This window comes from Myotis yumanensis, unplaced genomic scaffold (assembly GCF_028538775.1).
Source record: "Myotis yumanensis isolate MYYU_CA2020_CCGP unplaced genomic scaffold, mMyoYum1.0.hap1 SCAF_6, whole genome shotgun sequence".
NCBI classification, from domain to species: Eukaryota; Metazoa; Chordata; class Mammalia; order Chiroptera; family Vespertilionidae; genus Myotis; species Myotis yumanensis.
In genome coordinates this window covers 3553923-3693849 of record NW_027223757.1, presented here as the reverse complement: position 1 = coordinate 3693849, position 139927 = coordinate 3553923, and the positions used below count along the sequence as shown (strand labels likewise).

General features: G+C 55.5%; 1 protein-coding gene and 1 non-coding gene across 4 annotated transcripts; both read left to right on the top strand.

The window, feature by feature from the left end:
• Nucleotides 1–30611: 30611 nt before the first annotated feature.
• IGF2R (insulin like growth factor 2 receptor) lies at nucleotides 30612–126412 on the top strand. 3 transcript variants are annotated; one of them, XM_070417385.1, is made up of 49 exons: nucleotides 30612–30775; nucleotides 50915–51054; nucleotides 61035–61162; nucleotides 62955–63053; nucleotides 67524–67656; nucleotides 70014–70143; nucleotides 71890–71995; nucleotides 74467–74629; nucleotides 74758–74929; nucleotides 75770–75873; nucleotides 81404–81568; nucleotides 84302–84442; nucleotides 85579–85722; nucleotides 87175–87312; nucleotides 87849–87993; nucleotides 88477–88654; nucleotides 89656–89771; nucleotides 90165–90333; nucleotides 91722–91901; nucleotides 92318–92419; nucleotides 92779–92880; nucleotides 94634–94829; nucleotides 97036–97206; nucleotides 98191–98334; nucleotides 98416–98591; nucleotides 99306–99393; nucleotides 100179–100394; nucleotides 101355–101485; nucleotides 101732–101829; nucleotides 102735–102871; nucleotides 103775–103965; nucleotides 104925–105051; nucleotides 105224–105343; nucleotides 105632–105888; nucleotides 106648–106866; nucleotides 109399–109548; nucleotides 110711–110872; nucleotides 112550–112757; nucleotides 113090–113236; nucleotides 115078–115312; nucleotides 116014–116150; nucleotides 116615–116729; nucleotides 117583–117729; nucleotides 118555–118742; nucleotides 119961–120147; nucleotides 121651–121803; nucleotides 122668–122737; nucleotides 123346–123543; nucleotides 125993–126412. In XM_070417385.1, the coding sequence occupies exons 1-49, from the start codon at nucleotides 30627–30629 to the stop codon at nucleotides 126134–126136; spliced, it is 7416 nt and encodes a 2471-aa protein (XP_070273486.1). In that variant the 5' UTR covers nucleotides 30612–30626; the 3' UTR covers nucleotides 126137–126412. The 3 variants fall into 3 exon arrangements, with proteins under 3 accessions (XP_070273486.1, XP_070273485.1, XP_070273484.1); XM_070417384.1 differs by lacking the exon at nucleotides 125993–126412 and having other exon boundaries at nucleotides 123349–125083; XM_070417383.1 differs by lacking the exon at nucleotides 125993–126412 and having other exon boundaries at nucleotides 123346–125083.
• Nucleotides 126413–139619: 13207 nt separating this feature from the next.
• Nucleotides 139620–139723, top strand: LOC139013326 (U6 spliceosomal RNA). Its single transcript, XR_011471985.1, has one exon. It is a non-coding gene; the product is annotated as a U6 spliceosomal RNA (small nuclear RNA).
• Nucleotides 139724–139927: the final 204 nt, after the last annotated feature.

The following is a 139927-nucleotide window of genomic DNA, read 5'->3' as shown; positions in this document are numbered from 1 at the left end:
CATATACAAAAATTATCTCAAATTAGATCTAGACCTAAATGTAAAACCTAAAACTGTACAACTTGTAGGAGAAAGCGTAACAGAAAGCCTGTTACCTCGGCTTAGGCAGAGCTTTCTTACATATAACACCAACCACACAGCCCGTAAAATAGCAAATTGATCAACTGTGCTTCCTCAAAATGAAACGCTGCTCTTCGGAAGATTCCGTAAAGAGAATGAAAAGAAAAGCCATAGGCAGGGAGGAAATTTTTGCAAAGCATTTATGTGAAAATTGTAACCGGACAACCAAGGGGTCTGGGCTGCCTGTCACTACCAGATACTTGGCCAACGAAGCAGAGACAGGGTTGAAGCATATATGAGCGTTTATTCCAATAATGCCGGCAGCATGGGAGAGCAGAGGTCACCCACAAACATCTGCTCTACCACTCCCATAAGCCAGCTGCTTCTGTTGGGTAGAAGGACAAAGATTACCAGGGGAAGTAGGCAATGTGAGCTGGGGCGGGGATCCATTGTTTGGGCGACAAGGTTGTTAATCTTGCCATGAATGAGAATGGACTGCATTCCAGGGTTGACTCCCAGGTCCAAGATTGACACCCAGGTCCCTGGGGCATACAACTCCCAGCCAGGTTAGAATGTCCTTTCTTTAATCAGAACAAAACAACCACTATTAACAGAGCATGATTACCATGTCTTGAAAGGGCAAGGGCTACGCCCTCCATCTTGCCCCATATCCTCCATCTTTGGGCAGCCATGTGCTCAGCGGGGCTTCTTCCCCGGAAGCCCAAGCCTCTGCTAGCCACACCCAGGATTTCTTTAAACTAACCAATGACAGCCAAGGGAAGTGCGCGCGCCATGGAGATGACCACATCCTGTGTAACGAGACACCGACTTGCCCCTGGCCAATCGGCAGGGCCCACTCTCGCTCTCTCTCTGCCACTTAGCTTACCGTTGCATCGGTGAGTGTGGTCAGGGAGCCGAACTAGTTCGAATAAAAGACTCTCTGCTTTTGCACCGGACTCGGCTGGCTCCCTGGTGTGGTCTAATGGGGATCTTGAAATCTGGGCATAACAGTCTTATAATTATAGCTGGTCCCCTATATTCTATTTTTGCCCCTAACAAAACAACTGGTATCCAGAATATATAAAGAACTCTCAAAACTCAGCAATAAACAACTCAATTTTAAAATGGGCAGAAATTAGGTAGGTAGATGGAAGATATAAGGATGGCAAAGAAGCACACAGAAAGATGCTCATCATCATTAATTAGGGAAATGCAAATTACAACCACAGTGAGGTAACACTACACACGTATGACAAAGGCTCACATTTAAAAGACTAACCACACCCGATGTTGGGGAGGGTGTGGAGAAAGGGGAACTCTCAGACACTGCTGGTGGAAATGTAGAACGGTGCGCCCATTTTTAAAAACAGTTTAGTAGGATGTTAAAAAATTAGACACATACCTACCATACATCTGGCCAGCCTGCTCCTAGGAAAAAAGAAGACATGTGTTCAAAGACACGTACACTATCCTAACCGGTTTGGCTCAGTGGATAGAGCGTCGGCCTGTGGACTGAAAGGTCCCAGGTTTGATTCCGGTCAAGGGCATGTACCTTGGTTGCGGGCACATCCCCAGTAGGAGGTGTGCAGGAGGCAGCTGAGCGATGTTTCTGACTCTCTATCTCTCTCCCTTCCTCTCTGTAAAAAATTAATAAAATATATTTAAAAATAATAAAAATATAAAACTTAAAAAATAAAAAAAGACACGTACACTAATGTTCCCAGCATCCAGCCCAAATTTCCATCAGCACGTGAGTGGATAAGCGAGCAAGTGGTGCAACAGAATATTACGCAGCGATAAAAAGGAATGAAGTGTTGATCCAGGCAACAACATCGATAAATCTCAAAATAATTACAGCGAGTGAAAGAATCCAGACAAAGAGAAGCGCATGCTACATGATCCCATTTATAGTAAAACCTAGAAAATGCAAACGCATCTATAGTGACAGAAAGCAGAGCGGAGGTTGTTTGGGGAGGGGTGGGGGGGGGGGTCACCAAGGAGAGGCACGGGAAACTTCTGGAGGGTGGATTTTTTCAGTATCTTGACCGGGCTGATGGCTGCCTTATATGGCCGGTTTCTTGTAGGTATGTCAGATATGCAGTTTATTGCATGACAATGATACCTCAATAAAGCCATTTGAATTTCAAAAATCCCCCTAACTGAGCCAAGCGCTTTTCAGCAAAGCTCCCTTTCTCAAAATCGAGAGATAAGGTGGTGCCAAAAGCTGCAAACTAAAAGGAGTCATCCCTCCCTAAGGAGAGAAGATTCTAGAACCTCGTGCATTTTCTGGGAAGGGGCTGAGTGAGGCGATAGAGAAGAGCAGGCTGGTTGGCGTGTCCAGGAGCCTTCCCTTCCTCCCTGAGCTGTGTCCTCCCCTGTCAGATGGCAGCCTTGGGGAGGTGGCCTCTACAGTCAGGGCCTCGGGCTGTGGTGGGAGCACCCTGTGAGTTTACACTGGGCAAAGCTGGATTTGAATTCTGGCTCCACCGCACACTGGCTATTGCCTTTGCAGCCCTTCACCTCTTTTTTAAAAAATATGTTTTTATTGATTTTGGAGAGAGAGGAAGAGGGGGAGAGAGAAATATATATCAGTTGTCTCCTGCACACCCCCTGCTGGGGATGGAGCCCAAAACCAAGGCATGTGCCTTGACTGGAAATCAAAACAGTGACCTCTGGGTGCATGGGATGATGCTCTACCACTGAGCTACCCCTACCAGGGCTAGTCCTTGACCTCTCTGATCCTGGGTGTCCTCCGTCAATGTGGGGAGAGGGGGGATTCTGAACCCCTTGTGGACTGTGGGGAGGATTCATGTATTGATGTTGAAGAGGGTCTGGGCTAGAGAATATACTCAGCATGTTGAGTCCTTCCTTTCCCTCATTCTACTGGGTATGAGTCTCAGTCCACCCAGTCAGATGTGCAGGAAGTCGGATTTTCTCTCTCCTTTTCTGGTATTGAGTTTAATTTCTACTTTGAGCCGTCAATTCATTGGAGAGTAGAGATCAATCAATTTGATTGGAGCCTTTCCTCAGAATAACTTCCTAGTTGCAGAGGGTTTACATAGGGCCCTGGTGGCAATGGGGGGGCTGAGCCTCACCCCGGCTGAGGTCTACTCTAATGTCTTGACTGGCCCTCAGGGGGCAACCCGTGCGGCTCACAGAGGAGTCCTATCTCGTGCAACCTCAGGCCTCGGCAGGCCCCACTCTCTGCTTCCTCTGTGCCCGTTCAGGGCAGCGGTTGGCACAGAAGTTAGGAGTGGGAGCCTACCTTCTTGGGTGTGAAGTCCTGCTCCGGCATCTCTGAGTGAGGCAGACGCTTCATTCTCACATGTGAGAAGAACGGGAATTCAAATAATTTAACGCATCGGGTGGGTGTGAAATCAGACGGGTTAGAACTTCTAACCGTCCCGGGACTCGGTGAGTCTTCAGTAGGTTGATATGCACTGTGCCATGCTGGAGGGCGGGGCCCTGTCTGCCCTCTGGGCTCCTGGTGCCTCCAGGCTCCACCAGGAAAGGGGGCATTCGGTCCTTCTGACCTCATCTCCCCCAAATGATCTGGGGGTTCCGAAGGATGGAGAGGCCAAGGCCCAGGCCCCGTCATGATCTACTCCCTGAAGGCTCCTCTCCAGAGAGGCCCGCCTTGGAGTCTGTCCAGTCTCCGGGAAGAAGGGTGAGGGCATCTGCCAAAAACACCAACCAAAGAAAAAGCCATCCCTGGGCCCTGAAACCGCAGTGCCAGGGACGGGCTCTGCTGTCGGCATTCTGCCCGATGTGGAGCGCCCATGATACACCACACAGGTGGGCACTCCTGGTTGAATGTGGGGGGCTCCTAGGCACAGTGACAGGCAGGGGGCACCCTTTGTTCACATCTCCAAGTGTTAGCGTCCACCTGGCTCTCTGGGGCCTAAGAGGAGGTGCCTGGTGTAGAGGGGGCATTGCCAGTAGCAGCCACGCTGGCACTCGGACCCCACAAGCATGAAGCTGGGAGGGCTGCCTCAGGCCTCAGGCCTCTGCGTGCAGGAGACCAGACCTGCCGAGTCAGCATCCTCCCGGAGCGTGGGCTTGGGGGTGGCCCTGCCTGTCGCCCAGTGTCCTTTGCCAAGGTCCAGGCTGAGCAGAAAGGGCTGGGGATGACCCAGGAGTAGAATCTGCGCCACCCCACTTCCTTCCGGGGACATTGACGCGAGCTACGGTAGCGGTAGCGGTAGCGTGCTGGGTGGGCTAGTAAGGATTTGGAAGAGAATTTGAAGCTGGGCAATACTGATGGAAGAGCAATGCCATTCTGCCACCTGGTGGTGATGTCCTTCTGGGACTGTTTTTTGTGACAGTGGCCTGGCAGGCAAGCCCGACTTTTCCTGAAAAGGATGTGTTTAATCCTACGCTGTGTCTTCTTGACCACCATTGCACTCTCCATGAAAAATAGATGACTTAGGTGTAAAGTCCATCATTAAGGTGAATCTTTGAGGTGTCTGATTCTGAAAATATTCATTCAACCTTTGTCTTCCTATCCTCAAGGAGCAGTGCTGGGCTGGAGGGGGCGGGACTATACATACAGTCTCTGTTGTAAGTCATACAGACAATAAGGAGCGTTTACCTGAATATCTATGTTACAAGGGGAAAAGAAGCGTGCGTCACGTGCGGAGGTCTGGGTCACCAGGGGAAGAAGCTGATGACAGCATGGGCAACTGGGCAGGTCCAATGAGGGAGGGGGCATTTGAGCCCGGGGAGGCACCAAATGCAGGAGGGACATCGCAGGGTCCGTGTGGCAGAAAGGGCCCTGGGTTAGTGGTGGAGAGCCGTGACCTGCAAACTTTTCTGACCGTGCACCACTGAAATCTAACGAGAGCAGAAGTGAGAAGTGAGTGTGCTTTTCACTGAAAACATTTCTTTATAATGAAAGGGTAATATGCAAATTGTTTCCTCCACCGGGAGTTCAACCAGAGTTCAATCAGAGTTCGACCAGGGGGTGGGGCTGGCCCGCCAACCGCCCGTGGCCCCTCTCCCGCGCTGGCCCCGACCCCGACCCCACCTGTGCACAAATTCGTGCACCAGGCCTCTAGTTTCTTTATAAGTCATAAGCATTTGTGGATGTAGCACGGACAGCATAAGGCATGTTTTTTTTTTTTTTTTAATCCTCACCCAAGGATATTTTCCCATTGGTTTTTAGAGAGACTGAAAGAAAGAGGAAAAGATAGAAAGAAACATTGACGTGAGAGAAACACATCCATTGGTTGCCTCCTGCACGCGCCCTGACCAGGGCCCAGGCCACAGAAGAGCCTGTAACCACAATACATGCCCTTGACCGGAATCAAACCCAGGACCACAGGCCAAGGTTCTATCCACTGAACCAAACCGGCTAGGGCAGGCATGTATTAAAAGGGACAGACTAGCCCTAGCCAGTTTGGCTCAGTGGATAGAGTGTCGGCCTGCCAACTGAAGGGTCCCAGGTTCGATTCCCAGTCAGGGCTCAATCTCCAGTGGGGGGCGTGCAGGAGGCAGCTGACCAATGATTCTCTCTCATTGATGTTTCTTTTTTTTTTTTTTTTTTTTTTAAATTAAATCTTTATTGTTCAGATTATTACATTTGTTCCTCTTTTTTCCCCCCATAACTCCCCTCCTTCCAGCTCCCACCCCACCCTCCACCCTCACTCCCCACCCACTGTGTTCATCCATAGGTGCATGATTTTTGTCCAGTCACTTCCCGCATCTCCCACACCCCTTTTTCCCCCAAGAATAGTCAGTCTATTCCCTTTCTATGTCCCTGATTCTATTATAATCACCAGTTCATTCTGTACATCAGGTTATTTATTCACTTGATTCTTAGATTCATTTGTTGATAGATGCATGTTTGTTGTTCATAATTTGTATCTTTACCTTTTTCTTCTTCTTCCTCTTCTTAAAGGATACCTTTCAGCATTTCATATAATACTGGTTTGGCGGTGATGAACTCCTTTAGCTTTTCCTTATCTGTGAAGCTCTTTATCTGACCTTCAATTCTGAATGATAGCTTTGCTGGATAAAGTAATCTTGGTTGTAGGTTCTTGGTATTCAGCACTTTGAATATTTCTTGCCATTCCCTTCTGGCCTGCAAAGTTTCTGTTGAGAAATCAGCTGACAGTCGTATGGGTATTCCCTTGTAGGTAATTGAGCCTCTTTCTCTTGCTGCTTTTAAGATTTTCTCTTTGTCTTTTGCTCTTGGCATTTTAATGATGATGTGTCTTGGTGTGGTCCTCTTTGGATTCCTTTTGTTTGGGGTTCTCTGCGCTTCTTGGACCTGTAAGTCCATTTCTTTCACCAGGTGGGGGAAGTTTTCTGCCATTATTTCTTGAAATAGGTTTTCAATATCTTGCTGTCTCTCATCTTCTGGCACTCCAATGACTCTGATATTAGACCACTTAAAGCTGTCCCAGAGGCTCCTTACACTATCTTCACACTTTCGGATTCTTTTTTCATTTTGCTTTTCCAATTGGGTGTTTTTTGTCGAATCTTTGGTTTGATTATTGTGCTCCTCTGGTCTGCTATTGGGTATAATATTCTTTATTTCAGTCCGTGTATGCTTACTTTCTAATTTCTTTATCGTAGCATCGAGGGTCTCATTAGTTTTCGTGAGGCTCTGCACAAATTTATGGCAAGCCCTCAAAATTGCGATTCTTAGCTCCATATCCTCCATTTCTGTCATGTTTTTTTGTCTCCGCATCTTTTATGCTTTCTTGGTGCACCCCCTTGTGGTCTCTGTGCGCAGTCTTGTTCTAGCCAAGCCTTAATTGTTGTAGTTAACACTAGAGGGGTTTGACCACCAGGCCGGCTGGCTGTGGAAATCAGCTGTGTGGAAAACGTCTGCCTTCTGGGGAGGCGCTAATCCAGCCTTTGCCTGAGGCGATCGGCAAATGGCTGTGCGCAGGTTTTGGGCGGGGCGGGATCAACAGGGCGGGCGGAGGGAGCAGTTATGGCCACGCTCAGTCCCGTTCCCAGAGGCTCTGCTTCTCAGAACCCCGGCAGCCGCTGCAAACCTCGGAGAGAAAGCTGCCCTCAGATTCCAACTGATGCCGGATAATCCCGCTTCTCCCGTTTGAGTCTGGGTCCCTAGAGACTCGCCCGGATCTAGAGCCCAGAGTCTGAGACTCACTCCCGGCAGAAAACGACAACCGCGCCCTCAGCCACCAGCCCGCTTTGCGCGTGCACCTCGGTACCTTTGTATTTTCCACACTGCGCCGCCTCTGAGCCTCGATTTGCTGTTCTCTTTCCTTCTAGTTGTAGAGTCTCTCTTCAGCCAGCCTTCCTGTGGTTCTGGGTGATGTCCGTTCAGTCTTTTAGTTGTATTTTTGAAATGGTTGTTTGCGGCAGCGGTCTCCGGTGTTTACCTACGCCGCCATCTTGGTCTCTCTCCTCATTGATGTTTCTACTTCTCCCCCCCTCTCCCCTCCTCTCTGAAGTCGATAAAAGCATATGTATTATGAAAAAGGGACAGATTAATGAAGAGAGTAGTCCCCGACCCTCTTCTTCTTCCTATTGGGCTGCCAGGCCCGCCCCACTCTGGACATCGCTGGTGTAGACACATTTGTGTAGGAAGACGGAGAAAGCGGGGGAGAGACCTTGGAGGCCTCAGGACAGCACAGGCAGGAGGTGATAGGGACCCGGGTATAGTGGACACGGAGGGACCCTGAGGGAAGGGACAGTTTTCAGAGACAGAGCTAGAGAATTGCCAGGCGTTTAGGAGACAAAGCTGTTCCGGGTCATTCTAAGCCGTTTGCTGGAAGGGGATGAACACTGACTGAAAAAACACAGACGAGCCCCGCCGGTGTGGCTCAGTGGCTGAGCGTCAACCTATGAACCAGGAGGTCACAGTTCGATTCCTGGTCGGGGCACATACCCGGGTTGCGGCTCCATCCCCAGTGTGGGGCATGCAGGAGGCAGCTGATCCATGATTCTCCCTCATCATTGACGTTTCTCTCTCCCTCTCCTCTCCCTTCCTCTCTGAAATCAATAAAAATATTATTTTTAAAAAAAGAACATAGAAGAAAGGGCAGGTTCCAGGAGAAGATAAGGGGCTTGTTTGTGCATATTGAGCACCAGTGAGAGCTATTTAGCTTCCACAGGAATCTGGAAGTTTCTGAAGGCCGGAGGTGAGGGCCAAGTGTGGGAGGTGGGAAGTGGCCCAGGGAAAGCCTGCAGATGAGAAGGAAGCAGAGCCGAGGACAGGCGCCCATGGGAGATGGGCGGAGCTGGGAGTCCCAGCAGGTGTATTGGGGCGTGTCCAGGATTGACATCTGGAAGGCATGAGAGAGCAGGAGTGGGTGGAGGGAGGAGGGAGCAGGGCTGTGGTTTCCACAGGTCTCAGCCGATCCCATGGGAGTTCTGAATGGTGAAGGCTCTTTGAGAGCTGTCGGTGGCGGGCGGACTGGTTCCTGCCAGCTCTGGGAGGGACTGCGTGCATCTCCTTCCAGCCCCTCACTCAGTGATGGCAGCTTGATCTTGACATTGGCCATGGTGGGAGCCTGAAACCTCCCAACATTACAAACCAGGGCTTCCCCCCAGAGAACCAGTTGTAACATGTTTACCAGGACACACACCTGTGTCCTAGCAAGGCGAGGACAGAGCCTTTGAATCTTGGCAGCGATGAATCGCTGGGTGTGGGCTGCCCCTCTCCCTGCCCCTCCCCAGAGGGATGTTACGTGGAGTAGGGCAGCTCCCTTCAGGTGAGGACCACACCTGGAAAAGAGCACAGGGTGAGCCTCCAGGAGACACAGTGCTGCACCGGGGAGATGGGGCCTCGGCTGTGAAGAGGGGAGGTGGACAGTCCTACTACCACCTCCCGTGCAGAGGCTTCACACTGCTGTCCATCTGGAAACAGCTCCTCCAGGCTTCTGGTCAGTCTTTTCTTGGGGAGACTTAACAAGAGTAAGACTGGTCTCCCTGGCTGCAGGTAGTCTCGAGGCCGCTTGCTGTTCTTCATCTCCCTCCTCTTCTATCCATTCTAGATTCCCCTCCCCTCAGCCGGCACCTCTGCTGGCCCACGCCGTGGGCCTGGGGGTGACCCCGCCGCTCACCTCCTGGGTTGGAAATGCCGGTCATCGTGTCCTCGGGCTGCGGCTGCTGCATGGTGACTGGTTGCCATCAGAACTGGGCGGGGGAACACCCTGTGGACCACCAGTGTGCAGAGCTCCTTTTCCTTCCGTTCCCTCGCGGCGGGAGGGCAGACCCTCCCGAAAACCAGGGTCAATTACTCATCTCTTGACACAAGGACACCTGCTGGAGGCATCCTTCTCTGGGAACCAGGGCCTCTCTCCCCACAGGTTGTGGCTCATCCAACTCTGGCCGAGCGCTCCATGCGCAACGTTCTTCCGGCTGCAAGAAAAGGAGTCTGGCTTCCTGGTTGGCGGGAGTTGAACCACTGGGCTGTGGTTTGGACTCAGAACTGGGACACAGCTGCGCTTTTTTAAAAAAATTTTTATTTAATAGGAATTATTTTCTTTCTTTTTTTTAATTGATTTCAGAGAAGAAGGGAGAGGGAAAGAGAGATAGAAACATCAATGAGAGAGACTCATTGATCGGCTGCCACTGGGGATCGAGCCCACAACCCGGGCACCTGCCCTGACTGGGGACTGAACCGTGACCTCCTGGCACACAGGCCCGCAGGCCGGGCGCAGCTGCGCTCCTTTTGAAGGACGCCCCTAAGTGTGCTGTAGCGAGCGCAGGCCCTCCTCTCTCACTAACAAGAGCAGAAGCAGGAAGAACTGTGATTCCTTCTGGCCCAACAGGTCTGGTGAGGAGTAACTGGGCCATCTCCAAAACCAACATCATATGCTTGTCAGCATTAGGGGCGGAGCTTTTATCGGATCCATTGTCTAATACTTCCTTTTCCAGTAGTAAGTGAAGCATGTGCTCTAAAGTAATCTCTCCCACAAGTCATATGGCATCTTCGTCATGCACCCTCTCTGTGCATCATACACCCCTACCTTGTTTTAGAGTTTCTAGCCCCAATTTTTTAAAAATATATTTTTATTGATTTTAGAGAGGGAGAGAGAGAGAGAGAGAGAGAGAGAGAGAGAGGGAGAATATCATCAGTGATGAGAGAGAAGCATTGATTGGCTGCCTCCTGCACGCCCCACAATGGGGATCAAGCTCACAACCTGGGCATGTGCCCTGACCGGGAATCGAACCGGGACCTCTTGGTTCATAGGTCGAATCTCAACCATTGAACCATGCCAGCTGTGCTCTAGCCTTAATTTTTTAGATAAGTCAAGGTGTCTATCCTTGTTCCAGAAATATGGAATTCTCAAAATGAAGTTAATTTTAACTCACTTAGAATGCCACAACCACACAATTACTAAGGGTGGAGAAGGGTAGAACGGGAAGAGGAAGGTGTCATCATCCCCAGAACGTTAAGGATGATAATAACAGGCGGGACCTTAATATATAACCTCTCAGGGGGTGTTACTTTTGCCTCCCTCACTAGGTTGTGGATTCTTTGATGCTCCTGACTTTCCATTTGCCACAGCTAACGAAGAGTGCTAGAGGGCAGGGGAGAGTAAATGCTGGGCTGCATGACTTGATTCTCACCAGAGAAAGGCTCACTGGACTGGCTTGATTTTCAACTTCATAACGAATAGGCCATAACAGATCATTCTCCCGCGTGGCCCAATGGTTCACGCTAGGCCACTTCGCCAGACACCTGACCTCACAGCTTCCTCCTGTACTTATCCCTTTTCCTCACTCTGTGCTCTGGGAGAATAGAAGACACTCACTCATTGGAATGTTACTTTCTCATTCATTCATTCATCAACTATTTTATTGGGTTCCTCTTATATGCATAGTCACCTATGAGTTCTGGTATAATACAAAGGTACCTTGCTTTATCCAGAATAGGTATGTTCTGCATTGGGTACATGCCTGGTCTTTATTGTTATTATCATTATTGAAACAGGTTTATGGAGATATAACTCATATACCCCACAATTTGCCTATTTAAAATTTTTTACTATATTCATCACCTCAAAAAGAAATCCCATACACCTTAGCCACCATCCCTGTGCCCCTCTCCAGCCCCGGCCCATCGTTAAGCAATCATTAATCTATGCTTTCTATAGATTTCCTTTTTCTAGACTTTTCATATAAGTGGAATGATACAATATGTGGCCTTCCGTGTCTGGCTTCTTTCACTTAACACAATGGCTTCATGCTTCATCCATGTGCTAGTATGTGTCAGTACTTCATTCATTTTTGTGGCTGAATAATATTCCATTTTATGAATATACCATATTTTATTTAGCCATTTGTTAGTTGATGAAAATTTGGGTTGTTTCCATCAACTAACTATCATGAGTAAAGCTGCTATAAACACAAGTTTTTAAAAATATTTTAATTGATTTTTAGAGAGAGAGGAGGGGAGATATATAGAGAGAAACATCGATGAGAGAGAAACATCATAGATTGGCTGCTTCCTGCCAGCACCCTACTGGGGATCGAGCCCGCAACCTGGGCGTGTGCCCTGACCAGGAATCAGTGGGTGACTTCTTGGTTCCTGGGACGATGCTTAACCGGCGGAGCTAAGCATCAATGTTTATGTGGACAACTGTTTTAATTTCTCTTGGGCATATACCTAAGAGGAAAATTGCTGGGAATCATTTTAAGAACTGGCAGACTGTTTTCCAAAGCGCCACACCATTTATATTCCCACGGGGAAGTGTAGGAGGGCCCAGCTTCTCCACACCCTTGCCGACACCTGCTATTATCTCACCTTTTTTTTTTAAGAGTGATGCTGACACTAAGCATTTATTTATTTTATTTTTATTGATTTCAGAGAGGAAGGGAGAGGGAGAGAGAGATAGAAACATCAATGAGAGAGAGTCATTGATCGGCTGCCTCCTGCATGCCCCCTACTGGGGATAAAGTCCGAAACCCAGGCATGTGCCTTTGACTGGAATCGAACCTGGGACCCTTCAGTCCGCAGGCGGAGGCTCTATCCACTGAGCCAAACTGTCTGGACTTATCTCACTGTTTGGTTGTAGCCATTCTAGTGAGTAGGAAATGGTATCTTGCAGTTTTGAGTTGCATTTCTCTAATGACTAATGACCTCGAGGGCCTTTTCATGAGCTCCTTGGCCATTTGTGTAACTTCCTTGGAGAAATGTCTATTCAGATCCTTTGCCCATTTTTTGATTGGGTTATTTGTCTTTTTAAAAATTGAGTTGTAAGAAGGTGCCTGGTCTTTTAGGGGAGCTAATATTTAAAGCAGCACACCCCAGTCTTGGGTGATATGGTCCTTAGGAGTTTCACATTTGTATCATGTTACTTTTAAACATTTCCAAAAACTGTACATGTACCGATGATGAGGCCTCGCAGAATAATTAAATTCCCAGATTCCATTCCATCTCTCAGCCCAGAGCGGTCACACGGCTAATGTCATACTCGTCAGAGGCTGATGCCATCGAGTTTTCCAGAGGGAGACCAGTGACCTGGTCACAGTGGACAGGGCCACATATCAGGGCCCTGAGCTGGACACATCCAGCATGCTCTCAGCCTCCGATACAAATACAAAGTGGCCCTCGCTGGTTTGGCCCAGTGGATAGAGCGTCAGCCTGCGGTCTGAAGGTTCCCAGGTTCGATTCCAGTCAAGGGCACATGCCTGGGTTGTGGGCTTGATCCCCAGTGGGGGACGTGCAGGAGGCAGCCAATCAATGATTCTGTCTCATCATTGATGTTTGTATCTCTCTCTCCCTCTGCCTTCCTTCCTCTCTGAAATCAATAAAAATATATTTAAAAAAAGAATACAAAGTAAAGGAAGCAGTTACTGAAGATGGGCCAGCCTCCCTCATCGCCCCTAAAAGATTTTGGGGATGGAAGTCCCTGAGGAGGGAGTGAGACAGCCCAGGAAGCCAGGACAAGGGGGATCGGGAAACTGAGGCAGGTGGTTAAACAGCCAAGCAGCAAATCACAAAATCCTATCTCCCCGAACCAGCACACTTAGGAGTACATGGTTTACACTCCTCCTCCCCAACCTGAGGGTAAATAGCTTACGACTCAGGGAGACAGAGAGCAGACGCCCAATCAGTGTCATTTGTGCCACCACACCCAGGGCAAGAGGAAGGTGAGGGAAGCTGTTGGCCGTCAGCATAGTGAACAGTCCGCTGAGACCCTCCTCTCAGACCTCCCTGAGCCCCAGCCTTCAAACCCTCAGAGGAAGGCCTGAGGTGTGTCTCCCGCCCTGGAGCCAGCCCGAGCCTCTCCCCGCTCAGGCCTGCTTCTCCCAAGCTCTGAGGGTCCCCACGAGACTGGCAATGGGCAGCAGCAGCTCAACCCTGAGCCTGTCTGAGGCCCCTTCTCTCTGACTTCCCAGTGAACCGCAGCTGCCCCGCCCAGCCTCCCTTCTTTCCTAGAACATTTCTGAAGAGCCAAGCAGCCCCACCTAGGCTCTCCCCTGCTGCTGCTCCGTCCCCCGACTTCCCAGGGCGCCAAGCAGCCCCGCCCAGCCTCCCTTCTTTCCTAGAACACGGCTGGAGAGCCAAGCACCCGCCCACGCTCCGCCTGCTGTGCTTCGAAGCCCGTTCTGTCTCACTGTCCCCAGCTTTAATGAACGGACTCGCAAAACAAAAGGAAGAGCCTGGCCAGTGGTTGAGCGTTGACCTATGAACCAGGAGGTCACGGTTCGATGCCCCGTCAGGGCACATGCCCGGGTTGCGGCTTGATCCCCAGTGGCAGCCGATCAATGATTCTCTCTCATCATTGGTGTTTCTAACTCTCTCTCCTTCTCCCTTCCTCTCTGAAATCAATAAAAATATACTTTAAAAAAATAAAGTAAAATTAAGAAAAAAGGATGTGAAGTGACATACCAAATCTTAGCAGCATTTGCGATCATTTATTCATTCAACAAGCCGATGACATTTTGTAGGTGGTGAATGATGAGAATAATTTGTAAGGCAAGTTGTTGACTTTGTGTATCGCCTCTGTAAACGCACACTTTCTTATTGGAAAAGAGAACACCTGTATGACCATTAGTCTTCATTCTTCAGGCTAAAGATTACTCCATTTTATTTCTTTTTTTAAAAGTGTTTTTATTGATTTCTTGAGCGAGAGAGGAAGGGAGAGGGATAGAGAGATAGAAACACCAATGAGAGAGGAACATCACCGATCAGCTGGCTCCTGCACACCCCACACGGGATTGAGCCTGCAACCCGGGCATGTGCCCTGACCGGGAATCGAACCTCGACCTCCTGGTTCATGGGTCAACGTTCAAGGGCTGAGCCATGCTGGCCGGGCTCCACTTTTTATCATATTTTTTAAATCATATTTTGTTGTTACTTATCCTGCTCTCTCCAGGGTCTTCTTCAGCAAATCGCAACTCGCATGGAGCATGGGTTACACCAGCCGTGGGCAAACTACGGCCCTCAGGCTGGATCCGGCCCGTTTGAAATGAATAAAACTAAAAAAAAAAAAAGACCGTACCCTTTTATGTAATGATGTTTACTTTGAATTTATGTTAGTTCACACAAACACTCCATCCATGCTTTTGTTCCGGCCCTCCGGTCCAGTTTAAGAACCCATTGTGGCCCTCGAGTCAAAAAGTTTGCCCGCCCCTGGGTTACACTGTGGACACATGGTTCTCTTTTCAACCTCACCAGTGGGGGGCAGAGGCCAGCTGACCAGAGCTCCCCTCCCTCCTTGGAACCATGCACAGCCCCGCCTTCTCTGATGGGGAAGAACTATAAGTGCCGTCCCCTCTGGGTCCCCACCCCTCAGATATGCGGGCCTTGCCCACTCCCGTCCCAGCACATCAACTGGTCTTCTCTCCGGGCTGTTCTTCCGGGAAGCTGCGCGGTCAGCCAGTCATTCCCAGCCTCCAACTGCCCGTGCGCTCTCTGGAGCCCTCGGTTATGCTGCTTCGTAGGTTGTCTGCTTGCGTGTCCACTTGTTCAACAGTCACTTGGCAGGTGCCCCCGTACGTGGGCGCTGTGCTCGGACGAGGGTGTCACGGTGGGCGCAGAGAGCAGTCCCCGCCCCCACGGAGCTCGCAGTGCAGCGGGCGACACCTCATAAACGAGCAAGTGGCTGTGGAGTGGGAAATGCTGTGGATGAAGAGAGAAGCGTGCCGAGGGGGAGAACAGGATGCTGAGAGCAGGCTGCTCAGCTCAGTGGGAGGCACGCTCTGCGGGAGGGAGGGAGGGCGCCTGGCAGAGAACCTCACGGCCAGCCTGAGTCAGGAAGGGCCTTGGCAAGGGTGCCCGTGCCGTAGAATGGACAAGAGCACCGGGGACCATGTGGCCGGGTGAGCGGGCGGTTGCCGTGCCGAGATAAAGGCCTCGCTTCTCCACCTGCTGACCTGGTGCACAAAGGGGCCAGCTCTCCCCGGGCTCTCCTTGGCTGACAGCTTGTCATTTCTTCTGTTGGAGAACTTTGTCCTCCACAGCCCAGTGGCCTCCGGTTCGCAGTCTCTTTCAGGAAACTGCTTGGTAATTCGGGGTTCTCTGACCCAGCTCCCTCCTCCTCTGTCCCCAGGTGGCACCTGGGTTCAAGCTCCCACACCGCCTTGTGGTGGGGAAGGCACTTTGTGGTCCTTGGCCTTCTTGTTCTTCTATTTTTTTTTTTTTTTAAAATCCTCATCAGAGGATATTTGTTCCATTAATTTTCAGAGTGGAACATCGATTGGTTGCCTGTAACCAAGGTACATGCCCTTGACCGGAATCGAACCCAGGACCCTTCAGTCCACGGCTGACGCTCTCACCACTGAACCAAACTGGCCAGAGCACAGCCTTCTGGTTCTCGCTGGCCTCCTGGGGGGCACACTGTCCCGCCAGGCCACCCCACTGGGCCGACTTGGTGGTCTTTGTCCCAACCAGCGGAACCCCATTTGGGACCCTTGGACCCCTAGGCATCCTGGCCATTCCCTTGTTGCCCCACCCCCTGTGATCCTCTCTCCAGCCCACCTGCCTGAGGCCTGGGCCTTGCTGCCCACCCGCTCAGGGGCCGCCCTGTGGGCTCAGAAACTCTCTCTGGGAGTTGCCGCCTTGGGCACTCCGCCCCGAGAGCCAGGCGTGATCCGTTTGCCTGGATTTTCTTTCATACTCTCTGTGCTCGCCCAGCCCAGGAGCCAGCCCAGAAGGCAGGGTGTGGGTCCCTTCCCAGAGACCCCAGCGTCTGAGCTGTTAATGACGCTCCATTTTGTTTTCTCGCCTGTAGGTGGCGCTCTGCCTTTGGGGTGGGCCATGGCTTTGTGCTGCTCCTTTTCCGTTCCGAAGGCAGTTAGTTACGAGTCCTGGGAAGTACAGCAGGCTCAGCATATTCCACCCAGGGGCTTAAAAACCAGTTCCCTCTAAGCCAGCCTGCCAAAGTGAGAGTTCCCTTCATGCTCCCCAGCCCCCAGCCTCCGGTGCGCGCCCCACAAGCACCTCTGTCCTCTATTCTAGGGGCCTTGGGAGTGACCTGGGCCTCAGACAGCGGGATGGGGAGTCAGGAGACACAGGTTTGAGTTGACTAAAACCAGCTACTCGGCGGGCAACAGGCTGGCGACCCTCAACAAAGGGCAGCGGGAGGCCGCCCCCCTCACCCCCTCCTGCAGACTTGAGGCGGCCTGAGGCCTCTCTTGCCTGCTCCCCGGGGACCCTCCCCTTCCTCTCTGCCTCCTCAGCTCCTGGCATATTTATCTCAGCTCTGGGAGCTACAAACTAGCTCTCTAAATCTGCATTCGAACCTTCCGTCTGAGCCTGGTAGACAAGCATTTGCAAACTTGGTTCCTGGTGCAAGTGGGTGACTCAGGCCCCAGGGAGGAGAGGCCCGAGGTCCCTAGAAGGGGGTGGGGGTGGGGGTGGAGGTGGGGGTGGGGATGGAGAGCTGAGAGGGATAGTCTCTGGCAAGTGCTTTGAAATCTGATTCTAGAGCCTTCTAAACATTCTAAAACTTCCCAGTGGCTCCCAGGGAGAAGAGAGAAGGGAGGGAGCCCAGGCAGGAGGCTGGAGCGGAGGGTGGCCGGGCCTGGGGGTGGCCCTGGAGACGGAAGGGCTCTCAAGTGGTCTGTTTTGTATCCGTGGCCCCCACTGCATTGTGTGCCCCTGAGTCAGGGACCTCATTCTATTTCCATGTTTCAAGGAACCTTGGAGAGTAGTCGTGCATGTTCGTGGAATTCACCAACGGCTATTTCAGTCCATTAACCTTTCTCAGCCTTTCGGGGTCATCTTGATTATATTCTTGTTCTGCCAAAGACTAGCCATTCCACATAAATTTTGATTAACGGCAACAACTGGCCAAAGAAAGCAGATGTCTTTTGTAACGGCTCCCAGGACCTACTTGATCTGCAGGAGAGCCGGCTCCTCCCGAGGGCGCCTCCAGGAAGGGCCTGCGTGCAAGTGATGAGGCGGCGAGGGGAGCTGTGTAATTAAAGGGGAATGTGCCTTCGCCGTTCCTTCTTGGAAGGTGTCTGGTTTCTCTCTGTAGCCCAAAGCCAGCCAGTTCCAGCCCTCGTTTGGGAAAGTCAGAGCCTGCTGGGCCTGGGCAGAGCCCACGCACGCCGTCTCCCTCGCCCACCAGAAAGGGAAGACTTGCTGAAGGGATGCCAAGGTCAACAACGGGACACACCCCTGGTGCTTGGGTGCCTCCTGCGGAGATTTGCTGTCTCTTGGGTGGCAAGTCGGCCTGGGCCCGATTGCACCATCTGCATTGGTTCTGCGGGACAGGAAACCGTGAGGCAATAATCCATATATAATTAGCCCAGCCCACCCAGCCTTTTCAACGTCTGTAACCCCTATAGCATACTCTTGAGAAACAGAGACAGTGTCAGAACTCCCAACGGAATGCTTCTACAAACTCTGGGATTGCTCGGAGCGAAGACTAGCGCTCAAGGTGGAAAATCAAGTTTGGAGCAAACGGACAGCGAACACAGCAGGTTTGCGGGGCCGTTCTCTGGAGCCGCAGCCTGGCACAGGGGGCACCCTCCTTAACCTAAAATGAAGGCGATTCTTCCGCAACAGTGTACAGTGGGGCCTTGACTTACGAGTTTAACTTGTTCCGTGACGGAGCTCGTAACTCAAATTACTCGTATGTCAAATCATAAAGTGAGCGAGTGAGACACGTGATGCTGGGCTTATGTTGTGGCGTTCACTGGGACGTTCTCTGCGCCAAGTAGCGGTGGGGTATCTGAAGCTGGCTCATAACCTGAATTTTAGCTCGCAAGTCAAAGCAAAAAATCGGCCGAGAGACGGCTCGTATCTCAAAAAACTCGTTAGTCGGGACACTCGTAAGTCAAGGCCCCACTGTACATGGGCCTTGCTTGTTTTGCAACTGTGATTATGAACAGGAACGCGGGCAGGACCTCCTGAAACAGACCCTTCAGGAAAATGTATTCTGAAGTCAGAGAGCGTCCTCAGCACTGCTGGTGTGTGTGTGGAGGTGGGGGGGGGGGAGCTTTACAACAATAGGGCGGATGCAGGACAGGGGGTTTCTCACAGGCCCCTGCAAAGGGAGCTCATGGGCATCTAGATCTGGGGCTCCTACACCTGGTCTCTTAAAAATTATGGAGACCCCAAAGTGGTTTCTTTTTCTTTAATGTGAGTTATATCTATTGGTATTTACCGTATTCAAAATGGAAAGACACGTAGAAGACACAGTGATACTGAAACGCTCATGCCGTTAGCTGAGAGAGACGACATCCTCACCTCGGGAAAATACTGCTGTGCACGTGTGAGCGAGTGAAAGAGACAGAGCATACCTTAGTTCTATTATAAGAAAGCGCGTTGATCTCACAGACACCTTGCCAGGCTGTCAGGGCCCCTCAGGGTTCCCGGGACCACACTTTGAGAACTGCTGATATAAAGAACTAGGAATGGCTCCTGGGTCCCTGCTGGACACCACTGAAGAAGTGGTTTCTATGCACAGGGGGACGCGCAAGTTTGGTAAAACCTACGCCCGAAGAAAGGGCTGCAGCACCATGTGGAGCAGGGGCGAGTCCCTCTCATAGGGATCAAAATACAGCCCCCAGCGCTGCAAGAGGGCAGCAGAGCTGAAGTCACATTTACTCCTGCGGATGCTTAGTCTGCTTTCTTATGTGCACTCAGCACGTGCCTTTGTCACTGATATTTAAAAACCGCGACCACGCCTATTCTATCCTGAGCACTTCTGTGTCAGGTGCTGTCTGTGCGCGCATGGCAGTGCTAGGCACTTTAACGCCATTCCTTATTATGCATATTTTACAGGTTAGGAAATCAAAGTTGAGGGGATTAAGTAAATCTCCAGAATGTAGGAGAGCAGGGTTTCAAACCCAGGATGCCTTTTTGGAAGTCCAGGCGCTTAACTATAAAACCACAGTGCATCCTATAAACACTTCTATTATTCAAGAGCCTACAGGGAAAGGCTCACACATCCAGATCCACCAGGAGACGGTCGCACATCCAGATCCACCGGGAGAGGCTCGCACATCCAGATCCACCGGGAGAGGCTCGCACATCCAGATCCACCGGGAGAGGCTCGCACATCCAGATCCACCGGGAGAGGCTCGCACATCCAGATCCACCGGGAGAGGCTCGCACATCCAGATCCACCGGGAGAAGGTCGCACATCCAGATCCACCGGGAGAGGCTCACTCATCCAGATCCATCAGGAGAAGACTCACTCATCTTGATCTGTGTCACTGGTCAAGCTCTCTTGCCAGGCCGATTTGACATCCAATAAGTGCGTGCTGTTGCATGCTTGGTGTTGTATTAGAGCCTGTGGTGGGCATAAAAAATAATATGTGGGCACAAAACACAGCCCCTGACTTTGAGTTCACAGACATAATTGCAGGTAGATGGAACGTGAACTAACAGTACAAGTTAGTATTTGGCAAACGCCAAACAAGAAGACCATCCTTGGCATCAGAGCGGAGGCCCTGGAAGCCAGAGAGGATTGTGGAGGAGGAGGGTTTTGCACTGGGCTCCAAGGGAAGATGTCAGTTTACAGGGAAGAAAATGGACTTGGATTCAGAAACTCGGCTTCAGCTGGAGTCCCAGTTCTCCCATCAATCAGATGCGTGAACTTGAGGCCTTCCAGAGCTTCCCGGGCTTGGGAGCAGCGTGCAGCGTGGACGTGGCTGTCTCCAGCGCTGATGCCAGCTCCAGCTCACCGGCCGCACCGCGGGGCAGCTTGTCATCGCGTTTCCTGCTCATGCCCACGTGCCCGTCCCCAGAGTCCTGCTACCCCGAGGTACAGGTCCCACCCCCGGTGCTGGCCTTGCAGCTCGCAGCACTACTCGAAGTCTTGCACTTTTCTAAGCTTCTGGCAGCTCACACTTTTTCTAGTGTTTGCCAACTAAGTCATTCTCCCCAAACCTCCTTTGAGGTCTCCCAGACCTCTCTGTGACTCCGGAGGGGCCCCCCACTTCCTGTTCTGCAGCCCTCGGCAAGTTGCTTTAACCTCTTGTGAACCTCAACTTGCTCACGCGTAAAACCCAAGACGACGATGCCTACGGGGCTGGGGGGAAGGTTAATGATTGTCCGTCACCCAGTACCACGCAACACGGGGCACAGCGCAGGCCTTGGTGCGTTGGAGAGGCTACTTATTAATTTATTATCCGTCTCTGGACACTGTACCTATGACATAGTTGCAGGCAATGCGAGTTATGAAATGTCATATTGGATTAATTTTCCCTGTTTCAAATTTCAAATCACCAGGAAACTGGGTCATCATGGAAACATAAAAAAAGAAATAGAGAAAAAAAGGCTTCGAGTTGTGCTCAACCTCCCAAGGGGGAGAAGAGAGCCGGAGAGTTTAAACTTTCTGTCTTTTACGAAATAGCTGCACACCCCGACTGCTACCTTCCCCCCACTTACACCCCTTTCTCACTCGGGAACATCACTTGTGAGGACGAGTGATAGCTAGTCTGTAATTTACTCGGGGGCAGAAGCTGTTTAGTCAAGAAGACCGATTTCTGACTCCAGCCCCACACCCTCCGACCCGAGGCTCTGCGTTGCTGCTTCCAGGAGAGAAGGAAAGGGGTGAGGAGGGAGGCGGGAGCTGCTCGTAGGAAACTTCAGTGCATCACTCTGACAGGCTAATAATTACTGCTGGTTTCCTGCTCCACGCCTTTCCTTCTGTGGGTTGGGAATCTCAAGCTAAAAGAAATAAGAGTTTGCAATTTTAAAAAGTTACTGATGGCGGTGGCCAGAGGGAGGGAGCGGGGGCTGGGTGGAGGTGAGTCAAGGGGGCGCTGGGGGAATCTGTAATCGTGTCAGCAATAACTTTAAAAAACTTATTGAAGAAAAACGAAGGGCTTTGATTTTCGGTGGAATAGGGTGTCAAAGGCCTGCGCGGACAGTCCATGTGACTGAGGCCCAGTGTTGACCTGGGGGAGGGGTTTTTGGTGATTATTTCAATATGACCAATATTCATATTGGTAGAGCTTATTTATTTATTTTAAGTGTTTTAAATCCTCCCCTTTGGAGTGAGGATATTTTTTCCATTGATTTTTAGAGAGAGTGGAAACGGGGGGATGGAGAGAGAGAGAGAGAAACATCGATGAGAGAGAGACATCAATTGATTGCCTCCCACACGCACCCTGACCATGGGGTGGGGATTGAACCCTCAACCCTGCGGAGCACAGGCCGACATTCTAACCACTGAGCTACGCCCTCCAGGGCTTTTATTGATTCTTCAGTTACTGTTGGCATTCAATATTATATTAGTTTCAGGTGTGCTTTACAATTTACATGCCATGGTGACATTATCCATTAAGATTTCGTAACTACCCTTTGAAGGAGGTTTTCACTCAGGATGCTTTTAGCTGAAATAACAGATGACCCGATTCAGAGCTAATAAAGAGAAGTTGGGAGGTTTTTGGTTTTTTTAGCTCACATGAATACAAGCTCTTCTCTACCGTCCACGTTGTCAAATTGTTCCTAAAGCTGGCGGGATGGCTGCTCGCGGTGGCCGGGCCTCGGAGGTTTCTTGCCCACACCCGGGCCAGCTCTGGGCAGTAGCATTTTCTCAAGAGCAAGGGCTGACTTCCCAGAAGCCTCCAGGGCGGCCGCATTGGCACAGCACGGCTCGGGCATGCCCACTTCTGAGCTAGTAGAGAGCTTTGGTTGGCTTCGAGTAACGAGCTGGGATGTAATCGATATTGAGCACTGAACCACAATGTTCTCCACATGCGGCCATCTTCTGGATCAGGGGTTGGCGAGCCGTAGCCTGTGCTCCAAGCCTGGCTGCCTGCCTGTTCTTCTAAATAGCACGAAAGCCAACTACACATGCGGTAGCAGTCTGCGCCCACTCAGGAGACAGACACGTGGAAAGTTTAATATAAAGAGTTATTAACGGCCCGACCGGGTGGCTCGGTTGGTTGGAGCATCATCCTGTATGCCAAAAAGTTTGTGGGTTCGATTCCTGGTCGGAATACATACTTAGGTTGCGGGTTTGATCCCTGGTCGGAGTGTGTATGGGAGGCAACTGATCAATGTTTCTCTCTCGCATTGATGTTCCTCTCTCCCTTCTCTTTCCCTAAAAAAGTCAATAAACATATCCTCAGGTAAGGATTAAAAATGCATAAAAAAAGAATTATTAACTAGAAGGGAACTCTATGTGGTGCCCTAGGGCTGCGGGAGAGGACCCAAGAAAAGACCAGCTGGGAAGGGGTTCGGAGCGCATTGGAGAAGGTGCGGCTCAGCTCACCGAGTAGCAGAGATGTTCCCGGAGCGGCCAGGCCGGCGCTGGTCCCCAGCGGCAGCAGGTCCCCCTCCGGCCTGCGGGGCAGGTGGCAGTGCCCTCGGCGTGGCTGTGCTGGACACAGCGAGGAACCCCTTCTCCAGCGAGGTCCCCCCAGAGCGTGTTCTACTCAGAAAGCTGACCAGCACGCTCACTGGAAGAGGCACTTCCTAGTAAAAGAATGTCTTTGTCTATCACGGAGCGTACATCAAAGCTGAGAGGCAATAACTTATTAACTAACACACAGGGCTCATTTATTGTGCCCCAGAGCCAATGGCCAGACCTCGGCCAGGGCGAGGGCTCTGGTGACGTGGTCAACAACGTCACCGAAGGTCCTGATGCTCTCCATCCTCCCCGCACAGTGCTGGCCGCTTCTCCCCTCAGAGTTCAGGGGCGACGGCAGCCACAGGGGCCTCAAGCTGACAGTACGGCACTCACACACTCGCAAAAAGGCGGGGCTCCTGCCCGGCCGGCAAGGCTCAGTGGTTGAATGTCAACCTATGAACCAGGAGGTTACTGTTCGATTCCTGGTCAGGGCACATGCCTGAGTTTCGGGCTCTATCCCCAGTAAGGAGCGTGCAGGAGGCAGCTGATCAATGATTCTCTATCATCATTGATATTTCTATCTCTCTCTCCCTTCCTCCCTCTCCCTTCCTCTCTGGAATCAATAAAGACATTCTCAGAGGGTCCCAGGAGACCTCCCATCAATGTCACGGTCAGGATTGGGTCACATGCCCTCGCTCTGGTTGTAAAATAGCTGGGGTGCAAGGGCCTCACCCCTTTAGCCTCTTTGTTGGGAAGGGCTTTGCCCACAGAGGGGGGAATGCCCGCAGGAAGGCAGCCAACCATCTGGGCCTCACGCCTCTATCCCCACCCCCCTCCATTCCCGGGCCACTGCTCTCGGGAGTCACGGGGTGCCCAGGTGTTCTTGAAGTCACCAGACCTGCGCGCTCCCCGTGGCCAGGTGTGACCCAGTTCTTGGGGAAGGACAAAGGGCTTCTGCAGTCTCTTTTGTCGCCTTGACTCTGATACTGTCCTTGAGCAGCTCCTAATCTCTCCTGCCACCAGATGGGTCACCTGTGACCCCCTCTCTCAGGCTCAAAGCTCTGGGTGAGGGGAGTTTGTGAGGTAAGGTGATGGGCTTTATGGTACCGGATCATACAGCTCGTGTTGAAGTTCTGTCTCTTATTTGCACGACCGTGGCAAGGTATCTGATTTCTGTATGCCTGAATGAAGGTCTCATCTTTTAAAGGAGGGTAATAAAAGCACCTGTCTCATAGGAGTCTGATGTTTAAGTGATATGAGGCCGAATGGTTTTGGATGTGTAGTGAGTCTTTAATAAATATTATTTTGTCAGCTATTATTGTTCCTCACTTTATAGCCAAGGAACTCTAAATTTCTTAAGTGACCCTTCCAGATCCTATAGGAAATGGCCCTAATAAAATTGTTCCAAACTTATATTAAAATGGACTATGGTCCCTATTAAGCCACGAACTACTTGAGGGAAGGAATACATTTCATAAGGCCAGGATGTAGCACAATATTTGGCTAAAGTAGCTTCTATTCCCACATGGTTTTCACTCAAGCAAAGAAATCTTGTTCATGACACAGCTTCTGCCTGTCTCTCCCTGAGCCTTTTCTCCTGTCTACAGTGTCCTTTCTCTACATCCCCTCAGCCCCATCCTCCCACATTCCACTCAGAAACAGTCTCCTCTACGATAGGATTTCTTTCCCAACTTGCTTTAAAAAAAAATTTTTTTTTTTATTGATTTCAGAGAGGAAGGGAGAGGGAGAGAGAGAAACATCAATGATGGGAGAGACTCATTGACTGGTTGCCTCCTGCACGCCCCTACTGGGGATCAAGCCTGCAACCCAGGTATGTGCCCTGAATGGGAATCGAACCCAGGACCTCTTGGTCCATGGAATGACGCTCAACCCACTGAGCCACCACAGCCAGGCCCCCAACTTTCTTTTAAAAAATGTCAAACCTCCACAGGAGTTGAGAGGCTACTCCAAGATACAGGCTTCCCCTGCGTTCAGCAGCTGTTCATATTCAGACCTCTGCTTTCTTTCTTTTTTTAAATTAATGTTTTTATTGATTTTTAGAGAGATAGAAACATGAATGAGAGAGGAACATCACTGATCAGCTGTCTCCTGCACGCCCCCTTCTGGGGATTGAACCTGCAACCCAGGCATGTGCCCTGACCGGGAATCGAACTGGCCACCTGTGCTCTCTACCTGTACACGTGGCCTTGTATCCTTTTCTTTTCTGGACCATTTGAAAGTTGCCAACATGGTGATATCACACTCCGCATGAACCACGTAAGAAGGACATTCTTCTACACACGCACAATACCATTATCTCAGTCAAGAAATGCCACATTGATTTGACGATACTACTTACCATACAGGTTTTGTTTCTTTTTTCTGGGCTGTTCAGGAAAGTGGCTGGGATTGAACGCGCCTTCTGCCTGAGATGCACTGAGCACCGCCGGCTGCACAGCTGGGGTTGAACCCCACAGGGGCATCCAGCAGCCTGACCTGCAGCCCCGCGGCTCATGGCTCCAGACACCAAGCCGGAGCCCACAGCAGCGCGCGCCTCTGTGCCTGCGCTGCCTCCTGAGCTGTTTCCACAGCCAGGCGCGCGTCCGAGGCCGGCAGACCGAGCCTGCAGTGGGCAGTGGCTGGAGCTGCGGGATCTGTCCTGTGGGGGCGAGGTTGTGGCGAGGTGTGTTCACCTAGCCCTGCCGTAACCAGGTGCTGCTTTGTTCAAACAGAAATGGATGGTCTCAGTTCTGGAGGCTGGAAGGTCCAAAGTCCAGGTGTGGGGAGGGCCGTGCGCCCTCTGAGGTCCTGCGGGGCCATCTATTCCTCTCCCCCGGGCCCTGGTGTTACGGCCCAGCTCGCCCTCCCCGGCTCGCAGATGCCACCCCTGCATTCGCACACGGCCGCCTTCTCCCTGTGTCTCTGCGTCTCCTCTTCTTCTCAGGACCCAGCCACACTGGATTGACCCCGCCACCCTCCAGTATGAGGTGATGTTAGCTAATTGCATCCGTAACGACTGTTCTCCAATAAGGTCATGTTCTGAAGTGATGGGGGGCTGGGGCTTCAACGCATCTTTTTAGGGGACCTAACTCCATAACATGGGGTCTTGGGCTAATGCCTCTGAGTCTCTGTTTTCTGGAAGGTTTGCAGCACAATTTCAATGAAATACAGGAGAGTTAGTCCCTATACCAGGGGTGGGCAACCCCTGGCACGTGTGCCAAACACGACACGCCAGTAACTTTTGCTGGCACTCGAAACCCTCTCTTATAATCTTCCATTTACAATTTTTTTTCTTAATATCAACTTTTTTATTTTTCAGATAAATTCAGTGTAGGTGCATCTTAGATAAATAAATAATTTTACATAACAAGTTATCTTAACACTTGGAGTGGGGGAAACGAGTTAAGTCGGCTCGCGTGAATTGCGCGTACTCCACGGGAGCCGTCTTAACTCGGTTCATATAGATTTGCGGTGGAGTGTGGGAAACGTGTAAACTCGGGCCGATTGTAACTGCGTATTACCAAATATTTGTTTGTTTGCCGTTCACAAAGATACCTACCTGCGTATGCGAACCGTTTCATACCCATTGGGGTAATAGGTATCATAAAAATCCCTGATTTTGCGCGGGAAACCTAAATAATTGCCCGCGCCATCTTATATTTTGGCGGGAAATTCACCCCACACCGGAGTGTTAAAGACCATAGACATGGATTGACGGGAGAGGGGAAGAGCAATTTCTATGCCTCTGCCTTAACTCTCCCTGCCTTCCTAGATCCGACCAGTGTTTTGCTTTCATCCACATATGTTTGTGAATCTTTGTTCTCAGTGATGAATTTTGTTAAGTCTCGTAATAGGAGTAGCCTGACGGATGAAAGTAGTAGCTTGTGCATATCTCTGAAGGTCACGAAATATAAACCTGATGTAAAATCTCTGTCATCAGTGATGCAGCAGCAAAAGTCCCACTGATAATATCAAACGGAGTCATAAAGTTTTCTGTCGGACTATCAGTGTACATGTATACATTAAAAAATAAATGTATTTTTCATCATCATATACTGTGTTTTTGTCGCTCGAATGAATTTTATTATTTCTTCAAGGTTCTTCACATACGTACACCTTAAGAGATATCAAGTAGGCGTAACATGTTCTCAAAAAATTAGGGTTGGCACGCAGAAGAATTTTGTGTCAGAGATTTTGCTGGTTTTGGCACGCACTCACAAAAAGGTTGCCCACCCCTGCCCTGTACCATTTGCCTTTAGAATTTCTAATAGACCATTTCCATCCAAGTTTTTCCAGTGATCCCCAAGCATCCCTTATCCCTTCCTTTTTTGGGGACCCAGGCTCTAGGTAAGGGTCATGCATCGTATTTTGTTGTCTTGTCTTAGTCTCCTTTAATTCAAGACAGTGTTTCTCAAACCTTCGAGGTGCGTGTGAGAATCCCCCGGAGAACTTGTTCAAACACTTTCCTGGGGCCGTTGCCAAAGACTTGGAGTCACTAGGTCAGAGAGTGGAGCGCATGGATGGGTGCTTCTTTGTTTGTTTGTTTTAATCCTCACCTGAGGATATGGTTTTCATTGAAGAGAGAGAGAGAGAGAGAGAGAGAGGGAGAGAGAGAGAGGGAGGAAGGAAGGCAAGAAGGAAGGAGGAAAGGAAGGAGGGAGGGAGGGAGGGAGGATGTAAAGAAAGAAGGAAAGAAGGTTGGTTGGTTGCCTTCCACCCTGGCTCAAACCCGACCCTCTGGTGCACAGGATGACACTGTAACCATCTGAGCCACACCAGCCAGGGTGTGAAGTGGCGTTTCTAACAAGCTGCCAGGAAATGCCAAAACTGCTGTTCCCAGGACCACACTTTTGCAAACCACTGATCCAGAAAAGAGTTACAAACCTTTTCTGTAGAGGGCCAGATGGTGAAACACTTGCTGTTCCGCGGGTTCTGTTGCAACTGAGTCCTGCCATGGTAGACAAGAGCAGCCACAGGAAAGTGCAGACACAAAGGGGTGTGGCTGTCTTCCATGACACTTGACTTTCCACACAACCTCCTGGCCAGAGCGGGCCCTCAGCCGGCCCTGTGCCAGCCTGACCTGGGACCTGTGCTCCCACTTCTCTATTTTGGTGGTGGTGGTGGTGGGGGGGGGGGGGGGGGCAATGTTCCAAAGCACTGACATCTTTGAATTGTCCAGTTCAGTTTTCTAGTAGAATGCTTCACAATCTGGATTTGATGGTTTCATTCTGATTACATCTAGGTTATATGTTGGCAAGAATGCCACAGAAGTGGTATTTTGTACTATAGACAAAACTTGTGAAAGACTGTGAAATGGACCAAATATATTATTGGGTAACTTGAATGGACAGCTGGGCATTGTATAGTGCGTCCTCTGGGTTATCTAATTGGCTGTGGGCCTGTGCCTTTCATGGTCTTTGAGCTATTTTACAGCTCTGTAATTTGTGGACTACTGATGGTATTGTCTCTTAATTCTTCTCTTTAGAAATGCAAATGGTGTCCATTCGACATACAGTTGATTTTTGACCTATGGATGTTGATCAATCTTCTATTAGGCAACTGAACTTCAGCGTCCTGACTGCCTATACTGTATATAAAATGTTGGGTTCTCTTCAGAATCTACCTTAAACCAGTTGTAACATGTTACTGGTTCTTACATTAATTAATGAGTCAAATAATACCTCTGACATGTTCATTTCACATCTGCATCTGAGTCATAATTATACTCTTGGCTTAAATATTAACCGTTAGCAGTATTTTTCATCACATCACTTTGGAAAGCAGAAAGTGTTAGTTCTTCACAAAAGTTGGTGATACTAATTTAAATCACCTGATTAAGGTGGTTCGACCAGACCCTTCCATTGTAAAGATATCTTTTCTCTTTATTAGGAGAAAAATACTTCGAGACAAAGTGAATATTCCAGTTTGCAATAATGTTTCACCTGGTGGTTTGAGTATCCACTGAAAATCTTTGCCTGTGTCAACCGTAACATTGGGATTGAAAAACATGACCCTGACTGGGGAGCAGAACATGCCACTCCAAAATGGGCTACGTTGGCACGTGGGTTATTTTGAACTGAGGGCAATCAAGACCCAGGGGACTCAAGAAAATCCCTCACCTCTCCCAGAACCGTCTAGAAGAATTTAGATAGAAACCTGACTTAGAAAGAGAGCTATTACCACAGGTGACCTTTTAATCTGGAAGATTTCCCTGCTGCTTGGGGCAAATATTTGGTCATCAAACTCCGGCTCTTCCTGTGGTTCTGGGAATTACCGTCCTCTCCGGTGAATCCCAGGCTTAACCCCTCCCATTCCTTCGTTTAGGGTGGCATAGAAGCCTCAATTGCCTGACCTTTGGGTCTCATATTTTTATGGGGCTTCAATGTGGTCAAAATGGAATGTTTTCCTCCGGTTAATCTGTTTTATGCCGATTTAATTAGGAGGCCAGCCAAAGAATCTAGAAGGGCAAAGGACATTTTTCTGCCTGGACAAATCCTTTCTTGATGCCCCCAGCCGGACGTCGGAGCCACGCCCTTTGAGCCACTGCAACACTTTCTTCTTGGGCAGGATTACTCTGTGGCAGTGTAGCCTCGTGGCTAAGTCACAGGCTCTGGGACTGCCCGGCTCGGGCTCCAACCCTGGCTTTTTCACTTACTAGCTTCATGACCTGAAAGTCATTTAATCTCTTCGTGCCTCCGTTTCCTTAAGTATAAAATGGTGCGATCAAGATACCTTTCTTATAGGACTGCCTTAGGGTCAAATGAGCTAAATAAAAGCGCCAGTATGTTGCACAGCACATCATTACCTACTCGATACATGTTAGCTATTATTGAATCGTGGTAACTGTGTGTGTGTGTGTGTGTGTGTGTGTGTGTGTGAGTTCCAGCTTTGCCACATCTCACGGTGCCTTTGGGCAAGTTATTAACATTCTGTGCCTCCGCCCCACACCTGTTACAAGGTTCCCACCGATGGAGGCTTGTGGAGCGCTGGCCGAGCATCAAGAAAGACGAGCTGTTTCCCTCGCGATGGTCCTGGATGCTGTCTCTGCTGGGGGAGAAGGTGAACGAGTTGAACTTTTTACTTTCACTCTGCCCAGCGCCCAGGCGTTCCCATGGTGTGGGTGCAACCACACACTTGAACGGAGGGATGAATACGGCTTTGTTGAGTGGCGCTCGCTGGGCAGTTACACTTTTGCCTCCTTTACAGTCCACGGCCCCAGACTTGTGCCCCCTTTTCTTTGTGGGAGCCACACGCTCAGGGAAGACCGTTCCCACCGGAGATCGCGGGAGGCTCCCGGGCAAAGGCTGGAAAGCCCGGCGCAGGGCTGCGCGACCTGCGTCCGCGGGGCAGGACCCCGGCAACAGCTGTGCGGTGGCACCGGCGCCCGGGCACCAGCCCGCCCCGGGCCGCCCCCGGCCGGTCCAGGTTGGGAAGCGGTTCCTCTAAGCGGAGAAACGCCCACGTGCCGACCGAGGGTTCGCTGAGAGAAACTGAGGCCGCGCCGGGCAGGCAGGTCTCCGCCCACACCTGCACCCGCGCCCCGCCACGCCGCTTCTCACCCCGCGCGTGGGGCGCCCACGTGACCCGGCCTGGGCGGAGCTGGCGGGCGGGGATCACCTGAACAAGGGAGTCACGTGAGCGGGGCGGGGCGGGGGCGGAGCTGGCGGTGGTCACGTGACGCGGTTCCGGGGCCGCCGCCGCCGCCGCCGAGCCCAGCCGAGCCGCGCGCCCCTCGGCTCTCACTCCGCTCCCGCTCCTCTCGCGCTCCTGTCCGCCTCCACCCTGGCGGCGCATCCATGTCCAGGGCGCGGCCCCCGGCAGCCGCGCGCCGCTAACCCCGTGCCCGCCGTGCCGCCCGGGCCCCGCGCGATGGGTGCTGCCGCCGGCCGGAGCGCCCACCTGGGGCCCGCGCCCGCCGGCCGCCCGCTGCGCTCCCTGCTCGCGCTGCAGCTGCTGCTGCTCGTCGGGGCCCCGGGGGCCGCGAGGGCCCAGGGCGCCGAGTTCCCCGAGCTGTGCAGGTGGGTGGCCCTCCCGGCGGTGGCTGCGCTCGCGGTGCCCCGGCGCGCCGCGGGGCTGGGCGGGGGGCGGGGGCGCTCGGGAGGGTCTGAGGTCCCCGGGGCCCCTCTCGTCCAGGCTGGGGTCCCCCCCGCCCCCGAGGGAAAGTTGCCCGCGTGGTGGGGAAGGTAGAGACCCCGCCGGCGAGGGGTGCGGCGGGCGGGGGCGCGCCGTGCCGGCGCTGGCGGGGGCCGGGGCCCGGCCACTTGTGGCTGTCACCAAGTCCGGCGGCTTTGTGTGCGGGTGCGGGCGCGGGCCGGCGCGACCGGTGCGGGGGACACGCCGCGGGCCCCTGGCGCCGGGCGCCGGCGAAAGTTGGAGGGCGCAGGACCCCGGGCACGGCCTCGCTTTGTTCCCACCCCACGTTTCCTCCAAGTTCCACCGGCGCCGCGGCGCCCCTTCCGTGGGACGCTCACGCGCACAGATGGCCGTGGAGTTGGGGTTTTGGTTTCATTTGCTGATGGGTTTCCTCCATGTGGGTTTTCCATTTTTTCTTTGAGTATCATTTCCACAGAAAGCGACTTTCTTCTTTCTTTTTTTCTTTTTTTGGTGGAGGAACGGGGTGTATGGGCTTTCAAGATCTCACCCTTCGCTCCTCCGAGCCTAACTTCCTGTCTAGTTGCTCACATGATGTCATTGTCTCGTGCAGATTATTCTAGCGGAGCCTTTTGCTCTGGGAACCATGATTGTGTAATGCCGTCGCTGGTCTCGTCGACGGCTTTTGGTTTTCGGCGGTGGCCAGGAGCCCCCGGGAGCCGTCCATGCGGAGGATTTCTCACCCGCCTCCTCTGGCCTGTGGCGGAGGATGGGGAGTCCAGCGCGCCCCCCCACCCCCTTTGGTGTAAAGGAAGCAGATGGGAAGCCGAGGGGCGCTGGTGGCCAGCCCGCCACCCCCTCCCTCGCACTAGCGAGTTACTTCTTAGCGTAAAGTGAGGCTGAGCCCGCCTTGGGCTGAGCTGCGAGTTGGTGGCGGGGCTTTGTGGGGTCTTACTCTTCCCACGGGTCAGAGTTGGCCTGACCAGCACCCCCGCCCCCAGGTCAGAACTTGGAGGAATATTTTTTTAAGGAGAGTGAGGCTCAGCTCACGGTGGAAACTCTTTGGAAAGAGACTCTCTCTGTCCCCTTTCTTTGGAGGGGGGAGGGGCCGGAGGGAGCGGTTACTGCCCATGAGTTTGGCGGCCAGTTAGCCGCCCCGATCCCCACAGTTACTCAGGTAAATAAGTGAGCAGGACACGGAGGGGGGGTGGGGGGCTGCAGCGTCAGCATGGTCGGGCCGGGGCTGCTGTGGCACCGCGTTCCGAGTCCTGGCTGCGGTGACCGGCCTTATCTCTAAGAAACTCGTCCAGCTGGGCTCGTGAGGTCCAAGTCTGGCTCTTGTGAGCACATGGGAGTTTATTTCTTAATAGTTAAGGTTAAACCTGGCCTCAAGGGCGGCCCCAGACGGCGTGGCTGGCTAGTGTGGGGGAGGGGGGAGGGCCTTGCTTTTGCTTTGGTGTCGTTGGTCACCCCTGCGCCTTGAACCTGCATTCATTCACTTCATCTCCAGGTGGAACGCCCAGGGCCTCGCCGTGGAGCAGAAAATGGCCTTTGTATCTCTAAATGCTTCTCCCTCCTGTGATCGGTGGGCATGACTTACCACAGGGGAGAGTGCCTGCAGGCTGATAGGCAGGTTAGCTGATAAACTGCCCTCCACGGTTTATCTGAGAGTATCTTCGAAGTGGGTGTGTTTAGTTTTTCTTCGTTTTTCTTAGGACGCAAACCCCCCCCAGGCCCGTCCTGAGGGCTCGTCCACGGTTTTCCCTTTGTCTGCGACTGCTCTGTGCTTGCATGGAGACCTCTCCAGAGCCATGTGCACAATCTCTCTCTCCACCCAGGACCTGCCAAGGGAGGTTCTTCCATTTGTTTGTTTTAAATGGATACCTTGGCCTCGATCCTTGTTAAGGCATTTTCTTTGGGGGTGTGTGTGTGAGAGAGAATAATCGGTGTACTTTTCTTGAGAGAACACTGGCTAAAAGTTCCTTAACTCCAGCTCACACTTGAAGTTTGGGAATGTGAGCTGATTTTTTTTTTTTGATCCAGTATGAAAAGTTCTATGAAATATCACCAAAGCAGGATGTATGAAGCTGCCTTTTCAATCCATTCCTGGGTGTCCATTTGGCCGAAACGTAAACAGCTCTGCAAGGTCTCCCCGGGAGCGTGAAAAGTCGGCTTCAGAAGTGTTAGTTTCTTTGTGCTGCTTGTGTGTGGAGCCGGCCCTGGTGGGCGCGGGATCACACGCCAAATGCTTGTCCGTGGTATATTTTCTGTTGAAATTGTCTCATTCATTGTGGTTTGGTGCCCAGGGCAGTCCCCAGACACCCCTCCTCCGAGCCACAGGTTTGGAGTGCTCAGACACTGTCCAGGCCTGACTAGACCCCCCCCCCCCCAAAAGTAAATTCTCATCGCCTCTAAAACACAGAATTGCAGTTCTGCGGCTACAACCTCCCCTCTAGAATCCCAGAGGGACTTTCATCTGCAATCCCCGAGGGCCAGCGGGAGGGGAGGCTGGGCCTGCTGCAGGGGAGCTGGCCCCATGCTGGGCCCTCGGATTGGGGGACAAAGCTGCGGGGTGAGCAGTGGCCCTGACCACTCCTGGGGCCAGGGTGGTGGACAGGGGTGCAGTTCCTGGCGCGCTCTGTTGTTGGAAGGATTTCAGCAGCAGCTTGAGCTGCGCTCGGGCACATGGAGAGAACAGGCCGCTGCTGCCTTGCACGGAGAGGCAGGGACGGCCCTGCACGTTTCCCAAAGAGCCTGGCTCCACGCGGCACTTACTCAAAGCGCTGGTTCTTCGGGGCGATTCAGCTCTAGTTTCTAGGGGTCAGGAGGACTCCTGTCCGGGCGAGCCCTGTGCTCTGGAAGAAGCTGGCGATTCTTAACTGCCGAGTCAGCTCTTTGTTGGGAGGTGGTGGCTATTAGGAGGCCAGCGTGAGCGGCTGCGGGCTGGCCCGCACAGAGGTCTTGAGGCCCGAGGGCTGTTGTGCTGGCGAGGAATGTCTGAGGGTCGCAGGACCAGAGAGAGAGAGAAAGAGAGAGAGCTAGCGAGCGAGCACAGAGGCCAAGCAGTCACCAGAAGTGACCACGGTGCCCTGTAGCTTTCCTCACTGCGGTGTGATTCTCACTTTCTAAAAGTGTTATCTTGCACATATAATAGGTGAGCTTCCACCCTTTATTTAAGGTGTTAACATCCTTAATGAGTGAGGTCTTAACAGTTTGTACTAGTTATAAACTAATGCATTGGGCTGGCTTGATTTACGTAGTTAACCACTTTAAAATTTATTCAGAACAAGTTTCCCCCCAATTGTTTGGGTATAAATCCTGGAAGTTTTTATTACATTGAGGACAAGAGGATAATGAAGCCAGCTGGGAGTTGAGGTTGGTTTAGTTGCTGTCTCTAGATTTTTTTCCCTGCAAATTTTTTTTTTTTTCCGAAGGAACAATGCTTATATGCTTAATTTGGGCCACATGTTAAACTTGGACCACATCCACTTGTGTGTGTACATTTCTTGCAACAATAAGTGTGTAGAAGTCCAAGATTGTTAATTATGGGTACGTTAGACCGCATGCATTAATTCTTAGAACAACTTCCGGACACATTCCCAGGCAATGAATTCCTGATTGGGCTCCACATCTTTTATCAGCGTTTCACAGAGGAATTTTTGAAGGATGGGGTTGAGAAAAAGAATTCCGATGTTCTCATCTTTACTTTGACCTTGGCATATGAAACTGTATAGTGCGGGCAGAGAGAGTTTAACAGGGTTCCGGACCTGGGACTCGGGGCAGAGAGTAGCTCATTACTTCGAAGATCCTGTTCTTTCCTTCGTTTTTTACAGCTTGTCCCAGGAATGGAGGCTTCCTGGGAATGGAGACTTCTCGGGAATGCCCCCACTGGTCGTGGATGGTGTGTGAGGTGGATGGAGCTGAGATTGATTGGGTCTCCTCACAGTACTTTGTCTTCCTCACAGCTGGCTCATGACCAGTGAGGGACAGAGGCCTGAATATATGCCAGGAGTGTCTCCTCACCTTTAATCCTGGCAAGATGATGCAGGGTTCGTATATTCTCCAAGTGGTTCTTAAGCATTTCTTAAGCAGAGGGGAGAACTGGGAGGGGCTAGAGCTGGAATGGAGACATCTCAAACAGAATGTCTCACTGGGATCCCAAAAGATTGTGTTGGCCTTGGCCTTAACCTTGACCTTGACTACTCTCCCTGGGAGGCAGCGGCCATGAGCACCCTCCTCTTCTTATTTCTGTTAATTTTAAATAATATGTCATCTTAGTCTTGATTTTGTTTTCCATCCAAGAGTAATTTAGATGTTGCTAGTTTGTGACTATCATGAATAAAAGCCATTGTGAATATTTGAGTATAAGATTTTGTGTGGACACATGCATTCTTTCTTTTGGGCGGGGGGGAGGGTTGAGGGGGAGATTCTTGAATGGCGAGTGAGCGTTTAACTTTATGGAAACTGTCAGACTGTGTTCGGAAATGGTGGTCCATTTTGTATTCCCACCAGCAGTCTGTTCCATTTGCTCCGAATCTTCTGCCAACACTGATGGTATCAGTCTTTTCACTTTGAGCCATTCTTGCGGGTTTGCAGTTGTATCTGTGGTTTTAATGTTCGTGTCCCTGCTTGCTCGTGATGTTGAATATCTTTTTGTATTTATTGTGATGCCTAATGATGTCGAACGGCTCTCATGAACTCTTGACTATGTGGTGTCTTTTGTAGTGTCTGTTAAAAACAGTCTTTTGTCCCTCATCCCTTACAGTTTTTTTGGGGGTCATCTTACTGAGTTTTAAGAATTTGTTTTTTCATTCTTATTTTTTAAAATATATTTTTATTGATTTTAGAGAGGAAGGGAAAGAGAGAGAGAAACATCAGTGATTAGAGAGCACGGCCCCTACTGGGGATCAAACCCGGGGACCCTTCAGTCCGCAGTGGACACTCTATCCACTGAGCCAAACTGGCTAGGGCTTAAGAATTCTTTATTCTGGGTACAAGTCCTTTCTTAGGTATGTATAATATGTATTATGAATATTTTTTCCCAGTCTTTGGCTTGCTCCTTTTCATTTCCTTAGTGTATTCTTTGAAAAATAGATATTTAAAAAAAATTTTGATGAACTCCAACTGATTTAAAAAAAAAAAAGTTTTAAATCTTTGCTTACCCAAGGTTTCTCAGCCTCAGCAGTATCAACATTTGGGCCAGGTAACTGTGTGGAGGCTGTGCTATACAGTGTGGGGTCAGCAGCACCCCTGGAGTACTACCCCCCAAACCCCAGATGTAACAAGCAGAAATGTCTTCACATTTCAAATGACTCCTGGGGTGGAGGACAAAATTACCTCCAATTGAGAACCACTGGTCTACCCTGAGGTCAAATAGATTTTTTTTTCCCTATGATTGTTTCTAGAAGTTTTATAATTTTAACTTTATGTTTACCCATATGATAATTTTTTGAGTTAATTAAAAAAAACATGTTTTTATTGATTTTTTTTTTTTTTTTTTAGATAGGAAGGGAGAGGGGGAGAGAGAGAAACCTCAGTCATGGGGCTGCCTTTTGCATGCTACCCCGACTAGGACTGAACCTGAAACTCAGGCATGTGCCCTGACGGGGAGTGGAACCGGCGACCTTTCGGTGCACGGGAAAATATTCAACCAACTGAGCCACAGCTGCCAGGGCTGAGTTAGTTTCTGAGTGTGGTGTGAGGAAAGGGTGAAAATATTTTTCCCCATTAATATATCTAGTTCTGTTTGCTAATACTTTATGTAGGATGCTCGCAGCTGTTTTTAAGAGGGATGGGGCTGTAATTTTCTTTGCTGTGCTGTTCTTGGCTGACTTTAGTATCAAGCATATGTTTGCTTTGTGGAAAGAGCGAGGTAGACTTTAGTATTTTATATTCCGTGGAACAGTGTCTGTATAGGACCGACATTTTCTCTTTCTTAAATTTTGGTAGAACTCACCAGTAAAACTGTCCGATGCCTTTGTGGAGGCGGAGTTTTGCCTATAGTTTCAGTTTTATCTGCTTTATCTGTTCAGATTTTCTACTTTTTCTTGAGCCAATTTTGGTTGTCTGTTGTTTTCCTAGAAAGCTTGTAATTTTAATTAGGTATTCATATATAAATATGCAGCATGCTACTTTTATACTTTTGAAAATACTGTTTGTATCTGTAGGTAAATTTAAAAAACTCCTGCTCCTTATTTATATAAAATTTCCCCCTTAATCACATTTCCTAAAGATTTACCTTTTTTTAACCTTTCCAAAAGAAATAGCGTTTTGTTTGGTTCCCCATCTCTATCACCATTTTTTTTCCATGCTGTTAATTTCTGCTCTCTATTACTAGCTCTCACCTCATTCTTCTTTTTCTAGTTTGAGATGAATTCAAAGCTGTATGCTTCTTTGTCCTGAAGATCACACCACCCATAGGCTTTGATACCTAGTTTTTAATCCTTCCATTCTGAATATTTCCTTCTGGGACCCAAATGTTCTAACTTTGTCAACTTCCTGAAGTCACGAAGTTTTTAGACGATTTATCCCCAGGTTACATGGATTCCCCCCCTCATGGTGGCGGGTAAACGCGGTAGAATTTATTGACACTTCCCGTGTGGCCTAGCACCTAGTCAAGCTGAGAGTGTGCTGTGTGTTTGGAAACAGTGTTCTCTCTTTGAGTCGGAGTTTCATTAATGGTGCTGGTTCAGCCTTTCCTCAGCCTAAAACCTATTCTTTGTCTTGCTCGGTTTGTCCTTTGTATCTGGCTACCACTTTGGACGGGGCTCCAGAGAATGTCCTGTGTCCTATGTCCCAGCTTAGCAACTCTCCTGTGTTTATAAGCCCTTTAACCTCTCGAGTGTGTCCACTGTGTGTGTGTGTGTGTGTGTTTATGTCAACAAGGTTTCCAATGGATGTATATTCGCCACGGCCTGTTCTTTCTTCATGGACGGCTCTTGGCTGCGAGGTTCTGCTCTGTGAAGGCTGCTCAATCCATTCTTGCTCCCTGGGCCCAGCTTCTTTGTTGGCATTTGTAATATTGATTTTGTGGTGCCCTGTGGCCACTGGTGATTCCCGAGAGAGCTCTTTGCAGTCCAGCCCCCTCCGGCCCCCTCCGGCCCCTCTGGCCCCCCTCCCCCCCCTCCCCCCCTCCGGCCCCCTCCGGCCTGCAGCTGCACAGAGTCAGATGGAAGCAGTTGTTGGAGCTTGGCTATAAATTGTTTTTGGGGAGGTCGGGGGATGGGCAGGGCGTTCCTCTGGCTGGTGTGTCTCCGTGGCTTTTCCGCCCTCCCCGTGACGACCCCCAGCCTGTTCCTGCCAGGAGACAGCTGCCGGGCCCTGCGGAGGGCCGCTGGCAGGGTGCGGCGGTCCCGCCCGCAGCTGGAGCGGGAGAGCTGGATTATGGAGTTGGCTGGGGCAGATGGCCTCCTTTCTCTGGCCTCAGTTCCCTCCTGCGAGATGGGCCCCGAGTTGGGAAGTGGCTTTCCTGGTGTTGAATCCAGACTCTTCCCCGCACTCGTGGGGCCTCAATCCTGAGGTCTGCCGTCCTGAGTCCAGTGGTGCTGTTAGGGCTGGAGGGCGAGTCAGAAGGCTTGGCGGTGGCCAGTCCACCTCAGGGCCCCTCCGTGGTGGGGAGGGGGCAGCAATGACTGCTTTCTCTCTAAGTTGGGGCTGCTGGGTTAGGCCAGAGACATTGTTAGCCCGTCACTCTGTACCCCCCAGTCCCCATTAGTGTCTCGGGGCTTCTGCCTCAACCAGGACGCATTTCTCATTTCTCTGTTTTATGCATTGACACCCCACGTCAGAATCCTTTGGAGAAAGCAACGTTTCCATCTAAAAAAGTTTTAAAACCACTGGACTGTGATTCTCGGGGTCCATCTTGCATCCAAACTCCTGTGGTTTCGAGGTATGTCTCCTCGAGGATTCCTGCAGCCCGAGGAGCAGAAAGCCCAACTCACATTCCCTCGAACAAGGAGGGGCTTGAGGACAGGAGGTGTGGGGTTTGGGCGGGTGCCAGGTGCCATATGTCGGGTGGCCGGGGGAGGGGCGGGGGAGGGCCCTTCCTGCGTTTTCTTGGCTTCGTCCTCCCTTCCTGTTGTGGCTGCTGCACTTCAGGCCGAGTGGAGAAGTCCCAGCCGGCTCGGGCCCGGGGGCGGCGGTCGGGGGGCTCCCGCCCTCACGGGGGCCTCACCAGGTGGGGACAGGGAAGGAGGATGCAAGCCCATGGGAAGGTTGTGAAAGCGCCTCGTGAAACCACGGTGCCAGACGAGAAGCAGCTGCTGCCGGCGCGGGCGTCGAGGTGCCCGGAGCCGTGCGTCACGGCCTATTTCTGTGAGGCCGGGAGGAGGCAGGGCCTGCGAGTCCTCCGTGCGGGGAAGTCCCAGGCCCTCTGGTTCCGGTGACACTTGCCCCTCCGATCAGCTCGCGACCTGGGATGGGATTTTCCTTTTCCTTTTGTGCATTGAGATCCCCGGGGGCAGCTTCCCCAGGCCCGGGGCAGATTCCTGCACGTAGTTCTGGCTGGGCCATCTGGCCGGGAGAGCTGGAGGGACTGGAGATGGTGAACGTTTTTTTTTTTTTTTTTAAATATATTTTCAATATATGTTTATAGATTTTAGAGAGGAAGGGAGAAGGAGAGGGAGTTAGAAATACCCATGATGAGAGAGAATCATCGATCGGCTGCCTCCTGCATGTGCCCTGACCGGGAATCGAACCATGAGCTCCTGGTTCATAGGTCGACGCTCAGCCACTGAGCCAGGCCGGCCGGGCGAGATTGTGAAAGCCTTCATGTCAGTTTTGTTAGCACACGGAGGGGCCAGGGAACACGGGAGCCATGGAGGGTGGGCGGCTGGGAGGAAAGTGTCGGAGGAGCTCCCTGCCCTGGAGCTGGCGCCCGTGCGGGGCCGTGCTCCGCACTCAGGTGTGTGCGGCTTGCACGTGGAGAGCTGCTCACGAGCCTGTGGCCCCGGGTGTTGACGGCGTACAGAATCAGTTTGTTGCCATCTCTACTCTAAAGCGCTGCCTCACACAGAAACAACAAAAACTCCCCAACAGCCCTGCTCCTCGCCCCCGGCTTGTAAGTAGAAGCCCAAACCACCGGCCTGAAGAGCTGAAGAGCAGGGTTCCTAGAAGTGACGAGGGTGTGTCGCACCCGAGTCACCCGCAGGTCTCTCCGGCTCCGCCCCCTGCCATCTGCTCTGGAAGTGTGACCACAATCAGAGTGAGAAGCCAGCGAGCTCTCCTGTCTCTTTAGAAGTGGCCCCGTCGAGGAGGCAGAGGAGTTAGTGGCGTTGGTTGACATTCTGAGGGTGGGGGGTGGGGGGAGTGAGGGTTTGGGCTGCTCTAAGTGGGTGCACCCCCTGGCCTGTCTGTAAGATGGAGTTTCAGCAGAGACCACGAAGGCCATGAGTGAGGGAACCCTGCGTCTAGTGGCGGGGGGGGGGGGGGGGGGGGGGGGGGGGGCATGCATGGCTGGAGCAGCGAGTGCCCGAGAGGAGGATGGGGGGAGGACGGGGAGGTTGAGTGAGCAGGGCCCCTGGCCTGTAGGCCATGGCAATGGCTCTGGCTTTCCTTCCGAGGGAGGATTTGAAGCAGAGGAGTGACATGGGGAAGCGGGGATCTTTGATGGATGGGTAAGATGTCGTCGTAGGCTGGACCCAGGGCTGTAGCTTCGGGTGTGGTGGGAAGTGGTAGGATTCTGCATGTTTTGAAGGTGAAGCCGAGGTGGTTTGCTGATGGTTGGTTGTGGGGTGTGAGGAGAGAAAGAAGAGAATTGCTTGGCGCAGCGGAAAGAATGGAGTCGCCATTTCCAGAGAAAAGCACGTCGAGGGGGGAGAGGGAGCCAGCTCGGCCATGTTGGTGTTGAGGTGCCTCCTGGACATGGAGCAGGGAGGTCTGGCGGGCGGTGAGGGTGGTGAGGGCAGTGCGGTGGGCCGGGCACCGCATGGGGGAGCTGTACCCAGACGGGGAACCAGCGGAGGAGGCTGACCGGGAGCTGCCAGGGAGACAAGATGAGAAACGAGGAGAGAGATGTCACACCGAGCGTCAGGGCTGATGGCTGGGTTTGCGGGCGGAGGGCTGTGGTGACAGCGGCCCTGGTTTGGGTGGAAGCTGGGTTGGAGTTGAGGGAGGAGGGAGGACAGGACGTGGTGGAGATGTGGGTCCGGACCAGTCCTTCCGAGGAGCTTGCTGTGAAAGGGCTCAGGGAACTGGTGGTCGCTGCCCTGGAATGTGGGGCCCAGGGCGGGTTGTAAAATGGAGCTCCAGGAGAAGCGAGGGGAGGGGGAGGGAGAGGAAGCAGAGTCTGTGGGAGTGCGGGGCTGGGGCTGAGGTGCAGGGACCAGTGCAGGGTGGCCCTAGTGGCGGGGGAGGGGGAGAGGGGGGGAGGCAGAGTGTGGGAGGACCATGCAGGCATCGATGGAGCCGTGGAAGTTTCCAGTTCAGTCTCCCCAGGGATCCAGGACGCAAGGTCTCCTCTCCAGCTAGCGATTGAACACGCGGCCGCTTTTCCTCTACAAGGTGTGTGGACGTGGCGAGCCACCGTGTGTGCAGGTCATTCCCTGAACACGCGGGCGTCCAGTCAGTTGCTTAACGGACGTTCCTCTTGTTCTTTTTTTTTTTTTTTTAAATATATTTTATTGATTTTTTACAGAGAGGAAGGGAGAGAGATAGAGAGCCAGAAACATGGATGAGAGAGAAACATTGATCAGCTGCCTCCTGCACATCTCCTACTGGGGATGTGCCCGCAACCCAGGCACATGCCCTTGACTAGAATCGAACCCGGGACCCTTCAGTCCGCAGGCCGACGCTCTATCCACTGAGCCAAACCGGTTTCGGCTCCTCTTGTTCTTAAAGCCTTTCAGGGTTAGGTGAGATCATGCTGCTCTTTTTAAATGGACGCACACGGGATGTGTGTTTCTTTTCCCCGCGGAGCCCCAGGTGCCAGTCTTACCCGGGACACCAGCAGCTGCAAGCAGAGGCGTTTCCTGTGTCACCTCATCAGCCCAGGGAAGAGCCAGCACCTTCGGGGGCCGCTTTCGCGTCATGAACTAACCAGCCGAGCTGACTGCCCAGGACTGAGGAAGGCAGATGCCTTCCCTTCCGAAGGAGGGACGCTGTGTCCAGCTGGGAGGGGGCCTGGGGCCTGGGTGACCTGGTCTGGGGCCTGAGGGTTAAGGTTTGCATTCTCTGCCGAGGGCTGGGTTGACTTTCAAGGCAACCAGTTGGATTCCGACATCCGTGTAATTACGAAGGAGGTTTAGCCTCTAATCCAACCTTCCTTATGCAAATGAGGGACGAGGGATGCGAACATCAGGTGATTACTCTGATTTTTAAAAACTCATCCCCGAGCAGGGTTCAGGGTGGACGTGCCGCTGGTGCCCTGGTGGTGCCTGAGAGCGGAACTGGGTGCAGGCGTGGGGCGGCAGGCGGCCTCACAGAGCGAGGCCAGGCCAGTCCTCCGGCAGCTGTGTGCTGGGAGGGTCACTGCGATCTATGACGAATTCCACACCTTGCCCTGCTATGAGGCCTCTTTGGGGACAGCATGCCCTGTCCCCTCCTCCTGTCCCTCTGCTGGAAGTCCGGTTCTGCAGGTCTGTGCTGGTGTCGGCTCGGGAGGCCCAGCAGCACTGTCCTGTCCTGAGTGGTCCCAGGAGGCTGCTGTGTGAGTGTATGCCTGTCCTGAGGCCTCCTCTTCCCCCATCTCTGTCTTGAGCTCCATCAGCTCGGAGGAGAAGGGCCAAGACAAGATCCTGTCCCCCTCCCTTTCGCCCTCCTCTCCAGTTCTTGCTAGTGTCAGGTGACATTCCTTTAGGAGGCCCCACACCCACTTAACCTTTCTTTGTAAAGTTAATTTTTAGCAGTCTGAGTCCTGTTGAGCAAGACGAAAGCCTTCGATCCTAGGCTCTCAAAAGCTCTACGTTACCAGTCTCCATTTTCTTGGCAGCGACCTTTTGGGGTGACTCAGTTCTGTAGATCAGGAAGCCAGGGCTCAGAAACTACGCCTGACTCACAGCTGGCCAGGGTGGGGCCGGAGTCAGGGCTGGGGCCAGGGCCGGGGCTGTGGGCTGTGCCCATGGTTGCCATGCCCCTTTCTGAGTGCCCTCACCTCCCTCTGTTTCAGGTGACCTCGGTCAGCCACTTGGGATGCTGGCTTTTAAACCTTTGCTGGGGCCTGTGCCCCTGCTCTGGGGAGGACTAGCGCCTGGCTCAGCCGGATATCTCTCTCTCTCTCTCTCTCTCTCTCTCTCTCCCTCCCCACTGGCTTCCTGCGCCCAGACCTGTGGAGCCACCAGGGAAAGACCTGTCCTTTCTTTCTCTCTTTCTCGCAGGCCCCGTATCTTTTCCACAGCCTGTGGGTTTGTTAGAATAGGAAGTGAAGTGCTTCCTGTATGAGTGTTGGCCACGCTGTGTCAGATGCGCTTGTCCCCCGCCTTCAGGTCAGGGTGCAGATTGTCACCCAAACCCGATCTTTCCTCCAGTGCCAGCGGCAGAGCGCGGTGACACTCCGCCGCGGATGCCCATGTCCCAGGTCGGGAGCCCTGCCTCTTGCCGTGCCGTCCTTTTCCCCCCGCCTCTCCCCCCTTCACCCCTCCCCGTCTTAGTTAAAAAGACTCGGGGATTTTTGAAGGGCATGGGGCGGGATGTATGAGCTGAGAAGCTCTCTGATCATGATAAGGGGCAGTCACGAGCCAAACAATTTCCTCCATGTTCTGTTCAGGACTTGGATTCAGGCCAAAGTAGGACCCCCCCCCCCCCCCGCCCCCGCCTTTTCTTTATTGATTTTTAGAGAGAGGAAGGGAGGGAGGGAGGGAGGGAGGAGGAAAGAAAGAGAGACATCGATTTGTTGTTCTACTTCCTTATGCACTCACTGGTTGCTTTTTGTATGTGTCCTGACTGGGGATCGAACCCACAACCTTGGTGTATGGGGACGACGCTCTAACCAACCGAGCTACTTGGCCAAGGCAGGAAAATGCTTTTTGATGTACAGATTGGAAAGACTTTTCATTCCCCTCGTCCCCCCAGTTTTAGATTTTCTGCTCACTCGAGATTCAGATTCAGAAAACAACTCTCTAGCCCAGCCGTGGGCAAACTGCGGCCCGCGGGCCGGATCCGGCCAGTTTGAAATGAATAAAACTAAAAAAAAAAAGACCGTACCCTTTTATGTAATGATGTTTACTTTGAATTTATGTTAGTTCACACAAACACTCCATCCATGCTTTTGTTCCGGCCCTCCGGTCCAGTTTAAGAACCCATGTGGCCCTCGAGTCAAAAAGTTTGCCCACCCCTGCTCTAGCCAGTGGCCACGCTACGGGAATTCAGCTCGTATATCACCAACTCGGTTGTCTTTTTTTTTTTTTTTTTTAAGGAAACCAAGTTATAGATTTATACATGCTTATTCATTTTATTACTGATTCCTCTGTCCTGCTTTATGCAACGAACTTTGTAGGCCAATAATAAAATGTTTAATAGCCATGTGACCATTGCCGCAGCCCCAGACTCAGGGGGCCAGGGAGCACAGACATATTTCAGAAGCGTCCGGCCATGTGGCCATGGGAGGCAGGGAGAGAAGGAGGGCTCATGAACTCAGTTTTCCACGATTTTTTTTTTTGTTTTAAGGGGTTGGGCACACCATCCATTTTGTAACTGAATTTTATAGACTTTATTTTGGATGTTAGCTGGTTTTAAACTGCAAGAACCCCAAGTTACATTTTACAAGGTATTGTCATTTTGTAGCACTCACTGATGACATACGAAAACTTGAGAGGCATCGTGGAAGACACCAATGTCAAATGCTTTAAAAACATTGTCCAGCCCTAGCCGGTCTGGCTCAGTGGATAGAGCAGACTGAAGGGTCCCAGGTTTGATTCTGGTTAAGGGTACGTACCTCTCAGTTGCAGGCTCAATCCCTGCCCCTGGTCACGGCACGTATGGGAGGCAACCATCGATGTGAGAGTGACACATCGATGTTTCTCTCTCTCTCTGTCTCTCCCCCTCCCTTCCACTCTCCCTAAAAATCAGTGGAAAAATATCCTCGGGTGAGCATTAACGAAAAATAAATAAATACACAAGTAAATAAATAAATGTAACGTTTTTAGAAAAGAGACTGTCCAGTCACACCCCTCTAGCTTTTTCTTTAGAATTTCCTCGTTCTCTGGACACGTTCACAGAGGTGTGGTCTGGTGGAGACGGCTCTGCACGTCTCCGTGAGGCTCGGGGCTCCAGGCGGCTGTGTTGGCCACGGGGACTGCCCTGCAGGGTTGCCCTCGACTGCTGAGCCTGGACCAGGATGGCGCCCGGTGTGGCATTCGCTGGAGCAACGCTGGGAAAGTCGAACCGCCTTCCTGTCTCTGGGTTGGCTGGCAGTGTGCTGCTTGTGTGCTTCCTGCTAATTGGTGACCTGCCAGCACCTTTTAGGAGATTATGAAACTCAACCAAATGAGGTTAAAACGGAACCTCCGTGCCACGAACAGATGCGGACCGAGTGCAGAAGTCCGAGATGGGCTTGGCGGAGGCCGTGGGATCATTGTCGGGGGCGGACAGTCCTCCGCTTTCTGTGTGCTCAGCGGGGAGGGCGAAATCAATTGTCCACATCCAGGCGTATTTCCGCCGCACAGATCACTCTAAAATCCGAGGTCCCTTCCAGTGATTTCCTTGGGTGTGGCTTCTGCCCCCACCCCCGGGCCCTGCTGGAGCGGATGGTTTGCTGGTGGGCTGCTTTCCGAGTTCCCGAGGACGCTTTGTGAAGGGCAGCTCTCTCTGCACTAAGTGGTCACGTTCAAGGAGAGTGAGTCCGAGATGAGGACGGCATGGATGTGTCCCTTCCCAGCGGGGCCTCAGCCAGCTGGGGTGCAGAGTGAGGCGGGAGCAGCCGGGGAGAAGGGGATGGATGGCCTTCCCATGGAAACCGCTGGGCGAGGAAGCAGAGGTTGCAGAAGGTGCTGCTGCCTCTGGTATATGGCCACTCAGCTGTGCAAAAGAGAAAGCAGAACTGGGTGGGGGTGTAAGGAGCAGACGTTTAAAACTTGGGGAAGAGCTTGAGCCAGCTCAGGTCCATCGCCTGTCGATCAGTCACACGGGACAGCCTGGACCTCGCAGAGGCCACCACTCGGCCTCGGTGGAGAGGTTCACCCCGTGCCCAGTCTGTCCCCTCAGTGGCATCAATGTACGTCACGAGATCGAGACTCTAAAGTTCTGTAAAATGTTTTGCCAGGTTCAGTGTTGTGTTGTCACTGAAACAAAATGTTTTCTGAAGAGGTAGAGAGACTTCTTTGAGCGTGGGAGTAAGTGAGGGGCTCGGACAGACCGGGCTAGTTCCTGGCCTCGTCCTTCCAACTGAGTGATGTTGGACGGGGGGCTTGCCTGATCCTTCTGCGCTTTGGCCTCTGACGGCAAAGCTGGAACCCGGGACAGGTGACTCATGGCAGCGCGTGCCTGGGGCTTTGCCCTGGAGATGCTCGCTCCCGAAGACGTGCTGCGATGCCATGCAGGTGTCCTTCCTCCCCCACGTTGATTCTGTGCCTGCCTGTCCTTGTCCTGGGCGGGTGGGCCCGCCTGTCCTACGTGGCGGTGCGGTGGGGGCCCCGAGATGTGGCCTTAAATGGTGGGAGAGGCCAGCGGGGCCGGCGCCAGAGCTGCAGACCCAGGGGGCGAGGCCGCGCGGTCCAGAGGACATTCATCTCATGTCAGGGTTGCTTTGACATGGACGTGGATTTTTTGAGGGGGAGGCGACATCGGCTCAGTACATTTGACACTCTGGGAGATGAGGTGTAGAATGACAAGGATTTTGCTTGCTTTTGCTAATTTTCAAAGCCAAGGTTCTTGCACATATCATTTTGTGTCCAGAAGAGCTGTTCTGACTGGGGCTGGGCTGCTCCCTTAAGGATATTAACGGCCTTTCGCAAGGCTGGGCCCCCGGACGGGGCTTCTGGGTGGTGGCTCTCATGGACCATCTGCTTCTCCCCCGACCCCCCCCCCCCCTTTGGGGGCCCCACCTTCCTGGGGCCCCTCAGATAAGAGGGAGGACAGCCTTGTGACTTTTGGAAGGCTTGACCCTGACATGGGGAGTTAGTGTTTCAAGAACACGCCTGTGGCTCTCCTGCCTACCCCGCTGCAGGAGCTGCCTGGAGAGCAGATAGATTTAAACCATACGTGTGTGCTTTTGAGCACAGATTACATTTCCACACAGCTTGCAAATATTTTCTTCCAGAGGTTTGTTTCTTGCCAAAAATTTAAATTTTAATGTTACAGCTTAGTTTTCATTTTGATCTAACATGTCGGTCTCATTTCTTGCTGTTTTTCCCTTGTCTTTCCTTGCGCACGCCCCAACGGCTTGGTCTAGGTCAGGGTACAGGCTTTTCTGTGAGTCTCAGCTGAGGGGCCTCGCACTGCAGGCTGTGTTCTGCTCACTTCAAGTAGAGCACTTCTAGCACACAAGTTCTTGGACAAAAGTTTATTATTCCTTAAAGATATCATTAAGTTTTATTTCGTGTATATAATGCTTTTTTTATTGTTTCTGAGACCATTTTCCGAATCTCTGACATGATCGTGCTGCCTTTGAATGTTCACATACGTGGAGAGATCGGTTTCGGCCTGGGCCCTTTGATCTGGCAAGGAGTCTGGGATCATCTGGTTCCAAACATGTAATTTTCTTAAACAGTGCTATCAGATATTTACATGACTTCCAAGCTTATTACGAAACAGTCTTTAAAAGTATTTATTACCAGCAGAAGCAGATCTAGATAATAATTTGATCTAACTAGGGTGCATACCAGACTACACAACCGTTTCTGGAAAATGTTTCCTGACTTTTCAGATAAATTATTGCAGCTAGAGGATTATTCCTGATAGAAGGTGCTAGGCATGTTTTTTTTTGTTTTAAAGCTGACATAAGTCCATTGGACGCAGGATGCTTCAGGCCTTGATGGTCTGCAGATGCCAGGGTAGCTAGTGGGGAACATGCCGTGGCCCTCCCCTCCTCTGTAAGTGACCGAGGACTGCACCCACGTGCTGCAGGTTGGGTGCGTGAGTGGCATTGAAGGCGCCGGCCTGGAGGGGCCACCCTGTGCGAAGTGGCTCAGTCAACCCCCTGAAAAAAGCCGGCACTCAAGTACTTACCTAGGACCCTCCCTTCCTGCTCCCAAAACCACTTACCTTTTGGGTAAATCTTGACAAAGCAAATATGAAATGCACACAGAGAAGAGACGTGTAATCGAATGGAGCAACCGTTTTTCTTTCTAGGGACCCTGGTTTCCAGAGAAGCAGGACAGTGTCCCCCATTTCTCTCTTTTTCTTCTCTTTCCTGCTCCCCAAACACCCACTCTTTACAGCTCGCTTACTTAAGTACCATCTCTACAAACACCCCAGTGGGTTTCTGTTAAAGAATCGCATAGCATTTTAGGTGCTGTGTGGATTTCCTTAGACTTTATTCCTACCAGTCACCTCGTTCTGAAATGACGCCCTTCTACCCTCTCTTGCATACTCCGGCTGTGGAGCAGCTCTGCAAGGCTGGCGGAGGGGCACGCTGGCTGTCCGGTGTCCGGGGAGAACTTAGTCCTGGCTTCCGAACAAGAGGCTAGCCGTCTCCGAAATTAACCGTGACTAATAGACAAGTTTTACTGATGCTCTGCAAATAAAAACACTGACAACTTTACGGAAAGATCCACGGGGTCTTCTCTTTGAGGGGCCTTCCTTCGCTTCAGGTACAAAGTCAAAACTGCTTCCTTTAAAAAAACAAAACAGCAAAACTGCTTCCTTTAATCTGCAGGCCCTGGCGCGGCCGGGCGGCCCATCTCCTTGGCCTCACCACCTGCCACCCTCACCCGCCTGCTCTAGCCACAGGCCTCCTCCTTTTCCATCGGCCTCGCGGCCTTGCCACGGCCAGTCCCTCTGCGGAATCCGGAATCCTCGTCCCACCACATCTCAGTCTGCTGCTCCTTTTTGTTACTGGCCTCAGGCCAATGCCCTCCGAAGGAGGTCCCGTCTGCGGGGCTCCTGGGCCGGTTCTGCCTGGGGAGGCGACTTTGTTTCGGTCCCAGCAGCACAGATACTCGGTGGAATGTCCTGTGTATTTGTCTTCTTGTTTGTTTTCTGTTCTCAACTGGAATAGACCCCAGGAGGGCAAGGGCTTTTGGGTCTGATTTGATCACTGCCGTACTCAGTACCTGTGCTGTACTCAGTACCCCTGCAGTCCTAAGGAACATTTGGTGCGGCAAACGGAAGAGGTTCATGAAGGTCAAAGGGAACAGGCTTTGTTGATGACTTTCTGCTGCCTGGTAACGGCTATTTTCTCCTGCGGCCAGCCCTCCGACGGTGGGAGATAGCCAGCTCTGTTCCCGGTGCAGAAGGGGGTTCAATGGCACCTGCTTTCCAGCCGCCGTCACCCCGGGGCAGGCACTTGACAAGCACACCAGCCTGTTTTTCAGGGTTCTACCAGTGCAGGGGCCGCTGAACTGGGGGAGGAAGAGGCAGCCGCCACCCTGCCTGACCGCTCCTGTGTGCTTCCCTCCCCCCTCCCCCGGGCTTCGTGGCGGGGTGTGTGACCAGGCCCCACACCTACGTGCAGGAGAACGCGGGGCTTCTTGCTGCCACCAACCCCACTGTGGGGTTCCTCTGTTGCCGGATGGGCTTCTGGGGGGACTCTTCTCAGCTGGAGGGGTGTTGCCTGGTGTGCTCTGCCCAGCCCTGGTCCTGATGCGTGGGGGAGGGCATCTGGGGAGTGGGCCGCGCCCTCTCTGAGGGAGTGCCTACCGTCCAGGGGCGCTGTGTGGGGAGCAAATGCTGACACTGATGAGTCTGACCTCCAGCAGCTCCTGGGCAGGCCAGCGAGGCCAGTGGTCGGCAAACTCATTAGTCAGCAGAGCCAAATATCAACAGTACCACGATTGAAGTTTCTTTTGAGAGCCAAATTTTTTAAACTTAAACTATATAGGTAGGTACATTGTTATTAACTTAATTAGGGTGCTCCTAAGGCTTAGGAAGAGCCACACTCAAGGGGCCAAAGAGCCGCATGTGGCTTGCGAGCCGCAGTTTGCCGACCACGGAGCTAGGCCGTTCCCAGGTGCTCTCTCTCCCTTTCACCAGTTCTGGTAACAGACGCTGCATCCTGCAGGGTCGTCCAGCCACATGCCTCCCTTTCCGTCTCTACCCTGAGGAAATGACCCCCAGGCTCCCAAATGGACAGAAGAACATTCTCTCTGTCCCGACTGGAGAATTGAGACTCATTGTTTTGACACAACTGACAAGCCATTATTTTGTCCCAAGTATGCAGATTCATTCATTAACCATTCATTAACAGTTCATTAACTCAAGAGCTACTTTGCCAGAGGTTTGAACATACAATAAGGTTTTTTTAAAAAAAATTCTCACTCGAGGATATGTTTTTTAAATTGATTTTTAGAGAGAGAGAGAGGAGAGAGAGAGGGAGAGAGGTTGAACCTACAACCTAGGTATGTGCCCTGACTGGGAATCGAACCTGCAGCCTTTTGGTGTACAGGCTGACGCTCCAACCAACCGAGCCACCTGGCCAGGGTGCGCCCAGTGAGTTTGAATGCATGTGAAATGTTCGTCCCAGTGGGCCACCCCAGGGGGACGTCTGATTTTGAATCTGATAGTGGACTCATTACACGACTCCGTCTTGTCAGTTTCAATCTGAGCTGTAGCTCTAAAAGTAAAACCAGAAGTAGAACCGGCTTTCATGCCACAACTAGTTTTTAAGTAAAATAAACAAAGTAGAAAACACTCTTTGGCTTTCCAGCATTCCAGTGTGATTTGAACGGTTCCTGTCTTACACCAACACGATTCTTGAGCAATTACTTATCTGAGTTGATACTCCTAAGTGGATGGTAGCATTTTTAAGAATTTTGATGACCGATGAGTCTTGAGGTGGCTTCAGGGCGGGTGGGAGCAGAGCAGGGTGGTGGTTAGTGGTTTCTGCCCTGGCTTCTGGTCAACTTGACGTAGTCGCCTTCAGGATCTGGCTGATGGCGGCTCCGTGGTCCTAAAGCAAATGAGGCTTGAATGTTAAACCAGAGAGAGGGTTAATTATTGGCAGATCCCTGACAACGACACATTTTCTTCCTTTTCAGCTACACTTGGGAAGCTGTTGATACCAAAAATCAGATGCTTTACAAGATCAGCGTCTGCGGGAGCGTGGCCATCGCTGCGTGCGGGGCGTCGAGCGCCGTCTGTGTGCAGGACCTGAAGACGGGCCGCTACCGCTCCGTGGGTGAGTGAACTGGCCTGGCGCCCTTGGGGGTGGGGGGTGGGGGGGGCGCCACCTCCCGGCGTGGCCAGGAAAACTCGGTGACTGTACAGCTGCCTACACAGTTACACGTCCAGGTATAATGGACATTTTGTGTTTGCTCATAGTTAAAAGGGATAACAGTTAAAATGTCCACTATGAGATCAAATTAGATGTCTTCCATTCAGTGCAGCGATTTTCAACCGGTGAGCCGCAAGAATGTTGAAAATACGCAATACCCGGCTCTCTCGTCAGGGGCCCTGACCTCTCCTTCCTTAGGTTGGCATATAAAAAATGACAATAGCCAGCACAAGCTATGGTTGGGAACGAATCAAAATTATACCCATTTTTTTTTTTTTTTGGTCAGATTGGCAAAAAAAGGTATTTTTTGGTGTGCCGCCAAATTTTAGTAATTCTAAAATGTGTGCCATGAGATGAGGAAGGTTGAAAATCGCTGATCTGGTGGATCCTATGTAGTTAATCGTTATGAAGAATTATGCACATTTGTACTTACTGACCTAGAAGGATGTTTCCCATGGGGCTCTGCCTTCTCACGCTTTTCTCAAACCCTCTCTTCACTCTTCTCCCACCCTCCCTCCCTCTCTCCCTTCCCCCATCTCCTCTAGTGTTGGGTCCTTTCCCCGTGTAATGTCTGCTTCCTTCTGGGGTCCCTTGGTTCTCAGGCAGTGAGGGTTCACGTGGGGTCCACGATGGCCATTGGTTCTAGGCTTACGTGAACGATTGAGTGGTCCCACGGGCTGGCATTCCTACATTAAACGTGCAGACCTTTCTCCTGGGGCCCCACGTGCCCTCCTTTTGGATCATGACCCCTTTCCCCTGGTGAGGAGGGAAAGGGGCCGATGCCTAAATGAAGGCACTCAGGACCGACGGAAGAGCAGCAGGTGCCAGGGTCCTTGCACTTGGCGGTTAGACGGGTGGGGTCCCTTGGGGAGTGGTGGTCCTGAAGCCGAGGCGCTGTGGAGGGGGTGGCGTGGGAGGCTTTGGTGCTGGGAGGGGCAGGTGCTGTGGTAGCTCTGCCCGTCCTTTTGAATGGAAAGGTTTCGAGTAAGAAGAATCAGGCCTCCAAGGTCAGCTGGTGGAGGCCCGGGTCCTGCTTGGTTTCTCTATCTCCCATGGAGGAGACTTACACTGAAAACACAGCGCGAGGGGCTCGCGGCCCAGGACGAAGGCCCGAGGAGCACCAGGTTGTTCGGAACTCTCGGGCCGGCAGGTTTTCTGTGTGTGACACACTTAAAACACGGGCAAGTGAGATGGCCGTTTTCTGCTTGGGATCTTTTGATGATTCATGGAGAGAGGGCCTGTGTGCCAGCGTTACTCAGGTTTTCAGAAAGAGGAAAAGGAGGTTTCCTCTGTTTTTCACTGTGATACTTGACTGTAATGTTTTTGGCTAATGAAAGTGTGTCCTATGTTATAGTACAATGTAAACCCAGATGCAGAAAAATCACCGGAGGAGGATTTGTGAGGTTGGCGTGGTTGGACAAAATTTGAGAATGACCAAGTTCCGTAAGCTTCGGCCCTGGCTGGTGGGCTCAGTGGTTAGAGCTTCAGCCTGCCTTCCGAAGGGTCGCAGGTTCGATTCTGGTCATGGGCACGCACCTGGTGCAGGTTCCCGCCCAGTCGGGGTACGTGTGGGAGACAACCAGTTGAGGTGGCTCTCTCACATCGATGTTTTTCTTTCTCTCTCTCTTCCCCTACTCCTCCCCTTCCACTCTCTCTAAAGTCAATGGGAAAAGAATATCCATTGATATTAACAAAAAAAGAAAGAAAGAAAGAAAAAAGGATTAACAAAGAAAGAAAGAAGTTACATAGGCTTTGGAAGCCAGGCGGGAGCATGGTGATATTCCGGGGTAGGTAGTGCATTATTTGTGATGGTCATGGGGGAGGTGATTTGATAAAATGTGAGTTTAGAAAGCTGGGCCCAGTGGAATAGCAGAGCTTGGTTAAAGGAGAGAGGCTGGAGGTAACTAGACGAGTTAACAGCTAAGTTACAGGTTGACATATGAACCAGCAGTTTTCAATCTCGTTTGCTCTCCCAGACACATACCACATGCTTTCCCCAGAGCTTCAGACTCCCAGACTCCCACGGGGGAGGAGGTAGGCTAGGCGCCTGAACTTCTAGCACTTACTGCCCTGTCCTTCAGCTCAAGAAGCAAACTAGCAGGAGTGGATGAGGTGACATTAACATGTAGAGGTGATTTTGAATTAGATCTAATTTTGCTGGTATGTGTCTTACAGTGGATGTAACGAAATTTGCCTTTATAACTTGTTTTCTAACTAAGTTTCTTGTGTACTGTGTGTGAGGTGTTATGTTTTTAAATAAAATAATCTCAATTCATTCAGCAACTTTTTTGAAGTAGGTGATTTCATTTCCCTCATTTTATAAATGAGGACACGAGAGCCCAAAATAGATAAGCCGCTTGCCAGGGGCTGGTTGCCAGAGGCTGATGGTTGCGAATGTGAGCTGACAGGCCAGCCCGGAGCCTGTACTTATTTGGGGCTGTGTTGTTTGGAGAGTCGTGGAGGCACATCAGACAGTTGTAGAGCTAAAATGGGAACCACGACGGGAAATCTGAACTCCTGGAAAACTAACTTATGAACTAGCTAGAAAGGGGGGAAAAAAGTGAATTTTGAGAACAGGCACAAAAACTGGAGTTTCCAATAGATCAGAGGAACGGGAGAATTAGGATGGCAATAGAGCCAAATATATGTGAGAATTTAATGTTTAACTAAAATTTTAGGTGTAATTTAGGTATTTATCTCTTAGCAAACAGTGTCAGACCTCTCCTTCATGTAATGTAACAGGAAGGACAGATCGGTTAAAATTAAAAAGACAGTGGAACGTTAGGGGAATAGAAATATAATCTAGAGGAGGCAAGCTCTTCTCTTAATAAGTAAGACAAACAACCTGGGAGAAAAATGGCAAAGTCTAAGAGCAGGCACTTCCCCAGGAGGAAATCCTGATTGTCAATGCAACTTCATTAGTGAGTCAGGTGTAAATGCAAAGCAAAGCAAAGCAAGAAAAAAAAAAATCTCACTTTTCTTCAGTCAAATTGGCAGAAGTTTAAATGGTTGCATCAGACAGCGTTGGCAGGGAGCCTAGACGCGGGCACATTTGTGTAGTGTGTGGAATGGTTGTCTACAACCCTTTAGGGAAGATAATTGTTGATGCAAGTTTTATGGTGCCCACAGGGCTGTTGTTATACTTAGAAACGAATAGTAAGACCTCAACTTTGGTTTAAATAATAGTACATTATTTTTGATGAAGAAATCAAACATTAGTTCTTCCTTAAGCAGATGATCCTGTTTCATATGTAAATCTAGCAGTGGAGCAGCGAGGTTTTATGGGGCCTGCAAACAACGTTTGGTTCCATTTACAACTTAGATGAGTCACCTTCACCACATTTTAAAATGACTTTTACGTCTTATATATTTGATTTCCTTTGAAAATGTGATCTGACAGTGAAACCTTAAGCACTAATAATAATTCTTAAAAATGTAACACTTTAAACCTTTAAATAGGATGAACCTAAAATTCTTAGTCTAATACAATTAGTCTAAAGGAGTTGCTCGTTATAACCTTTGAGTTAGAGTTATAACATTCCACATTGCAAGTATGTAAAAACACCAAAGGTGTTCACGTTCCTCCCAACATCCTAAATATTAATACTGTGGTTTTAATTTAATCTCAGGGTTAGAAGCTATATATCCACCACCGAAAGCCCGTTACCAGCCCATTTAACAGGTAATGCGCCCACTAGGGAAGAATGTTAATTGAGGTTACTCACCATCAGAGCCCGGGATTCTGGCTGCCGTCTTGTTGGGGATCTGGGTGCAGGACACAGGGAAGCCGTCTGGTTGTAGGCGCTGTGTCCAGTGACTTCATGTCCTCAGGAGTCTGGCCCTGACCTCAGGGGGTACCTATGCTGTGACTCCCGTGTGCAGCCTCAGGAATCTCCCACCCCCCACCCAGCCTGGTCACTGGATTGAATTTTGTATCACTGGTTATTAAGATGTGAAAATATATTCTTTTCTTCTTAAGCCCTACATACATACATATATGTATGTGTGTGTGTGTGTGTGTGTGTATATATATATATATATATATTTTTTTTTTTTTTTTTTTGTAAAACCATGTAATTCTATTGGATATTTAAGGTATCTGGTTGAGTTTTAGATATAACTCATGTTTTTTTCCCATTTATGGTCTCTCCCGATAGTCTAGCAATTTCTGCTAAATTTTAAAACATATTCCTATAACCTACTTTTGCAAATCTTACCAATAGAGGAATTAGTACTGTACAGAGATTTTTGTACAGATTTTTTTTGTAGTGCTGTGATAAATAGTATGTTGGGACAGCCTACCTGTATGGGGCAGTTCAATAAATTGTTTTATTCTGATTTACTTGGTTAATTCCCAGATATATAAATAAAATATGTAAAAACAACCGACACTTAATATTCATTTATTTGAAGAAACAAATACTTGAATGAATCAGTCACTAAAACAGACACAAACCCCTTTTCTCATGGAACTTACACACACAAAACCACAAGGGCCCAGTCGGGTATTAGAATGTGATGAGTTCTGTAGAAACAGAGGGAAGGAGAGAGTCAGAGCGCTGGCGGTCTCGGGGGCGTGTATGTGCTCAGGCATATTAGCTCGGGAACCTGCTGCCGAGAAAGCCACATTGAAGCAAAGACTGGGAGCCGAGGGAGTGAGTCTTGTGCCTCTTGGGGAACAGCCAGTGCAGGGGACAAAGGGGAGTATCGGGGCGGGGGTCGCCGGTGGTAGCAAGAATAGAAATCTCTTTTCAGGGGTGTTGTTGCTTAGAGAGCAGAACACGGAGGCAGTAGCTTGGAGAGGAGACCACGGTAGAGAGGATTCTTTCTCAATTTGGTGACACAGCATGTGACAGTCCACTTTGGAGGACACGACACAGTCAAGATGGGAGGTGGGCAGCCAGGAAGCCTCGCTGGGGAGCCTTGCTGAGCACAGCGCTGCCTAGCGCGGCGAGGACTGTGCGCCCGCCTTGCCAGCCCCGCGGGAGGAGTTGGCGGGGCGCCGCGGCCGCCCGGTGGCCAGCCCCGGAGGCGGGATCATGAGGCCCAGCAGCCTCAGCGAGGCCGGGTAGCGAGCTCGGCTGGGCTCGGCCGGGGGCGCCTGGGGTGGCAGACGAGGCTCGGCCGGCTGGGCTCCGGGGAGCGCGGCCTGGCGCGCAGGGTCTGCACGACCCGGCGCGGCCTGGCGGGGACGGGCGAGCGCGGCCGGGGGCGCAGGGTCTGGAGGACTCGGCGCGGCCTGGCTGGCAGAGCGTGGCCCGGCCGGGCGGGGACCGGCGAGCGCGGCCTGGCCGGCCCCCTGGCGCGCAGGGTCGGGAGGATCTGGCGAGGCCTGGCTGGCAGAGCGTGGCTCGGTCTGGAGGGTCCCGGCGAGCGCGGCCTGGTCTGGCGGGCCCGGGCGAGCGCGGCCTGCAGGGCTCGGGACGGCGAGCGTGGTCTGGTGGATCCAGCGCGCGACCTGGCGGAGCCGGCGCGATCGGGCGGCCCGGGCCTGCTGGAGCCGGTCGCCTGGCGGACCTGCCACGGCCGGGCGGGGCCGGCGGGCGCGGACGGGTCTGGCGGGCCCAGGCGAACGCGGCGCGGCCTGGCGGGCCCGTCCTGCAGCGCGCGGGACGGCGGGCTCGGCGCTCGCATCCTGCCCGGCGGGGCCCGGCCAGGAGAGCGGGGCCTGGAGGAGCCGGAGCGGTCTAGTCTCGGGGGCCCCTGCCAGTGCGGCCGGCCCTGATGAGGCCGGGCGAGCTCGACCTGGTCTGGCGGAGCGGGCCTGGAGAGCGCGGTCGGGAGGACACGGCGAGGCCTGGCGGGCCCTGGAGAGCGCGGCCTGGCGGGTCCGGTACGCAGGGTCTGTAGGACCCGACGCGGCCTGGCCTGCAGAGCTCGGCCTGCTCTGGCTGACCCGGCCTGGAGAGCGCCGTCTGCTGGGCCGGGAGCTCGGGATCTGGTGGGGAGCGCCCGGCCTGGAGACCGCGGTCGGGAGGACCGGGCGCGCGCGGCCGGGCGCGCTCTGGAGGACCCGGCGCGATCTGGCGGGCCCGGCGAGCGCGGCCTGGTCTGGCGGGCCCAGCGGGCGCGGCCTGCTCGGGTGGGCCCGGTTTGGAGAGCGTGGTGAGGAGGACCTGGCGCCCGCGGTCGAGTGGGCCTGGCGCGGTCCGGCGGGCCCAGCGCGCGGTTCGGCGGGCCCAGCGCGCGGTCTGGCGGACCCAGCGCGCGGTCTGGAGGACCCAGCGCGGTCTGGCGGACCCGGCCTGGCGATCGGGATCTGGAGGACTCGGTGCGGCCCGGCGGGCCTGGGCGAGCGCGGCCTGGCCTGGCGGGCTCGGCCTGGAGACCGTGGTCGGGCGGGCCTGGCGCGCGCAACCTGGGCTGTTGGAAGCGCCCTGGCGAGCGCGGCCTGGAACTCGCGCGCTCCGATCGGCCGGGGCCCCGCCAGTGCGTTCTGGCCTGGCGGACCCGGCCTGGAGAACGTGGCCTGGCGGGCCCTGCGCGAGGTCTGGAGGACCCGGCGCGGTCTGACGGGCCCGGCGAGCGCGACCCAGCCCATTTGGCGCCGTCCTCGGGAGCTGGCCGTGGGCCTGGCGTGCTGGCCGCCGCCCCGCAGTCCTCGCCCGGCTCTCGTCCGGGGAGGATGGCCCGGCTGGCCGGTTGCCGCGGTGGTTTGCCGCGGTTGCGTGCCGCGGTGCGCTGCGGCCTCTCCTCGTGTGCCCTGGGCGGCAGCCGGTCTCGGCCGCCAGGCGGAGCGGGCAGAGGAGGAAGACGAGATGGATGGGCTGGCGCAATGCCGATGGGGCCTGCTGCTGAGGGATGCCGCTGCCTCGCGCCGCGGCGGCAGAGCTCGGCCGGATCCCTCTCGGCCCGAGGCCAGGGCCCTTCTCCTTCCCTTTTCAGGATGGGCCCGCCGTTATGAGGAGCCCCCGGGAGCTCTGGGCACAGGGCCGGAACGGGCTGCGGTATGGGGGGACTGCAGTGTGGGGGAGGGTCTTTAAGATGGGGGGGGTGCCGGCCCGTGCGCGCCCTCTTGTGGCCGCAGCGCACCGCTTTCCGCCGCCGCCTCCGCGTCTCCTGCAGCGCTGGGCTGCGGGGGCGCCCGGAAGCCCCGCCCCATCGCCCGGTCCCAGACACGCCCACTGTGGGCGGGGCTTCGGGCGCTGTCCACGGGCGCTGTCCACGGTCCGGGCGCTGTCCACGGTCCCGGCGCCGCGGCGGGGTTTCTGCGTCCTTTTGCCGAGAAAAGGGTTGAGTGGACAGACCTCCGAGTCTCCCGCAGACGCCGGTGCGCAGGCGGGCAGGACAAAGAACCGCTGCGCGGTCATGTCAGCGCGCCGCTGTCGCAGCTCTGAAACCATGGCCTCTTCCCAGTTGGCATCATAATTTTACCCCCTCTCCTTTTTTTTAAAAAGACCGCAGCTGTATGTATTGGATCGAATTATACTCCTGCGTTCATGATATGCACTTACCAGTAATCCGAGGGCTAACCTTTTAATTTAATTTAATTTTTTAAAAAATACATTTTTATTGATTTTAGAGAGGAAGGAAGAGGGAGAGATAGAAACATCAATGATGAGAGAGAATCATTGATTGGCTGCCTCCTGCACGCCCCCCACTGGGCCTGCAATCCCAGAATGTGCCCTTGATGGGAATCGAACCTGGGACCCTTCAGTCCGCTGGCTGTCACTCTGTCCACTGAGCCAGACCAGCTAGGGCTCATTTTGTTTTTAATTAGTTGTTTTAGAAAATATAGTGAATCCTGTCTTTAACAAAATGGAGGAACCTGACAGTAACCACTACTTATGTCTTCCCCCAACAACTGGAAGTGACCATTGGCCCACATCTGCATTTAAAAATTTGTCCCTTCTCTTCCTCCCTTCCTCATCCCCCACCCCCCAATCTGGGTGTGTGTATATGTGAGGTTTTCAACTTTTTGGGGACTCGAATGGTAACAGTATTGTGTTGCTGAAAATCAGCTATATTGTTATCTTTCACTGTGGCTTGTTCCTTGTAACCCCTATGCAATGCTGTGTGGCCCTTCCAAGTTTAATCCACTCTTCTGCTGAGGGGCATTTGGGTTGTTTGCAGGTGATTGCTGGTGTGAAATACACAAGTTGTTCTTTCACTTGTTTCCTGCTATGAGAGTGCATGGTTTTCTCTTAGGTATATGCCTGAGAGTTGAATAGTTAGGTCATAGGGTATATGAAAATTCAATTTTAGGGCATGATGCCAGACTGACTTCCGAAGTGGTCATACCAGTTTACGCTTCCACGCAACATAGGAGAGCTCGCCACTGTCTCTCCTCCAACGCTTGGTGTTTAATTTTTGTCAATGGAATTGCTGAAATTGGCATGCATGTGGTCTCGATTAGCAAGTCCTTGTTCACCAGTGATGTTCTACATCTTCATGTATTTATTGATGTGTTTCCTTCTGTCTGAATATGTCCTGTCCATTTTATATTTTTAGTCATATGACTTATTCTTTCTGCCTAGAAGGTTTAGATTTTTCTCTTTGCTTTTGATATTAAAATTCATCATATCTTGACTAGTTGTGGGTCTGAAAAAACACTCTCCTCTTTTTGTGCTCTCTGTCAGGCCATTCATTTTCCTTTATTAACTAGATTTATAAATTCATTGGTCTTTAGTGAGTATATATATTCTAGATGCCAGTTCTTTGCCAGCTCTGTGTATCTCCCAGTTTATAACTTGTTTCTTTTGTTAAGCTATTTTTGATGAATATAAAATTTTAAATTTAGTAACAAATTTACCAGTTTTTTATAGTTAATGCTATTTAGTGTTAAATATTTTCTTTCATTAAGATATAAAAGGTGGCTAACTATATTTTCTACTAAAAATTTGAAAGTTTGGTGTTTGATGTTTATGTCTTTAACCCATTTAGAGTTTATTTTTGCATATGGTGGTAGGTGGTGATCCTATTTTATCTTTTTTTGAATATGGATTGCCATTTTGTTTCCAGTTCCATTTATTGAATATCCTCTTCTTTGCCCATTGATGATATATTAAAGTTTGATTTGCACAAATGTCTCTCCTATGTTCTAGTCTATTTGTCAGTTTATCTGTTTCTATGCCAACTACCATCATATTAACCAGTTAACTGCCATGCGTCCAAAACGAAAACCATCCCCACACACCACGATATTTTGAATTTAATTAAAAAAATCAATTTGCAATGAATATTATAAAAATAAATATATTACAATTCAGGCGTTCTTGAGTATTTTCAGTTGAAAATTCACATGAAAAATGATTTTAAAGTTGGTCTATAGACGCTTATGGCAGGCAAATGGTTAATACTATGTATATTTTTTAATTTTTGATTATTACAGTAATGTCCCAGGCAAACTAAGACATGATTACTCGACTTGTGAGCCATTCTAAAGAATTTTGATATAGCACATATGATGGGAAGTTATTGAAGAATATTAGTGGCCGAGTTATAGGTTCTAAAATTCATTTTTGATGATCACACTGGTGCTAGATGGATGGGGTGGGGGGATGGTGAGGGACAAGACAGGAGTGGAGTTAAGGGGACCAGTTAGGCTAGAGCTGGAGGGCAGGTGAGAGATGAGAGTGGTTTTAGTAGTAACAGAGATGGAGGGATGTGGGTGGATGTGAGATGGAGGTGGAACCAGTAGAACTTTCCGATGTGTTGAATGTGGTAGAGAGAAAGGTAGGACTCAATGTAACGTGTTTGGGGCTTGAACAGCTGGGTAGATAGGATGCCCTTCCTGGGGTGCAGAATTCTGGGGAAAGGACAGCTTGTAAGTCTGCAAACTTTCAGATGAATGATAGCGCCGCTTTTAATTTGCTTTTGCTTGGAGATAGTCTTATGGTGGTGAATATTTTATAGCTTGTTTATTCTCGTTCCTTTCCGAATAGGTGACTCTCTTCTGAAAAGTGCAACCAGAACTCTTCTGGAATTCAACACGACAGTGGACTGTGGCGGGGAGCGACGTGGACGCCACAAAACCCAGAGCAGCATCACCTTCCTCTGCGGGAAAACCTTGGTGAGTCCGCGGACGCACTTTACAGTCTTTTGTTAGAAATGTTTGCCCCTTGGGAGGCCTTGCTATCGCGGTTATTCCAGGGAGAATGAGTGAAAAAAATGGAAAGCACAAAAGATAGAAACCCCAACCAAAATCACCATCGCCATTAAGAACCAATAAGTAAAAAATCCGAAGTCTATAGTTACAACCTTTGAGTGAAACTTGATCCACATCCTGTGTAAAACTACAAATCAAAGTGATTAATGTGTTTAAACTCAAGCACAGTTTAATGTTTATTGCAGGCATAATTTTTTTTTCTTCTTTTTAAAGTCTCTTCTCCCAGCATTTTATTTGGATAGTTTTTAGGGCAATGTCTTTATTTTTTTAAAATGTTTTTCTTTCCTCATTTACATTAAACTGTAGAGATGGACATCTATGTAGGACAGCGGTTTTCAAATGGTGTGCGGCAGAATGTTTAAAACATGCAATACCTATTTAGTTGGGGGCGCTGACCTCTTTTCCCTTAGATTGTCAAATAAAAAGAGCACAACAATAGCCGTCCGACGTGACTGAATCAAAATTATACCAATTTTTTTTGTCTGGTCGGTAAAAAAATGTATTTTTTGGTGTGCCGCAGAATGTTAGTAATTTGTTTATGTGCGTGTCATGAGATGAAAATCGTTGAAAATCGCTGATGTAGGAGAAGTTTTTGCTAGTGGGCAGTAGGCTTCCCAACCTTTTTGGGTATTCCTAAGTGTTGAAAGGGGACATAATTGTTTAAAGTGTGATTTGTTCTTGCTGTCTCTATATTGCATGGGATTTTAAAAAATTTTAATCCTTAGTGGTTAGTGAGCGTCTTAAAGTAAATAATTGCTAGTTTTTAGGAAAAGCAATTTGTATACAGATCCTATGAACGTTCTCTAATCAGTAAGCGCCCAAGTATTTAGAAAAATCAGGGTGAGTAAAACTCATGTGGCCACCAGATTGCTTTAAAATATTATTTTAGAATTTGCTGTGCCTGTTATATCCTCAGGCCCGTAATGTCTCATCGCAAGAATTTTTTAAAGATAGAACTTACATGTTACGTTTGAACCGGCCTATCAGTTGTCCATGTTGAAACACTGGGAGAAAAGTCGGTTTGCCGTGCTCTGAAATATGGAGGTCTGTGTTACTGAATATGCCAGCTCCTGTTTTAATTTTAACTGATTTCCTTCAAGAATTCTGTGTTCACCATAAAAGAACCAGAATTGTGGCGAACTCCAGATTTGCACATGGGTGTGTAGAGGTAAATTCCCGCCGGGTCAGGTATTGCCCGGCAGCGCTGTGGCTAAGTTTGGAGTCTACCCGGGTCCAGGCGTTTGGGGGGGGTGGGGTGTGGGGGGGGGGAGCGGCTGAAGCGAGGCTGGCGTAGGAACTCAGCCGGGCTTGGGTGGGCCTCCTCCCTCGCTGACAGGAAGCATGAGGTCACATTTTCTGGCTTTGATTTTGTTGGCATTTGGTTAAGAGAACATTTGGAGTTTGAGAGGATCAGGACTCTGAGGATTGCTTCCCATGAGTTTACTGTACTTGCATAGTTGGGGCAGTAGAACAGTGTTGGCCCGATTCTACCAAAATTCCAACATGATTTCATGAAGCTTTTGTCTCAGAGTTTTTGGGTTTGGGAACTTGGTGATGACCTTGTTGAACTAAAAACGGTTGCGTTTGCCCGCCACCCCCGTGTTGCTACTTTTAAAATGTTCGTTTACTGTTTCTAACTTTAATAAAGGGAACTTCACAGTGCGCAGCAGGGTGACTTTTAACTTTATTTTTAAAGGGCACTCCCGAGTTTGTCGCTGCCGCAGACTGTGTGCACTACTTTGAGTGGAGGACTTCCGCAGCCTGCAAGAAAGACACGTTCAAAGCGAAGAAAGAGGTAACCTCAAGGTTACGTGCTTGGGAAGAACATTCTGGGACCCTTCAGACCTGAAATACTGGTTTAGTTGTTGATATTGTGCTGGGTGGTTCTCCGCTTAGGACAGGGCTCTTAGCATCCCACAGGAATGGAATGGCCCACCCGTGCAAGCAGGTTCGTTCCTGGTTTCTGGTGCCGTGCAACTCAGTACCTAAGTGACTCGGTGGAGCGGGGTGCAGTGTGTTCACGGTGCCTCCAGGTGCCGTCTTCCCCTGGAGCTCTGGGGGGGCTGCTGGATGGTGGCTCTCGGCCAGGCGTCCTGAGCCCTCCAGGTCTTGGCCAGCTCGCCTCGGAGACTGGATGGCTTACCGTTCCTTCCGTTCTTTCTTGGTCAGATCATTCTTTAAAAAAAAAATAATTTTTTTTAAAAAAAAAAATTTAATTTCAGAGAGGAGGCGAGAGGGAGATAGAGATAAAAACATTAATGATGAGAGAGAATCATTGATCGGCTGCCTCCTGTACATCCCCTACCGGGGATTGAGCCCGCAACTCAGGCATGTGCCCTAACTAGGAATCCAACAGTGACCTCCTGGTTCATGGATTGACGCTCACCACTGAGCAACACCGGCCGGTCCGGTCTGGTCATTCTTGTTGATCCACGAAGTGTCTGTTCCCTAGACTAGGGCTCCGAAGGTGGCTCCACCGCGTGGCTTTCCTTGGTCACGGAGGGGAGGAGAGTGGGTAGCCCTCTCTTTCTGCTTCACTCCTCCCGCCACCGGGTCGGACCCGTGCTCGCCTGGACAGCGGTCTTCGTGGGCTGGTTATTCTCACTTTTCGCGATTAGTTTTCTGTTCTGAAGGGTTGAGTTCAAAGTCTTAGGAGCGGGGAACTGAGCAGTGGGAGTTGTTTTCACTGATGGCTGAACGCCGTATCGTTCCAGAAGGGCATAAAGAGGTACATTCGTTTTTAAAAAGTAAAACCAGTGACATGATGAGTGCTGAGTGATCGCAGGCCTTTCACACGGGCAGTCCGGGAAAGAGGACAGTCTCACGTGGCGGGGAAGGGCCACGCTGCCTCGCGGAGGAGCCGGAGGAGGCTCCGTGCAGAGAAAAGTCTCAAGTGTGAAAGGGAGTGAGGCCCATGAAATGTCACCGACATTGAGGAACGGTGTCAGGTTTACACTTTCAATCGTAAAATGGAGGGCGAGCTGTTTGCCAGCATACAGTGCGTGGCGGGAGGAGCCTGTCGGGCTGCAGGGCAGCTGCCTGCCCTTCCCGGAGACCTGCACCTCCCCGGCCCCTCGAGCCCCCGCGGGGCCCCGACGCCCCCGCCTGCCAGCGAGGCTGTTTTCCTGCCTCAGCGGCGCGGCCTCTTCCTCGCTCTCCTGAGCTGGCGGCGGCATCTCCCACCACCTGGGAAAAGCGCCTTTCCACGTTGAAGACAGAAATAAGAAGCAGTCTGTCTCCCCTCTGCCTGGTGCGGGTGGGAAGTCACACACTGCAGCCCGGGGCCCAGCCCTGCCTGGTCTGTTTGTACAGCCCAGAGCGGAGAATGGCCTCACGTTTTATAGGCTGTAAAGAGACAAAGAAGAATGCAGGGCAGGGGCCTACGTGACGGGAGCTGGCATGTTTACTCTGTGGCCTTTGCAGCAGACGGTGCCCTGGTCTAAATTGTTCTTTGGGGCGGAGGGGGGAGGGCCAGCTGTTTTTTCTCAAAACAGTGACATTTAATTTCTCTTCGAAGTGGATCTGAAGGTGCAGGAGAGACGTTGCAGTCTGCGCTCTGCTCGTCTCTGGGGCCGGGTGGCAGCTGGGCGTGATCCCTCCCGTTTCCAGGCAGGGAGGGCCCGTGGGGGGCCACGCAGGAGGAATTCCTTGCGTTTTGAAAGGCTGCTTGCTTTCAGGGGCCCGTGGACTCAAGGTCCGGAGGGCGAGTCCCTGCTCACGACCTGAACTCCTTTCTGCCCCCCGTGCCGGCACCTTAGAGGGAGGACCCGAAGAGCATGTGGCCGCTCGCGTAGCCTGCTGTCACCGCTCCGGTCACAATCGCTCCCGGGTGACAGTCGAGCACACCCGCTCTACCCTGTCTCCGGGGGATGGATTACGCCCGCCGTGGTGTGACTCCAAAAATGGTTAAAACTCTCAGCATTTCTTCTCTTTTTTTCTTTCAACTTAAATTCTTTATTGTTGAAAGTCTTATGTTTGTCTCCTTTCCCCCCCATTGACCCGGCTGCTCCTGCCCCCTCCAGCACACACCCTCCCCCCCCTATTCTCTGTGTCCATGGGTTGTGCTTATCTGCATGCATACAGCACCCGGCATTTCTTAAACAAGAAATCCGCGCTCGGTCTAGGGTTGCTGTCGCCATGATGTCCACACCTCACTCATATTTTTTCCTGGTTTCTTTGTTTATGTTGCTCTGACGGGCAAGAGTCATGCCAGTGCTCAGCTGCCTTTTAACACGACCACTCTGGGCCCGTTCAGTGGGCCCTGGGAGGGTTTTTTCCGATGGTAATTTCTCTAAAGGACCCCGGGCGGACGCCCCCTACCCTAGCACTCCGGGGAACACAGAGGACTCAGAACTCAGCAGCCACACAAGCCCGGTTAACATACGGCGCGAACAAGGTCCACTCAGTGTGCGGAGCGGGGGCCGGCCGCCCCTCCCCCGGCGGCCGCGTTCCTGCTCTCATGAATGTCTCCATTGCTTTGCTCCGTGGGGCAGGAAGTGGGAGGCCTTCCCCCAGGAGCCCGGCTGTTTTCCGACGCGCACTCCAGTTCTGTGGGCGCAGAGCTGGGCGGGCCCGCAATTCCTTCCTGGCCCGCGCGCCGGCCAGCGGTGGCTGGCTGCCTGGAGCGGGGGTCTGAGCGCCTGCTTCTCACTGGGATCCCTCGAGCCCGTCCAGAACGGCGAGTCCTTGCACACGTGGCCGTCTTGCCTTCCCCCCACCCGGGCCGCGGCCCCCTGGCTTTCACAGGCTTTCATTTTGTAGCTGGGGAGGTGCCCTGCCTCCATTCTGACCCTCTTGAGTTGGTGTCTGTGTGAACGTGCTGGGGACTGGCACCCGTCAGATTCGCAGGATTAGGGACGCTGTGACCACTGTCCCGGGGTCTGGTGACAGCCTGCAGGGAGACCTTTATTTTAATTTAGGTAATTTTTAAAGCGTGTGGACCTAGCCTTTCTGCAGGATGTAGCCTGAGGCTTGGCGTCTGGCCCCTGTGAGTCATGTTCTCCCTGTACCAGATGTGCCAGCCCCTGCGGTTATCAGCGGGATCTCCGATCATGGGAGCCTCTGCTTTAGGGATCTGGTTGGAATGAGGGCGAGTGTCCCCCGAGGCTGCGAGGAGGTGCAAGTTGTTGATTCAGGCCACTAGCTCTCCATGAAATCTCGGGAAACGGGGCTGGGGAAAAAAGGTTAGTGGGTCAGAGCGTTCCTGCAGGTCTGATAGCATCTTTCTAAGAAGGATTTGAAAGCTAAATATTAGGCAGTTAACCTTTGCGAGCAGACCTGCATGTGAATGGCTTCATTGTGAAAGACGGAGTCTCAAGAACATCGTGTCTAGAAAACGCTGAAACAAACTACTTTGAAATGATTGCCGAGAACACGAGTCTTCAGAGTCCTTCTTCGCACGGGTGATTGAAGTGATGCCAGGGTATTTTTTTGGAAATAAGACTTACAAGGGGGTTTCAAAGGCAGACCTGGCAGGGGGTGGTGTGATCTGGGTGACCAGGGCCTTTGTGTGTCTCGGCACGTGTCTGGGCGCGATGGCTCTGCTTTAGAAGGAGGAGGAACTGTTGGAGCCTGGAGCCGTGTCAGCTGTAATGGGCTCCTTGACATTTTAGAAATAAGAGGCCATTAGTTCCTAGAGATGAGGGAGTGAGTGATCATAAATGAGAATCCGGGAAGGGCGGCTCGATGCTCGAAGGAGGACTCTGTCTTCATGTTACTGAGCAGATGCTGGTGCAGGCGTTGTCCTGAGCCTGTCCTTTAGGGCGTCAGCAGGGACAGAGCCCTGCACTCAGCCAGCGGTCTCTCCCGTGGGAGGAAGCTAACAGGTAACACACACCAGCACTCTGAAGGGCAGGAAGGCGGGGGAGGCACAGAGAGGTGGGGAGCACTGCTTTAGATCAGAGTGTCAAGACAGGCTCCCCGAGCACGTGACGGCTCATCGGAGACCGGAGCGAGGTGGAGAGAGAGTGGTGTGATCCCGGGGAAGTGCATTCCAGGGGGAGAGAGTGTCGAGTTCCCCTGGGCTGAGCAGCACCTGGGGGCCCAGAGACTGTGTCCTGGAGGTTGGAGGGGGCTCCCTCTCTGGATCTGAGCAGAGAGATGCGGCCGATGCAGCTTGGGCAGGGCTGAGCTGGTGGTGGTGGGGACCTGGGCTGCAGGGCAGGGCGTGTGTCATCGGGAAGCAAGGACCCGATGAAAAGACGGGTGGTCGCAGGCCGGTTGGAAGGTGTGTGTTGGAGACTGACTCTCTCCCCCTCTCTTCTAGGTGCCGTGCTATGCGTTTGATGGCGAGTTCAAGAAGCACGATTTAAACCCACTGATCAAGCTCAGTGGCGCTTACTTGGTGGACGACTCGGACCCGGACACGTCTCTGTTCATCAACGTTTGCAGAGACATAGGTGTGGACCTTGGGGGGCGTGGGCGAGGGGTGGGGAAGGGTCGCTTGGAAATGTCCTTGTCTTTGCCCTCCGCCTGCGCTCACCTTTCTGGAGAGCCACGTGGCTGGGAGGCCTCGCGATAGCGCTTGTCCCCACAGATGTCTCTGTGCATAGCCCACCCCGCGGCCCCAGGAATCCGATCCCTCACATGTCCCCTCCACACTGCGAGTCCGGCCCCGTGTGCTCTCTCTGTCTGACACTTGGGGTTTCAGGATTCTCACATGAATCTTACTTCCAGTGAGATGGGGGTAGGGGTGGGGGATGGATGGATTTGGTGTGTGGGCGCTGAGCACGGCTGGAGGAAATGGAGTCCGGAGTTCCTGGCCGGGCTGGGGAAGCCACGTGCCCCGGCTGTGGGTACCTGAATCCCTTGGCTGTGAGCTGCAGGCTGGGAAAAGGGGAGAGGGGTGCCCAAGGTTCTGGGGCACTTGGTCATGACCCATATTTCGTTCTGGGCCGACTTCCTGCCTGGCTGTCTCTGAAGCTGCCAGGACTGTTGTGAGAAGCTTGGGTGTCTGCTCAGCTACCTGAAGGCTGTGCCCAGCCTTTATCCAGCGAGGCCGTGGGAAGCTGTGCTAAGCCCGGCTGGAGCCTCTCTTGGCGTTGACTTCAAGGGCTGTGAGTTGTTAGTCCTCTGCTAGCTTTGCTCGTGATCAATAAAAAATAATCCTTCCCTGTTTCCCTTACATTCTTATTCCTCACATCGTATGTAGGACTTTGGCCTTAGAAAAGTTTTTAAAAAGAAAGCCAGCCCATGAGAGGACTGTGGGCCGCACGCACATGCGTGAGTGTGCGAGTATTCTTTACACTGTGCGTGGACATCACGCGCCACTTGGCTCACTCCTTCTCCGTTGTTCTAAAAAGGGAGCCACACGGCTCCCCAGGGGCCAGCGCCGGGCAGGTGTGCGGCAGGTTGTTCATGTCATTCTTTTGTGCTCCAAGGATGGCTTCTGTTGTTCTTCTGGAAAAGGGTCGGTAGACAAAGTCTTTGTCTTAAATGGGCCTGTAACTCAGGTTTGATGATAAAGTTGAAGAGGCCTGTAGATGGTTGAATTCTGAAATAGTATGCGATTATTCACATTCACTGGATATATTTTTTTTTTTTAAATTTTATTTTATTGTTTAAAGTATTACAGATAGTAGTACATATGTCTCCTTTTTTTCCACCCATTGACCTTCCCCCGGCTTCCCCTACCCCCCGGCACATGCCCTCACCGCCCCCCCCCCCCCCCCCCCAGTGTCTTGTGTCCATTGGTTATGCTTATATGCATGCATACAAGTCCTTCGGTTGATCTTACCTCCCCCTCGCCCCCAACACTCCCCAGCCTTCCCGCTGTAATTTGACAGTCTGTTCCATGCTTCTCTGCCTCTGTATCTTTTTTGTTCATCAGGTTATAATGATATATTCTTAAAAGCGCTTTGTTTCTTTCCCATTGACTGGCAGTTTGAGTTGGGTTTCCGTGGCTTTGATTCACACAGGATCATCCACACTGAGTGTCTTTACCCCGACCTTCTCCAGCCCCAGGAGATGGCTCCGGGCCTCCCACTGTGTTTGAAAGGGACCCTGGAAACCATGAACAGCGTAGCTTTCCTGCCGGCTGCGCAACTGCACGCTGAGGGTTCGTGCCTCACATTTGCCTTCAGTCCCACGAGTGCTCCGTCCCCCGTGGGTCACTGCGGGCGCAGACGCTCAGGGTGCATGAACCACCCGGCAGGGAGACCTCATGATGGGGCCTGAGACCGATGGTCGTGTCCCTCCATCGTCCGTGACTCCTCAACCCTGTGAGGGGCTCGGCTGGGAGAGCTGTGGAGTGAGGTCAGAGGTGTAGCAGAAGTCAGTGGTGGGTCGGGGATTTGAATCCAGAACCATCTGTGGGTTCTCTCGGGTCTACGTGTCTTCACACAGACCCGTGGATCCCTGCCTGTGCTGGTCTGTTTGTAGATGGAAAGGTGGTCATGCTGAAGGTAGTGTTTCCAGGAGGAGGGGGCACATTCCTAACGTCAGCGAACACGAGAGCCCCGGCTTATCGGGCGCCTCTGACGTGCCAGGTGCGGAGCGAGTGCCCTGCATTCCTTCCCCGACACGGGCCCGCAGCCCTGCCGGTGGGGGCTGCTGTTCTCTCTCCTCCTGACACGCAGGCAGGTCACCGATGTCCAAGGTCTCAGAATGGAATGTGGTCCAGACTTCTACCTTACGTTACTTAGGGAGACTTTTGAAATGTTGCTCTTGTTTTTTTCTTTAAAGGGACCTTGGGCCCGCGGGTAAGTGTGACGACCCTTGCTGATGCATAATCCACATCCCGTGTACTGTTTTACAGACGCTCTACGGGACCCGAGCCCGCAGCTGCGCGCCTGCCCCTTGGGCACCGCCGCCTGCCTGGTGCGAGGGAGCCAGGCCTTCGATGTGGGCCAGCCCAAGGAGGGGCTGAAGCTGGTGAGCAAGGACAGGTCAGTGTGCGCGGGGCGGCTGCCTCCTCAGCAGGAGCCTGGCTTTGTCGTTTGCTGCAAGATAATGCTTGCAAAACGATGGCTTCCCACATGCTTGCAAAACCACAGTCACCGCGGTGAGTCACCGAGGCTGCCTGACTCCTAATCACTTGTCTCCAGAGCTGTGAGACGTGGGTCGGGATGAGCCGCACAGGGCTGCCTCGTGACAGCTTCGTGTGACAGCTCCCTGCAGGTGTGTCTGACGTTGGCCATGGCAGGGCCCTGGTGAAGTTCACTGTTTCCTCCTTATCTGCTCTTTAGAGACACAATCCTGCAGGCAGAGGGCAGGAAGGGCAGTTTGCTGGCTCCCTTCCAGGGCGCGGGGCCTGCTTCCTGCCGGGGCAACGGCGCCCCAGGCCATCCAGGCCCCCCAGGCCCCCAGGCCCCCCAGGCCCCCCAGGCCCCCAGGCCCCCCAGGCCCGGTGCTTCATTCCTCATGATAAGACGTGCTGCTTGCTCGTGCTCTTCCTGCCTCTGTGCCTGACTTGGCAGGGAGACGCTTTCCTCCGGGGGCACACGTGACCGCGACCATCACCGGGGGGAAGGGTTTTGATGGCCCTGGTGGCAGGGCCCTTGATGGACACCTCGTGGGCTGCTCTGCGTGAAGCTGTGGCTCATCAGTGCTGCGATTACAGATGCCTTCGGAAATGGGGCGTGCCTGAGATGTGAAATGTTGGGGAGGTTTCTAGGTGCGTGTCTGCATTCGTTTGCAGGGCTGCTGTGAGCAAAGTACCACAGCCTGGGCGGCCGGCAGCGGAAAGTTATTTGCTCTCAGTTTTGGAGGCCAGCAGTCCGGGCACCAGGGCTGTTTTTCCTGTGGCCTTTCTCCTTGGTGTGCGGGCGGCCGCCTTCTCCCTGTGCCCACGTGCTTCCCTCTGTGCCTGTCCGGGTCCTGGTCTCCTCTTCTTACAAGGACACAGTGCTGTCTGATTAGCGCCCACACTGATGGCCTCGTCTTAATCACCTCTTTAAATACCTCACCTCCAAAGACTCTCACGTGCTGAGGGGCTGGGGTTAGGGCTTCTGCGGGAACTGGGGGAGGGAGGACACCATGCCGCCCATAATGTCGTCCTGCGTGACAAATGGGGGATTCTTCGTACCCGGAGGACTTTGTGAGAAGCGGGTATTGGAAGAAAGCCTGAGCTTGTCTTCAGGGGAAAAGGCAGGCCGTGTTTTCGGCTGTTCTGTGGCCGGCTCACCAGGAGCACGGGTGAGGCCCCGAGGTGAGGCCCCCACCCCCTCGTGAGGCCGTCCCGCGGCGGCCAGCTGGCCAGCACGCTCCGCTATCTTCAGGTGACAAAGGAGACCTTGGCTCGCACGGAGACGACGTTGTTTGGAGAGGAAGTGGTCTTGCGGGCTGTGGCGCGATGGCTTGACCTGCTCAGCTGTGTTTGTTTGGTTTTGTTAGAGTGTAATGTTTTTTGTTTGACTCAAACAGCTTTTCTTAGTATTTAAATTTACACGTTGCTTGTTTTATTTGTTTTTTAAAGAAAATAGCACTAAATTGAAGTTTACTCTTAAATTTATTTTTCTTCCCCAAATGGAAATGAATGAAAGTGTTGTACTACGTGTGGCTTCTTTTACGTTTTAATCTTCTTTCAGTTACCAGTGTCCCCCCAATGAATGCTCAGGGCTCCCGGGTGAATTTGAATGCCTTTAATTTGAAAGCGATACTTTGTAACACTCTTGTCTCTCTGTGGCCTCCAGGCTGGTCCTGACCTACGGAAAAGAAGGGGCAGGGAGGCCCGACTTCTGTGAGGGCCACAGCCCGGCCGTGACCATCACCTTCGTCTGCCCCTCGGAGCGCCGGGAGGTGAGGCTGTTCTGTTCTCTCGGGACTTCCCAGTGCGCCCGCCAGCCGGGCTGCCTTGGAGCAGGGGCCGGGGCTGCGGCGGGCGGTGGTCTGTGCGGGCCGGGTGTGCGGACTGGGGGCAAATCATGCTTCCCGGGATGGCTGAGCGGGTGAGGCTCCTGGAGAACAGCCGCTGTTTGCTCTCTCAGCCACCTCGAGGGGCCCTGGGTGTTGACGTAGGATGGTGTTTTGTTCTGTCGGGGGAGACAATTTTAATTGGTTCGTGGACAGATTTAAAAATTTTCATAGCTGTGCTGATTTGAGTGAGTTTTGAAAAACCATCCTTACATCCCCAAACCCGTGATTTCATGGCCCTTATTGCTTTGGGATGAAACCAGGTAAAAGTAGCTAATGAGTTTCCAGACGTGGTCAGAAACGAGCAGTGCAGATGCTGTGCAGACCTGGGAGGCTTCATGCAGGGCCGCAGCGGGCTTTGGGGGTCCGGCTGGTGTGGGAGGGTGTCGGCCGAGGGACGGCTCCCTGGGCTCACAGGGGAGCGGTCACCCTCCCTGCCTCCCCCCTCCCCGCCGGCCCCCCCGCCGAGCTGCCAGCAGCCTGATTGCTCTGTCCTTTGGCTGTTTACGCAGTTGAGCACAGCTGCAAACTCCGTGAGGGTAGGGCGGTCTGGGTTGTCCTTGGCCGGTGCCCAGTGGTGTTGCATGCACGTGTGGCTGTGAAGTGTTTTAGCAGATGTGGGTGCCGATGGACGGAGACAGCCCGGAGGAAGGGCAGGGCTTCCCCCTGATTTATTCCCGTCTCCTCCGAGCAGAGGGAGCGAGGAGGAGGGGAGTTCTTGGGCCAGGGAGCCCTACTCCCCTCCCCCCAAATAAACGTGGAATGTGCCGTGGCAGCCGGCCAGCTTTGTGCGCTGGGGTATGGGGACAAAGGTTTAGTCCCGACCAGCTTTCCACGTTAGGTCCCCAGACTCCCAGGGCCCTCGGTGGCAGCTCACAGGACCCGCCTGGCCGCCCCGGGCTCGACGTCAGCTCTGAATGCGAGGTGGAGGGGCTCTGATTTATTCCTTCCGTCCGTGCCTACGCATGGGAATGGAAACCTCAGGCTGCGGAGGCCGTCTCGGGGCCGCGGGCTCACAGGCTCCCCCCTCGTTTGCGCAGCGTTCAGTGAGGACCTGTGCGCTGGAGAGGAGAGGGCGCCCCCTCTCCCGCCCGCCCCTCCCGCCCTCTCCTCCCAGACATGAGGCACCGCGGTGTCCGTGCAGGGGCTGGTGTGCTGCTGGGAAGGGAAGGGTTCCCGCCCAGGCTAGCTGTTCGCGGGGCAGCACTCGGGTTACATGTGGTGCCTTCATGCTTGAAGGTTTGCTTAAGCGCTTGCGCTGGCTGTTGAACACTTTTAGGAGCTGGGAGTTCAGTCAGCGTGTACCTTGTAGATCTCTTTAAAAAAGCTTTAGTGAATGTACAGATGGCAGAAGCCCCTGTTGTAAGCACAGGAACAGAATTGTGCAACCAGTGCCCCCGTCTGATGTTCGGACGTGTCCATCACCCCGAAAGAGTCCTTGTGTGGCCACTGCCACCCCTGCCCCAGCCTGGCAGCCACAGCCTGTGGACTTGCCTTTCTGGGCATCTTGTGCAGTGACCGTCCAGTGCAGTGACCGTACGCCGTGTGCCTTTGTGTCCGACTTCTCCCGCGCGGCCCGGCGGCCGTCGGCGCGGGTCCGACCTGACCGCGCCGAGGGCTGAAAGCACCAGCTCTGAGTCAGAGAGTCGGAGCCGGACTCGCCACTTCACAGCTTAGTCATCACATGACCTGTGTTTGCAAACCAGCGTGGAGGCCTGTGCCTGGCACGTAGCGGCGCCGGGTAAACATTTGCAGAGCGGCGGCGCTCAGAGGCAGCAGCCCTGCCTGATGCTGAGCAGCCACACGCTCTCCCGGCGATGGTTACGGACGGCACTGCCTCCGTCCCTGTCCCACCGCAGGCTCGGCCAGAGCTCACGCCCTCAGCGCAGTGTGTGGGTGAGGCCCTGTCCCTGGGGCAGGAGCACCTGGAGGCGTGCCCAGGACCCTGAGACAGTCCGGAGAGGGGTGCAGGGCCATCTCCCTAGAGGATCCCAGGCACAGCGATTCCCACACAACTTGGGGGGGCCTTTGGCCCCGGCTCCCCAGCTCTTCTGATTGAACGGCACGGCTGCCCGCCCTTTGCCTCACTCGCCTGGCTGCTGCCGAGGCCGGGGGTGTCGGGTGACGCTGGGTTCAGGGTGCACTGGCTGAAGCCGAGTGTGACCCTGAAGGGGGTGGGGGTGCTGGCGAGTCCCTGGGGTCGTGGCGAGTCAGAGAGTCCAGACACTGAGGGTGCAGAGCAGGGACAGGAAAGCATTAAACCCAGCAACTGACTCCTGAGGCTTCAGAAGGGGGAACCTGGGTTGAAGCTGAATGCTCACAATTTAAGTTTGCACCTTCCCAACCGTTTCCGATAGGGCACCCTTCCCAAGCTCACGGCCAAATCCAACTGCCGCTACGAGGTCGAGTGGGTCACCGAGTACGCCTGCCACCGGGATTACCTGGAGAGCAGCAACTGCTCCCTGAGCAGCGCGCAGCACGACATCGCCATCGACCTGTGGCCGCTGCGGCAGAGCCGAGGTGAGCGGCTGGGCCGAGGTGCTGGGCTGCCCTTCCCTCGGGCGGTGCAGAGCCCAGGCCGCGGCGCCGTGACTTCCAGCAGCTGCGGCTGCGGCGGGGCCTCTGCTCATTTGCTCCCTTCTCTCCAGGTCGTTACTACACTGCCGACGGGAAGGAGTACATTTTTTATTTGAATATCTGTGGAGAAATTGAAGCAACCCCAAAGGCCTGTAATGAGAAACAGGCTGCGGTTTGCCAAGGGAAGAAGCCTGATTTCACTCAAGTCAAAGTGGCAGGAAAATTCCAGAGCCAGACTCTCCGGTGTGTAAACAGCCTTCCCGCGCTTTTCGAGCGCATTGTGTCTGTTCTTGTTAAACTTACCCGACTTCCCTTGGCCCCTTCCTCCTCCGTCCCCGCAAAGCCCAGGAGCCGGGAGGACGGCGTCCCTCCCTCCGACCTGCCGGGGACGTGGGGCCTTGGTCACTGGGCACCGGGCTGCTCTTCCTGGCTGGACAATGAGATGGCTCCTGTTAAATCTGTTTGCTTTACAAGCCATTGTTTGGAAGTAGCCACACTGTAGGAAACTTACTTAATTAGTTTACAGTTGAAGCAGCTTTTGTACTTAAAAATTTATGTTTCCTAGCTTCCCGTTGTCTCCGGCACTTGGAGAATCTGAAATGCCGTTAGCATAACGTAAAGGTTTTCAACAACTAAGAAAACACACCCAGCCCAATTCTCGTGGCCCCTGACTCAGTGGTCATCGTTACTGAGCGAGAGGGGATGCCGTTCCCTGAGAACGCGCATCGTCCGGGGCCCGCAGGTAAGGCCGCGCCGATGGCGGTGGCCGCAGCACCGTGCGCTTCACGGCCGTTGTTTGTCTTGTACAAAATCCAAGGAGGAGAGCGGAGGAGTGTGCAGGCTCACAGCAAACCTTCGGCGCTGTCCTGCCGCCGTTATGACTTTGAAGTAAGAGGACGATAAGCCCGTCCATTTGGAACTCATTTCCTCTCGCCGTTTTCCCCAGCTGGCGAGAGCGTGCTGTTCTGTGTCAGCACCGATTTGTCGGGGGTATGCGAAGGGCTTAATGGAGAAAAGTTTAAAAATGCAGGTTCCTCTCGGGGTTCTGCTAAACATGCGTGCATGTGTGTTTCCAAAATCCAGGTACTCGGACGGAGACCTCACCCTCATCTACTCGGGAGGCGACGAGTGCAGCTCGGGCTTCCAGCGCATGAGCGTCATAAACTTCGAGTGCAACGAGACCGCGGGTGAGTGTGCCGCGGGTGAGCGTGCCCGAGGGTGAGCGTGCCCGAGGGTGAGCGTGCCCGAGGGTGAGCGTGCCCGCAGGTGAGCGTGCCCGAGGGTGAGCGTGCCCGAGGGTGAGCGTGCCCGAGGGTGAGGGTGCCTGAGGGTGAGCGTGCCCGCGGGTGAGCACTGGCGTCTGCGTCAGGCGCAGGGCACGGGTGTCCTGGGAGTGGAGCACAGAATGGGGCAGTCAGGCGTCCTCCAGGCGTAGCACCTCCAGCCCCCAGCCAGCGACACACATCCTGTTTCCACTTTCCTCCCCTCTGTTTGCTTTGGGAGTGGGCCCAGCGCCGGGCCTGCTGGGACGGAGGCTGTGCCTTGGGTTCCATTCTCAACAGCATGGGTACGGATTCTGCAAGGTGGGTCTGCTCACCGACCAAACCCTTTTCTTGTACAAACTGAGGTTCAAAGGGACCCTTTAAGTTGGTGGCCCCGTGATAGCGGCTGGATTTTGGGATCCCAGGAGGTTGCAGAGCAAGTTTGTTTTTTCTGAGCGATTAGGAGACACGTCCTTTTTATAAATATTTTTATTGACTTCAGAGAGGAAGGGAGAGAGAGAGAGAGAGAGAGAGAGAAACATCAATGAGGAGAGAGAATCATGGATCGGCTGCCTCCTGTGCGTCCCCTGACTGGGGATCGAGCCCGAAACCTGGGCCTGTGCCCTGACTGGGAATCGAACCCTGACCTCCTGGTTCACAGGGTGATGCTCAACCACTGAGCCCCGCCGCCGGGCAGGAGAAGCTTCCTTGAGGTCACACTCTGCATCTGCCGAGGTGACGGGATCCGTTGTCATCAGGGAGCGGGCCTGTCTGTCGACCTTCCAGCTGTGACCCCTGGCCCCGCCTCTGCACCTAGTGCGTGTTCTGGAGCCGCCTGGCCCACGAGGCCGCCAGCCCAGGTCCTCCCGGCTCCGCACACTGTTTGTTTTGTGTGTTTGTGGCAGCGTCGGCCATTTGGTCATGGGCAGCTTTTGACATGGTTCGCTGCAGAGCCCGGGAGAGGCAGCTGTGCGTGACGGGAGTGGGGCCCTGAGGGCCGAGCCTGGGACGTGAAGGGGCTGGGAAGAGGCGGTGAGCAGGACTGAGCTCCCATAAACTGCCCAGCGGGCCCCAGAGGGGGGCCTCGTGCAGCGAGGGGGGCCTCGCCCACACGCCCTTCCTGCTGCTCCACTGCCCTTGATCCGCTCCCCCTCATGCCCGGCAGCCGCTCCCCCACGCACTCTCGCTGACGGGAGCCGGCCGGCCGGCCCTGTAAACTGGCACGCTCTCCGCGAGTCACCGGCACACGCTGTGTTCGCACTTGCTTGTTTGACCTTGTGAGACCGATGGACACACAGGGCCCGCGAGGCGGTTCCTGGCCAGGAGCCGAGGGAGAAGGGAACTGGCCAGTGTCGTGCAGGGTGACTCGGGTGGCCCTGAGTGAGTGCCGTCACCCAGGACCTCACCAGGAGGGAGGCCCCGAGGCCAGATCTGGAGTCTGGGGAGCCTCGGGATCGCGGCAGTGAGGGAAAGAGGAGGCCCTGTGTGGGGGAGCCCGCAGGAGGACGGGAGTGAGGCAGAGCAGGGTGGTTGTGGCGTCGTCTGTGGCAGAGGGAACAGCTCTCCCAGGCCATGAATTTGGGTCACGGTGAGCAGCTCCAGGGTGTATATTTAGACTGTGGCTAGAGATGACCCTAGAAGGGAGAGTGGGCAGCCCCGGGACGAGTGCCTACGGCCTGTGGAGGAGGTGACGTGATCCAGAAGTTAGTGTGAGGCCCCGGGGGCTCTCGGCAGGTGGGGACGTGGCTCGACTGGGTGTGGCCTTGGCCGGGCTACGCCTCCCATCTGGCTCGAACGCCCTCTGCCCTCCCAGGTCCTCTGTCTCCATCGGCCTCCCCTCCAGGTTCACAGGAGACCCTCTCTGTGGCACCCTGCCCCTCTGTCCCTGTCCCTGGGAGTGCAGCCTGCTGCTTAGCTGTGTCCCCGGATTTTCTGCACTCGGTGTGCCGGCCCCTTCCTCAGCCGGGCCTCCCCAACCCCCGCTGGCCGCTGCTCGGCTGTGGGTGACTCCTGTGGTCCCAGCCTCCCTCCCTTGCGATTACCTCTTGGCCTCGTTCTGGGCGTTTTATAAATGACTTGGCTGAGGTCTTTGGAAGTGCGCTGATCTCATCCGGGCACGCTGGGAACATGGGATCCTGATCCAGAGAGATCCCGGTGGAGGAGGCGGAGGCGGAGAAGGGCACACAGATGGGGCTCACGGGAAGGGGTGTGGCCGTTGTGCACATGAGCCGAGGCGTGAAAAAAAGACTGCAGGCCCTTTTCTCTTCCCTCCTTCACTTCGTTATTAGAAAAAGTTTTCACAAGAAGGAGCATCACAAGAATGAAAGCTCATTTCCCCGCCACTCAGGTTTAGCGGTCGTCCATTTTTTGCCAAATTTGCTTCATAGAAACCACACGTCACTGATGGAGCATCGCACTCCACTCCACCTTCCACCTGGCGATTAGCAAGGGGGCCCAATGCCAGAAACGCAGTGTTTCCTGGCCATTTTCATGGTGATGGTGACCAGGAGGCTGACGGGGAGATGTTGGATGTTCTGGGGCGGGGTCTTGAGCTCAGGCCGGCCTTGGGGTATAAAATATGTAAGGCGGCCCCTCCCCGCCGCCCAGGGCCTCCATCCCGGCACACCGGTACCCGCTGTAACACTATCTCATCATCACTGTGTCCACATCTGGTTGGGAGGTTCGAGAGGAAGCCCTCTGGTGGGTTCCGTGCTTACTGGATAAATGTGATCATGGGGTTTTGCATGTGAACGGGTGTTAATTGGCTGTGTGTATAATGTGGCTTATAATTTAACTTGGATCTCCACGAATTATTTATGCTTATGAACCTATGGCCCATGCACACTCTTCATACATTTATTCTTTTTGCCGTAATATATTTTGAGCCATTTGTTTCAATAACTTACGTCTAGTTTGCTGTAATAAGATGCCCTATTTTTGTCAAATAAGGGCCTAGATCATTTTTTGGGAGGAGTAATATATTAGGAGAGGCTAGTAAGAAATCTAAAAATTTAGGCAACTCGTTACCTTAAAGGTTTATTTTCTTTAGTTTACGCCATTGCAGGGGCTGGAGGTGGGGCCCTGCTCCAGGGGCTCACTCAGGGGCCTTGTGCCCTCCGTGCTGTGTTGCTGCCTGCCGTCTGCACGTGGCCTCCTCGGACCCTGCAGGATGGGAGGGAGCAGCAGTTCTTAAGTGGCACGGGCCCACCTCCACGGCAGGGGGCCGGGAAATGCAGCTTAGCTGTGACAGAGAGGAAAGGAGTCCCGCTTGGTGAGGAGCAGCACTGCCCATCGCAGAGGGACGGGGGAGAGGGGGCTGCGGCCCCACAGCCAGGGAGCAGCGCCTGGTTCCCCTGGAGCAACCGCTCTCCCTCAGCTGGTCGTGGAGTCCATGCTGGGAGCATGTGCAGGCCGTGCTGGGAGGGGGCCACGGGGGCGGGAGCGCCAGGACCGTGGATTGACAGAGGGAAACACTCATACAGATGCTCTGGTGGGGGGACCCGCCGCCCGGGAGAGTGGTCCCGACGGCAAAGCCCACTGCCCTTCACGGCAACAGAAGAGGCTCGGGGGAGGGGCGTGGGGCTGACTGGTCTCCTAAAGCCGCTTGAGGAGTTAAATAAGATGGGCAAGGTGCACCCCCCTGCTTATCCATGGACTCCCACAGATCCTCAGTGCGTTTCGGATGCAGAACCCCCTGCTCAGAGTGGGGGGGTGCCGGGACCCTCGTGGTCGGATGAAGTCGTGCGTCAGCTAATCTGGTGCAGGACGCACGCAGCAGTTCGAGGAAACGGGACTGTTTTCCAAGTAGAGACATGAGTCACCGGCCGTGACGCGGGGGCGGGAGTGAGCGGGTGGCTGGCTCCTGAGCAGCGGCCCCGCAGCAGGCGGTGCGTGTTGTCAGCAAGGAGGGGGGCAGCGCTGCTCCTTGGAGAGAAGGGCTCTGACGTTAGAAAGGGAGCCGTGGCCGCAGCGTTGCCTGTGCTCACGAGCCTGGCGCGGGGGCCAGCCCGTCTGGATTGGATCCTGGCTCCTCGCGTTCTAGCTGTGAAACCATCGGCAAATTATGTAGCCGCCCCGAATCTAGTAAACGGGCTAGAATTGTGCCTGTGCCATGGGGTTCTGAGGATTGCATATGCCGGTTTTTATAAAGTGCTTAAATCAGAGCCTGTTCCTACAGCCGGCCCCACGGCACACGCAGACGCCTGCCCGGTGCCTGGCTCAGGTTGTGTGCAGTGCAGGGGAGCTGCTGGTAGCATGACTGTGCTGTTTGTAATATTAAATGCTTAATAGAAACTGCAGTGGAAACCTCATTTTCCCTTGGTGCAGAAATCGTTTCCCTTTCCTGGAGAACATTGTGCACTGTGGGGCACCACGCCGCAGAGAGGCGGAGCTGTAGGGGGGAGGATTGCTAAACCGGCAGGGGAGGGAGACAGCCTGGTGCCAGCGCCCACCAGCACGGAGGGGCCGGGGGAGAGGAGTCAGCACAGCTCGTCGACCCCCGGCTGGCTCCGTGGACCGGGGGCGACCTGGGAGGAGCTGGCTTCCTGGGCAGAGCTGAGCTGTGGGGCTCCTCGTGGGGAAACTGGGGCTCCCTGATGGGGTGGTCAGCAGACTGCAGATGTGAGCAGGGTGTGGGAGACACGTACTCATGCGGTCCCCAGAATGCAGGGTGCTGGCGCCACCTGGAGGCCAGCCTGCAGCTTTGCGAGGTGACGCCCAGAGCTGCTGCAGTGGGGGGACTGTAGGAAGGGTCCCTCTTCTGCTTTCAGCCCCAGGGAACTTGTCTTGCCCACAGCGACATCACTGAGCCCGGGGCACTCCTGGGACGAGCTCTGACCACTGCCTCCTGTCCGTGGGTCTGGTCTGGCCCAGCAGCTGGCGGAGCTGAGCTGACCGCAGGCCTCATTAGCACCCTTCCAGGGCCCCATCCAGCCTGTGTAAACAGCCTGTGTCCTACCAAGATGAAAGGGGCGCAGGCGGCTCTGAGGGTTGGGGTTAGCGGGGCCTCTGCTCTAATCCCAGGCCTCTGACCCCGGGCTTTGGGGCTGGAGTTCGTTTATGTTCAACTGCGTCTGGGTTGCTGGTTATTGGTGTCTTCCCTGTTTCTCCCCTCGCTCCTTTGATATCCCTGGGTTTAGGCATAGAGTGGAGTGTGTGTTTGTTTTTAAATATATTTTTATTGTTGATAGGTTACAGATATCTCCCATTTCCCCCCTTCCTCTCCTCCTCCCAGCCCCTCCCCCTGCCCCCCAGGCCTTCACTACCCTTTGCCGGCCCATGGGCTGTCCATGTAAGTGTCAAAGTTCTTTGGTTTATCTCTTCTCGTCCCCCAGCCCCACATCGAGGTCTGTCCGTCTGCTCCAAGCCTCCCTGCTTCGGGTCTTATTTTGTTGGTCAGTTCATTGTGTTCATTAGATTAGTGGAGTGTTTTATTTTTCCTTTTCCAATTGCACAGGTAACGGCGGGAGAGGCACTCCTGTGTTCACCGGGGAGGTGGACTGCACCTACTTCTTCACGTGGGACACGAAGCACGCGTGTGTGAAAGAGAAGGAGGACCTCCTGTGCGGCCTCACCGACGGGAAGCGGCGGTACGACCTGTCCGCTCTGGCCCGGCACGCAGGTAGGCCCGTATGCCCGCCGGTAGGCCCCTGTACCTGCAGGGAGGGCCCTGTACCCGCAGGGAGGGCCCTGTGCCCTCAGGGAGGGCCCTGTGCCCACGTGGGTCTCAGGCGCATGCGTGTTGGGGGCACATTTTCTTGTCTCCTTCCCCACGAACATTTGGAAAGGCTGTCCCTACTTCCACTGCCAGCTCACCAGCGTGGCCTTTCCCTCCTCACGTAGCAGTGTGAGTGATGAGAAATGGCGCTGACTCATTGCAGGATGTCTGAGTTTGAGGTCGGCATCACTGTTTCCCACTTGGGGTACTTTGAGCTAATCTTGCCACGTTTTAGTAAACACTGCCAAGGGCCTACTGTGTGCCAGGGCTTGTGCTTTGTGATTAGAAACTTTTTAAAAAAATCCTCACCCAGGGATATTTTTTCCATTGATTTTTAGAGAGAGCGGAAGGGAGGGAGGGAGGGGGAACAAAAGAGCGAGAGAGAGAAGCATCGATGTGAACCACATCGATTGTCTGCCTCCCACATGTTCCCTGACTGGGACCAGGGATTGAACCTGCAACCCAGGTACATGCCCTTGGCAGGTAATTGAACCCAGGACCCTTTGGTGCAAGGGCCAACACTCTAACCACAGAGCAACACTGGCCAGGGCGAAACTTTTTTTTTTTCCTTAATTTAAACTCTTGTTGCTAAGAGAGTAGATCTTTCAAGTTCTCATCGTGTTTGTAACTGTGGTGAAGGACGTTCACTAAGCTTATTGTCATCATTTCGCAGGTCATATTGTGCACGTAAAGCTAATACAACGTTACATGTCAATTTTATCTCAATGAAAAAATTCAAAAAATAAACGAGAGTTGGCTGGGTTCCCACTGAACAGGTGGCTGCCAGGCTCAGAGGGTGGGGGGTTTGGGTGAAGATGGGGGGCTGGGTGGGCTCATGCCTCGGGCCTCAGGCTTTCCTTGGCCTCACTGCTCTTTTCCCATCTCTGTGGTGGATCAGGCTCCTCTCCCACCTCCGGGTCTTTGGTGAGGCCGAAAGGAGGAAGGGCGTGGGAGCCCTTGGGACACAGCCGCGCGAGCCTCGTGGCGAGAGCCTGGGGTGGTGTGTGGCACGGTTCCTGGCCGAGGCAGACATGTGGCTGCACAGATGCTTGCTGAGCGTCTGTCACCTGTGGCAGGGACCGCGTGCTGCGGACCTGGCAGCAAACCTGACACGCGTGCCCCGTGCCTGTGGGCCTGAGAGCTGAGCAGGCAGAGAGCCCGGATGGCGAGGATGGGGCTTCACGGGGAAACCGCGTCTGGCTGGGACGTTTCTGGCTTTGTCTGGTTTTCAGCAGCGCGGGAATTGGGTGTCTGCAGAAGCAGGCTGCGCCTGTGAGGTGGAGATGGTCCCTGGGACGGGGGAGGGAGTTGCCTGGAGTCACATAATGACCAGGTGTGACGGGGACTCGCATTTGGAGTCCCACCTGCTTGGGAACGTGGCATGGTAAGAGAAGGTTCCTCTCGCGTGGACGTGGGCGAGCCTGCCTTTGAGCGCGGGCCTGGGGAAGTAGGTGGATTGTGCTCTGTGCCCCAGGGCCCTTGCACTGCTGGGGATGTGGCCAGGTCAGCTCTGGTGCGTGTGTGCTCGTGGGGAGGTTGGCTTCCTGTGAAGCGGAACGAGCTCTCCGCTCCGATCACAGCCTGGAGCGAGGACTGGTGTGGCCACGTCCGGCCATGTTGCTGACCCTCTCCAGAGGGTTTTCTCACAGTCAGATGGGTGTGACAGTAGGTCCCTTTATTCAGCCTTTTTAGAAAACATCACTGGGCACCACACTAGGGTCTGCACTCGGGGGCCCGGCGCCTGCTCTGCTCTGGGTCCCCAGGAACCTGGACTTTCTCAGCTCCGGCACCCACTGGCTCCCGGGACCTGTGAGCTGAGCTGACCCCCTCCCTGTCACTTAAACGTCCTCCTACTCTACAGCCTTCGCCCACCGAGACCCCGGCTTTCAGAGGGGCTGTCCTGCTCGCTCACTCGCGTGGTCATCGTGGGTTCTTCCAGGGTAGTGATGTGGGTGTCACTCCCTCATGTGACGTGGGTGCCACTCCCCCACGCTATCCTAGCCGCGCCTTCGACACCCGGGCTCCGGGTGCGAGAGGAGCCTGTGCCGTCTCACCCTCTTCAACAGCCCGGTTCCTTCCCAGCTGTTGCTGCTGGTCTGCCTGCCTCCCGGGCTGGCCTCCTCTCGGGAGGAACCTTTGCTGTCAGCACAGAGCAGGTGCGCCCCCTGCTGCTGAGGATCTTCAGTTCCTGTGTGGTGTTTCTGTGTCGTGTGTGACGGCCTCGTGAGCTGTTGGAGTTCGGGGACCACGCGTGTCCCGTGTGCCTTCTCGGTGGTTGACGGAGGGGCCGTGACTGACGGCCGGTGCTGCCCGGGCCCGAGCGGGGCTGGCGTCCGGACTTGGTTTCGGTTTCTGATTTCATACTTGGGAGAATCTCACTGTTTAATGGTCTGTCCCCGTTACCCCTGCTCCGGGGGAGGTGTGGGGCGCGGTTTACGCTTTATTTCTGTCACGTTAAACAGAAGCGGAGGAGCTCGGGGCGTGGCTGTGCCTGCCGCCCGCCTGCCCGGAGCGTGAGGCCGAGGGCTGGCGGCCACGTGCTCGCTGAGCCTGTTGACCTCCCCCGCCCCCCATCGTTTATGGGAAACAGTCGCTGCCTTTGACGAAAGAAGCTTCTTTTACTTTATCTGTTCACAGAACCGGAACGGAACTGGGAAGCGGTGGATGGCATCCAGAAGGAAGGAGAGAAGAAGCACTTCTTCATCAACATTTGCCACCGGCTGCTGCCCGAGGGCCAGGCCCGGGGCTGCCCTGAGGACGCGGCCGTGTGCGCCGTGGGTGAGTTGCCGGCGCGCCCAGGGTGGAGCGTTAGGAAACCCCCCGGGTTCAGCACCTCGGGCTGGTGAGGACAGGGGTGAGGCCGCAGCGGCCACAGCGCCTCCGGGACGGAGACGGCCTACGGGGGCCTGGCCTCCTGCTGGCCAGGCTGACGGGAGCGGAGAGAACCTGCTGGAAATGCTTGGCTATCTGTTCGCTTTGTAGCCTGAAGAATCCCATTGCTAGCGCTCGTGCAAAACGGATTCTGATTATTTTAACAACTTGACTGCTTGGTTTCTCAAATGTTATGGCGTCAGGCGACTGGAATCTGATATTGTGGCCTTCGCCTGAGAGCGCTGTCCCCATGTCCTTCCCTGGGCTGGTCTGTCCTGCCCTGCAGACACGCCTTAGATGGGCGTGTGTATGTAGCGTGTTGGTGTCACTTAGGAGTCACTGGAGTCTGTTACACACGGGAAACGAGTCGTGAGCTCAGGTGGGTGTTAGGAGTCACCTCCTCTTGAGAAGGTGCTGTGTCTTTCTGAGCAGGTCCAAGTGTGGCCATGCCTTTGTTTAAGGACGTGGCCCAGCGTTTCAGAACTTGATAGTAAAAATCAACCAAACCACAAATTATGTGGCCACATTCTTGGCTGGCTGAGCAGTTTAGTTACTCTCTAGCCCCCGGCTGTGCCTTTAAAGGCCCTGTGTCTCGGGCAGCAGAGGCCCCAGAACGGGGGAGCAGTCCTCCTGCCAAGGGCCACTTGGATATTTATAACATCATTGGATCAACTTAAACACGTTGGTCAAACATTTAATGAACTCACCCCTAATGCCTTGTCAGGGCCAGACCAAATGATTTCCGGGGCCATAGGCCCGCGGGCAGACGTTTCCCACCCCTTCTGTACGGGGCGGCGTGGCGTGGGCACAGAGGACTTCGTGTATCTTTCTCGCGCTTTCCTGATAAGCCTGGAGGTCGCCTTTGGGGTTTTTCTACGTGGCTGCCACCACCCGGCCTCACTTGTCGCTCAAGAAAAAGTCGACCATCTGGCCAGGGCCCGCGGCCGAGAGAGGGTGTGGCACAGCTGCTGAGTTTGGGTACCTCTTTGTGTCGTTACCGTTTTTAATCATGTCTTCTGTCCCCCCTCCCCCTTTTTTTCCAGATAAGAATGGAAAGAAAAGTCTGGGCAAATTTATTTCTTCTCCCACAAAAGAGAATGGGAACATTCTACTCTCCTATTCAGATGGTGATGCTTGTGGTGATAAGAAGAGAATAAAAACTGATATAATACTTGTGTGCAAGCCAGGTAACAGCTTAAAAAAAGAAAAGATAAAATGCTTCTGTGGCTTTTGCCAGGGGTGTGCCCACGCTCTTCATTCCTGTTTCTTGTTGGCCCTGCCGGGTGATGAGGCCGAAGGGGTGGGGTCAAGCATTTCAGGTTCCAGAACCCTTGGCGGTGGTCAGTTGGATTTGATCCCCCACCCCCTGCCCAGAACCAGCCCAGAAATGGAGAAACCGTATGGCGTCTGAGGGCATTGTCATAATTTTCCTAAAGAGCTATGTCTGCGCATGGCTTCTTGCTTAGGACTGATACACAGCAGTCACACAGCCACTCAACTCCTGGGAGGGGCTTAAAAATGCTGTCTGGCCCGGCCGGCGTGGCTCGGTGGTTGAGCTTTGACCTGTGAACCAGGAGGTCATGGTTCGATTCCAGGTCGGGGGCACATGCCTGAGTTGCGGGCTCGATCCCCAGTGGGGGCCATACAGGAGGCAGCCAATCAATGACTCTCTCTCATCGTTGATGTTTCTCTCTTCCTCTTCCCCTCCCTTCCTCTCTGAAACCAAGAAAAATATATTGAAAAAAAGTGCTGTCCTTGGTTTCACTGAACATGGAACACAATGCATCCTGTACCGTCCTTTACTTCCGTTGGTTTACAGGGTCAGAACCTACAGGTAGAGGCACACATTTTTGTGTTTCTCAAAATGTGTTTTGTGAGTAATCTCCTATTTCACAGTCATACGTCTATGTTCCGGGACTTCCTTGTTGAGTGCTGGGAGAGTTGATCATGGCTCGGTCTTACTATCTTTAAACGTGGCCCTTGCTGTTGGGATAATAGCGTATTGCCACCGTCGCTAACCACGCTGTTACATATCCTCCCCTCCTCCCATCAGGGAAATTCCTTTAGATAAATTCTCAGCTGTAGAATAAGCTCAGGGGCTAGGAGTATTTTTCTTTTTTTAAAAAAATATGTTTTTATTGATTTTAGAGAGAGGAAGGGAGAAGGAGAGAGAGAAACATACATCAGTGGGCTGCACCTGCACGCCCCCTACTGGCGATGGAGCCTGCACCCTGGGCCTGTGTCCTCACCCGGAATCAAACCAGCAATCTTTTGGTGCATCTGTTGGCACCCGACCAAGCCACCCAGCCCGACTAGGACTATTTTTTTGAGCTTTTTTCTTTTTTTTTCAATTATGGCATCATATGCATAATATAAAATTTATGTATTTTAAGGACTTGTAGTAAACTACACATAACATGAACTTCACCACTTTCACCGTTTTAAGCGGACAGTTCGTTGGCATGAAGCACATTCCCATTGTTGGGCAACAACCACCACTGTCATCTCCAGAACCTTCTCATCTTCCCAAACCGTGCTCTGCCTGCAGTCCTCCCTCCCCCTCTGTAGGGTTGACTCTGGGAACCTCGTACGTGGACCCACACAGTATCTGTAGGGTGACGGCTCTGCTCCGCCCACAGGAGAACTGGAAAGCGCCCCGGTGCTGATGGACGCCAGCGAGGACGGCTGCTACTACGAGTTCGAGTGGCACACGGCTGCCGCCTGCGTGCTGTCCCGGACCGAGGGCGACAACTGCACCGTGTTGGACTCCCAGGCAGGTGCGTATCCTGTGTGTCCAGCAGCACCTGGCGGGCAGCGTCCCCGGGACCTGCGTGGGCTTTTAGAAAACGTACTTCCTGTGAGTGTTTTGGAGGTGGCCTGCTTTAGGATGATGTTTACATGTGGGACCAGCATCCTGACAAGCTGGTGTTTGAGGTCACGAGAAACCTGCCTTAACTTCATGGTTTAGGTAGGTTTTGCTGAACACGAAACCTGAGGGTCACAAGGAAATAAGTCACGTGGAAAAGGCTTTTCATGGGAGTGGCCACGAAACCCGCCTGAGAGACTTCACGCAGGTCCTGTGGCTTCCATCCGCTTCGGCACGAGGGTTACGAGACCCGCAGTCGTGGGCTTCGCACAGCACTTCTAGGTTGACAGCGGAGCGACCCCTCCCAGGCACAGGCAGGGGCTGTGTCTGTGCCCGAAGGAAGGGCCCTCGTCCGCCTGCTGGGCTCCCTGCCGCCGGGAGAGGCTGTGCCAGGTCCCTCTGGCCTGTGCCCGACTGACCTGCACCGGGGCTGCTGCTCTTCCGTAGGGTTCTCCTTTGACCTGTCGCCTCTCACGAAGAAAGATGGCTACAAGGTTGAGACGGCCAAGTACGACTTCTACATCAACGTGTGTGCGGCGGTGACCATGGGTGCCTGCCAGCCGGGCTCGGGGGCCTGCCAGGTGGCGAGAAGGCAAGTCTCCAGTCAGCAGCCCCGAGGTTTCTTGGGTAACAGACGTTTATTCGGGGTCAGGTGCGCCCTCTGCACTCAGATGCTGAGGAGAGGTAGCCTGTGAACCAGAGGATGCTGGGAGTTCTGTTTCCCTTGGCAACGAGGAGCGGTTTCCATGATGCCCGCCTTCGTGTGGCTGGCTCAGCTCACTTGTTAGACATTTGTGCCTGTTCCTTTACTCACTAGTGCAAATGAAGGGGTTGCACCTTCAGCCAGCCGTGGGCTTGGGTTCCCGAGGGGGGGTTGCCCTCTCACCGCCCCCCTGTCCCCCGCCCCCAGGCTTAGCATCCTGGCCGCAGTCAGGGTGGTCTGTGCCCTGGGTCCTGGCCCAGCTGCTCCCATCCTGCACGCCGGCCCTCCTCCTGGGCCAGGGCCCTCCTACCATGCCAGCGTCGGGGGCGGCTGGTCTGGGTCTCTTTTCTGAGAGGTGCTTGCTTGTTTCAGCGATGGGAAGGCTTGGAACTTGGGACAGAGCAACGCTAAGCTTTCCTATTACGATGGGATGATCCAGCTGAACTACAGGGACGGCACGCCCTACAATAACAACAGGCACACGCCCAGAGCCACGCTGATCACCTTCCTCTGCGACCGGGATGCAGGCGTGGGCGTCCCCGAGTACCAGGTAGGGAGGGGCTGTGGGTCCCCGAGTACCAGGTAGGGAGGGGCGGTGGGTCCCCGAGTACCAGGTAGGGAGGGGCTGTGGGTCCCCGAGTACCAGGTAGGGAGGGGCGGTGGGTCCCTGAGTACCAGGTAGGGAGGGGCTGTGGGTCCCTGAGTACCAGGTAGGGAGGGGCGGTGGGCGCCTGCCTGGGCTTGCATGGCGCTGCGAGAGATGTCAGTCCGTGAAGGCAGGAGGAAAGAAGAAAGAGTCCTCGGGGCTGGTGCCTTTCTAGTCTGAGACGAGGCTCTCCCTGTAGGTGGGTGTGAGCTGGGGTGTCCCCGGGGATGAACAGCCACATTGTCTGGCTCCCCAAGACTGGCACTGAGCCTCCTGCCATGGCCCTTCACTTAGAGACGCAGCTTTCAGTCTGGTCTCCTGGCCACGTTGCCACCTCTTGAGATTGTAATGGATCCTGTTAGGCTTGCTGGGCCCGTAGGCAGTTTCCGTTTCTGAGCGGTCCCTGCAGCAGGCCTTTCTGCTCCGATCGCCCATAGCCCCGTCGGGTGAGTCCCAAGCACACAGGCATCGCAGCCATCCCTCCTTCCCACTTCACAGCCTGGGTTTCCGTCTTAATTTTTTAAAAAAATTTATTGATTTTTTACAGAGAGGAAGGGAGAGGGATAGAGAGTTAGAAACATCGATGAGAGAGAAACATTGATCAGCTGGCTCCTGCACACCCCGTACTGGGGATGTGCCCGCAACCAAGGTACATGCCCTCGACCGGAATCGAACCTGGGACCCTTCAGTCCACAGGCTGACGCTCTATCCACTGAGCCAAACCGGTTAGGGCGCCGTCTTAATTTTTTATTGGACACGCTTCCTGCTAATAAAATGAGGGAACGTAACCTTTCTTTCCTGCAGAGTTTGTGTAGAGAGCATGTACCTGTCTTTGCTTTTGTTTAACCCTGGCTTCGCATGACATTCCCTCCCTCTGCGTCCTCCCGTGTCTCCTGTTGCGCCAGGAGGAAGACAACTCGACCTACAACTTCCGGTGGTACACCAGCTACGCCTGCCCTGAGGAGCCGCTGGAGTGCCTGGTGACCGACCCGCTCTCCATGGAGCAGTACGACCTCTCCAGGTGCGGGGCAGCCGCCCTTGGCCTCACCCTGGCCAGGCCAGTTAGTGCCGAGGTCTCGCATGTGGGCCTGCTGGGAGCCTGGAGCTGAGCGGTGGTAGGGCGTCCGCTCGGGGTGCAGGACCAGGGCGGGGAGATGACAGAGTCACCCTGGCTGGAGCCTCCGTCTTCAGCGGCATCACTTAAGTCGGTTGCTGTCGGTGGGGAGGGGGGCAGGTTGGGGTGTGCCGCGGTCTGCATTTAGCAGAAGTCACGCTGCTGGTGCTGAGTCACGGGGGGCGGGGTTGGGGGTGGGCAGCTCAGGAGTGTGACCACAGGGCGTGTTCTCTGCGTTTCTCTAAGAGCTTAGAAATGAGCTGTCAGGCTTCACAAGCAGACACTGCTCTGAAATTGTAGGCTGGCAAAGTCCGAAGACGGCCCCGAAGGGAACTGGTACGCCCTGGACAGCGCCGGAGCGCACAGCGCGTGGCGCAAGTACTACATCAACGTGTGCCGACCTCTGAGCCCGGTGCCCGGCTGCGACCGCTACGCGTCCGCCTGCCAGATGAGATATGAGAACAAGCAGGTGAGGCTGCCTGCCCCTCGGGGTCGCCTGTTCTCCGTCGGCGCACTCACTTCCGTGGCCCGGCATGGTTGTGTCTGGACTCCCAGCTCACAGGCGGGCGGGCCTGGAAGCGGGGCCCCTGAGCGGGAGCGAGGCCTGCTGGCGTGTGGTTGTGGAAATCATTGTTCAGATTTAAGCCCTAAGTGAGCCTCGGTGTGGGGAACCTCTGCTCACAGTACGGGGCCGAGGAAACTCCCGTCGAGTGCCTTCCAGGGGCCGGCAGATGTCGGTGAAGAGTAGTGTTTGCCTCCAAGAGCTCTTGCTTCTGGCGAATGAGGGGGAGCTGGCTCAGGGCGTCACTGGGGTGAACTGAGCTGAGCATTTGCTCTGTCCGGACGCCGGGCTGCCCGACGTCGTTGGGAGAGTGTGGTTACTGCCAGGAGTTTGGTATGTTCCCTTGTGCTCTTTGCCCAGTGAGTCTTTTTATTTATTTTTAAATATATTTTTACTGGTTTTTAGAGAGAGGAAGGGAAAGGGATAGAGAGATCGAAACATTGATGAGAGAGAAACAACATCAATCAGCTGCCTCCTGCAGGCCCCCTGCTGGGGATTGAGCCGGCAAACTAGTGTGTGCGCTGACTGGGAATCGAACTGGTGACCTCTTGGTTCCTGGGTCGACGCTCATCCACTGAGCCACACCCCCTGGGCTGCGGGCGAGTTTAAAATAAAGATGGGCACGTGCTCCTGTAGAAATAGCACATCGGGAACGTGCTTTTCCTGGCGTGGGTTTCGAGGTCTGGCATTGCTGTGGAGGTGAGGTGAGTGCCCTGCGGGGTTTTGCACACCAGCACGTGTGCACTCTGGGAGCAGTGGCCTCAGTACAGTCAGTGCTCGAGATCCACGGATTCCGTGTTTGCAGACTCGACACATTTGTTACCCCCCAAATCGATACAGTCACCTGGGACATGGGCACAGTGGCCTGACCCATACGTTCTCCGCTGAGGTGGAACAAGGGGACACCCTCCATCCTTGTCTACTTCCTGCTCTCGTGACTGTGGCCGGAGGGTGAGGATGTGAGGGGCGGGGTCGTGCAGGCCGGAGCTCTGGGCTGGGATGGGATCGAGGCCTGCCCTGAGGACTGTTAGAGGATGGCCTTGCACAGGTCACGTGTCTGAACACCGTTTTCCTATAGTAACGACGGTGGAATGCACCAGCGTGATCTGTGAGGGTTGAGGGTCAGATTCTGAGTGAGCTGTGTGTGCACAGAGGTGCAGGGCTCCCTGCATGTAGGAGCGGGTTCCCTGCACACTCGCTCCGTGCTCGCGGGGACTTCACGGACCACGAGCTGAGTGCACGAACCTGGTGCGCGAGTGGGGACGCAGGGCCCCTCACAGGCGTGTTGTCCGCAGGGTGTGTTTTCTGAAGTCGTGTCCATCAGCAACCTGGGCGTGGCCCGGTTCGGCCCCTTGGTGGAGGAGAGCGGCAGCCTCCTGCTGGAGTACGAGAACGGCTCAGCCTGCACCACCAGCGACGGCATGCAGACCACCTACACCACCCGGATCCACCTCGTCTGCTCCAGGGGCAGCCTGGTGAGGCGCTCGGTGGCGCGGGGAGTGCGGGCGTCTCCTGTGGCCAGTACCGCCTGGGGTGTCTCTTAATGGGGGCGAGCGAGTCTGGTGGGTAGAGGAGTCAGGTTCTCTTTTTCAAAAGCGTGGACTTGAACTCAAACTTGGGTTTGGGTCCCAGTTGCACCCTTTACTGCTGGCAAGACCTCAGGTAAATGTCTTAGCATCCAAGCCTGAGAGGTAATAGCATCCAAGCCTTCAGAGCAGGAACAGGGAGGACGCACCTTGGAATTGGATGACGCTCATTGAGCCCCCAGCCTGTTGAGCGACACTGAGTCAGGTGTCAGGAGATCTGGGCCGTTTTCTGTAGTGGCTGGGCTTCCTTTGGCTGGAGGGTCCGCTCTCTTAGATTGACTGCTGTCCTGGATTTGACCTTCCAGAACACCCACCCGATATTTTCTCTCATCTGGGAGTGTGTGGTCACTTTCCTGTGGAACACGGAGGCCGCCTGTCCCATCCAAATAACGACGGAAACAGACCAGGTACGTGTGCCGTCAGGACCTCTCGGCGAGTTGCCCCGTCCGGCTCTGCACACACCCCTTCCCTCCCCTTCATAATCTCACCAGCATCACCATGGAGACACTGATCAGCTGCCTCCTGCACGCCCCCTACTGGGGGTCGAGCTCGAAACCAGGCATGTGCCCTGAGTGGGAATTGAACTGTGATCTCCTGGTTCATGGGTCAACGCCCAACCAGTGAGCCACGCCAGGGTGCATGAAGGGCTGCTTTCTCTCTGGGGTTCCCGTCGGGAGGAGCACACTTGCAGGTTTGGGAGGCACTGTGTGTGCTGTGCCCTCCACGACTTGGTTCGAGCGTATCTCTTCCCACCTTGTTCACGCAGGCCTGTGCCATAAGGGACCCGAACAGTGGGTATGTGTTTGACCTCAACCCGCTGAACAGCTCCCAAGGCTACATCGTCTCTGGCATCGGGAAGACCTTTGTGGTAAGAATTCTGTGTGAATCCAGTTTGCTCTGCAATGTGACAGTGCGCTGCGGTCACCTGCAGCTGGTGTAACTTACAGTAGGTGAGAGTGTAGTTTATAGTAGATGAGGGTGTAGGTTGTAGCAGGTGAAAGTGTCCTTTACAGTAGATGAGGGTGTATGTTAGAGTAGGCAAGGGTTTGGGTTACAGCAGGCGAGAGTGTAGGTTACAATAGGTGAGGGTATAGTAGTTACAATAGGCAAGAGTGTAGTTACAATGGGTGAGAGTGTAGTTACAATGGATGAGGGTGTATTTACAGTGGGTGAGGGTGTAGTTACAATGGATGAGGGTGTAGTTACAGTGGGTGAGGGTGTATTTACAGTGGATGAGGGTGTAGTTACAGTGGATGAGGGTGTAGTTACAGTGGATGAGGGTGTAGTTACAATGGATGAGGGTGTAGTTACAGTGGGTGAGGGTGTAACAATGGATGAGGGTGTAGTTACAATGGATGAGGGTGTAGTTACAGTGGATGAGGGTGTAGTTACAGTGGATGAGGGTGTAGTTACAGTGGATGAGGGTGTAGTTACAGTGGATGAGGGTGTAGTTACAGTGGGTGAGGGTGTAACAATGGATGAGGGTGTATTTACAATGGGTGAGAGTGTAGTTACAATGGATGAGGGTGTAGTTACAATGGATGAGGGTGTAGTTACAATGGGTGAGAGTGTAGTTACAATGGGTGAGAGTGTAGTTACAATGGATGAGGGTGTAGTTACAGTGGATGAGGGTGTAGTTACAGTGGATGAGGGTGTAGTTACAATGGGTGAGGGTGTAGTTACAATGGATGAGGGTGTAGTTACAATGGATGAGGGTGTAGTTACAGTGGATGAGGGTGTAACAATGGATGAGGGTGTAGTTACAATGGATGAGGGTGTAGTTACAGTGGATGAGGGTATAGTTACAATGGGTGAGGGTGTAACAATGGATGAGGGTGTAGTTACAGTGGATGAGCGTGTAGTTACAATAGGTAAGGGGGTAGTTACAATAGGTAAGGATGTAGTTACAAAGGGCGAGAGTGTACTTAGCTGCATGTAAGAGTGTGAGAGGCAGACGAAAGCCTTGTTGAACCCCGTAGAGAACATTCTAGATAACATAAATCCCTATAGAACATGCTAGAAGTGAAGAGCCCGATTACTTGGCGTTGCACTGACCAGTCATTTCTGAAGTAGGAGATCCTGGTCTTTCAGAAACCTGCTTTTTGTCTGTAGTCAATAATTTTGTATACGTTTCCACACACACTTACCAGACAGAGAGCTGTCTTTCCTTCCCGTCTTCCCACCAGGGGGCCTATTCTCCTTCATTTTCATGGGGTGATGTCAGTGTCTTTAAGAAGTCTAGGGTTATCCCATCATGATGGCCTCATTAACATGTTAGCTGTCTGTCATTTCTCTAATAGGATATAAAACACTGTAACACCAGGGCTTACATAGGTCCTCTGTTACATGTGGTGCACTGTTATGGGAAATGCGTCTGAGCGTTTGGAGGTGCAGGGCCGTATAAACACGTGCTGAGCCTTGGAGGCATCTGTGGGCACTGCCACTGGCTTGATCTTTGCCTGGGGTGCCGACTCCAGGACTCTTGCCCAAACGTGGGGCGTTGGTGACCAAGCAGCGGGCATCCGCTTCCCAGCTTGGCCGGGGCAGGGTCGCAGGCTCTCCCTTGTGGCGAGGGGCGCAGCCTGAGGGTGTGGGTCTGGTTCTTACCGTCTGGCCTGCAGTTTAATGTGTGCGGCACGATGCCCGTCTGTGGGACCCTGGACGGAAAGCCAGCTTCCGGCTGCGAGGCGGCGACCGAGACAGCGGACCTCAACAACCTGAAGCCGGAGCGGCTGGTTGGACTCGAGAAGACCCTGCAGCTGTCCACGGAGGGTTTCATGACGCTGACCTACAAGGGCCCCTACTCCGACACCAAGGGTGAGCCCAGCGCCATGCTGTGTGGCCGAGCGTGTGCTGGCGGTTCCGACTGTCACCTTTCCTTTCTGAGAGCGTAACGTCAGTCCCTGCGGTGTCTGAGTCCCCCCGCCTCCGGGCACATGTGCGCCACACTGACCTGCCCTCGTGCTCACCCAGGTCCCAGCTAGAGAGGTGGCTGGACTCTGCTGCCCATTCGCCCCTCCTCCCATGTCCTTCAACAGCTGTCCCTCTGATGCGGGACGTTGTCACTTTTTTTTTAAAAATGCATTTTTACTGATTTCAGAGAGGAAGGGAGAGGGAGAGAAAGAGAAACATCAAAGAGGAGAGAGAATCACTGATTGGCTGCCTTCTGCACACCCCACAACCCGGGCATGTGCCCTGACTGGGAGTCAGACCGTGACCTCTTGGTTCATAGGTTGATGCTCAACCACTGAGCCACACCGGCCGGCTCACTTTCCTTCTGTCCGTCTCTTTCACATACTGAAACAGTGATGGGTGACGTTAATAAAAGTTACTTTTTTTGTTTCCTGAATTTCCTTTGTTTCCTCCTCTTATCCCACTCAGTCTTATTGCATCTTTACATAGTTTTTTTAAAAAATTTATTTTTATTTATTTCACAGAGGAAGGGAGAGGGAGAGATAGAAACATCAGTGAAGAGAGAGAATCTGCCTCCTCCACATCCCCTACTGGGTGGGGGTCGAGCCTGCAACCTGGGCATGTGCCCTGACCAGAATTGAACCTGGGACCCTTCAGTCCGCAGGCCAACACTCTGCACAGACAGTTTTGCTGTGTTAAGTTTCTTAACGTTTTTACTCTTCTCTGCACTGTGTTGCACAGCAGGAACTTGGTATCAAAGGGCCAGCCCAGTTTGCAGGGGGTCGGGTCCCAGCCATGCCTCCTTTGTCGGGAGGCTGAGTGCACGGCCGGTCGGTTCTCACCAGCTGCGCCTCTCACCCCTCATCGGTGTCACGCCCTCTGCTTAACCACGTCCTCACTTGATGGGGACGAGTGCCCGGACTGGCCTGTGCCCAGGGCAGAGCCAGCAGCTCCTTGGTGGGCAGAGTCAGGGTCAGGGTCCAGATCTTTCAATTCTCATCCTGGCTCTGTCCTCAAACGTCCTGGCTCTGAAACCATTGAGGCACGTTCTTGCCCACGCACCCCTTCTGGCCTTGATCCTTGCTGTTCCCTTGCCCTCAGTGCTCTTCCCTCAAGATGCCACGTGGTTCATTGCCTCACCTTCCGGTATCGGCTCAGATTCACCTTCTCAGTGAGCCCGGCCACTGCCTTTAAAATCGCCACATTCCATGCCACCACCCCCAGGATTCTGTGCCCGTCCCTGCCTTTCCCTTCTTACACTTCTCACTCCCGGCCTGTCCCGGGCTGCGTGTAATTTGCTTATTTTCAGGGCCACCGGATGGGAGTGGGAGCTCTGTTTTTTTCACTCCTGTGTGTAATGGGAACTTAGTAAATGTTTTTGATTAAATCGATAGAGGAGAGTTACGTTGTTTTCTAATGTTTTTATTGTTAAACAGGTGTTGCATTTGTATATTTTCTGGAATATAGGGTAGAGCAAAAGTAGGTTTTACAGTTGTTTGTATGTGAAATAATACGATCTATATATATAAAAGCCTAAGTGACCAGCCAGGAGCTATGATGTGCACTGACCACCAGGGGGCAGACGCTCAACGCAAGAGCTGCCGAGCTACGGTTACTTGGCAGCTGTGGTTCTCGGGTGACGCACCCGGAACCAAAGAGGAGGGAGCCCGATTCTGGGGTGCGTCACCGAGAACCATCCTCTTGCAATCCGGGACCCCTCGGGGGATGTCGGAGAGCTAGTTTTGGCCCGATCCCCACAGGCCAGGCTGAGGGACCCCACCGGTGCATGAATCTGTGCACTGGGCCTCCAGTAATAAATAATTGTACAAGAATAAACTCTGTTTTGTGTACTCGCACCCGTAGACCTGCTTTTGCCCTGCCCTGTATGAGGCCAAGACACTAGGTTCACATACTAGCATAACCCCATCTGTACGTAGGTCACTGTCGCCATGAATGTGGCCACTCAGGTTCCGCTCAGGCCCCTTGAAACACCTGGCGCTGTGACATCACTGTTTCTGAAGTGGCCTCGGGGCTGGTTCCAGCGGAAGGGCTGTTGGGGCGGTGCTGTGATTGCTGCCTTTTCTTACAGTCTGTACTTCTTGTTCCCCAGCGTCTGGTAATTCTTTTATCATCCGCTTTGTTTGCAATGACGACGAGTACCCAGGAACCGCCAAATTCCTGCATCAAGACATTGATGCTGGCCTGGGGATCCGAAAGACTTACATTGAGTTTGAAACGGCACTGGCCTGCGTGCCTTCTCCAGTGGATTGCCAGGTCACAGGTAAGGCCTGGGGGACCAGGAACTCAGAGGCCAGTCAAAAGTGTGTGTGTGCACATGAGTGTGTGCACGTGAGTAAGTAGGTGTGCATGTGAGTGTGTGTGCTTATGAGTGTGTGCAGGGGTACATATGTGAACCTGCACGTGAGTGTGTGCGTGTATGTGCTTATGAATGTGTGCACGAGTGCATGTATGTATGTGCATGAGTGTGTGCATGTGTGCACATGAGTGTGTACGTGGCATGTTTTACTGAACAGGCAGCATGCCATGTGTGTTTGCACATTTTCTTTGAATGATGCCTAGATTTGGAATCTTTCCCTTGAAGAGAATCTGGGATAATTAATGGTTTTAAGTTATATTTTGGGATCAGAATTACATGCCTAAGAACAGAGAAGAAAACTTGGGGAAAAATAAAACACACTGTCAGAGCTTCTTATTTGAGGACGGAGATTATAAAGAGGATCAGGTTGCGTAAGGGGGACCCAAGACTGAGCAGTGTCCCAGGACCCTCCCCTGTACCCTCTGGTTGGCCTCCACACTGGGGCTGTGAGGGTCAGAGTGGGGCTGCATTTCTGCAGGAGCCTCTGGGCTCCTGGGGGCCTCCTTGCTGCTGCTGCTGCTGCTTCTTTTTTGATCCTCACCTGAGGGTATTTTTCCATTGATTTTTAGAGAGAGTGGGAGGGAGGGAAGAAGGCAGAGAGAGAGAGGGGAACATCGATGTGAGAGGGACACATCAATTGGTTGCCTCCTGCATGCATCTCGACCAGGGCCAGATCATACCTGCAACCCAGGTACGTGCCCTTGACTGGGAATCGTACCCACAACCCTTCATTGTGCAGCCGGCGTTCTAACCACTGGGCACACCAGCCAGGCCCCCTCCTCTCTGTCACGAGTGCCAGGGGTGCAGCGTGGGTTTCCGCTGGGTAGGAGGGCCGTGCTCACAGCCGACGAGAAGGCCCTGCTGCCCTGCGTGTCCCCGATGTTTCAGACCTGGCCGGGAATGAGTACGACCTGAGTGGCCTGAGCAGCGTCCGGAAGCCCTGGATTGCTGTGGACCCCTCTGCGGATGGACAGAAGAGAACTTTCTACCTGAGCGTGTGCACGCCCCTCCCGTACATCCCTGGGTGCCGAGGTGAGTGGAGCATTTGACTCCAGTTCCACCTGCCTTCCCCCTCCCCCACTCCCCACCCAAGCGAATCCCCGGCTCTTCCAGGCAACGCAGTGGGGTCATGCCTGGTGTCCGAGGAGGACAGCTGGAACCTGGGCGTGGTGCAGATCAGCCCTCAGGCTGCAGCCAACGGGTCCCTGAGCCTCGTCTACGTCAACGGCGACAAGTGCGGGAACCAGCGCTTTTCCACCAGGATAACGCTGGAGTGTGCCCAGACGTCGGTGAGTGTGCCCAGACGTCGGTGAGTGTGCCCAGACGTCGGTGCGTGTGCCCAGACATCAGTGTGTGTGTGTGCACAGACAGCGGTGCGTGTGCCCAGATGTTGGTGCACACGGTGTGTTTGCACAGACGTCGGTGAGTGTGCCCAGACGTCGGTGAGTGTGCCCAGACAGCGGCGAGTGTGCCCAGACAGCGGTGCGTGTGCCCAGACGTCGGTGAGTGTGCCCAGATGTCGGTGCGTGTGCCCAGACGTCGGTGAGTGTGCCCAGACGTCGGTGAGTGTGCCCGAACGTCGGTGCGTGTGCCCAGACGTCGGTGCGTGTGCCCAGACGTCGGTGAGTGTGCCCAGACGTCGGTGCGTGTGCCCAGACGTCGGTGCGTGTGCCCAGACAGCGGTGAGTGTGCCCAGACGTCGGTGAGTGTGCCCAGACGTCGGTGAGTGTGCCCGAACGTTGGTGCGTGTGCCCAGACATCAGTGTGTGTGAGACAAGCAATGCATCTCATGTGTCGGCCCCATTCCCCAGGTCCCTCCCATCTCTGAATCTTCTGACTCACAACTTGTCCGGATTCTCACGGGTCCAGGCCTTTGATGGGGTTCTTTGGAGTGTGCTCTTCCCCAGGGCCCACGTGATTGACAAGTGCCGTGGATTTCTCCCGGAGGTGAAACGCTGGCTCTTCACCGTGGCTGTCATTTCACTTCATTTTCCTTGTCGCAGGGCTCGCCCACGTTCCAGCTGCTGAATGATTGCGAGTACGTGTTCGTCTGGAGGACGGTGGAAGCCTGCCCGGTGGTCAGAGCGGAAGGTAGGCCTGGCTCGCCGACAGCGTGAGGGCAGCAGGGGCCACGCCCTGCCCTCGCCCAGACGAGAGACCCTGCAGTAACGGGCACGTGTGTGGCCGTGGAACACGCATCCGTGGGCGGATAGTTCTCTCTTTTCTCAGTATCACCTCGGGAGTGTCTTTTCTCGTTACAGTTGACATACCCTGCTGTGTTAGTGCAGGTGTGCAGTGTAGTGATTAGAATGAACAGATATCTTTTTTTTTTTAAACATAATTTTTATTGATTTCAGAGAGGAAAGGAGAGGGAGAGAGAGAGAGAAGCATCAATGATGAGAGGGAATCATGGATCGGCTGCCTCCTGTACGCCCCCCACTGGGGATCGAGTCTGCAACCGTGAATCGAACCGTGACCTCCTGGTTCACAGGTCGATGCTCAGCCACTGAGCCACGTGGCCGGGCTGCGCAGATAATCTCTTATCTGTGAGTTGTGTTACTCCAGTCTGTTGCCGACTTGACCCGCGGTGTTTTCCTCAGGGGCCGGGGTTGATGGCTGCTGGCTTCTCACACTGAACACATTATGCGGGGCATTTATTGTTGCCTGGTGAAGTGGCTCCTCCTGGTGTCCTAGGCTCTCCTGGAAGGTTGTTTGCCAGGCAGTTCTCATCGTGTATCTATAGAAACACGAAGCCACGTGGGCGCGTGTGTGATGCCTATTTTGAGGTGGCAGTTGTCCGGTTGGAAAGAGGGTAACTTTCTGCTGCACGTGTAAGCGGCTCCGTTGTCCGAGCGACTCCTGCCGTGTCCTTGCAGGAGACAACTGTGAGGTGCGAGACCCCAGGCACGGCCACCTGTACGACCTGAAGCCCCTCGCCATGAACGACAGCGTGGTGAATGCCGGGGAGTACACCTACTACTTCCGGGTCTGTGGGAAGCTGTCCGCCAACGTCTGCTCCACCGACGACAAGTCCAAGGTGATCTCGTCCTGTCAGGAGAAGCGCGGCCCGCTGGGATTCCACAAAGTGGCAGGTACCGGGGCTTTCTCTGCTCTCGCCGCAAGCAAAGCCTGGGGGCTGCGGTCGAAGGTGCCAGGCTGGGGAGTGCATCTCCTTGGGCGGGAGGACGGCTGCTGGGTGCCCCGCCGAGAGGTGTCTGCTGGTTTTCTTAGCCAGAGTGTGCTCTGACGGAGCCGTTAGAGATTCCTTTCTTTCATTCATATTTAGCAATGCCAGTTAGGGATCCTAAGACCTTGTTTTTTATCTTATTTGTTTTTTTAAAAATGTGTTTTTATTGACTTCAGAGAGCAAGTGAGAGAGAGAGAGAGAGAGAGAGAGAGAGAAACATCAGTGATGAGAGAATCATTGATCGGCTGCCTCCTGCATGCCCCCTCCTGGGGATCGAGCCTGCCACCCGGGCATGTGCCCTTGACCGGAATTGAACCCAGGACCCTTCAGTCTGCAGGCCGATGCTCTATCTACTGAGCCAAACCAGCGTGGGCAGACTTGTTTTATTCTCTATTGCAACAGTGGGGCCGCTGAACCAGCCAGGGATGGCTGTTCCAAGGTGGTACTTTCTAGAATCGAATGGGGACCCGTTTAGTAAAGGGTTTGGTTCTGAAACTCACAGGCAGGCTGTGGGTCACCATGCCGTCTCAGCCGGGGGCGAGTGGTAATAAGTGGAAGGACATTTAAAGAAGAAGTCCAAGGAGCGGCTGTGTGTGTGGCAGCCCCAGGGCCACTCGGAGGTGTGACTGCTGTGTGCTGGCCGGGCTGAAGAATGTCTGTGGCTCGTCCTATGGTCAGGCGAGGCTGCTGCAGCCCTGGGCCCAGAAGCCTGGCTCTGTGCCTCCTGCTGTGACGTGGCAGGAGCAGGTGCACAGCCGTGGCCGGCACGTCGGTCGCCTGTGGCTCGGGTGCGTGATGCAGCGGGTGTGTCGTGGTCAGCGTGGCACCTAGCACAATCCTCATTAACCAGCCGCCGCTCCCACAGGCCTCCTCACGCAGAAGCTGACTTACGAGAACGGGCTGCTGAAGATGAACTACACTGGGGGCGACACTTGCCATAAGGTGTATCAGCGCTCGACGACCATCTTCTTCTACTGCGACCGCAGCACCCAGAAGGTGAGCGGGAGCCGTGGGGAGGTCTCCGCGGCGGGCGCCCCTCGAAGCTCCGCTCAGACAGGCAGCGTGCCCCCCTCACAGCTGCGCTGAGCTGAGTGGGACCCTGTTACGGGGCCTGTTGAAACCGTGATGGATTTGAGTGGATTTCAGGGAACAGACTCCTCCCTGACCACTTCACCCTTAAAACTCAAAGCGTAAGCGAACGGGAGGTTCCTGTGTCACGAGAGCGTGTCTGTCCCTCTGCAGCCCGTGTTCCTCCAGGAGACCTCCGACTGCTCCTACCTGTTTGAGTGGCGCACACAGTACGCCTGCCGCCCTTTCGACGTGACGGAATGCTCCTTCAAGTGAGTCCCGGCCTGGGTGTGCTTCTCCGACGGTCGGAAGCGTGACTGCGTGAATCGCTTTTTTTTTTTAAAAATATATTTTATTGATTTTTTACAGAGAGGAAGGGAGAGAGAGAGATAGTTAGAAACATCGATGAGAGAGAAACATCGATCAGCTGCCTCCTGCACACCTCCCACTGGGGATGTGCCCGCAACCCAGGTACATGCCCTTGACCAGAATCGAACCTGGGACCCCTCGGTCCGCAGGCCGACGCTCTATCCACCGAGCCAAACCGGTTCCAGCGACTCACTTCCTTTTTGCATCGCGTTCTCTGCTTTGATTTAGTTTTCCCCCTCCCGGTGCTTTGGGTAGTGTAGGTGCGACTCCTAGTGCGGTTCCCACCCCTCCTCCTGGTCTCTGAGCTCGCACCAGTGTGCCAACCAGCTTCCCACTGACAGTGGCTGTCATGTGCCTTCTCTGTGGCCTGAGCTTAGAGAGCACCCACTTCTCGGGCTTGGTGTTTGGAGGTTCTCGTTAATATATAATGAAAAAATATGTACTTTTTTATTGACTTCAGGGAGGAAGGGAGAGGGAAAGAGGTAGAAACATCAGTGACGAGAAAGAATCATTGATTTGCTGCCTCCTGCACACCCCCTACTGGGGGAGTGAGCCTGCAACCAAGGCATGTGCCCTTGACTGGAATTGAACCCAGGACTCCTCAGTCTGCAGGCCGGTGCTCTATCCACTGAGCAGCACCAGCTGGGGCTGGTTTTGTTGAACTGTGTCTTTGTGAATTTGAGTTGTCGCTGACCTGACTGTGGGGGTGTGGTCCAGTGTAAAGGCCTGTCCTTGGGAAAGAGCCGACTCCCTGACGGCGCGCCAACCTCTCAGGTGGACACAGCTGACCCTGACTTCCTCCCTGCAGGGACGCAGCCGGCAACAGCTTTGACCTCTCGTCCCTGTCGCGGTTCAGTGACAACTGGGAGGCCGCCCCCAGCACTGGGGCCCCCGAGCACTACCTCATCAATGTCTGCAAGTCCCTGGCCCCCCAGCCCGGCGCGGGTGAGGACGGGCGCGGGCGAGGACGGGCGGGGCTGGTCAGTGTGGGGGCGAGGAGCACGGGAGGATTATTCAGGCTCTCAGTGACCGGTCCCTGGGGGGCCCAGGATAAACCGGCGCCCCGGGCTCTGCAGGGGACATTAGGACCCCTTGGAACATGAGGTAGGGGAGGTAACCGTGGCAGCAGGTGAACCTCAGCAGGGAGGAGGGGGAGGGCGTGGCGTGGCGCGGAGAAGGTGTGCGGCTGTCTTGAGAGTGGCGCGGAGGGGGCCTTGTTCCGAGGCAGGAGCCAGCCCACCTGGACCTGAGTGCTGAGCCGTTGGCTGTGCGCGTGGGGCCAGGAGCGGTCTGCCCTGACCCTTGGCGTTTACACGGCCCCGCCCACGCCGGCGGCCCAGCGCCAAGGCTCTGGCTCCTCTTAAGACCGTGGTTTGCATGAGGCCACGGCCCCTCCCCTTGCTGTGCCGGGCAGGTTGGCGACACCGTGGTCGGAACCCACGGAGCGGGGCTCGTTCTTTCTCCAGGGCCGACGGCGCAGGTGTTTGGGGCCTGGCAAGTGGCTGAGTTCTTGGTGCCTCTTGTTTAAAGACAACATGCGAGTGTAGGGCATGGACGTGTCCCTGTGGCCTCGTCTAGGTACTTTAGCTTCCTCGTTTCTGAGGCTCAGGAGGAATTCAGGCTGTCGCACCTGGGATCCGCCTGCACCCCGAGCCTCTCCCAGTCGCTCTGGTCAAACAGCATTTATATGAGTGAAGACACGGCATCATTGTTGTCTGATTGATGTGAAAGAAGGAGGTTATTTCAGAGTGACGTTAGGTGCAGTCTGAGCGTGCCTGACCTCACTTGCCAGGAGTTAAATTCCAGATGGAAAAGGCCCAGAGGTGACCCCTGTATCTCCTGCTGCAGAGCCGTGCCCCCCAGAAGCGGCCGCGTGTCTGCTGAACGGCTCCAAGCCCGTGAACCTGGGCCGGGTGCGGGACGGTCCCCAGCAGAAGGACGGCGTCACTGTCCTCAGGTACGTGGATGGCGACTTGTGTCCTGACAAGATTCGGAAAAAGTCGACCACCATCCGCTTCACCTGCAGCGAGAACCAAGTGGTAAGTGACTCGGAGTCCTCAGCCCTGGGCCGCGGCGCTGGGCCAGCAAGGGTGGAGGTCGGGGAGACGGCGCCTGCCTTCCCTGGAGGTGTGAGTCTCAGGGCTCAGGTGGCAGGCGTGGCCGCGGGTGAGGCAGCATCACGCCGGCCCTGTGGCCCTGGGCACTTCTCCGGCTCCACACACGCCAGGCCTGGCCGCTCTGGCTTCACCGTTCATTGGGTTCACGTTTCACTCAGATCCCCAGAGACTGTAGGGAACCGACACTGGGCAGCGCGCCCTGGGCTCGTGGCGGTCACCTGGGGGAGCGGAAGGTCGGCCGGAGCTGGTCAAGGCAGCACCTCCCCTTCCCACTCGGCGACCTGGCTCCCTACCTAACCACACCGAGCTGCTCATCCCGTGCTGCCGGGAGCCCTGCGGCCTGTGGAGGGAAAGCGGGCGGGGGAGGGGTGTGCGTGGGGGGTGGGGAGGGCGTGACCATGCCTGGAGGTGTGGCCGCCGAGCGGATCTGAGCACGCGTGTGGTGGACGGAGGTTGAGAGGGGGAGCAGGCTTGGCGGTGTGTGGAGGGTGCAGGGAATTCACGGCGGCTCCTTCTGTCTTGTTCCTGATCACAGGCTCCAGTTCACTTGCTTTTTAGAACGTTACCCCTTCTTTGCTCGTGGGAGCAGCCCCCTGGGCATCATTGTCCGCCCTGACTCCCCCTCACCCTGTGGGGAACCTTCAGGCCCCGAGTGGGTCTCCCTCACCCTGTGTGTGTGAAGCCCCCAGTGTCTCTCAGGAGCAGAGCTGACTCTGCTCTTCCTAAATCGGTGTGTTCCTTAGCGGGGGACAGTCTCATGCTGCAGGGAGGGCCCGCCACTCCCCTCTCGCCCCCCGCCCCCTACCTCCCGCCCCCCGCCTCTGCCAGGCACAGGATTCCAAACATAGACGTGCCCGTCAGCAGCCTCTGTCCCGCCCTAGAACGCCAGGCCCATGTTCATCAGCGCCGTGGAGGACTGCGAGTTCACCTTCGCCTGGCCCACCCCGGCCGCCTGCCCTGCGCGGAGCAATGTGCACGGCGACTGCAAAGTCACCAACCCCGCTACAGGTGAGACGTCACCAGCCCCACCTCAGGGAGGGACCCGCCAGTCACCGGGGCCCACGGTCGCCTGTGCGTGGGCACAGGGACGGTGGGCCCCGCGCCTCGTCGGCCCGAGGTGGGCTGTGACTGGTGGCAGCTCGCCTGTGGCGGAGTTGGTGACGGTCTCGACCCTTGACAGGACACCTGTTTGACCTGAACTCTCTGGGTGGCAAAGATGGACACACAGCCGCATACAGCGAGAAGGGGCTCGTCTTCATCAGCATCTGTGGGGAGAACGAAAACTGCGCCCCCGGCGTGGGTGAGTGCGGCTCCCGCGGTTTCGCCCCTGAGGCCGTCCCAGCCTCCGTCCCTCCAGCCAGAGGGCCAAGGACACGCGAAGGCCACACGCCCTCTCCTGCCGCGGCTGCTGGCGGTGCGCGGCCACGTGATGGGATAGTGCCTGCGTGGCATTTGCTCAGACCATATCGGACCCTCAGAATCACGGTGTCAGCGTGAACTTGAAAGCCTGCATTTGCAGGAAGAGCTCATAGGAAACTGGCCGTGTGCGTCCGTGACCGTGTTTCTCCCCTCCCCCCTCCTGGCGCAGGGGCCTGCTTCGGGCAGACCAGGATCAGCGTGGGCAAGGCCAACAAGAGGCTCACCTACGCGGACCAGGTCTTGCAGCTGGTGTATGAGGATGGCTCCCCCTGTCCCTCCAAGTCCGGCCTGAGGTACAAGAGCGTCATCAGCTTTGTGTGCCGGCCCGAGGCCGGGCCCACCAACAGGCCCATGCTCATCTCGCTGGAAAAACGGACGTGCACGCTCTTCTTCTCCTGGCACACGCCGCTGGCCTGCGAGCAGGTGGTGAGTCCGACTGCACGTGGACCTGAGGAAGGGAGGCTGGGGCCCCGAGGTCTTCCCAGCAGGTGCCTGGGTCTCATGTGTAATGGGTTGGCTCAACGAGATAGACCACCGACTCAGAATTTAAATTTGAAAGCCGTTTATTAAGCTGGCCAGCTGGCCACAGCCCGTACCTTCCCCCTCTGGGAAGCCTTGCGGCATGTGGCAAAGAGCAAGTGTGCATTATGATTTTTATAGCAAAACAGTGTTACCTTAGAAGCTCACAGAAAGTTCATAAGCACAAAGCGGGGGTAAACAGAGTCACACCTGACTGGTCTAAGACAATCTAGCAATTTTTCTTCCATGGTTCCTAACCCTGCAACCCCCCTCCATACGTCAGTCCCTCCTCCCAGCACATACATAATCCTCATATCCTGGCAACACAATCCTTCTCCATACGTCAGTCCCCCCTCCCAGCACATACACAATCCTCATAGCCTGGCAACACAATCCTTCTCCATACGTCAGTCCCCCCTCCCAGCACATTCTGTAACATTCTGTAACCCTTCCATGCCGCAGTCCCTCACCCTAGCACGCACATCCACTCCTGGGGTCCCAGTGACTACCGGTTCCACGTGCTCAGTCTTCTATAACCGGCATTTGGGGCGATGAATCCACCTTCTGTGCTTTCTTTGGTGGTGGTGAGGCTTTTAAACTCGTGTGGGTGACATAATGAGGACTAGGAATTGTGCTGCCGACTCCAGTGGTCTCCCTCTCTCGCAGACGGAATGTTCCGTGAAGAATGGCAGCTCCATCATTGACCTGTCCCCCCTCATCCACCAAACGGGGGGCTACGAGGCGTACGATGAGAGTGAGGACGACGCCTCCGACACCAACCCCGACTACTACATCAACATCTGCCAGCCACTGAACCCCGTGCACGGGCTGGCTTGTCCCGCCGGAGCCGCCGTGTGCAAGGTGCCCGTGGACGGAACCCCCATAGTAAGTGCGGGAATCTAGGGGAGCCACGCCTGAAAGGTTTTTGACCGCACGCCTGTGCGCGCGCTGCTTGCGATCCCCGGAGAGGCCCTCCAGCAGAAGGCGTGGCGCTGACGGGCCGTGTTCTGGGAGCATGGGGAGGAGCAGTGCTGCGTCAGGCCCCCACCGGTAAGGGTGGCCAGTCTCTGAGCGTGGACGGAGGTGTGAACACGTGTAGCCACAGGCTTGTGTGCCACGGGAGGAGTCGTGGGTGGAGAAACATTTACGTAAAGTGCAGGAAAGAACTTGGCAGAGCTGGGTTTCTGTGGATGCATATCTTATGTCCTTAGCATTCTTCTGAAACGCAAGCGCTTTTTAAAAAAATAATATTTTTCTTGATTTCAGAGAGGAAGGGAGAGGGGGAGAGAGAGAGAGAGAGAAACATCAAAGATGAGAATCATGGATCGGCTGCCTCCTGCACGCCCCTTACTGGGGATCAAGCCCACAACCTGGGCATGTGGCCTGACTGTGACCTCCTGGCTCACAGGTTGGCGCCCAACCACTGAGCCACGCCGGCCCGGCCGAGCGCTTGCTTTAGTAAACCAGGGACAGTTAAGGGCTGACGCGGCTGTGCTGACAGCTACATGTTCTGCCTCGAAAGCTTTGGTTTTATACTCGCGTTTTCAGTGTAGGTTTGCAGCTCCAGAACCTGTCTTCACGAGTTACATGCATGTTCTGTCAAACCCTGGGTAGGTGTGGTATTTAAAATGCACCTCAAAAGTGGTGTTTCTCTGTGTTCTTTAAGTAGCGAGCTCTGTTTCACTGTCTCAGGTCCTCGTGAAAGGCGAGCGTGTCTGCAGCATCAGGAGTGGGCAGGGGAGTTGCTCGAGGGGCTGGCAGAGCCGCCGCCCTGTGGGCGGGAGGGTGGGGTGAGCCAGGCCTCGGTGGGAGCCCTTGGGAGTCCTGCCCACAGTGCAGGTTGGGGTCCTCGCTCGGTCCCCATCTGAGACACCCCATTTGCTGTATTATTGCCCAGCTATCCTTTCTCAGATTCTACAAACTAGCAATTTCTCTAACCGGAGAGGGTGTTGCAGTGTTGTGGCCTGAACATGCCCCACAGTGATAAACAAAGTGTTACAGCTTCATTTACACACTCATTGTGCACACACACACACTCACACACATTCTCTATCTCACACACACATTCTCTATCACAAACACACATTCTCTATCACACACACATTATCACACACACATTCTCTATCACACACACACATTCTATCATACACACATTCTCTATCACACACACACTATCACACACACCCTTTATCACACACACACACATTCTCTATCACACACACATTCTATCACACACACACTATCACACACACACATTCTCTATCACACACACCCTTTATCACACACACACATTCTCTATCACACACACATTCTCTATCATACACACATTCTATCACACACACACTCTCACACACACACATTCTCTATCACACACACCCTTTATCACACACACACATACACACACACACACACACCCTTTATCACACACACACATTCTCTATCACACACACATTCTCTATCACACACACATTCTATCACACACACACTATCACACACACACATTCTCTATCACACACACCCTTTATCACACACACACACATTCTCTATCACACACACACACATTCTCTATCACACACACATTCTCTATCACACACACATTCTATCACACACAATCACACACACACATTCTCTATCACACACACCCTTTATCACACACACACATAAACACACACACACACATTCTATCACACACACACCCTTTATCACATACACACACATTCTCTATCACACACACCCTTTATCACACACACACACATTCTCTATCACACACACCCTTTATCACACACACACACATTCTCTATCACACACACATTCTCTATCACACACACTCTCTATCACACACACCCTTTATCACACACACACACATTCTCTATCACATACACATTCTCTATCACACACACCCTTTATCACACACACACACACACTCCTGGTGCTCTCCTGTTTTTCCTTCATTTGCTCATTTACTGCAAAATACCTACTGAGCAGCCCGTGTGCTGGGTGCTGTGCTGAGCTGATGGAAGGTGGCGTGGAGCAGGGTGTGCCCTCCCGGTGAGGGGCAGTCGCAGGGCAGTGCTGGGCGTGAGGGTCAGCGGGGGCACGTACGGCGGTTCCCGCCTCCCACTGCCGGGTCCCAGAAGACCGTGCGACGTTCTCAGTGTGACTGAGAGGAACAGCCTGGAGTCTCTGAACATTCCAGGGGTAGAAACGGAGCCACTATTTCTAATCGTGGGGTCAAAGGGGATGACCCCTGCATTTTCCGTGTGGCAGCTGAGTGTCGGGCCTGCCGAGTGAGCTGCTGCAACAGGTTTCCTTAGACGCTGCTCATTTTCCAAACGGATGAGGAGTAAACGTGGCATTTTGTACGAACCTGGGGGACAGCGACTGCCCTGAAATGCTGCTGCGTTTCTCTTTGTTTAGGATATTGGCCGAGTCTCGGGGCCTCCGATTCTCAATCCCGTGGCTAACGAGGTCTACTTGAACTTTGAGAGCAGCACCCCTTGCTTAGCGGACAAGAATTTCAACTACACCTCGCTGATCTCCTTCCACTGCAAGAGGGGCGTGAGCATGGTGAGTGTGCCCGCGAGCATGGCCAGTGTGCCCCGTGGGGACGGGGGCTGCAGTGTGCGGGAGAGGCTGAGCTGGGACCCGCGAGGCCTGTTTCAGAGCCAGGGTGCCGAGCTCACGGTCTCCCATGTCCGGCTGGCATGCATCTGCCTAATTTAGTGAATGAATTCAGCACGAACCGGCCCACCCTGAGTTACAGGGCAGGTTGCACAGAGGGGCGTATTGTAACCTAAAAACACGAACAGCCCGGGTGCAGGAGCTGTACTCAGCTCTGCCTCGCAGCGTGTGAAAGGTCATGACGCGGTTTTAACCCTGACGTTGGGGACTGATTCTGGTTGGGAGTCTGGCGGGCTTTCGGCCACTGTGATCACCTTGAATTCATAAGTTAGTAAAACAGGAGACCCCTGGATCAACACAGGTCCCACAAAGCCGTACATTTGACTCCCGAGGAGGTTACTGACTCCTGTTCTGTGTGCATTTAACAAAGTGATGCTTTGTCATAGAGCCTTTGCATGTGCGTTTCTCTTGACCACCTCCCCCCGCCCGTCCCCCAGTAAGAGAGAAACTGTAATGATGGCCCCCATTTCTCTGTGGGTCAGAACCGCCAGGGACGTGCCTGTGCCCACAGCTCGGCAGCCGGTCCCTGCCCGCTGCACGGCGTGCTTTTAGGAACGAGGGCTCTCCCACTAAATGTTTGTTCCAGTTTTCTTCCCCTGTGGTTTTTATCTTCAGTTGAAATGCTTTTTTCCATTTGAGTTTCTAGGAAAAAGATTCTCAGCAGAAACAAAAATAAAATTCCCGACCAGTCGCGCATCTGCTCTTGTGGCAGTTGCTGAGCGAGGGAGTAAAGACGGGATTGAAGCCCGCGCTGTGTGCGCTGGCCGGGGGGTGGCGCCTCGTGCATGTCCCGTGTCTAGAAGGGGTGGGGGGTGCTGCCTGGGAGCGCGTCCAAGTGCTTGCTCCCCTCCTCGCAGGGTCTGTTTCACACATGTCTCTGTTGTGACGTGCAGGGCAGGTCACCCAGGGACCTGGTGGTCCGCGGCCAGCACCTGTTCCCTGGGTGCGGGGAGGGTGGCGCAGCCCAGGGCCCAGTCTCGGCCCTTGCGGGGTTGCGAGCAGGGGGAGGCGCTGGGCCTAACCCAGGAGCTTGTGCTCTACCCCACAGGGGACCCCGGAGCTGCTGAGGGTTAGCGACTGTGACTTCGTGTTCGAGTGGGAGACGCCGCTGGTCTGTCCGGATGAGGTGAGGACGGAGGGCTGCTCCCTGATGGACGAGCAGCTCGACTACAGCTTCAACCTGTCCAGCTTGTCCAAGAGCACCTTCAAGGTAACTGCCCGGCCCTCGCCTCTGCGTGGGCATGTGCCTTGAGGCGGGCATGGGGTGGCGCACTTAGCTGCCGCCTGGGTGCATGGACGGGCCAGCCTGTGGGGGTCCTGGGGGCATGGACGGGCCGGCCTGTGGGGGTCCTGGGGACATGGACGGGCCGGCCTGCGGGGGTCCTGGGTGCATGGACGGGCCGGCCTGTGGGGTCCTGGGGGCATGGACGGGCCGGCCTGTGGGGGTCCTGGGGGCATGGACGGGCCGGCCTGCGGGGGGTCCTGGGTGCATGGACGGGCCGGCCTGCGGGGGTCCTGGGTGCATGGACAGGCCGGCCTGTGGGGGTCCTGGGTGCATGGACAGGCCGGCCTGTGGGGGCCGTGGGGACATGGACGGGCCGGCCTGTGGGGGCCGTGGGGGCATGGACGGGCCGGCCTGTGGGGGTCCTGGGTGCATGGACGGGCCGGCCTGTGGGGGCCGTGGGGACATGGATGGGCCGGCCTGTGGGGGCCGTGGGGACATGGACGGGCCGGCCTGTGGGGGTCCTGGGGGCATGGATAGGTTGCCTGTGGGGTCCTGGGGGCATGGACGGGCCGGCCTGTGGGGGCCGTGGGGACATGGACGGGCCGGCCTGTGGGGGTCCTGGGGACATGGACGGGCCGGCCTGCGGGGGTCCTGGGTGCATGGACGGGCCGGCCTGTGGGGGTCCTGGGTGCATGGACAGGCCGGCCTGTGGGGGTCCTGGGGACATGGACGGGCCGGCCTGTGGGGGTCCTGGGGACATGGACGGGCCGGCCTGCGGGGGTCCTGGGTGCATGGACGGGCCGGCCTGTGGGAGTCTTGGGGACATGGACGGGCCGGCCTGTGGGGGTCCTGGGGGCATGGATAGGTTGCCTGTGGGGTTCTGGGACGTGTGGTGAACCAGCCACGCTGACACAGCTGTGCCCCTGGGTTGGAGCTCTCACTCCATAGGGCCTATGAGGATTCAGTGACCCTTTGGGGCCACCGGTGAGGACCAGGTGGCTCGGGACGTGCTGGGGACCACGTACCGCAGGGGCAGGGCCAGGGATGGTGGCTGGCGGAGGCGTGTGGAGTGCCACGTTAGCCCAGCCGACTCTAGGAAAGAGGCGGCTTTCTCACTGGTCACAGAGGCGGGTGCAGGGATGCCCCGGACCCTGTAAACAGAGATCTTGCCAGGCCCAGGCCCTCCCAACAGGTGTGCAGTAGGTGGAGTCTGCAAAGGGCGGGCAAGCCAGGAAGGGAAGGTGCACGCTTACTCAGGGTGTGCCCACTCTGCTCGTTAGCGTAGGCCTCACCACCCCCGGGTCTCGGGGGGAGACGGGCTCCAGGAGTGGGCTGAGCGGCCTGAGGTCTCCCAGCTGCTCTCTGTCCCAGGCCCAGCTGCAGGAGAGGCCGGCAGGTGCTGCCCCAGGAGGCAGGAGAAAGAAGCAGGCTGGGCCGGGTGGGGAGGGTGGGGGGCCAGGAGGAGAAGCAGGCTGGCCTGGGTGGAGGGAGGGGGGTTTTCCATGCCCCGGGAGGTGCCCAGCGAGCAGGCAGAAGGTCGGGACTCAGAGCAGGGGGCGAGCCCGAGGCTGATGCACATGCGGGTGCAGCCCTGCCTTCTGCCTATGCTGCCTCCCGGCAGGGGCAGCCCACTCACAGCCCCACGTGGTGTCCTCTGTCCAGGTGACTCGAGACTCGCGCACCTACAGCGTGGGCGTGTGCACGGCGGCCGCGGGGCTGGACGAGGGCGGCTGCAAGGACGGAGGCGTCTGCCTGCTCTCCGGGAGCAAGGGCGTGTCTTTCGGGCGGCTGGCGTCAATGAGGCTGGACTACCGGCACCAGGACGAGGCTGTCATTTTAAGTTATGCCAATGGCGACACCTGCCCTCCGGGTAAGGCTTGGTGGTGGGGACATCTGCCTTCCCAGTAAAGGTGGCCTTAGACCGGGCGGCGGGAGGAAGCGGGAGGGAAGCGCCCCACTGTGAGCGCCGAGACGTGGACGGGACACGGGACGTCACATCCCACGGCCCTGGGAGCGGAGCTCAGGCTGGAGACACTCAGGCCTGGGGGCTGCTGGCCACACTGGGCGGGAGACCTGGGGTCTGAGGGAGTCCAGGTGGATCCTCCTGTAGGGGGTCCTCCATGGGCAGCTCTAGGCCATCCGTCATTGCACCGCAAAGCACAGTGCCGGCAACCTGGGTTATGCTGCTGTCCTTCTTTCCAGAAACCGAGGAGGGCGACCCCTGTGTGTTCCCCTTCACTTTCAACGGGAAGAGCTACGAGGAGTGCGTGCTGGAGAACAGGGTGCGGCTGTGGTGCGCCACCACGGCCAACTATGACCGAGACCGCGAGTGGGGCTTCTGCAGGCAGTGTGAGTACCAGGCACCGTGAGTGGGGCTCCTGCAGGCAGTGTGAGTACCAAGGATCACGAGTGGGGCTCCTGCAGGCAGTGTGAGTACCAAGGATCACGAGTGGGGCTTCTGCAGGCAGTGTGAGTACCAGGCAGTGTGAGTACCAGGCACTGTGAGTGGGGCTCCTGCAGGCAGTGTGAGTACCAGGCACTGTGAGTACCAGGCACTGTGAGTGGGGCTCCTGCAGGCAGTGTGAGTACCAGGCACTGTGAGTGGGGCTCCTGCAGGCAGTGTGAGTACCAGGCACTGTGAGTGGGGCTCCTGCAGGCAGTGTGAGTACCTGGCAGTGTGAGTACCAGGCACCGTGAGTGGGGCTCCTGCAGGCAGTGTGAGTACCAAGGATCACGAGTGGGGCTTCTGCAGGCAGTGTGAGTACCAAGGATCACGAGTGGGGCTCCTGCAGGCAGTGTGAGTACCATGGACTGTGAGTGGGGCTCCTGCAGGCAGTGTGAGTACCATGGACTGTGAGGGGGGATCCTGCAGGCAGTGTGAGTACCAAGGATCACGAGTGGGGCTCCTGCAGGCAGTGTGAGTACCAAGGATCACGAGTGGGGCTCCTGCAGGCAGTGTGAGTACCAGGCACTGTGAGTGGGGCTCCTGCAGGCAGTGTGAGTACCTGGCAGTGTGAGTACCAGGCACCGTGAGTGGGGCTCCTGCAGGCAGTGTGAGTACCATGGACTGTGAGTGGGGCTCCTGCAGGCAGTGTGAGTACCATGGACTGTGAGGGGGGATCCTGCAGGCAGTGTGAGTACCAAGGATCACGAGTGGGGCTCCTGCAGGCAGTGTGAGTACCAGGCAGTGAGTACCAGGCACCGTGAATGGGGCTCCTGCAGGCAGTGTGAGTACCAGGCACTGTGAGGGGGGATCCTGCAGGCAGTGTGAGTACCAGGCATCGTGAGTGGGGCTCCTGCAGGCAGTGTGAGTACGGTATGGACACAGCCAGCTGATGGTGCACAGGGGCGGTCAGCGGGGCTCACCCACCAGCTCCAGAGGCTGAGACCCACACCAGTGTCCAGCACTGGTGGTCATTTTCCTGCCTCAGCGAAGTGACTGCTTGTCACGGGCCTGCAGGGCGGCAGGTGAGTGACCGGAAAGTCTCCATAGACTTTCTGCAACCTGACAGGCCTGCCGGGAGGGGCTGAGCAGGGAGCCCGATGCTGCGCCCTGACTCCTGCGAGGTTCACGAGAGTCCCACTCGTGTGGCACATTCTGACGGGAGTTCCCAGGAGAAACACGTCAGGAATTACTTAATCCTGTAGCCCCCGGGACAGAGTGGGGTCTGAGGAGTGTAAGCGTTCGCTCTGCGAGGCCGGCTGCTGCTTTGCTGTGGGCTCACTGTGCCGGGACGCTCCCCCGGGCTGTGGGTGACACGGACATGTTCAGGTCCTGCAGGGCTCTTACGGTCGGTAGTACTTGACTTGCTTGTTGTTATCATTGGCGCCTTAGACAAGCTGGGCCCTGCCCTTGGGGAGTGGCACTAGTGGCAGGGATGTTACAGCAGTGAGAGACACGGTCTGGGAGGGAGGAGACGCATGTGAATGAAACAGCACCATCTGCGGGGGCAGCGTGGGGTGGGGCGGGCCAGGGGCAGTGTGGGGGGGCTGGGAGGAAGCATGGGGGGCCAGGGGAAGCATTGGGGGAGCATGGGGGGCTGGGGGCAGTGTGTGTGGGGGTTGGGGGCAGTGTAGTGGGGGGCGGGGGCAGTGTGGAGGGCTGGAGGCAGTGTGGGGGGCGGGGGCAGTTTGAGGACAGCATGAGACATGGCCGTGTGTAGTCTGATGGTCCCCCCGCTGCTCCCCAGCCAACAGCCACCGGACGTCCGCTATCATCTTTAAGTGCGACGAGGAAGCCGATATTGGGAGGCCACAGGTCTTCAGTGAGACGCGTGGGTGCGAGGTGACGTTTGAGTGGAAAACCAAAGTGGTCTGCCCCCCAAAGAAGATGGAGTGCAGGTTCATCCAGGGGCACAAGACCTACGACCTGCGGCTGCTGTCCTCCCTCACCGGGTCCTGGTTCTTCGACCACGAGGGAGCCTCGTGAGTACCTCCCCCCTCGCCAGCCGAGTCGACCTGCGGCGGTAGTGGGTCGTCTTTGTTTGAAAAGCTGTGTTAGCTGCATGCAGGTGCTGGGGGCACCTTCATTGTCATGCTTGGGCTTTTCTTTTTCTATTTTTTAGAAACAAATTTTTTAAATTGATTTCAGAGAGGAAGAGAGAGGGACAGAGAGAGAGAAACATCAATGATGAGAGCCCTAACTGGTTTGGCCTGTGGATTGAAGGGTCCCAGGTTTGATTCCAGTCAAGGGTACATGCCCAGGTTGCCGGTTCGATCCCCAGTAGGGAGCGTGCAAGAGGCAGCTGATCAATGATTCTCGCTCATCATTGATGTTTCTATCTCTCCCACTCCCTCTCTGAACTCAATAAGAATATAAAATACATTTTAGAAAAAGAAAGGAAGACCTGTGCGTTAAAAAAAAAAAAAAAAAAAAAAAGAAAGAAACATCAATGATGAGAGAGAATCATTGATCAGCTGCCCCCTTCTCGTCCCCTATTGGGGATTGAGCCCGCAACCCGGGCGTGTGCCCTTGATCGGAATCGAACCCAGGACCCTTCAGTCTGCAGGCTGACGCTCTCTCCACTGAGCAACACCTGCTAGAGCAGGCGTGGCCTTTCCTGAGAGCCGCGGAGAGAGCTGCTCCGGTGAGTGGGGCCGAGGCTGACTGCCCTCTGGTTTCACAGGTACTACATAAACTTGTGCCAGAAAGTAAACAAGGGGCCCCTGGACTGCTCGGACAGGGCCAGCGTTTGCAGGAAGAGCGCCTCTGGGGACGTGCAGGTGCTGGGGCTGGTGCACACGCAGAAGCTGGATGTCGTCGGTACGGCCGGGGCCTCGTGGCTCGGGCTGCGTGGCGTGGAGGTTGTGGGGGGTGTGCTCCAGGGCCCGGGAGGGTTGGTGCAGACTTTGGGTGGAACTCGCAGGCACTATTCCCAGGACCATGTCTCAGGCCTCCTGGAACTCCTGGGATGGTGAAGGAGGGGCTGCCCGCACAGTGCTGAGCGCGGCCGTTAATTGAGGTCCTGCTCCGTGCACTCTCACACGGAGGCCACGGCTAGTCCTGAAACTGGGGAGCAGGAGGCTGGGGTCGGACCCAGGGCTCTGTGGGAGCAGCGGGGCCAGGAGGCCCTCACGGGCGGCCCAGGTGCCGATGACCCGGCGATGAGTTTCCAGAAAGCCCAGCATTCTTTCTGTCCGGGTCCCTAGTGCAGATCTGGATTCCTGACTTGGAAGGTTTTCATGCTCTATGAGAACGAACGGCTTTCCCATCACTGTGTGTTTCAGATGACAAAATCATCGTGACGTATTCAAAAGGCGACGCGTGTGGTGAAAACAGGACTGCGTCTACCGTCATAGAACTGACCTGTGCGAAGACCGTGGGCAGGCCCGCCTTCAGGAGGTGAGGGCAGGGCGCGGGGCAAGGGCCGTGGCGGGCCGTTGGGCGTGGCGGGGGCTCCACAGGTTTCTCTCTGGTCTTCCTGGGGTGTGGATGTGTGAGCAGGAAGAGGATGCTGGTGGCCATGCCGGGAGGGGCTGGCACTGAGACTTAGGGCCTGGGCTTGGGGGGCAGGGCTGCTCCCCACAAGGAAAATGCGTGGGGACACGCGGTGACTAGACCAGAGCAACCACGGGAGGTGGCATGTCACTGGCCTCCGTCCTTGGAAGTCACGGAGCCAAAAGGGCGTTGATTCTGTTAAGTGCGGGCCCACGGGCAGGTGGGTGGCACCTGGCAGGCTCTTGGAATTTACTAGAATTCTCCAGGCAGTTCTGCATCTGGCCTGAGGGAAGTGTGGCCAGCAGAGGGAGCATGTGAGCTGCTATTTGTGAACAAAGAATCCCTTCCCTCCAGAGCTGAGCTTGCGAAAGGGAAGACCCAGGAGTTGTCCACTGTCCACGGCGTGGTCAATGTATGAGTCTCAACACTTGTCAAACAAGAGTTCAAAAATCTAGGAGCAAATTTCTTTTGGCTTTTCGATGTTGCACGGTTTCTAAATTTAAGGAATTGTATTAAATTGTTGCCTACCTTTCCACGTTGCTGATGTACCGGCTGGTCCTCTTTCCTGAGACCGTTTTGTGGAAAGTGAACAAAAGAGCCGTCTTAGCCAGAGCTGCCTGCCTGTTCCGGGGGGTGGGGGGAGGGGAGTGTTGGGGGGAGGGGGCTGGAACCTGAAGGCGATGCGGCCTGCAGCTGTGTCCCGTCTCCTCACGAAGCCCGCCTGGCCCTGGGTGTGACCGTCCCCGCACCCCTCCAGGTTCGACGTGGACACCTGCACCTACCACTTCAGCTGGGACTCGCGGGCTGCCTGCGCCGTGAAGCCCCAGGAGGTGCAGATGGTGAACGGGACCATCACCAACCCCGTCAACGGCAAGAGCGTCAGCCTCGGGGACATTTACTTTAAGTAAGTGAGCATTTCCTCCGAGTGCGGCCGTGCGTTCCAGATCGGCCCGGCAGCTCGGGTCTCTGCCTGACGGGAGCGCCACAAGATAAACCGGCCGCGGGCCCGTACTGTGCCCAGGCTGTCGGCACAGTCGGCTCAACCAAGGGAAAACTGCTCAACTCCTAGGTTTTAACACCAAGGAAGGTGAATCCTCTTGAGTGTAAAAATAAAGGCACTCCGCCCCCCTCACTTTACGATAACCCCGGGGTCGAAGCCAAAGCTTTCAGAAACAGTTTTTGATCAGGGATCTATGAGCTTATCAGCTTCTGAAAAACCGATCAGCATCTTGGCAGTGTCACCGGGAGGTTCTTGGGGTCAGGAGGCCCGGTGAGTGGCAGGGCCCGGGCAGGGCAAGGCGGGTGTGTGCCGTGCAGTTCGAAGAAGGCGCACTGTGCAGAGTGCCAGGTGGTGGGGACGGAAGTCTGCCCACCAGGGTCCTCGCGGGCCTGGGAGGACGGGGGCGTCCTGCCGTCTGCACCTGATCCCAGGACTGTGGGTCTATAGTAAACAGCTTTCTTTTTAAAAACATGTTTGTGTTGATTTCAGAGAGGAAGCGGGGGGGTGGGGGGGAGCTAGAAACATCAATGATGAGAATCATCGATCAGCTGCCTCCTGCACGCCTCCGATGGGATCCAGCCCGCAACCTGGGCGCGTGCCCTGACCGGGGATGGAACTGTGACCTCCTGGTTCATAGGCTGACACTTACCCACTGAGCCACGCTGGCCGGGTGTAAACAGCTTTGTTAAAGGACTGCTGGAGTCACTGCTGCCTTTTCTGTCTCTCCAGGCAGTTCAGTGCCTCCGGGGACATTCGGACCAACGGGGACAAGTACCTGTATGAGATCCAGCTTTCTTCCATCACAAGCTCCAACAACCCGGCCTGCTACGGGGCCAGCGTCTGCCAGGTGAAATCCAACGACCAGCACTTCAGCAGGAAAGTGGGGACTTCCGATAAAACCAAATACTATATTCAAGGTAATTGCGTTTTCCCATTGTTCCATTTTACTCCCTCGAAGGAAGAGCTTTAAAATATTCATGAAGTCCCCTCAGTTGAAATCTCAGATCCTTTTTTATTTTATTTTAATGTTTTGATTTTAAAGTAAAAAAAAAAAATATCTAAGCCCTGGTACTATTCTTGCCCTGTGTGCATCCGTCCCAGTGGCTTGAACAGCCTGGGTCCCAGGGCTCCCCTCTCTGATCTGTCTGCCTCACACACTACCCTCCCGGCCTCCCCGCTGTGGCTGACTGAACAGTTCCAATCGCCGACAGAGTGGGGAGGGGACTGAATCCACACAAGGCTGCCTCACTTCTAACACCAACTGCTAGTTTGGGGGGCTCCCATCGCCAGCCTCAGGTTTGATAATTCCCTAGAAGGGCTCTGAGACTCACTGAGAGCTCTTAGTCCCGGTGTGGTTCATTCCAGTGAAAGGATGTAGATTAAAATCAGCCAAAGGAAGAAGCATGCAAGGCAGGTTCAGGAGGGCCAGACCCCCTGCTATTCTCCCTGCGGGATTGGGATGTGTACGTTCCCAGGTCAGTGTGTGACACAATGCGCCCAGTATTGCCCACCAAGGGGCTCGCTGCCCCCTGGGGGCCAGGGCTTTTATTGAGGCTCCATTACGTTGGTTTGGTTGGTTAATTGGTTGGTTGGTTGATTGGCTGATTGGTTGGTTGGTTGATTGGCTGGCTGGTTGGTTGATTGGTTGGTAAATTGTATGGTTGATTGGCTGTCTGGCTGGCTAATTAAATAGTTGGCTTGCTGGCTGGCTGGTTGATTGGATGATTGGTTGGTTACCTAGTTGATTGATTAGCTGGCTGGTTGGTTGGTTGATTGGCTGGTTGATTGGTCAGTTGGCTAGCTGGTTGGTTGGTTGCTCACTTGGTTTATTCCAGTCTCCAGGTAGGCCAATACCACCTCGCCAGCTGCCACCCCAGGTCCTATTGTTACCTGAGAACAAAGCCAGCCCTCTTCAGTCAAGGCTCAGGCTGTCTTGCACACTGACTTAGGGGAGAGGCTCCATCGTGTGTGCCAGGTGGCCTGTGAGGAAGAGCACACAGGGGACATTTGATGAGGGACCCTTCTGCTTGACTTTAAGTCTTTGCAAACTTTTTGTAAACTTTGAGAAGATGAACTGTTACTGAAATAGTGGTGATGACGTTGCTGTGTTGTGTGCGCGCCTTCCTTTCTGACAGATGAGGATCTGGATGTGGTGTTTTCCTCGTCCTCCAAATGTGGGAAAGATAAGACAAAAACGGTCTCTTCCACCATCTTCTTCCGCTGCGACCCTTTGGTGAAGGAGGGGATCCCCGAGTTCAACCACGAGACCGCCGACTGCCAGTACCTCTTCTCCTGGTACACCTCTGCCGTGTGTCCGCTGGGGTAAGTGCGGCCTCCCGGTGCTGGTGGGAGCTTGTTCTCGGTCACTTTCCTCTCTGGATGGACACTTACCAGCTTTACCCCCACCTCCTCGCTCAGAACTCGGCTCCAGCATTAGTGTGTGTGTGTTTTCCGCCCAGTGTTTTGTTGTGGAAAGAATTCAAACATGAACAAACCCAGAGAAGTGGTAGAGGTAAACCCTAGTAGCCAGCACAGGCTTCAGCAGTTGTCCATGTCCTGTCTCCTTGGTCCGCTCCTTGTCACTGCGCCCCCGGCTACTCCCCTCCCAGCAGTGTCGGCGGCCGAGCACCTTGGGCCCCGAGTGCCTCTCTCTTCTCATGTCTTCTTCCAGCAGCGTGTCCCCTTGGTGGTCCCTGGGAGGCGGCAGCTTCATCCCATCTTTGTTCCCAGCTAATCTTTTGTTTTCTAGTACAAACTCAAGAGGGAATATTTTCTGCCCTGAGGGCTTCTTATTGAGGGAAGGGAGCTGGCAGCCTCCGTGGCCTCGGGAACCTGCCTCTCTGGTGCCCACCCCTGGTTCCCTGGCCCAGCCATGGTGCCAGGTTTAGGGCCTCATCCAAAGCAGAGCGCATCCATGGCTCTCCTCTCCGATTGCTCTCTTTCTGTCTCATCCACGTGACCGTATTACAGAAGCTTTCTATTCTCTGTCCTGAGACAAGATCAGGAGAAAACTGCGTTCCCGCCTGTGATCGCTTTCCTTCGTTGCTTGAAGGACCCTGCAGTCGGCAGAGAGCGATGGCAGGGACCGTGCCAGGACAGCCCGGGCCCCACCCTGAGATCTTAAATCTGACATTGGTTTTGTCTTTTACTCTCTGTGGGCGCTAGTCCAGCAAAAAAAGAGTCATCCTTGTCCTAACTTTCCCAGGAGCACGGATGTAAAGCAAGGCTCAACAAGTTTCTGTACGTGGCCATCTAACCGGCACACGTGGTGCGTTCAGCTATGAACAGTGACAGGAGAGTCACTGGAAAGTTAGAAATACATTTGGAGAGAAAATCACACTTCTCAGTCCTCACGGGTCACAGGAGGGACCAGAAGTAGAAATCAAATGACACTGGGGCCTGGGTGACGAGCAACATCCGACGTCAAGCCCCGTGCGTGGCGGTGTCCCCGGCGCCGGCTGGTCCTGGCTCGGGGGGTCTCTGGCTCTGAGGGCAGAGTCTTCAGAGCATCTCCCAGGTCCCGCCCACTCCTTGCTTCTGTGCCCCGAGGCCCTACAGAGGGACAGGCCAGGACCGAGGAGCACGTCCCTCAAAGCTCAGCTTTCTCATTCCTTCTGTCCCCGTGGCTCCAGGCTGGGTGTTCAGCCTGTTTCCCGATGCTTCTGCCTGGACTTGTAATCAAGACAGTTTCAAGTTGGGGTTTCGTGTCTGGTGGATCTCGTGTTGTGGTGTGACATGTGGTGTGGCCATCAGAACCACTCCCGAGGGGGCACTGCTGGTCCCTGCTGTGGCGGCAGGCCCCCGAGTGACGTGCCTTCCTTCCAGGCCGGGCTTCGACAGCGAGGACGCTGGAGCTGACGCGCCGGCGCGCACGGGGCTCTCGGAGCGGAGCCAGGCGGTGGGCGCGGTGCTCAGCCTGCTGCTGGTGGCGCTCACGGGCTGCCTGCTGACCCTGCTGCTCTACAAAAAGGAAAGGCGGTAAGGAGAGGGGGGAGGGCAGTGGGCAGAATCGCATCTAGGGTTCAGTTTTTCGGGGGGGCCCAACAGCAACCAGAGCCCAAAGTTAAAACCAGAGGGTGGCTTCCAGTTGAGTTTTATAAATGCCTGCATTTCTGTGATGAGGTGTCCCAGGTGCCCAGAGCCATGACCCTGTCCCAGGTGCTCCGCCAGGCTCCGCCCTCATGCCATGGCCGTGCTCTGTGCTCTGGCCTGGCCGCCGGTTCCCAGGGCGCCTGGATGTCCAAAGAGGGACAGCAAGCTAAGCACCTGCCACGAGCAGACTTCCTCCCGATCTAGCTCCCTCCCTCCCCTTGTCCCTCGTAAAGTAATCGCCTACAGGCACCTGCTGCGGGCAGGGGCTCGTCACTGATCGAGTGTGACTTCCCATCGGGTTTCCACGTCACATGTGACAGGCGTGCAGCTTGGAGCCCTGTGGGGGGGGTCAGCCCTGGGCCGGGCAGAGGAGTAGGCCAGCTCTGGGCTCCCTGTCCTCTCTCATCTGCCGTGAGCCAGAGGCCAGCAGAGGGCTTGGGCGAGCCGTCCGGGGGTCAGTCACCCACGCAGTGGCCCTCGCAGCCTCGGTGCAGCCTTGGGGCTCAGGAAGGTGTCCCGACTCGTTCAAGCGTGGAAAAGCGGAAGCACGATGCCCGATAGCTTGCTCCAGGCCTCGCTGGACTGCCAAGCGGTGGGCAGGAGCTGACCCCTTCTGTCTGATTCCATGGTGTTCTGGCCGCTGCCCTGGGTTTAGCGCTCCCGGGTGTGGAGAGGCAGGGGCCGGGCCGCACCTTCCCCGTTAGGCTGGGAGCCCTGCTCGGTCCGCCTGGAGTAACTGGTCTCTTGCAGGGAAACGGTGCTGAGTAAGCTCACCAGCTGCTGTAGAGGAAGTGCAAACGTGTCCTACAAATACTCCAAGGTACGTCCCCACCCCACCCCAGGGGAGCTATGGGTGGGGGCTGTGCTGTCAGTCGGTGATAAGAGGAACATTATCACCAGCAGCTGGAGATAGGAAGGGAAAGCCATCGGTGGCTTATAGCCCGAATACAAGTCCATCTTTTATTCCTTCTGTCCTCACCGAGGAGGCGGCTGGTTTCTGAGCACCTCACGTCGGTGGCTCCTACTTTGGGGCTGTTCTGAACCCGTGTTCTCGATGGTGGAAGCTTTTGTGCCTCTGGCATTTGGGTGATTTCCTTGGAGGCATGTTTCCAGGAAAGAGGACCAAAGGGCATAATGTGCCCACGGCTCCTGATTTACTGCCAAGTTGCCTGCTAAAGGCTTATCTCAGCTGGACCCCGACTCACAGCCTTCCCGCCACCTGCCCCGCCCAGGGCGCTGGGCTCCTGATGAGCAGCGGGGGGCCCGGACTCACCGGCGGCTTTCCTGCCCCTGTGATGCCGGCTGCCTGGCTGGGCCACGCGGCTGGGTGGGCAGAAGTGGGGGCCCTGACCTGGGTGGGTGGGGAGGCGGGTGTGCAGGAGTGGACCTGGCCGCAGGTGGACTCCACGGGCTCCGCTGTGTCCCCAGCAGGTCAACAAGGAGGAGGAGGTGGATGAGAACGAAACGGAGTGGTTGATGGAAGAGATCCAGGCGCCGGCCCCGCGGCCCGGGAAGGACGGGCAGGAGAACGGCCACGTCACCACCAAGCCCGTGGAGGCCGCGACCCTCGCCTCCCTGCACGGGGACGACCAGGACAGCGAGGACGAGGTCCTGACCATCCCAGAGGTGCGCGTGCACTCGGGCAGAGGGACTGGGGCCGCAAGCACCCACCCAATGCGCCACCCGCCGAGGAAGACGCTCCGCGACACCCGGGTGGGGCTGGTGGGCGGCGACAAGGCCAGGCGGGGGCTGCCCCGGGCCGCGGCGCCGAGGCCCGGCCCCCCCAGCGGCCTGCGGTCCTTCCACGACGACAGCGACGAGGACCTCCTGAACATCTGAGTCCGGGGCCGGGGCTGGGGCCGCCGCCCGCCGGGCACGTCAACCAAATCAGACTCCAGCTCCATGATGCTTCTGTCATTTTTGCCTTTAACAAAAACTGGTTCGAAAGGGAATGATTTCTGTGAAGGGGGAGAGAGAGGTGAGCAGGTCAGGCACCCCTCGTCTTGGTGGCCATGGCCCGGGATGAGGCATTGGTCCGGTTAGAAAGGGTGGTGCTGGGGCCCGGTCTGTCCCGAGTCCTCATTTAAGTGCGTGGCGCCGGGCCGGACGCACCTGGGGACAGAGGGCTCCGAGAGAACCCTTGCTGCTGTAGGCCCTGTCGGTGCCTGACCGTCATATTTAGCATTTACTTCTCTCCTCCTATTTATTGACTCTGACAATTACTCAGGTTTGTGAAAAAAAAAAAAAAAGAAAAAACAGAAAAAGAAAAAAAAAACCACAAAAAAACAAAAACAAAAAAAATACCAAACCTCCCCCCAGTTTCTTCCTGCGGGTGGGTGTGCGGCCACCCGGGTGCCGGGAAGCTGTCTGCGGGGACGGTTTCATATGCGATTTTGACCTTGTCGACATGTATCCTCTAAGTTAGAATACTCGTCTGTCTCCTTTCCTCTTGCTTTCTGTTTCCTGCGGGCGCACGCACGTGCGTGGCCCCTGAGTGCCTGGGCCTCAAGGGCCGCCTGCCCCGCGCCTCTGGTCAGTGCCGGCTCAGCGTCCGCGTGGCGTCTGAGGCCTCGGGGCGCAGAGCACACGGCCAGTGTTTCTCTCGCTGGCTGGTGCCCTCAGACACCCGCCCACAGGTTGATTTTAGTGAGTCGAGATGTCAGAGAAGATGACGTGCGAGGTCTCGCCTCTTCAGGTTCTCTGACGCCACGACTGTGCTTATTTTTTTAAGAAAAAAGTGTTTATCAAACATCCGACTTATAAGAAGCCTTAAATTGCACAGCGTGTGACTTGCAGGATTGCATGCAGGCTGGCTGGCGGTGGGACTCTCGCCCTGGCGTTGCGCGTGGTGTCCAGGCGGGGGCGGCCGAGGTCGGGGGCCCCAGCGGAGGGCGGGGCGGGGATGACTGCTCTCTCCCTGCCGCTGGCTCTTTTCGAAGTGTTTAATGGACGACTTTCCTCTTATTCTAGAATTGTACATAGTGGGAGTCACGTACTGAAGGGCAAACCGCCTACGGGTTCATTGGTTTGTACTCAGTTTGGCTGGCTTATTTGATTTCAACATGAGTTATTTTTTAAAATTGATTTTCTTTCCTCATTTTTTTTTTCAATCAAATTTACTGTAACGTAAAGTATTCAACGATTTCAATAAAAGATAAATTATTAACTGGGTGTCACTGCTTTTTCCCCTGGAGAGTGGGACGCTGCCCGCCTGCCCTCCCGTGAGGGTACCGGGGCCGCGTTCGGGCTCAGCTGCAGTGGGCGGGTGACCCCTCACGCAGCACCTCCGTCCTCTCTGGGTCGTCCCCACGTGCGGGACTGACTGGGTGCGCCGTGCTCCTCAGCGTCACCCACGTCTGGGCCGGGCCTCCTTCCGAGAAGGCAGACGCGGGGTTCCCCGTTCACCAACGCAACCCCGTGGGTGGGTCCCGCGGTCCCGGGAGGCGGCCTGGGTGCAGCCTGTCGGAGTGGCTTCTCCTGCACACACCTGTCTTCCCTCTGGCCACTGACCAGCCCGCTAGGTGCTGATGGGGAAGCAGACAAAGCCGCCCCGTCAAAGCAGGCGTCCCTTCATCCCACTTGCTAACGATCCGATTGGGGTTCGTTCCTTATTACATTTTTTAGGGTTCCACAATGTTGTTGAAGTATCAGAACCACCGGAACGGTGCTTCTCCTCCTCCTCCTCCTCCTCCTTCTTCTTCTTTTTTTAAAAAAATATATTTTTATTGATTTCAGAGAGGGAGGGAGGGATAGAAACATCAGTGATGAGAGCAGATCATGGATCGGCTGCCTCCTGCACGCCCCCTGCTGGGGATCGAGCCCACAACCTGGGCATGTGCCTTTGACCGGAATCACACCCCGGACCTTTCAGTTTGCAGGCCGACGCTCTATCCACTGGGCCAAACTGGCTAGGGCTCCTTCCTTTATTCTCCTCACTCGAGTGCTGGCATGTTGGGTTTGCTGAAGCCAACCCCAGAATGTGACCTTACTCAGAGATCGGTCCTTGCACCAATGACCAAGTGACAGCGAGGTCGGCGGGGTGGGCCCTAATCCGCCATGACTGGTGTCCTTGCAGAATGGAGACCTGCAGACACAGACACACACAGAGGGAAGCGGATGCGAAGACACGGGGGAAGGACAGTCAAGTGCGAGCCAAGGCGAGCAGCCTGGACAGCCCTGCCCTCAGCCTCAGGAGGAGCCCACCCTGCCCACACCCTGATCTTGGACTTCTGGCCAAAGAGCGGTGAGGCAGTAACCCTCTGTTTCACCTCCCAGCCCATGGTGCTTTATTACGGCCGCCCTAAGAGGCGCACCCAGACACTACAGGCCCGGCCCCGGCGTCCTCGCGGGGCCGGGCAGTGACGACACACACGGACCGCGACCGCGGCAACGCTGCGCCGAGGAGCTCGGCGCCCGTCTCGGCCGCCGTCCCGTGCTCGTCCCACGCCCCCCCCCCCCCTTTTTACTCTTGGCATTTATAGAAAACATGATGCAGAAAATACACTCGCTTCCTTGTCTGTTCATTCAAGGAGAGGGTCTGTTTCGGGCCCGGGGTCCCGGCACAGGGCGCAGCGATGTCTCGGGCCTACGGTCCCCCGTCTCCCCTTCACTGCCTTGAATTGACACCAGAGACCAGTCTGGGAAGAGCTTTCAGTTCCGGATGGGGAACGGACCGGGCCCCAGGGGGACACAGTCAGTGTGACACGGCTGCTGGTCGGCTTTGAACCTGAGCCAGGGCCTGTGCTCTGAGCCCATCGTCTGCCCGGGGCCCCGTCACCCCCTCTGGTTCGGTCCGCACGCTCAGAGCAAGCTTCGCGTGTGTAAATGGCTGAGAAAATGAAGGCAGGATAGGGTTGCATGACACGTGAGAGTCGGAGGGGATGAAATCCCAGGTCCCTAGTGGAGCGTCCGTGGGAGCCCCCCCTCACTCGCTCGCCTCTCTCTCCTCTGGATGCTCTGGCACCAGGACCGCACACGTGACGCGGGCCAGGGGCTGACCCTGAGCCTTGGTTTCTCGTGTCTGATGCGTGGGGAACTCGGGTGCTGGCAAGGGTCACGGGACATGCTCGGTGAGCACCTGGCCGTCCTCCAAGCTTGGGATGGTGGCACCAGCCAGGCCCTTCCCGACGGACCGTGGCCACAGTCCTTGGTGGCTTCTCCCCTTTGCCATTAGGATCGCCTGAAGCCGGGCTGGGAGAGGGGGCGAGGGAGGGCTGCAGGGCAAGGTGAGGGTCCCCCAATCTCCGGTGGGGGTGGGGGCAGCTCCTGCCCAGAGCGGGGCAGCTCCTGTCCATGGGAAAAAGTGAGCAGTGGGAGTTCAGGTCAGGTCTCGTTTGGCCTGGCTGCTGGGGAGGTGGGGCCGGGGAGGAACCCCGCTTTTTCCCCCTGATGCGTGGAGAGCAGGACCTTCAGGCTTCGGCCACTCCCCACGCAGGGGACCCCCGTCGGGAGCTGGCACCCCTGTAGTCCTCTCCCTTGTCACTCTGGGTTACCCCCAAAAGCAGTTCTCTGACCCCACGTTAACTTGATCCCACGCCGTCTGCCTGCAGAGCGTCAGACCCATAGTTCAGGCCTGGGTCCCACAAGCCGGCCCCCACGGCAGGTGCCCCTCAGAGGCAGGAGGGCACCAGCTCCCACACAGTTCCGCCTGATTTGCCCGCAGATCGGGGTTCCCATCACCCCCTCCCTCTTGGTTTGATTATTTGCTAGAGCGGCTGGCAGATCTCAGGGTAACACTGAGTTTACCAGCTTAGTGAAGGGGACGATGGAGGATGTGGGTGAGTGGCCAGATGAAGGGATGCACAGGGCGAGATCTGGAGGGTCCGAGCCCAGGAGCCTCTGTCCCTGTGAGCTGGGGCCCCCCTCACCCCTCCTTCCGCCCCGCGCCCTGTGTGAACGCGTCCTGGACCTGGGAGCTCTGAGCTCTGCGCCACTGGGGTTCTCACAGACACTTACTCGCGGGGCAGGGCCAGTGGCTAGCTCACGAGGATGGGGGGTGGCTTGGTCTTTCCTGTGGCCAGCAGCCATCGAGGCACCCACCTGAGTCCCCCATTAGAACAAAGCCACTCCTCCCCTGAGGCTCCTGGAGGCAGGCAGACTGCATTTCCTGCCTCTCCCAGGGCCGCTCTGTGTGCTGGGTCCCCCACCCCCTCTCCCTGCCTGGCTCCCCCTCTGGCCACGTGGGAGGGGATCTCGGAGCTGCAGTCCCCCAGGAGGGGCCGTGCTTGTTACCAAACCACTGGGCTGGAGGCGGCTCCGGTGCCCAGGGGTGTGCGTCCCAGGAACGAAGGGCACCCCTGTTCACCTGTCCCTCCTGTGCGCGTGGAGGGCCCCCGAATGTCGCGTGTCCTGGGACTCCTGTCAGCAGCCCTGGCCTGGGCCCACGGGGCCTCACTGCTGTGGCCAGAGGACCTTGGGTCCTGTCCCAGGGTCAGGCCGTTTCAGGGCAGCTGGGATCCTGCCCAGGAGACAGCGACGCTGATGGGGGTCCCAGGTGGATCCCGGGAAACCCAGCTGTGCCGAGTCGGGCAAGGACGGCGGGAGATGGGTCTGTGTGGGGAGCTGGGCCCTCGCACCCCGTCCCGTCCCACACGCCCGCCAGAGGACGGGTTACCTGCAAACCCAGAGCTGCTTCCGGTTCGGCAGTGCTGCTGCTGACCCAGCGCCGCGCCAGCTGCTGCCAGGCCCTCACCCGCGTGTGACGTGCAGGGACGGGGTGGGGGAGGCTCGGCCTGTGTGGGGGGTGGAGGCCGGAGGACCCCGTGGCCGGCTCCCAGCTCTGCCCCGTGGGGAGCTGGCCCGTGCTCTGCGTTTCCCTGCGGAGGGCAGGGTGGCCCGGGAGGAAGGCCTGGAGCCTGGGGGCCCGGCCACCACAGGCTGCCCCGGCCCTGCCCCCGCCTGCGCTCGGGGTCATCTGGGCCACTTTGCCGGCCGCCTCACTCCTCCTGCCTTGCCTCACCGCCTGTCGGCCCCCCTGACCCTGCCGATAGCATGGGAGGCCGAGGCCAGGTGGGGCTCCCCTGTGCCCTCGCCTGCTGCTGTCCCTCGGGGAGTCTGCCGGGGACTGAGCTGGCGGAGTGAAGGACGACTCGTCCCTGTGCCCAGCCCAGCGCCGCCTGCCATTGCCGGGACCTGGTGAATGTTTGTTGAGTCAACAAATGAACCAGCACGTGAGCCGTGAGCCGGAGGCAGCTTCCCTGGCCGGAGCCCACACTGGGCAGCCGTGCGGGTTCCGTGGAGAGAGAACTTGGGGCGCTGTTGCCCCCCCCAGCCTGCTCCCCGGTGCGGAGGGGCCGCCACACAGCGGGGCTGCAGGCTGTGGGGGAAGGGGCTGGGCCGCGGGTGTGAGGGCCTCTCCAGCTGGTGGCTCAGGTGCCTCACGCCAGGAGCAGCTCCATCGCAGACCCGCCCGCTGCCAGGAGCCCAGGGACCCCTGACCTGGCGATGGGGCGCGGGCCGCCGGGCCCACCGGGATGACGCTCTGGAGCAGGTCGGGGAGTCGGCTGGTTCCAGAAGCAAACGTTTCTCCTCCTCGCTCTGCTCTCGGCATCGTTCCCCCCCATCTACATGGGCATCGTGTTCCTGGCTTCACCCCCGCGTGGCCACCAACAGGAGCCTCCTGCCGCTGGGCCCCTGCGGGCACGGCTGGGTGTACGACACGCCCGGCTCCTCCATCGTGACCGAGGTGAGAGCAGGCCCTGCATGTTGGGGACCGTGTGGGTTTCAGGGAAGAAGCAGACACCAAATTCTCAGGTTTGGTTTCACGGCAAGAAAGAGGGCGGAGTTCTGTGCAGCAAACAGTGGGTGCGGTCAGGCTCCCGGGCCCCTGCTCAACCCTTTTGACGCGGTTGCACGTGGCGGGTGTGGGCCTTGGAGGGGGCATCGGGTCACGGGCCAGCCCTGGGCAGTGGCTCTGTGTTAGCCAGGGCCAGTCTGGACCAGGCCACCACTTCCCAGAAACGAGAGGCCACGGGGTGTCCATGTCACCACCTTTGGGCTGGTCCCCTCCCCCTGCCTGGTCAGCACGCTGGGGAGGAGGGGGTTGCGGGGGGAGGGCGAGGAGACAGAGGGGCGGGCGCTGGTGCCACTTGCTTTGTGCTCAAGGTGTCCCCCAAAGCAACGGTCGCCAACCTTCCGAATCTCATGCAGCACCAGGGTCCACGCATCACCCGTTGGCGGCCACTGCTCCAAAGACATGGCCGGTGAGAGGCCTGGCCGCCCAGCGACACTGACAGGTGCCAGGACTCCGGGAGCAGCCCCAGGAGGGCGCTGGGTTCTGTGCCGAGACCCACTCTGCCTGTCAAGGCCCAGATGGGTCCCCTCCTGCCTGGCTGGTCCGCTCCGAGCTGGTCCCTGCTCCCCCCCTGGGTGAGGTGCTTGAGGAGTAGGGAGAGCAGGGCCATGAGGCTCCCTCCGGAGTCTGCAGTGGGTGGGTGTGTGTGGGGGGGCGGTTGGTGAGAATAGGACCCCGTGTGGGCAGAGGCAGAGGGGCCGTGGGCTCTGAGGGGTCACAGCGGCTGAGCTGCTCCGGCCTCTTCCGGAAGGAGGGGCGTGGGATGGAGCTGCCAGGAGAGGGCACAGCAAGGGAGGAGCCGGGCTGTTGAACTGGTTTCATGTCAGGATTCGCTGGAGCCGTCATGGGGGACAGCGGGTGATCTCTCACCTTCAGGCCGGGACACCCCGCTAAGTTAGATTCAGGTCAACATGCACCTTTGTCGGGTGGTTCTGTCCCAGACTCCAGGCGATATCTGGTACTGAAAACGGGGGCGTGCTTATGCTAAAAGGAAGCGTTCCCCTGAATTCAGGTGCAGCCTCGCACCCTGATGATTTTCTGCTAAACCCGCAGCCCCGCCTTTGTGCCAAACAAAGGAGTTGGTCTTCAACAGGCGGTGGAGGGAGAGGATCCCGCTGGACCTGGGCACTGGGCCCCACGCACAGCGGTGGGGGGTGGGGGGCCTCCCGGAGGCAGGGAGGGCGTGAGGAGGCTGGGAAGGAGCCCCGGCCAGCAGTGCCAACCGCCATGGTTGTCACAGGACAGAAAGAAGAAGTAGCTTAAGAGGCTCAGCCTGGCATGGGCTGGGAGGAGGGACCCACTTTGCTTGAGGGTCTGGCTTGGGGGGAAGGGCGAATGGAGCCACTGGCTGGGGGGTGGGGTGGCTGGTGAGGGTGGCCTGGCGGGAGGGGGGGCTGCAGGGGAGGCTGGTGAGGGGTGGCCTGGCGGGAGGGGGCTGCAGGGGGAGGCTGGTGAGGGTGGCCTGGCGGGAGGGGGCTGCAGGGGGAGGCTGGTGAGGGTGGCCTGGCGGGAGGGGGAGCTGCGGGGGGGGGCTGGTGAGGGTGGCCTGGCGGGAGGGGGCTGTCCTGGAGAGGAGGGTCAGATGTCAGAGGACAGAAGCCCTTTAGAACGGTCACCGTGGGCTTCTGAGTGCCCGAGGTCTAGATGACCCGGTGACTGAGCGATTCCTGGAAATGCTGGCAGAGCCAGAGGGGGAGGCGGCTGCAGGAGAAAGCGTTCCTGGGGTGGGGGCGGGGGCGGGGGCGGGGACACGTGCTGTGTGTGACGGGCAGTGAGACTCCCCTGGGGCTGATGTAGGTGACTGGACACTGGGGTGGGGCTCGAGGTCAGGAGGTCAGGCGAGGCTCCTGGCAGCAATGGGTCTCCCTGCCCCTGCTGCCCGCCCCTTCCCCCCTCCCCCCTGAGCGGGCCTGTTCCTGGGAACTTGCCACAGTCACTCATTTCTGCAGAACGAATCTTCCACGCGGCCTGGCCTTGGACCTCGGACCTTGCTGAAGGGAGGACAGTGCGCTCACGTGTTTGAATGCCCAGCGTCACCTGCTGGGGCCCGGGGCAGGGGTCAGTTGTAGGGGGAACGTGCAGTTTCTGCCTTTGGCACCCCCCCCCCCCGGGAGGCCCTGCCCCCTCTGCCACACGCCAGCCACAGCCCCAACCAGCCTAGAGCATCCCTGACCTTGAGTGTGAGCCCCAGGTGAGAGCAATGCTTGCACTGCTGTTTGCACACTCGCCTGGCCCTGGTCACCTGGCTTCCGTCCGTGACCTGCTGAGGCAGGTCCATGGCACCTGCTCTGGCAGGGACTCAGGTGGTGCTGGGGACTGGGCAAGCCTGGTGCTGGCCCTCCCAGCGGAGCGGTGACCAGCCCCCAGAGCCCCAGGCTATGCCCAGCGGCCCGCCGGCTTCCAGCGAGCTCAGGTGTGTCCGGGCGGGAACTGGGGAGGCAGGGGGCATGCAGGTGTGAGCCCTGCAGGTGACTCTAGGCACAACCCTCCGGGGAGCCTGGGCCGCCTTTCCTGGGGAGGCATGTTCGCGGGTGAGGCTGCCCCGTCTCCAGCTCTGGGCGCTCGGCTTCCGCACAGCCGGGCACGGCGGGCCCAGGACGGTTCAGGAGGCAGCAGGGCTCGTGTCAAGGACCTAAGCAGCCAGTCAGACAGCACACCAGGCTGGCTGAGGGCAGCGCCCAGGGGCTTGTCACGATGGACCCCTGAGGCCGGGACAAGGACGTGGTCAAAGGGGCGTCTGAGAGATGGGGGAGGGGGTTATAAAACCTCCCGGTAGACGTTGAAGGGTTATTACTCTCCCCTTCGGTGCTCACGGTAGAGCTGTGAGTGGGACAGGACAGGGGAGCTGAGGCCCATAGTTGCTAGGTAACGGCCCAGGGGGATGCCTGGTCGGGTGGGGACATGAATCCGAGCAAATAAGGTGGTGCAGGGACAGGGAGGAAAGGAAGGAGGCGACCCTGGACACCCCCAAATAGGGGCTGCACCCCTCCAGATCCCTCGTTTCCCCAGAGCACCATCCTCCTCTCGGACCCTATGAGCTCTAAAGAGGAGGAGACGAAGCTTCCACATTTGGGCCTTCCGGTCCCAGGTGGGGGCGGCCTCATCCGTGCTTGTGCCGGACACGGGGGAGGGGGGGGCCTCCTCCAGACCCCAACAGAGCACAGCCGTCCCCAGGCGGGCCTCGACCCTCCCTCTCCTGGCTCGGGGCCCTGGCCCCCGAGTGTCCCCCAGGCCCCGTCCCGCCCTGGTCCCTCCCGCACTCAGAGCTGGAGCGCCTGCTGCCCCCAATGGGCCCACCTTCTTGACCCTGTGTCTTTGCTCGTCTTATGTTGCCACTCACAGCGCCATCATTCACAACAGAATTTGCATAATTATTGATGGCATTTACATGATTACATATGCAATTTGTAAGTACTTAGAAAACATGTTTCTCTTGTACATTTCTGCTTTGGGGAGAGTGCTCTGCTGTGCTTCTCAGGACACGAATCTGTTGGCCATGTTGTCCTTCAGTGACCCACTGTCAGCGGCAGAGCAGGGACAGCAGCTCCTGAATGAATAGCGTCTAGTGGGGCTCCTGCCGGCACTGACAGGCAGCGGAGACCGTGAAACCGTGAGCGGGCCGAAGGGACCGTGCGGAGGAAGGGGTGTGAGGCCCCGGGGTGTGCTAGGCCCGGGCTTTGCTTGGAGAGGGGCTGGAAGGCGGAGTTTGATGAGAAACAGCCTGGTGTTTGGGCCCCTGTCGTCTAACCTGGTGCGTGAGGACGTGTGGATGGTGGGCCTCTGGGTCCTGTGGGAACATGGGCTTCTTCCTGGGCTCCCTGGGCGTCGGCTACATCGCGGACAGGTACACAAAGGCCCACCGCCTGCACGGAGCTCCGGCGCCTCAAGGAGCATGGCTTTCGGGGACGGTGACATAAGAGATGGCCAATGGGAAGCGCTTGCAGAAGTGGACAGAGCCGAGGTGGCGGCCAGAGCTTTGCATGCCTGTGGGAGCGAGGCGGAGAAAGGTGGGGTTCAGGCTGGATTCCAGAGGTCAGACTGCATGCGGGGTGCATAGATGGGACTGGGAGAAGGGGGCACAAGGCTTATGCCTCCAGCAAATGGGGGGCAGGCCCTTGTTTGAGAAGGGACCGCATAAGTAGGAACAGACCTGTGGCAGCTCTTCGGGGAGAAGCGGGGAGCCATCAGGAGCTCTGTGCTGGCAGTGCTAAGGCCGGGAGGTGTTAAGAGCAGCCTGTGAGCCCTGGGCGGGCGGCCCTGTTGGGTGGAGCATCTCCCTGTGCACTGATTCCCGGTCAGGGCACATCCCCAGGTTGTGGGTTCAATCCCCAGTTGGGGCGCATACAGGATGCAACCAATCAATGTTTCTCTCTTACATCACTGTCTCTCTCTCTCTCTCTCTCTCTCTCCCTCCCCCTTTCTCTATAAAATATCAATAAAAAGCCCCCACATGTTCTCAGGTGAGGATTAAAGAAATTACAAAACAACAACAGACAAGAGTATCCTGTGGGAGAGACGGGAGGTCAGGCAGGCGGTTGGATGTCTGGGTTGTGCTCAGAAGAGCTTTGGGCTGGACTTGTATTTTGGGACATGGCCCAGTCACTGGTAGTTAAAGCTGTAAACCATTCATGCTGGAGATAGGCCAGGAGAGGGCAGAGAGAGGACACGTGGAGGCCGGAGGGAGGGGCTGCTGGTGAAGGACGTTTAGGAGACATGGCAGCAGACAGAAGGACTACTGCCTACCAGGCTAGTGTGATGCTACGGAAAAGGAGAGCAGACTGGCCCGAGGAGGAGCCGTCAGATCTGTGGACGCAGCCACCGAGAGTCCCCAGGGCGAGGACGGGGTCAGCGGGAGGCGAAGGGAAGTGAGAGACGAGGAGGTGGCGTTCATGTGTGTGGACCACTCTGTCCAGCGAGCTGGGCGTGGAGCACAGCTGGGGAGGGGGGAGCACCAGAGAGGGGCAGGTCAGGGCGAGATGACGTCATGTGGGGGGAGCGAGGGCCTGGGCGCAGGCAGGGGCTGGGCCCGCGTGCAGGGTGGAGGGGTCTTTGGTGGGTGACACAGGGGGGAGGGGGAGGAGGTGGACGCCAGTGCCCTGAGGTCTGAACGTTCTGGGGTGAGAGGATTCGGCTTCTGCCCAAGAAGTTTCTCTATCAGTGAAGGAGGAGGAGGAAGGCTGGTGAGGGGAAGGGGCGAGAAACGTGGAGTCTAGGAAGGAGGAAGGGGGGGGACAAGCCAAGAACCGGTCAGGCCAGGGGAGACCCTGCATGCGGTGAGGTGGCTGTCACCCAGTCTGCGCGGCCCCTTGCTCCCGACTCACCCAGTAAGGATCATGGACCACATGGCCTGGAAGCACGGCAAGCGCCTCCTGCTGACTTAAAGGTGACTCGCTGGCCAGGGCTTCTCACGGGCTGGGTCTGTGGCTTAGAAAGCGCCCGGGGGGCTGCCTGGGGGAGCAGGGCGCTGGCGGGGTTTGGGGGGATGGGTGCAGAGTGCAGCCACAGGGACCTCCCAGGGCCGCCCCTGCTCGGCAGCGGGTCCGCGTGCTCCGAGGGCTGGAGAGGCTGAGCCCCTGGCTCCCTGACCTATTCCACTGGCCGCCGAGGCGTGCACCTGCGCCCTCATGTTCCTGTGCTGACAGCCCAGGTGCGAGTCACAGGGGACCCTGGGAGTGTGGGGTGGAATTCCAGGTGGTTTTCCAGGTCGGGGCTCTGAGACAGACGTCCCCATTTCTCCCCGAGGCCCGACCTCACATTAGGAGTTAGGAGCGAGGTCCTGACCTCTGAGCTCCACAGTGAGCCGAGGGAGAAGGAAGGAGGGCCCTCACCGTGGCCTCAAAGCCCTCACGTCGCACCGTGGGGAGCAACGCGTCCCGGCTCAGCGTGGAGCTCAGAGTCTCGGGACCCACCCAGGTGCCCATGCTGCATCTTCCGTGGGTTAGGGGAGTCCCGCACACGTGGGCACTCACCCCCTCAGGCCTGGCCCAGCCCAGGGCCAGCGTCCCCTCCCAGGTCGCCCTTCTTCCTCAGGACGCTGGACCAGCTGCCTGGCATCAGGGCCTTCTCAGCACCAAGGTGGGTCCAGGTGCTTCCCACCTGGTCGAGCAGCCGGACCCTGGGCTCCGCGGTCCACCCCTCAGCCACCTGCTGCCGGTCCACTCGTTTGCATTTCCACTCGAGGTTTGTTGGAACCGATGGTCTGAGCTAATAGGGAGGTGCCTGGCACATAGAAGACCCCTCTTGCTGAAGGGTGACTCAGTTTCCTCATCAGCCTATCCTGTATACCAATAATAAAAGGCTAATATGCAAATCGGCCAAACAGCAGAATGACTGGCCGCTATGACGTGCACTGACCACCAGGAGCTGTCCCCTGCTGGTCAGTGTGCTGGCGAGCGCAGCAGCTCTGCGGCAGTGCTAAGGATGTCTGGCTGCCGGCTTGGGAGCGGGCCTAAGCCCGTGGTTGGCAAACCACGGCTCGTGAGCCACATGCTGCTCTTTGGCCCCTTGAGTGTGGCTCTTCCACAAAATACCACATGTGGGCGCGCACGTACAGTGCAATTGAAACTTCGTGGCTCATGCGCAGAAGTCGGTATTTTGTGGAAGAGTTGGTATTTTGTGGAAGAGCCACACTCCAGGGGCCAAAGAGCCGCGGTTTGCCGAGCCGCAGTTTGCCGACCACTGGCCTAAGCCATTAGACATCAACTGAGGGCTCCCGGACTGCGAGAGGGTGCAGGCCGGCTGAGGGGCCCCCCGAGTGCACGGATTTCATAGGTTAATAATAGTACCTGTCTCATAGCCCTGTCGGGAGAATGAATGAGATGATAATATGCGTAAAAGGCTTAGGTACAGGGAATGCTGGTTGTTATATTAATGTGCAATTCATGGTCCTGCCAGAAGGTGGCGGCACTGCCCATTTGGGAACTTGGAAAATCCAGGTTGTACATTCCTTTCTCTGGAATTAAGCTCTCCATCGGGAATAGGTGGCTGTCCCCATTAGCCTGGCTAACGGGCCTGCAGGGGGCGCCCCGCTTGCCTAACTTCCTTCTTTCTCTCTAGACACGTTTGCCCAGGACGGGAGCAGACGCATCCCTGTGCTTGTCTGGCCCAGCGGGCGTATCCCGGAGGGGCCTCGCCCACAGGCACTGGCCCTCGGGGAGGAGACAGGAACGTCTCAGCAGCTGAGCCTCTCCTCACAGTGCAAACCCCAGAACCGCTGCCAATGCTCCGGGCGCCAAGTTCCGTCGTTTATCTAAAAGCGACACACGGGCCCTAACTGGTTTGGCTCAGTGGATAGAGCGTCGGCCTGCGGACTGAAGGGTCCCAGGTTCGATTCCGGTCAGGGGCATGTACCTTGGTTGTGGGCACATCCCCAGTAGGGAGTGTGCAGGAGGCAGCTGAGCGATGTTTCTAACTCTCTATCTCTCTCCTTTCCTCTCTGTAAAAAAATCAATAAAATAAAAAATAAAAACGACACACGGGAGTTTCTGGATTTCCCCCGAGAATGACTCCGTGGTCCCGTCTGTGTGCCACGTTCCGTCACGTGGCTCTTCTGGTCTCGAACACGGATGGGGGCCGGCGGGCCCGGGTGGAGAGAGTGAGGGGCTCTCGGAGGGCGGAGGGCGGAGGGTGGAGGGTGGAGGGCGTGCCAAGGGAGCAGCAGGTGCCCGGGCGAGTCGTGGCTGGCGTCTCCGCCTCGTTTCGTCTGGTCCTCGATCCTGGGAAGATGACAGGGAGGCAGCAGCCCCAGCTCACGTCGCTTGCTCTGTGCCAGGACGACACGAAGGGCTTGCTGTGTGTGAGCCTCAAGAAGCCTCAAGACAAGCCAGTGTGGCCGGTACAGCATGACCCGGTCCCCGCTCCTCGCTGAGGGGATGGAGGCACAGAGGGCCCACAGCTTCTAGCCCAGGCCGAGTCCTGAGCCGGCTCACTCACCACTGCCCCCTGCTGGCCGCTGGAGGGCCGGGCAGTGCTCGGCCCAGGGCCCACACTGGCCTGTACCCGGAGGGTGAGCAGCAGCAGCCTCCATTGGCGATCTCCTGGCAACGTGGGTACATTCTGTGGGTCACTCTCACGTGAACGGGAAGGAAGTGCTGGTGAAGGGCCTTCCAGGGCCTGTTCTGAATGCTCCGCCCTCTATTGCTCTAGCACGATCTAAGGTGTGACGTGCTCCTCTCCCGCCCGCCCGCAGGGTCCTGGGTCCTCCCCACCAGAACCTGACGCCCTCCCTCGCACAGCGTGCCCTTGACCTTTCTCTCCGCTGCAGGCTCACCAGCGCCTGCTCTACCAGGGCCTCTGCACGCACATGGGTGCCACTGGCAGGGCCTCCACCTGGACTTCCCGTTCTCTGCGCTGGTGGGATTCCCCGCAGCCTTCCTCCTTGTGGGGCGCGGCTGCAGTGTTTTGGCCAGGTTCAAGCCTCGGACTAATGAAAGGACAGGGTCCTCTCATTGCCACGTGCAAGTCCCAGCTGGAGGGCAGGGCCCTCCCAGCACAATCATAGCCAACGGCTGTGGTAGTAAGCTTGGTCCAAACACGTGGCCCCACGTGCCTTGTGCTAGAGTTCAGGTGCATGTAGTTGAGTGAGGTTGGAGCTCACGAGAATGCTGTAAACAACGTGATCACGCCCCTACTTTGCCTCGTGGCATCTGCTATAAAATAAAGACACGGCTTGTGGGCGCCGGCGCTGTCTCCTCATCAGGGAGCAGCGTCCCACCGAGACCAGCTTTCATTCTCTTGTCTGTCTTTTCTCAATCCTTTCACGCCCCCCCTCCCCCACTAAGGATCACCTTTGGCCATAACCGGTGGCACCCGAGCAGGCCCCTTTGGCCGTGACACCTCCTCCTCGTCACCATCCACCCCGGCCTGGCAGCGGGCAGCCTGCCTTGGCACAGCTTTCGTCTCAGGATGTGCGCTGTCCGTCTTGGTCATCTTCCAGGGACCGGGACGCGGGAACAGGGTTTTCACTGACCGATAAGCTCCTAGAACAAGAATGGAGACAAAGGCAGGTGCGACCTCAGCCTGCACACTTTTTAAAGTTCCAAATCGAGGTGTCGCTTACATACAATGAGCACATTGTAAGCGTGCAGGCGGTGCGTTGTCACGTGTATGTACGCCTGGGTACCGTGACCCAGATGAAGGTGCAGAATTCCCACGCCCCGGAGGCTGGCAGGCGGGAGCAGCAGTGCGAGGGCCCTGCAGCGGGAGAGCGAGGCGGCGATGGGCGGGCAGGGGCGGGAGCTGTGGGAGTGAGGTGAGGGGTCCGGCCAGCTGCCAGGCCTGGGTTTTATCCGTGTGGGAGGGGCCATGGGAGGCTTTGCGACCCGACTGCAGTTCCACACGGTCCCTCCGGCTGCTGCAGAGCGGGGCCCGGGGCCCGGGGCGCAGGGCGGCTCTGAGGCGATGCTGTTCATGTCTAACAGAGCCTCTCGCCAGGTGAAGGGCCCCAGAATCTGTGAGCGAGGCCCCCCCTTAGGTCTTCATCTGCATCTTCATCTTTTGTGACTTGGTGGGGGTGGGGGGGGTGCCTGGCTTGGGTTCTCCACCAGGAGGGGAGCGCAGGAGGCCAGGAGAGACGGTCGGGCCCGGAGGATAAGCTTGTCCTAAGCCGCCGTCCTCTCTCCTTGGAGGTGCGCCATGGCTGAGTGACACGGAGCACCTCTCCCACGAGCAGCTAATATTGGGGGGCCAGGGTCAGGGTGACATCTGTGTGACCCAGGGGCCTGGAGAATGAGCTGCATTGGGTGGTCCAGGTGAGGCGGGCGACGTGCTCAGTCTCTGATCTGTCCCTAGTAGGGCTTCAGGGAGCCAGGACCCCACAACGCTCAGCTGGGAGGAGGCAGCTTTCTGCTCCCCACCCCCCGCTCCCCGAGACTGTGAGGAAAGGAGTGTTGGTTAAAGAAAGGTGTCCGGAGTGCTCGCTTCGGCAGCACTTGTACTAAAAGTAGAGCCATACGGAGACTAGCATGGCCCCTGAGCACGGATGACATGCAAATTTGGGAAGCAATCTGTATTTTTAATCACTGAGCTGTGCACCTGAAATTAATGTAATATTGTCTGTCAACTGTAATTGAAAAATAAAACAGTATTTAAAGTAAAAAAAAAGAAAAGACAGAATATGTGTTTGCAAAGGAACATGAGCTTAAGGATCAGGAGTCTGGCCTCAGCTCCAGGCCTCCTGCCTGAGGGAAGCGCACTTATTGAGGACCTACTATGCTCCTG

Bases quoted from the DNA above. Each gene is read 5' to 3' on its own strand.
- IGF2R (XM_070417383.1), top strand. From the start codon at position 30,627: ATGGGTGCTGCCGCCGGCCGGAGCGCCCACCTGGGGCCCGCGCCCGCC. The intron at 105,344-105,631 runs GTGAGTGCGGCT...CTCCTGGCGCAG, and splicing joins AAACTGCGCCCCCGGCGTGG to GGGCCTGCTTCGGGCAGACC. The intron at 116,151-116,614 runs GTACGGCCGGGG...TGTGTGTTTCAG, and splicing joins GCAGAAGCTGGATGTCGTCG to ATGACAAAATCATCGTGACG.